This window comes from Scyliorhinus canicula, chromosome 8 (assembly GCF_902713615.1).
Source record: "Scyliorhinus canicula chromosome 8, sScyCan1.1, whole genome shotgun sequence".
NCBI lineage: Eukaryota > Metazoa > Chordata > Chondrichthyes > Carcharhiniformes > Scyliorhinidae > Scyliorhinus > Scyliorhinus canicula.
Window position 1 is genome coordinate 98,087,193 of NC_052153.1, and position 117,726 is coordinate 98,204,918.

The window sequence follows — 117,726 nt, forward strand, 5'->3', positions numbered from 1 at the left end:
TGGCTGGGTTGGGGAGGGTGAACCCACTGGCTGGGTTAGGGGAGGTGGGTGGACCCACTGGTTGGGTTAGGGGAGGGGAGGGGGTGGGTCACTGGCTGGGTTATGGGAGGGGGGTGGACCACTGGCTCGGTTAGGGGAGGGGCTGGGTTAGGGGAGGGGTGGGTCAGTGGCTGGGTTAGGGGAGAGGGTGGGGTCACTGGCTGGGTTAGGGGAGGGGGTGGGTCAGTGGCTGGGTTAGGGGAGGGGGTGGGGTCACTGGCTGGGTTTGGGGAGGGTGAACCCACTGGCTGGGTTAGGGGAGGGGGTGGGTCACTGGCTGGGTTAGGGAGGGGGGGTGGGTCTCTGGCTGGGTTAGGGGAGGGGCTGGGTCAGTGGTTGGGTTAGGGGAGAGGGTGGGGTCACTGGCTGGGTTGGGGAGGGGGTGGGGTCAGAGGCGGGTTCGGGGAGGGGCGGGGTCACTGGTGGGATAGGGGAGGGTTGGACCACTGGCGGGTTGACATTCTCATGATCATTTTACCTACTGCCGCCGCTGCCGCCCCTCCTCCTCCGCTGCTCTTTGACCCCGCCCTCCAGGATTTGTGACGTCCAACCAGCACGCGACACTCTCAGGCCGGCACCGGCCGAGAGCCTATCAGGGAATGCCGTTGGATTCTGTATTTGCATAAATGTGCCTTTGTTCTGAGTGACAACTATATTCACCCATAAAATTCCAGATTCGTCTATGTTGTCACTGCCCTCCCTCACCTATGACGCTGTTGAAGTGGGATAGCCGTGCTCAGTAGGTCTCTAAGCAGTTTGCCGTGACGATTGAGTAGCTCCACCCCCCCAACCGGCGCAAGGTCAATCCTGATCCTTGGTGGAAAAGTTGTTCCGCGGGGAAATGGAAGGATGAGGACTGTGAAAAATAACATTAAAATCATGTGAATGCTGCCAATCTGAGAGAGAAACAAAATGTTGGAACTATTCAACAGCTCAGACCACCTCTGTGAAGAGGGGGGAGAGAGAAGTTATCAGGTCATGACCTTCAGATCCATGAGTCAAAGGTCACTGATGAAAAGGTCAACGTGCTAGTTGACTCTATTTCTCTCACTTCCCAGATGCTGCCAGACTTACTGAACATTTCCAGCGTTTTCCGCCTTTAATTAGGTAATTTTCATGTTTACCTGCAGGCAGTCGGATTCGTTAGATGGGCCAAACAGTGGCAATGGAATGTAACCCTGGAAAGTGTGAGATGTTGAATTTTGGGAAGACTAACCAGGCATAGGAACAGAAAACGAACGGTAGGACCCCTAGGAACTACAGAGGAACTGAGAGATTTAGTTTGCATGTCCATAAGTCCCGAAGACAGGTAGATAAGGTTGTTAAAGAAGTCTTTAGTAATCAGTAAGAAGTCTTACAACACCAGGGTAAAATCTAACAGGTTTGTTTCGAATCACGAGCTTTCGGAGAACAGCTCCTTCCTCAGGTGAATGAAGAGGTGGGTTCCCGAAACGTAATGTAGACAAAGTCAAAGATGCAAGACGATACTTGAATGCGAGTCTTTGCAGAGAATAAGTCTTTACAGGACTATACGGAGCACTGGATAATCACAGCTTAAAGCGGTGTGAATTGTCTCAAGCCAGGACAGTTGGTAGGATTTTGCAAGCCCAGGCCAGATGGTGGGGGGTGAATGTAATGCAACATGAATCCAAGGTCCCGGTTTGATTTGATTTGATTTGATTTATTGTCACATGTATTAGTATACAGTGAAAAGTATTGTTTCTTGCGTGCTGTATAAACAATGCATACTATACATAGGGAAGGAAGGAGAGACGACAGAATATAACGTTACAGTTATAGCAAGGTGGAGAGAAAAGATCAACTTAATATGAGGTAGGTCCATTCAAACGTCTGATGGCAGTAGGGAAGAGTTGTTAGAGAGTTTAAAAGAGTTAGAATCAAGTTTTAGAAGCATAGGGCAGCACGGTGGCCTAGTGGTTAGCACAACCGCCTCACGGCGCCGAGGACCCAGGTTCGATCCCGGCTCTGGGTCACTGTCTGTGTGGAGTTTGCACATTCTCCCCGTGTCTGCGTGGGTTTCGCCCCCACAACCCAAAAATGTGCAGAGTAGGTGGATTGGCCTTGCTAAATTGCCCCTTAATTGGAAAAAAATAATTGGGTAATCTAAATTTATTTTTAAAAAAAAGTTTTAGAAGCATAGAACGAGAATAAAAAATCGAAATAGAGGGTATGCAGGGCGCAGCTTGCAAGAAGTCACCTCGTTCCGGTGCCACCTTGGATTTCTTTTTTTGTTGAGGCCGTACTCATGTGTGCGGAACTTGGCTAGAAGTTTCTGCTCAGTGATTCTGCGTTGTCAAGCATCCTGAAGGCTGCTTTGGAGACCGCTTACCCAAAGATCAAGGGCTGAATGCCCTTGACTGTTGAAGTGTTCCCCGACTCGAAGAGAACATTCCTGCCTGGCGATTGTTGCGTGACGTCCGTTTACCCATTGTCACGGCGTCTGCATCATCTCGTCAATGTACCACGTTTCCTGCAGCGTATGAGGTAGACAACGTTGGCCGAGTCAAACGAGTATGTACCGCATACCTGGTGGGTGGTGGTCTCACATGAAATGTGGTACCCATGTCGATCATCTGGCACGTCTTGCAGAGATTGCCATGGCAGGATTGTGTGGTGTTGTGGTTGCTGTTCTGAAAACTGGGTAGTTTGCTGCAAACAATGGTGTGTTTGAGGCAAGTAGTGGGGGTGTGGGGACAGAAGTCAGAGGTCCATCTGCAACTTATAAATCAGAAGAGACGGTGGGATTAGAGGGAAGTGGAATGTGAAAAATATTAGGTATCATGAGCAATTGATTGAGCTCCACTGGCCATGGCTCAGCAACTGCCTTTCCAATAATGCTAGCTCTCTCTCCTCCATGGAGGTTAGGACATGCAGATACACTTGTCCTCTTCCTGTTACCTCATGTTCTATTGCTTGTAAGCTACATTGACCTATTTTGTTTTTTAAATAATATTTTATTGAGGTATTTGAAAATTTTTCAAACAGTAACATAAGCGATGACATCAACATGGTAAAATAAACATTTCCCCCCCTCAGCCCACTTTTCACCCACCTCAACCATACAACAACAATCTCCCCCCCCCCCCCCCCCCCCCCGCCTTGGAATACTGCATCTGCTGAAATTTTAATTTTCCGCAAGAAAATCGACGAACGGCTGCCACCTCAGGGTGAACCCTAACATTGAACCTCTTAAGGCAAACTTTAAATTCTCGAGATTGAGAAACCCAGCCATGTCACTAACCCAGGTCTCTACACGCAGGGGCTTCGAGTCCCTCCACATTAACAAGATCCGTCTCTGGGCTACCAAGGACGCAAAGGCTACGACGTCAGCCTCTTTCGCCCTCTGAACTTCCGGCTCTTCCGACACTCCAAAGATCGCTATCTCCGGACTCGGCACCACCCGTGTTTTTAGCACCTTGGACATTGCCTTAGCAAAATCCTGCCAAAACTCTCTAAGCTTCGGGCATGCCCAAAACATATGGACATGATTTGCTGGGCTTCCCACGCACCTCGCACACCTGTCCTCTACCCCGAAAAACTTGCTCATCCGGGCCACTGTCATGTGTGCCCGGTGGACTACTTTGAATTGTATCAGGCTAAGCCTGGCACATGATGAGGAGGTATTAACCCTGCTTAGGGCACCCGCCCACAGACCCACCTCCATCTCTCCTCCTAGCTCGTCCTCCCACTTGCCCTTAAGGTCCTCCACCGGGGTTTCCCCCGCCTCCGAAAGATCCTGGTAAATATCTGATACCTTCCCTTCTCCCACCCAGGTACTGGAAACTACTCTATCCTGTATCCCCCGTGGTGGCAGCAGCGGAAAGGCCGGCACCTGTTTTCTCAGGAAGTCTCGCACTTGCAAATACCTAAACCATTCCCTGCTGGCAATTTAAATTTATCCCCCGAAGCTATCAAGCTGGGAAAGCTCCCGTCTATAAATAGATCCCCCATCCTTTTAATTCCTGCTCTCTGCCAACTCCGGAACCCACCATCTAGCCTACCCGGTACAAACCTGTGGTTATTATAAATCGGGGTCCAAATCAATGCTTCCTCCACTCTTATATCTCCTCCATTGCCCCCAGATCCTCAGAGCCGCCACTACCACCGGACTTGTGGAATATCAGAACAGCAGAGGTGCCGTTACCAGTGCCCCCAAACTTGTGTCTTTATATTACGCTGCCTTCATCTGCTCCCATGCCGACCCCCCTCCCAACTACCCACTCTCTAATCATGGTTATATTAGCCGCCCAGTAGTAGTTGCAGAAGTTTGGCAACGCCAACCCCACTCCCCCCGACTGCGTTCCAGCAACACTATCTTCACTCGCGGGGTTTTACTCGCCCACGCAAAGCCCGAAATAATCTTATTCACCCACTTGAAAAAGGCCTTCGGGATGAAGATGGGGAGGCACTGAAAGACAAACAGAAATCTGGGGAGGACCGTCATTTTCACGGTCTGTGCCCTCCCTACCAGTGATAGTGGGAGCATGTCCCATCTCTTAAAGTCCCCTTCCATTTGTTCTACCAACCGCGATAGGTTTAACTTGTGCACTACCTCCCATTCCTGGGCCACCTGGATTCCCAGATATCGAAAGCTCTTCCCTACCATTCTCCTGTCCTCTTGCCTGGATCGCAAACATCTCACTTTTCCCCATGTTCAATTTATACCCCGAAAAATGGCCAAATTCCCCCAAGATTCACATTACTTCCCCCACCCCCTCCAGTGGTCAGGGTCATCTGCGTAGAGCGAGACCCGGTGCTTCACCCTCCCCCCCCCCCCCCCCCCCCACCCCCCCAAACCAGCCCTTTCCAGTTCCAGGTTTCTTAACCTTGTCTTTATGATCTTTAGCTTTGAAAATATCCTCTCACATTGGACTTGAGTAACTGATAGTGTGCAGATGACTTTATAAAGTTCATAAAGGTTATCATATGCCTTGTCATGAAGTCTGTTGGATGCCAGAATTTTTAGTACACACGATGGGCAAGTGCTGCAAATTTTACAATTGTTGCAACTGGAATCCATATTCTCACCACCATTAAGCAATAGCTTTAATACATCAAAGTTTGAAGCAAAAGAAAACAATTCCAATATTAGTTGATCTTTGCTGATTTGTGGAAACAGCTTAATAATACCTTCCAATGCTTCATCTTCAAGGCCCTTCTCTGCAATAGTTTTAAACTTTGCTGGGTCCAAGCAGGACAAATCTTTATACAACTGTTTGTGTTGTACAAAGCGTGATTCTAGTGACTGGACAATGCGATCCATTATTAGGTTAAACACATTTACTCGAAAATCAGCTAGAGAATCTGAGGAATTTCTTTCATCATCAATAAGCTCATCTGCCATTCTTTTCTTCTTCCTCTGCCTCTTAACTGGCAATGCTGTTTCCAACGCATCAATTTCCAACGTTTGATTTTCATCCATATTCATCTGTGAAATCCTGTCATTACATTTATTTACAAATTCCTTGCTGTGAACGTTATCAAATGTTCTTGTCTGTTTCTTCAACTTTGTTGTAGCTGAATCTACCAAACTCCATGCAGTAAACATATCTAAACCACTTGTCTGTAGATAACTTGATAATGGGATTGTAGTTTTAAATATATACAAGTAAGTAAATGCTGTCAATATGGTTTCAAACTTTAGAAAACTTTGAAGTAAAACATTTGCTTCATGTTTTGTTTTTTCATCAAACTTTTCTGAATCTTGTATCATTGATAAGCATGTCAATAGATTTACGAAAGTACTGGCAGCGGCATCATCAAAACGTCCAAATATAGTTGTTGCTGCATTGGATTTTCCTGACCATTTGGTCTCACCCATTAGCTTTAATCGTTTCATTTTTTCTTGTCCTAGATGTTTTCCAACAACTTCTAGCCATACAGCCATTCTCTTGAATGATGCTTTCACAAAAGTTGATATATTCTGGAGCAAATTGAAAAAAGAAACTGCAGGCACACAACATTTTGTTGTTTCAGTTATCACCAAATTCAAGACATAGGCATAGCACCATATATGAACATCTTGATCAGCCACATCAACAATTTTACTTTGTAAACCATTATACTGGCCATGGTAGCTTGCAGCGCCATCTGTGCTATCAGATAAACATTTTTGGGGAACAATTTTAAGATGCTGTAATGTTTCAATCAATAGATCAAAACGTCCCTGTCCTGTACCATCATTACTTGGCACAACTGAAAGTAGTCGCTCACAGATAATACCTTTAAGCATATACCGAATAATAATGCTAAACTGATCGCTGGATGAATTATCTTGTGTTGAATCAACCTGAATAGAATAATATTTTGCTTGAGAAACTTCATGACTAATTCTTTCTTGTATCATATTCTTCATAATTTTGATTAACATGTTTATAGTTGTTTTACTCAGGTATGTAACAAGTCCACCACGGCCTTTACTTTGAGCCTTTCCTTGTTGCTCTAATCGTTTGATTCTTTGTTTAGACTTGTTTTGCACTGCAGAAACATGAGCTGCCATAATGGGGTCATATTTTGCCATCAACTGCACTGTAGCTAAAAAATTGCCATGATTCAGAACCTCATTATCTAGACTGTAGGCCGATTCATTTCTGTGACCTCGAAAAGGAAGTGCTTGCTTGCCTAACATCTTTATGATGTCTACAATCCTCATGACAATACTTCTCTGCTTCAATACTTCTTCTTTCCTTTTAATTAGTGATGCTGCAAAAAAATTATCTTGGTGCCATCATTAACCACACTGATATATTGCTGAGCATTTCTGACATGTGTTGTTGTCAATTCATATAAAGTCAAGCTCTGGCTAATACGCCTGTAGTCACTAAAGCCACGTACAAAGGGTGATAGATTACAAGTGTTGGGAAACTCAAAGGCTAAGCAGTATGAACAATATAAGCATCTATTTTCTTTGTTATATGTTAGCCATTTTCTTGGGACTGAGTCATTCATAATTTTCCTCTCATACAAACGAGCATCAAATGGCAGATCATCAAGTGGCTGAAGTGGATGTTCAGCAAAAAACTGTTTTAGCTTTGCTCGTGATGGATATTGGAAGATTCCAGTAATTGATCTTTCATTTTCTTGCGTAGGTTCATTTACAGGATGTGCTTCAGAAACCAAGTCATTTATGCTTGAAGGAATATCGTATTCTCTGTCACGAGTTGAAGCTATGTGTTCAGATGTTGCAACTACAGGCAGTACAGATACCGGAACAAGGAAGCCAGAAGAAATATTGGGCCTGGGTTGATTAGTAATGGATGCACTTGTATTTGTCTCTACATTCAAAGTAGCTCTTCTCTGTTCTTGTAACTCGCATGTCATTGCATCATCACCATGAGCATTGTTTCTTGCTTCTTGATTATTTGTTGCAGAACTGGATATTGATGTGGATTGTGCTTGTGGTATTATAAACTCTGTAATAGGCCTGCATCGTTTGGCTGATTCCTTCCTTTCTGCTTCTTTTTTTTCTTTGCGTTTTAGTGACCCAGATTTATGCTTTTTCTTTTCCATGCTGGTAGGGGTAATATTCCTGAAATAAAAACTTAATTAAAAATAGCCCACATTGGGAAAAATGAATATTGATGATTGCAAGAATAACTTGAAGGAACGCCAGATAAACCCCTACTTGATAAAAAATATAAAATAACTTACTTACACTTCAATAGGCTATGTTCATTAGTCAATACTACTGTGGCCTATGCAGCTTCAGAAGAGGAGACAATCCACTGTCCAGTGTTCACACCAGCAAGCAACTGAGTCAACTGTTGAAACTTAGAAGTTTGGTCCGACTATAGTAAGACATTAACAATGGTCCCACGACCAAAGTTAACATGTCCAGTTTGATACCAGTGTAGTGTTACAAGTCGCAACCCTTCGGGTTTACCAATCATGGCTTATCACTTGAATATCTTTGACCTCATGATTCACGGTCAAAGGTACCGCTTCTCCTTTTCGGTGACCTCACGACCCTATGTACTGTTTGATATCCTTTCAAGTTGCCGACCATCTCAAATCCCGAACTGTAACTTTATCTTTAAATTCACACACTCTTGCTGAAAACGTGGATTTCCAACTATGTCCGACCCGGGTGAACCAGCCCCCCCCTCTCCCCCCCCCCCCCCCCCCCCCCCCCCCCCCCCCCCCGACTCCTTTTCACATCCTTTTAACACTGCTTCGTTCCTTCATACACTGAGTGATTATTTGTTTGTTTCTTTATTGCATTTTTATTTGGTATTGCTCTTTTTAAAAACAATTATATTTTATTAAGTTAGAATACAAATCTCAGGAAATAAGTTGGAGATTTATTTATCTAATCAATTATAATTTTTAAGGGCCCTTCAGAGATTCACGGGCCCCTTTTTGGCTCTCCGGGCCCCGGACCGATGTACCGGCTGAACATAGACTACTGCTTGATATCCTTTGAAGTTGCCGACCATCTCAAATCACGAATTGTAACTTTATCTTTAAATTCACACACTCTTGCTGAAAACATGGAATTTCCTTAATTATGCCCGACCCGGGCCCCCCTATTCCACATCCTTCCCCTACCTCCCCTGCTTTGTGTCCTGTTCTCTTTGTTTTCTTATTCCTTTTTATTACTAAAACAGTTATCTGTGTTTGTTTCTTTATTGCATTTTTATTTGATATAGGGGCCCCACTTCATCAGGGGCCCACTTGCCATCGGGCAAGCTGACACCCTGGCCAGTCAGCCACTGCAGTCAGGAATCTCAACTGATCCAAAAACTGCCTCATTCCCTCCAACACAACTGGGGGTTCCGACTCATATAATTTACTATAGAAGTCCTTAAACACCTCATTTACCCCGCTGATTCCAGGACAATATTACCGTCTTTACTCCTTACATTACCTATCTCCCTCGCCGCCTCTCTTTTCCTGAGCTGGTGCGCTAACATTCTACTTGCCTTTTCCCCGTACTCATAAATCGCCCACCTTGCATTCCTCTTGTTCCACTGCTTTCCCTGTGGTCAACAGCCCAAACTCCACCTATAACCTCCACCGCTCCTTCAGTTGCCCCGCGTCCGGGGCCTCCGAGTATCTCCTGTCCACCTGGAGTATCTCGTCCACTAATCTATCCCTCTCAGCCCATTCCACCTTTTCTCTGTGGGCCCGTATCGAGATTGATTCCCCTCTGACTACTGCCTTCAAAGCTTCCCAGACCGTCGTTGCAGAGACCTCCCCTCTATTATTTGTTTCCAGGTAGTTCTGGATGGACTTGTTAACCCGCCCACAAATCGCTTAGCAACCCCACATCCAGTCTCCACAGTGGGCGTTGCCCTCTCTCCACACTAACCCGTAGATCCACCCAGTGCAGGGCATGATCCGACATTGCAATTGCCGAGTACTCAGTATCCACCACCTTCGGTATTAGCGCCCTGCTCAGAACAAAAAAGTCGATGCGAGAGTCTACCTTGTGGACATGTGAAAAAAAGGAAAACTCCTTCATCCTCGGCCGTGCAAACCTCCATGGGTCTACTCCCCCCATCTGTTCCGTAAAACCCTTTAATTCCTTTGCCGCAGCCGGCCTCCTCCCTCTCCTCGATTTTGAATGGTCCAATTCCGGATCAGGTTATGTGACTCTAGATCTGGGATCTTACCTAACACCCGCCTCATAAATTCCACGACGTCCCAATTCGGAGTATATATGTTCACAAATATCATCACACCCCCTCCAGCTTCCCACTCACCATTAAGTACCTACCCCCCTTGTCTGACAGGATTCCCCCTGCCTCGAATACCACCCATTTGCTGATTAAGATCACTACCCCCCTGGTCTTTGAGTCCAGTCCTGAGTGGAACACTTGGCTAACCCACCCCTTCCTCAATCTCGTCTGGTCGGTAACCTTTAGGTGTGTCTCTTGTAGCATTGCCACGTCCACCTTCAGTTTCCTTAAATGCGCAAACACGCGAGCCCTCTTGACCGGCCCATTCAGTCCTCTCACGTTCCATGTGACACCCCTTCCCCTCCCCCTCCCCTCTGCCAACTAGCCATCACTCTTTTTAGGCCAGCCTTGAGCTCGCGCCCTCCGCTTCCTTGAGTCGCCATTCGGGCTGTCGCCGTTCCTAACCTCTCATTTGTCCCCTAGTAACAGTTCCTCCCCCATCAGCAAAGCAGCTTCCCCCCTCCCTCCTAGCAACAACACTAGAAACCCAATCCCCCAAGACAAGCTCCAGCTTAACACAAGCTCACCCCCCACTGCGCTTCCGAGAGTCAGCTGACCCATGCTGACTCGATAGCTCCCGCCCCTGGCACCAAGCAGTCTGTCTCCCTACTGTACACTCCATGTCTTCCCCCCCCCCCACATGAATAAAGATTTTGAAAGCATCACATTCCTCAGTAAACAAACAGAAAAAACAGTGAAGAAACAATCACTTTCGAAAAATAGTCACCCAAAAAGCAGAACTAAATTGAAAGCCCACCCCCCCCCAACAAGGTCCCTGCAAGACAGATCAACCTTTAACCATCCACACAGCCCATTATTTCACATAGAGCTACTTAAATTTATGCAATCCAGCACCACAAATCGCTGCCACAGTTCTTCTCCAAGGCTTCAATGTCTTTTAATTCACCCTCAGCTTCACCCTGTGTCTCTTGAAGCATTGCCACGCCCGCCTTCAGTTCCCTCAAATGCACGAACACGCGAGCCCTCTTGACCGGCCCATTCAGTCCTCTCACGTTCCATGTAATCAGCCTAGATGGGGGGCTTCCAAATGCCCCCCCCTCCCAGCAACAACACTAGTAACCCAATCCCCAAGAAATGCTACAACTTAACACCTGCTCACCTGTGCTTCAGAGTCAGCTGACCCATGCTGACTTGATAGCGCCCTCCCCGGCACCAAGCAGTCTGTCTCCCTATTGTTCTCTCCCCTCTCTCCCACATGAATAAACATTTTAAAAGCATCACATTCCCCAGTAACAAACATCAGAAAAAAGTGAAGAAGCAGTCACTTTTGGAAAATAGTCACCCATAAAGCAGAACTAAATTCAAAGCCCATCCCCCCTCTAACAAGGTTCCTGCAAGACAGATCAACCTTTAACCATCCACACAGCCCATTATTTCACATAGCGCTACTTAAATTTATACAATCCAGCACCACAAACCGCTGTCACAGTTCTTTTGCAAGGCTTCAGTGTCTTTTAATTCGTCTCCAGCTTCATTTCTTTAATAAAAGTCCATACTTCACCTGGCATTTCAAATTAGCAGTCCCGTTCCTAATGCGTGACCCATAGACAGGCTGGGAGGGTTGTTTTCGCCCGATTGATCCCAGCTCACCTCTTGGCCAAATCCGCTCCCAGGTCCTGATAGATGCGCAACTCACAGTTCTCCCACTTGCTGCTCCGTTCTTTCTCGTCTCAACGCAAAACGTGTTCCTTGTCCATGAAACGGTGAAACCGTACCACCATGGCCCTCAGCGGCTAATTCGCTCGGGGCTTCTTCACGAGGGCTCTGTGCGCTCTGTCCAATTCTAGAGGCTGAGGGAACGCCCCAGCCCCCATCAACTTCTCCAACATGTCTGTCACATAGGCCCTCGCATTCGATCCCTCACTGCCTTCAGGGAGGCCAACAATTATGAGATTCTGCCTCCTGGACTATTCTACAGGTCCTCCAGCTTCTCCTGCATTCTTTTCTGGCCGTTGTTCATCATCCCCACCTTGCTTTCCAGCACGATTATATACTCCTCGTGCTCGGACAACTTTTGTTCCACCTCCTGGATCGCTCTCCAAAGGATTTCCTGATTCTGAACCATTTGATCAATCAAAGCCTTAATCGGGTCCAGCGTGTCCTTCTTCAGCTTGGCGAAGCAATCCTTGAAAAACTTCACCAGTTGATCTGTCAACCATTGTGCCGTCTCCCCATGGCCCTGCTGCCTCGCCATGCTGTCCCATGTTACCAGCTCTATTTGCGTCTCCCTTATGGGACTTTGTCTTCTCACATGGCCACTTCTGGTCCAATTCTCCACACACCGGAGGGGGATTTCTCCTGGCTGTCTCACTCTTCACCGATTTATCCCATAAATTCCAGAAAAATATGGGGGGAAAATGTCCAAAAGTCCATTACAGGTGGGAGCTATCAAATGTGCGACCTACTCCTCCATGTCTGCCACTGGAAGTCCTACATTGTCCTATTTCAATGATGTAGTTGTCATGGACTAAATAGCTGGCATAGGTAAAAGTTGCGTGGGAGGGTGTTGGGTATGACACTATTTATAGAGGTAGTTGGTAGGTGAATGATGGTGATGCATGGTCAGTAGCTGAGTGTAGAACCCGAACGGGAGAGACGACAAGAACACATAATAGTTTAGAAATGAATGACAGGTTTATCACGGTGTGGACAAAACTGCAAAAGACTAACTCCATTTCCTGTGCATGTCCTCGGGCTGAGGCCCTCTTGTCTGCTTTGGGAGTGGACGGCGGTCCAGTGTTGACTGGGTGGGTTCGGGAGGTATGTAACGAACCGGCTACCGACATTAGTGAGTGGACCGTCGAGGTGGGGGTTGCCGGCGATGGTGTCGGTGCTGCAGGCGGCTGGACGACCACAGTGGTGAGCCCATGTCCAAGTCGGTGTCGGAGTTTTCCGATGAAGCATCAGACATCTCAGCGTCGCAGGCTTCGACGGGTGCAGGTGACTGGTGTGGTGCTGCAGGCGGACCTGGACTGGTGTGTCCGGAGTCTGTTCTAGGGGCTCCCGCCTGCGGCAGTGGATGTGATCCAGGTGGCGGCTTGCTTCATGTCCCTGCACTCAGACCGAGTACAAAACTGTACCCGTAGCCCAGAGGACCACACCCAGAACCCATGTGGCGACGGTGCCAAAATTGCGCACGTATATTGTGTCCCCCCCCCCCCCCTTTTGAACTCGGGCTGCGGGAAACGTCGATCTGCGTCCGTCTCGGAGCGGTCCTGCCGCTGGCGGACCCAAGCACCGATGTCCAGGATGACCTGGCTGAGGCGTGTCCGGAGCTGAAGTCCCATAAGCATCTCCGCTGGTGCCACACCCGTGGTGGCATGCGGGGTCTTCGGGGAGCTGAATGGAAACCAACCCAGTCGTATCTCCCAATTTCCTGTGGTCAGTTGTTTCACCACCCTCTTGAAACTTTGGACCGCCCTCTCAGCCAAACCATTCGATGCTGGGTGTTACGGGGAGGTCCACACATGCCAAATACCGTTTGCGGCCATAAATGCTTCAAACTCCTTGCTGGTGAACGCAGCCTCATTGTCTGACACCAGCACTTTGGGTATGCCATGGATGCAGAAAGTGTGTCGCAGCCTATCTACTGTTGTCTTCGAGGTCACGGTCTGCATCTTGTGACCCTCGAGCCACCATGACAAGGAAAATGGCTCCCTGAAATGGGCCGGTGAAGTCTCTGAGAACTCGGGACCACAGTTTTCCCGGCCATTACCAAGGGTGTGTTCGTGCAGCCGGTTAGGCCTTCTGGTTGGCCCCTCCTGGAAGGGGCTGGTTTAGCACAGGACGAAATAGCTGGCTTTCAAAGCAGAACAAGGCTGGCCAGTAGCACGGTTCAATTCCCGTACCAGCCTCCCCTAACAGGCGCGGAATGTGGCGACTAGGGGCTTTTCACAGTAACTTCATTTGAAGCCTACTTGTGACAATAAGCGGTTTTCATTTGAATTCATTTCATGGTTCCCTCTTTTTAATGGGTTATGGAGCGGGCTGAGCAGCGTGGCAAACTTGTAGATGAATTTCTAATATGAGTCCCAAAAATGCAGGGAGTTTGGTTGGGTGTTTAGGGATTGAAGCCTGTGGTATGGCCCACACCTTGTCTTCCACATTGGTGAAGCCCCTTTCTGTCGACCCAGTATTCTAGATAGGTGACCTCGGGGGTGTTAAAAACACATTTCTCCCTGCGAAGGTGGACACCGGTCTTTTCAAAATGCCGGAGGACTTTGACCAGGTTCACCACATGTTCCATTTCTGAGGCCCCAGTGATGAGCACGTCATCCAGGTATACGGCCCCCCTACGTAAATGACTCGTTGGAAAATCACACAGGCCGATGAAACAACTCTCTGTGGGTGTTTAGAATCATAGGATTTACAGTGCAGAATTAGGTCATTTGGCCCATTGAGTCTGCACCGCCCCTTGGTAATCCCATGCCTCCACCCTATCTCCATAACCCAGTAGCCCCACCTAACCTTTTGGATACTATCGGCAATCTACCGTGGCCAATTCACCTAACATGCACATTGACTGTGAGAGGAAACTGGAGCACCCGGAGGAAACCCACGCAGACACAGGGAGAAAGCGCAAACTCCACACAGACAGTCACCTGAGGCAGGAGTTGAAACCAGGACCCTGGAGCTATGAGGCAGCAGGGCTAACCACTGTGTCACCATGTCGTCACATAGTTCGAGAGTCCGGATCCAAGACCAGCTGCAGATACACATGGTTCATATCGAGCTTCATGAATGTGGTACCACCGCTGAGTGTTGTGTACAGGTCGTCAATGCGCGGGGCTGGGTAATGATTCACCATCATTTTGTAGTCCCCGCACAGACGTTAATTTCCAGAAGGCTTTTGACAAGGTGCCATATAGCAGGCTATTAAATAAGTTTACGCCCATGGTGTTAAGGGTAAGATACTAGCATGGATAGAGGATTGCTGACTAGCAGAAGTCAGAGAGTGGGGATAAAGGGGTCTTTTCACAACATACATTAATGATCTGGAAGAAAGAACTCAGGGCACTGTTACTAAGTTTGCAGATGATACAAAGATATACAAAGTGGACAGGTAGTATTGAGGAAGCAGGGAGCTGCAGAAGGACTGGCAGATGGGACTTGGGAGTCCTAGTTTAAGATTCTCTGAAGGTTAATGTGTCGGTTCAGTCAGCAGTTAGGAAGGCAAATGCAATGTTAGCAGTCATGTTGAGAGAGCTGGAATGCAAGAGCAGGGATGTACTTCTGAGGCTGTATAAAGCTCTGGTTAAACTCTATTTGGAGTATAGTGAGCAGTTTTGGGCCCGTATCTAAGGAAGTATGTACTGGCCTTGGAAAGGGTCCAGAGAAGGTTCACAAGAATAGTCCCTCGAATGAAGAGCTTGTCGTATGAGGAACAGTTGAGGACTCTGGGTCTGTACTCGTTGGAGTTTAGAAGGACGAAGGGAGATTTTATTGAAACTTATAGGATACTGCGAGGCCAAGATAGAGTGGATGTGGAGAGGATGTTTTCACTTGTCAGAAAAACTAGAACCAGAGGGCACAATCTCAGACTAAAGGGACAATTCTTTAAAATTGAGATGAGGAGGAATTTCTTCAGCCAGAGGGTGGCGAATCTGTGGAATTCTTTGCTGCAGAAGGCTGTGGAGGCCAAATCAGAGTGTCTTTAAGATAGAGATAGATAGGGCAGCACAGTGGCGCAGTGGTTAGTGCTGCTGCCTCACGGCGCTGAGGTCCCAGGTTTGATCCCGGCTCTGGGTCACTGTCCGTGTGGAGTTTGCATATTCTCCCTGTGTTTGTGTGGGTTTCGCCCCCACAAACCAAAGATGTGCAGGGTAGGTGGATTGGCCATATTAAATTGCCTCTTAATTGGAAAAAAATAACTGGATACTCTAAATTTATTTTTAAAAAGACAGATAGATACGTTCTTGATTAATAAAGGGATGGGAGGTTATTGGGATGAGAAACATATCACCCATGATTGAATGGCGGAGCAGACTCGATGGGGCGAATGGCCTAATTCTGCTCCTATGTCTTATGGTCTTTTGGATCCATCGGGTTTTATCACTGGGACAACTGGCGCAATGAATGGGGCAGATGATGCCCAAGCGTTCTAGACAATTCAGCTTGGCTTCGACCTTGGGGCACGTCGCGTGTGGCAATGGGCCGGCACGGAAATTATGGGGCTGTGCATCCTCATTCACACTCATCCTGGCTGTCACGCTCTTTACCGTCCCAAGGTCCTCAGCGAAAACGCCTGGAAAGTTTGCCAACACTCCTTCCGGGTCGTGGGGGTACATGCAACAGATGCGTTGCCAATCCAATTTTGGGTGCCGTAGCCAATCGCAGCCCAGTAAGCTGGGTTCTCCTCCACGAACCACCACCAAAGGCAAACATGCCGACTGGTTCTTGTATTCTCGGGTCACATGGCTGGTTCCCTCAATGACCAACGGCTTTCCGGTATACATTTCCAATCGGGCATCCATGTACCGAAAGTCCAAGGTCTGGAGACCAGACTTGATAATGTTGCTCGCCCGGCAGCTGATCACTGAGACCGCTGCTCCGATCAAGCTCCATGTCAATGGGGTGTCGGTTCACTTTTGACACAATTCGGATGGGCACAGCCCTGGGGACAGTAATGCAGTGTAATTGCTGGTACTCTTTCTCCTGGCTTTACATATAGAACGCCCAACCATTAGGGGGGAAATAACGCCTGGGGTTCTGGCAGGGAATGATGCCAACTCAGGTTTGTCTGGCATCCGACCCTGTTCGCAGAGCCCAGCTGACAGTCACCATCTTGGTGTTTTGTTCTGGGGAATCCTCCCCTTCGTGCCCAGGTGCCCCATAGCGACGGCCTTGGGTCCTAAGGTCCTCATGGCAGCTTGCGTTGTCCGGGTCCGGGAACAGTCAGTTGGCAGGGGCTCCAGCAGCCAAGATTCAGGACTGACAAGCCCTGCAACTCTAGGACATCACGATCCACGCTCTCTCAGAACATGCCGGTGTCCACCACCCTCTAGAGGGATAGGTCGGCCTCCATAAGGAGTTGTCTTTGTGAATTGGCATCTCGGAGCCCACAGAGGAAACGTCTCGCAAGGATTCGGACAGTATATCTCCAAACTCACATGAGGTAGCGAGCGTGCCAAAAAGTCGTCATTTGATTCTCCTTGGGCCTGCGAGGCCATGTAGAACCGGAACCGGCGAACAATTATCGAGAGCTGCAGGTTAAGGTATGAGTTAACCAGGGCCACTGACGTGGCAAAAGGCTTGGAGTCCGGTCTGTCTAGATGGGCATAGGTGGATCCTCCGACCGCCGCCAGCAGGATAATGGTCTGCCTTTCATCCCCATTCTATGCATTGGGCCCAGTCATCAGTACCTGCATCAAATTGGTTGAGTTTCCTGATGTGTGGCATCTCTCTGCCTGGGGTGGAGGCCTCCGAGGACCTGAACGAAGTGGGTCAGCGGTTGCTCCATTTCATCCTCATCGCCAGTGTGGCACCCAAACGGGAGAGACAACAGGAACACATGGCTGGGTAGAAATGGACAACAGGCTTATTTCAGTGTACACAAAAGTACAAAAGACTATAACTCTTCTCCCCGCAGGTCAGGGTTTTTATACTGTGTGATTTTCCCTTGTTAAGGTGAAACCCCGCCTCCAATTACCAAGGAAGTTCATACTCCACTGTGTAAGGGGGAAATCGAATGCAGCACCCTCCTTGGATCCCAAAGGGGTTACACCACTGAGGTTAGTGCCACAGTTATTTGAAGAAGATGAATTAATTGACCTTGATTGCTTGTGTGAGGTCACAGATCTGTGACAGGGAGGCATTGGGGCAATGGTATTATCAATGAACAGCAATCCAGAGACCCAGTTTCATGGTGGAATTTGAATTCAACTTTTAAAAATATGGAATTAAAAGTCTAATAATAATCATGAAACCATCAGTGATTATTGTAAAAACCCATCTGGTCACTGGAGGAATGAATTCTGCTGGTAATCTGCTGTCCTTACCTGGCCTGGCCTGCATGAGACTCCAGACCCACAGCCATGTGGTTGACTCTTAAATGCCCTCTGAAATGGCCAAGCAAGCTGCTGAATATCAAACTGTTACAAAGTCTACATGAGGCGCTGTGGGCCATCATCATCAGATGAATTGTATTCAACCACAATCTGTAACCTCATGGCCCTGCCTCTCCACCACTCTACCATTACCACCAAGCCTGGGGATCAACCCTGGTTCAATGAGGAGTGTAGGAAGGCATGCCAGGAGCAGCACCAACCATGTCTGAAAATGAGGTGTCAACCTGGTGAAGCTACAACACAGGACCACTTGCATGCCAAACAGCACATGAGCTAAGCGACCCCGCAAGCAATGAATCAGGTCTAAGCTCTGCAATTTTGACATATTCAGCCATGAACAGTAGTGGACAATTAAACATCACACTGAAAGGGGAGGCACCACAAATATCACCAATCTCCATGATGGGAAAGTTCAGTACATCAGTGCACAAGGTAAGGCTGAGGCATGTGCTACAATCTTCAGCCAGACATTCTACGTGGATGATCCATCTCAGTCGCCAACATCTAAGATGCCGGTCTTCAACAAATTTGATTTACTCCACGTGATATCAAGAAACGGCTGAAGGCACTGGATACTGCAAAGGTTATGGGCCCTGACAATATTCGGGTAACAGTACTGTTGACCAAGACCCTGCTCGATCGGCTTAGACAGACACAATACAGACAGCTGAAGGTACAACTCTACTTTGTTCAGAAGAGATAGCTTAATCCTGATTTCTGAGAATATAGTACAGAGACGACTCACTACTGAGATCTAGGTATTAGATCTAGGCACTAGTGAAGGAGGCTGGTCGGCTGCAATCACTTGCTGTGATTATCTTCTCTGAGCTATGAGCTCAGGGCTTGGGGGGGCCAGGATATACCTAGTCCTCCTGCGATGGTTGCTCCCAGGGTTCCTAGGTTCTCGCTGACTATGTGTTCCGATGCTCCTTCACCCAAAGAGTGCAACCTTTAAAAAATAAATTTATGGGAGGTGGGTGTCACTGGCTAGGCCAGAATTCATTGCCCAACCCTAGTTGCCCTTCAGAAGGTGGTGGCGAGCTGCCTTCCTGAACCACTGCAGTCCCTGAGGTGTAGGTACACCCACAGTGCTATTAGGGAGGGAATTCCAGGAATTTAAACTTGTGGCAGTGAAGGAAGAGCGATATATCTCTAAGTCAGGGTGGTGAGTGACTTGTAGGGGAACCTTCAGCTGGTGGTATTCCCAAGTATCTGCTGCCCCTGTCCTTCTAGATGGTAGTGGGCGTGGGTTTGGAAGGTGCTGTCAAAGGGACCTCAGTGAGTTCCTGCAGTGCATCTTATAGATGGTACATACAGCCACCACATTGGGGAGTCTACACCAGCTCATTTGAAGAACAATCCAGTTTGTCCCACTCCTTGAAGCCCTGCATTGTTTATCCTTCAAGTAGTTATCCAATTCTCTCTTGAAATCTATTATTGAAACTGTTTCAAGCACCCTATCAGGCAGCGCATTCCACAAGTAACCACTCATTGCACGAAAAGATTTTCCCTCATGTTACCCCAGTTCTTTTGCCAATCATTTGTTCCCTTTCTTTAATGGCTCATCAACCGCTGGAAACGTTTTTTCTTTATTTACTCTTATTTATTCTCTTCATGATTTTAAACACTTATCAAATCACCTGTTAGCCTCCACTGCTCTAAGGAGAATAACCCAGTTTCTCCGTCTATCCAAGTGACTGTATCATCCTTTGAACCATTCTACTCTAAAGCTTTCACATTACTCCCATACGTGCATGAAGTAGTTTGGCATCAGCTTGACACATGACTTTGCACAGAGGGGGTCTATCCTTCCTAGCATGTAAGTGATGGCAAACTCCATTAGCAATCTTGTGGACGCAATCATGATGCAGCATTTGGTGGCTGATGTCTCAGGTTTCATTGCAGAACAAGCGTTTTTGACCCGAATCTGAAAACTTCAGCAGGAGCTCAGACTGTTGCCATCCTGGCTGTGGGTAGCAGTGTTCAAAGGGACTTTCATGATGTCACAGGAATCCATCAATTTTTGCTGAGGTGAAACCCAGGGAAATTGCAGTGGCTCCATTGTCTACAGTACTACTGCTTTCTCAGAATGGCAGCATTTGTACTCCTACCCCTGCCGCTCTGTTAATGCCCTTGCTGTTGTCTGCCAGATGCTGCCTCTGTGCATGCTATATTTTTCCTTTATTCTTTCCTGGGATGTTGGTGTCATTGGCAAGGTCAGCATTCATTGCCCACCCCAAATTGCCCTTGAACTCAGTGGTGCGTTTACCATTTCAGGGGGCAGTTTGGAGTCATCCATGTTACTGTGGGTCTGGAGTCACATTTACACCAGACCAAGAAAAGGGCAGCAGACTTTCTTCCCTCTAGATTACTAGCCCAGTGACATTATCACGACTTCAACATCTTCCCTTAGCCTGATCCACTGGCAACAGTGAAATTGTGTGGCTCCCAAGTTGTTGTGTTTGGTCCCCTATACTTTATGAAATAACTCACCAAACACCTTGATATGTCCAAACCAGGATCCTTTTATTGTGTCTCGTGTGGTAGATGGCTATTCGATACAGAGCATGTTATCATGGCATCTTGCTACTCCTTTGGAACTTACACCTAGCACTGACCAATTACATGTATGTCTTATTACCCTCTCAATCTTCTTCTGAAGGTGGCTGCATGTGTCCCCTTTATATCCGGGTCGCAGGTCACATGACCTTGGTCTGGAGACCGCATAGTGTGCCTGTACCCCCACCTGGTAGTTGGAGGTTACACACCATCCAACTATGATATAGCCCAAAGGCATATCACCACAAACCCATTCCTCACAAAACATTAAAATAAAATAATTTTTACACGCAACATTACACATTACATTTGCCATGTGAGAGTACCTTTAAGAAATGGGTGTTCATAAATGGGTGTGTATATAAGTATCTGTAGTGAGAGTACCTTTAAGAAATGGGTGTTTATTACTGCAGTGATGTCAGAGAGTGGGTAGAGCTGAGCTGTCCATCAGCTTTTTACTTATGTTTTCGGCTGTTTGCTGCAGGGTGTGTTTTAATTTTGTTGGATAGCTGCAGTCACAGCCAGAATGTGTGTGAATCTCTGTAATCCAAAGACTGTAAATCGATCCTGGTGATTTAAAACTAATAACAGTAGTGACTTTAACCTGATGTGCTTCTGGTAAAAGGTCTTATGGATGTTAAAAGTCTTATGGATGTTGGGCAGCACGGTAGCATTGTGGATAGCACAATCGCTTCACAGCTCCAGGGTCCCAGGTTCGATTCCGGCTTGGGTCACTGTCTGTGCGGAGTCTGCACATCCTCCCCGTGTGTGCGTGGGTTTCCTCCGGGTGCTCCGGTTTCCTCCCACAGTCTAAAGATGTGCAAGTTAGGTGGATTGGACATGATAAATTGCCCTTAGTGTCCAAAATTGCCCTTAGTGTTGTGTGGGGTTACTGGGTTATGGGGATAGTGTGGAGGTGTTAACCTTGGGTAGGGTGCTCTTTCCAGGAGCCGGTGCAGACTCGATGGGCCGAATGGCCTCCTTCTGCACTGTAAATTCTATGTAAATTCTATGTTAAAAGAAAGGAAAGCTTAAAGGATTACTTAGTATTGTATTCTTTGGGGGTTGTATTTGAATTAATGGTTGCTAAGATGTTCACTCTATGTTTTAAAAGGTTAACTTGAATTCATAGAATAAACATTGTTTTGCTTTTAAAAAAACTACTTTTCCATTTCTGCTGCACCACACCTGTAGAATGGGCCGTGTGCTCCCCATACCACAATCTATTAAAAGTTGTGGGTCAGGTGAACTCCATGATACATTTTGGGGTTCACTAAACCCTGGCCCATAACATGACTTGCGCCTCAGCAGCTCACAGTTAACAAGGGAGAGCTGTTCTTAAATGCTCCCCCACCACTCACTCCCAATCAGCACACAAGCATGGCAGCACGCAGACCTGCTACTCGCTTTGGAGATGACACCGTGACAAGGCTTCTCGATGCTGTGGAGGAGAGGCGGGCCACCCTGATCCCTTGAGGGAGGTTGGAGGACCCGCAGCAGGGTCAGCAATGCCGACAGCGAGGCAGTGGCAGCGGCTGTCAGTACGGGCAGCATGACAAGGAGGCTTGCTGTCCAATGAAGGAAGAAGACAAAGCGACAAAGCTGCAAGGGTAATTCACCACTCTCTCCTGGCATCAGTTCTACCCCCCCCCCCCCCCCCCTCCCCAACCCCTCCACGAGCTGACACCTCGCATCCTCCCCATATCCGATCTTCAAGCTTGTTACTCAGGGCCCCCGGCACCCACCAGCACAACCCCTTTGTGTCCAGGCGCAGTGCCCACACATGTCACCTGCCAAAGACCTCCCTGACCCATAAATCATGCAGCTCATAACGCTCTCTTGTCCCTGCAGGAGAAGATAGTCCACAATAAACGGGAAAGGGTCAAGATGTGGGGCGGGGGGGGGGGGGGGGGGGGGGGGGATCCCGGATGTTCAAGTCCTCACACGCTGGAATTCATGGGTTGCCCGAGAAGAGAGAAATCTGGCAGCAAAGTTGGCCTGCACCAGGGAAGCGAGGATCCACTGCCTCTTCATCCAGATGACTTGTCTCAAGTGAGACACATTGGGTTGAAGCCAATATAATTGACACCATGAGGGAATATTTGATTTTCCATCAACATTCCAGCTGTGATTGTCATCGTGAATGACTTGACTTGAAATCACACCTCCATTGGGTTGGCAGGTCTCGGATCCATTGTCATTTTAGGTCTCTTCCATTGAAATGAGGGGTAATCAATCAGCACATGGACCTGGATAGGGTTTATCTTGTTCCTTTTCTTTTTAAACAAAAAAATACAATACAAATACTAGCTGACCCAGTGGCTGAGTGCATCAGTACAAGAATGTCATAACACAGGAACAACAGTAGGGCATTAGGACTATCCTGTCTCCATGATTTTATTAACTGTACCATCATTTTATTTTAAATCTTTACCTTACTCCATATCGCGAAATACTTTTACTTTTCGAGTGAAGATGGGGAGATGTGATGGTGCAGTGGTAACATCACTGAACTGGTATAGTAATCCAGAGGCCCAGATTAAGTGTTGAAATACAACAGTTGGTGGTATTTGAATTCAGTTAATAAACTGGATTTGAAAAACTATGCTCCATAATGATGACCATGAATCGATTGTCGTAAAAAAAGAGATTCTATCCGGTCCACGAATGTCCTTTATGGAAATCTGTCGCCACTACCTGGTCTGATGTGCATGTGATCCCAGACCAAAGTGCATCCCACATCACACCCTCTGAAAAGACCAGCAAGCCACTTAATTCAGACAATTAGTGAATGGGCAACAAATATTGATGCCCCGTCTCAAAACAGTGAGCAGCTGGCCATCCTTCAGCAGCTTCCACTGGTGACATCCAGGCAGGTCATTCTGAGCAATGACTTCAACTGCATCACTGATGTGGGTGGATGAGCCAACAGCACTGACAGCAAATTAGACGCCACATCCAGACTCCTGATGAAACAGTTAAAAGATGTCAAGCTGCACGCTATCTTCAGCAACCCTGCAGATGGAGTGCAGCGTAGGTACACATGGTCATGGTCAGATGTGTTTGTCCGCTCCAGGATAGACTCCTGCTTTGTGTCCCGAGCTTTCACTTTTTAAAACATTTTTCTAATTAAGGGGCAATTTAGCAATGGTCAATCCACCTATCCTGTACATCTTTGGGTTGTGGGGGTGAGAGCCACACAAACACAGACAGTAAACCAGGGCTGGGATCGAGCCCGGGTCTTCGGCGCCGTGAGGCAGTAGTGCTAACCACTGTGCCACCATGCCACCCCATCCTGAGCTTTCACGGTCAGATCCACCGACGTCGAGCTGGTGTTCTTCTCTGACCAATGCCTCCGTCTGGACGATTGTCACCTACAGCAGGGCCAAAGTTGGCAGGGGAACATGGAAATTGTTGATACCAGAGAACATTGAGGAACTCAAAAGGTATTACAAAGGTTGGGGAGCCCTCTTTGAGTCCCTGACTCACTGGTGGGAGACAACAAATGAGAACATCAAGAGGTTTTAACATCCTCAAAGGGGTTCACATGGCAAGAGAGAGACCGGGGAAATTATATCCTGAGTCCAGAAAAGCATGCAAAATCTGCTTTGGCTGCAGTCAATGTGGGTTGATGTCATGGAGGATCTCCAGGAAGTGAAGGGCCAGCAAGCCTTTTTCATTGCCACAGAGGCTTCTAAGATCATCATCCAGTCCAGAGATTACTGCGTGAAGCAGGATGAGACATGATGTGTGTTTCATCTTCCTAAATGTACACAGAGAGAGCTCTGTGATAAGCAGCCTGAAGGAAGAAGATGGCTCAGTAAAGTCATCGCAGTCTGACATTTTGAGGATCAGCAAATCCTTGTATGCTGGACTGCATGACATGAAGTCCATGGACAGCATGGCCTCCCACTCCTTCCTTTATTCTATCATGGAGGTTTTAGAGGACAGTGAGCAGGAGATCCACACCGCTAACTCTGAATGGGTTGACCAAGACCCACGAGATCTATGAGCAGACTAAACTCCCCGTAAGCAATGGTTTATTGGCTGAGTTGCATTAGGCTCTGTGGGACTGGATTGGTTCAAATCTGCTGGAGGTATACGAGAGCATGCTTCTGGCCAAGAGCATGTCAGTATCCATGAGGAAAGGCATTATTACCCTCATCTACAAGCGGGATGGAGAAAGGGAAGAAATTAGAAATTGGCGACCCATTTCACTCTTGAATGTGGACTATAAAATACAGTCCAAGGTCATCACCAATCAGTCAGGTCTGTTCTGGAGTCAATGTCCACCCTGACCAGACTTGCTCTGCACTCGGCAGGATGATCTCTGATAGCCTCACACTACTCAGGGTTACGATCGCTTATATGCGGGACAGGGGTGTGAACACTTGCCTCATCAGCCTGGACCAGGAGAAGGTCTTTGACAGAATATCGAATATCACACACCTACATGATGGACGTGCTCTCCAAAATGGGGTATGCAGAGGGAATCTGCAATTGGATCCAATTGCTCGACACAAACATCTCAATCAACAGGTGGGAATCAGAAAGCTTTCCAATTAAATCTGGAGTCAGGCAGGGCTGCCCTCTCTCCACCGTCCTGTTTGTATGTTGTATAGAACTCTGTGCTGAGTCCATTAGTAAGGATTCTGGCACAAGAGGAGTGACGATCCCAGGTAGTAGAAGCGCTCAAGTCTAAGCCGACCTGTACATGGACGATGTCACTGTCTTCTGCTTGTAACCACTGTCATAGATCATAGAATCAATCATAGAATCCCTACAGTGCAGAACGAGGCCATTTGGCCCATCGAGTATGCACCGACCCTTCGAATGAGCACTCTATCCATGCCCACTCACCCATCCACCTCGCCCTATCCCCGTAACCCCATAACCTAACCTGCACATCACTGGACACTAAGGGGCAATTTAGTATGACCAATCCACCTAACCTGCACATTTTTGGACTGTAAGGAAACCGGAGCACCCGGAGGAAACCCACACAGATACTGGGAGAACATACAAACTCCACACAGACAGTGACCCAAGGCTGGAATTAAACCCAGGTCCCTAGCACTGTGAGGCAGCAGTGAACCACTGTGCCGTCCTGTCGATGCGCCCACTGATCCACATCTGCAACCAGTTCAAACTGGCCTTGGGAGCCATGATAAATTGTGGCGAGAGCAAAGCCATGTTCCTTGGGAACTGGGCCAACCAATCCCTTGTCCCGTCATTTTCAGGACGGACAGCCTGAAGGTGCTTGGGATATGGTTTAGAAGGACCAGGGTCTGCATTATAAACTGATAGGAGCGAGTAAGTCTAATGAGTCAAAAACTAGGTATTTGGGAGCAACTTGTTTATCAGGTGTGAGGCACTAATTTCAGTGCTGATGATGTTGGAAAGAAACATCAGAGGTTTTGCCAATTGCAGTTTTGTTGACTAATTAAATTGGACCATCATTTTTGTTCTACTTGTTATTGATTCACTTACGATGAATCCCTTTGATTCAAGTCACATAAATAAACACTTTAGCAATTGATTTAATGCTACAATTTTATTGAGATGGTGATGCGGTTATTTATTCTTTGCAAGCATAGAAAAACTAGCAACTAATGACTAGCAGGCCCAGAAATACGAACTACTACTTGGATGTTGGCCAAAGAATACAGAAATGAAACAAATCTGAAAGTTCCTAGGTGCGAGATCTGCCCCAACGACGTACAATAGTGCTCCCGTACCTGGAGAGATGGGAGGATATAGGAATATGAAGGATATTGCCTGGGGTCAGTTGGTTCATTTGATCATGGAGGCAGAGTCTGTCCTCTCCATGGCAAAGCCGTTCACGTTTTTCCAAGAATAAGCTTTCCTCTCCTTCATCATTGGGTATTTCACTTAGTTTTTGATGCTGAGATAGAAATATAAAGTAATGGTCAAAAATGTGATTGTGTTCTGCACTAATTCATTGAGTTAACTTCCAGTAGCTTTAAAAATCATTGTTCAACCTTTCCAAATTTGTATAAATGAGAATTTAAGTTAATCAACTTATGTTGTGAATAGATGTTTATGAAGTCATTGGTTTTGAGCTGTGGCTGGGTTTATAGCCCTCTCAGTTGAGTTACAAGGTTGTGGGTTGAAGTCCCATTTCGTGACTTGAGCACAATAACCTAAGTTGACACCATGGGGCAGTGTAAGGAGCGGTCCTCCATCAGCGGTATTGTCCTTCGGGTAAAATGTCAAATTGTCTGTCCTCTCAAGTTGTCATAGAACATCCCACAACAGTACTTTGAAGATGAGCAAGAGAGTTATCGCCAGTGTCCTGGACAATGCTAATCCCTCGATCAATACCATCAAAAAACCAGATTATCTGGTCATTATCACATGTTTGTGGAAATTTGCTGTATGCAAATTAGTTGCTAATTTCCCACATTGCAACAGTGGCTGCACTTCAAAAGTATTAAATTGGCTGTAAAGCACTGTGGATGTCCTGTGGTTGTAGGAGGTATTATATAAACACAAGTCTTTCTTTCTTTTGATAAGATTACTTCTTCCTCACTAATCCTGGGATAATCTAATTGCAATATTGTTCTTAATTTCCATTATGAATGTACAAATTGGGAGCAAGAGCAGGCCTCACAGTCCTTGAATTTGCTAACCCATTGAATAAGATTGTGATTGATCTGATTGTAAAGTCCAGCCTACCGTGATAAACCTTCACCCTATTGTTTATCAAAAATCTTTCAAGAATTTAAAAATAAAACATGCTGTACTTATACTTATTTAGCATCTTGTTAATTTGCTGATGAACATCTCAAAAGTGTTGTACATGCAATGAATTAATTTGAAGACTTGTTATTTATATAACACATTCCATATTCAGCAACTTTGAAAAGGCCATGGGAATCCCTGCTCCATGGAGATGAACAGGTAATGAGGTAAATTTAAGAGCAGTTCTCCTCTGCCAGTGCCACAACTTTCTCAGTGTCACTGTGTAGGTTGTGCAACTATGCTGCAGAAAAAGCCTCTCACCAGGAGGTCAGTGGTCCAAGTGTGCTGTATTAATTGGGCATGATGTGGAGATGCCAGCGTTGGACTGGGATGAGCACAGTAAGAAGTCTTACAACACCAGGTTAAAGCCGAACATGTTTGTTTCAAACACTAGCTTTTGGAGCACTGGTGTTGTAAGACTTCTTACTGTATTAATTGGGAGCATCATGAGGCTGCAGTGTTTACAGAGGACCAGGAGCGGCAACAGGCTCTTTTCCACCTAGAGGTCACTTACTTTGTCAACTTTTTCACCAATTGAAGAAGGGCTTCCTGAGCATTCATTTTGACACACCTCCAAGGTCTCCCTCTTGTCCAACAGTGATCACTTTACTCAGTGGTTCAACCATCTGGACATTCAGGAGGGCCTCCAGGTTATTTTCCCACCCATCATCCTTAATTGGATGGCAAAGAAGAAGTGAACAGTTAGGAGGCTACCTCATGTAAAGTTTCTCCAACTGACTAGCTGAGGCTATGTGCAAGCTCTGAACACACATATGATTCCCAAACCGGGGTCTCAATTCCAACTGGAATATATATTTTCCGAACTGAAACATTCAAAGGTTTTGTGGGGCGTGGCTGGGGTCCTGTCATCTACTTTTGCGGTCAGTGGAACCTGGAGCCACATATTGTCGATGTCAAGAGATTATTTGGCTGTTGCTGGAACTGCCATCCCTATTAAAGATGGCATCCTATCCTTAAGCCAGACCATTCAAAGAACCCACAGCTCAGTAACCTCTGCAGCACCAACACTCAGGATGCACTTGCAAGAAGAGAACACATCAATGGACATGCACTCTCAAAGTCAAGCTAGTGGAGCCTGGGGGTGCTGAAACCAGTAAGACAGGCCTTGGTGACGTGGCGTGCTGCGGGCAGGTGCTGTGGCTGTCATGGGTTTACCATGGCAACTGGTGGCCTTGTGATGGACTGAAGAGTGCCCAGAAAGAAGGTGGGATTTAAACACTGCCTGCTGGGAGGCCACTAGGGTTTAACTGGTAGTATTCCCTCTTAGTGGAGGACCCCTCCGAGCATTGACAAAATGCCAGAAATGACAAGAAAAGGCTCTTCCTTGGTTACCTAAATGGCTCAATTGAGTTCTGGGTGGGTGGATCATCTGATTTTCCCACCACTGAGAAGGTGGCATGGTGGTGGGAAGATGATGAGCATGCCACCTGCCCACACTACGCTTCCAAGCCCAACCCCAAAAGAGCTAGTAAAATCCTGTCCCAATTTCAGCAGTCTTTCTTAATAAATCCGATCCCTGACCATCAGATCAATCCTGAACTCTTCTCTGCACTGTCCTCTTTTTGTTCCAATGAAATAACGTTTTACTGCCAAACACTACATGAATGCAGTAATTGTTGTTATTGCTTAGCGTTACCCATTGTTCTTTCCTATAGACCTCACTTTGTCCACTGATCACTTATTTGGTACCTTTCTTCATTTTCTTTTACCATCAAAGTTCGGCCTTTTTTCTCCTTCCGGTAATGTGTAGTAAATAAACTCTCCAAATAGCACAATTGACACTAAATTTGTTCAATTTTTTGAAAAAGGCTAAATCAATGGCTGGTGTAAAATATGGAAAGATTTCCACATTAAATAATCCACACCGTCAAGAATTACCATTAACATGAGATAGTTGTGACCTTCCTGTTCACAGGGAGTTTGAGATTGCAAGTTAAAGCTATTCGTCCTGCAATATTGTATTAAATTAACCTCCACAAAGGAAAATTGTAAGTTTTCAATCATAAAAACTGTTCACATTGATTAACCATACATGTAAAATGAGTCTCCTGTTTTTCATATCCTGTTTCCATGGCATTACATAGCGTCTTGGAATACAAGGATGGAGGTCCGAGAAAATTGGGATATGAACGATGTCACAACTGTAAAAAAAATTAAAAGCAATATTTTCAGTTCCAGTTTTGCTTAAAACATTATTTAAAGGCTTGTTTAAAGGAGCTGATATTACAATTCCATACCATTGTTCAAGCAGATGACAGGTATTTTCATTCTTATGTCCTTAAAATTAACTGTTGCCACTCAATAACTAACCAACAATTATGCCAGTAATTAATTATTTTACTGTGATTGAATAAATCAAATTCTATTTTCTTGCATTGAGTCATGGTGTTTACTCGAATCACTTCTCCTTACTCCATCTGCTTTTTTTTGTGAAAACTGTTAATTCTGGTCTTTGTAACAATATGTATATTGTAAAGAAGACAAAGGGTTAACAATTTAATATTAATACTTCTCACCACCAGATGGGGATAAAGAGTAGTCATATAAATAACATGTGACTCCTAAGATTCTGGGAGAAGGTGTTTAAGCGTGAGAGAGATTTGTTGCATAGTGAGAGAATTCTGTAGTTAGAGTTATTGTATAGTTTAGTTTAATATATTTTTACCCAGGAACTTGATCGAATCTAATTTAAGTAGTGTAAATAAATTAGCTTAGTTCATTTAGTTAGCTTAATGCTCTTTGTTCAACACTACGTACTCAAGACATCCTGACGAACAAAACAGAGGACATCACATGCTACCGGGAGTAAATATTAAGGCACAGGTTCTCACGTGATACCAGGAGTGGTTCCTAAGGTAGTATATATAGTAAGATTTAGAGAGAGAAAGAAAAATCTCAGAGAAAAAGAAAACTTACGAAGATCGGGGAAACAAATCTCAACCAGACTCTGATTGCAACAACATCGTGGAAGCCAATTGCATCGAAGAACAGAGCCCAGTCAAAGCTTCATGGAGGGTTTGTAGACTCCAAAGTAGTTCAGGCCATTGGGTAAAGTCGATGCAAACAACAGTTTGAACTGTACCTCTCAGCTTTAGACCTCAAAGCTGCCAGTGATCAGCGAAAGATGTCGCTGTTCTTAACAATGGCTAGACCGCAAGCGTTAGAACTATTTAGCTCATTCCACTTCGAGAATGAAGTTGATAAAAAGAAATGTAACACAGTTATAGAAAAGTTCGGCAGACACTGTGAGCTGCAGATTAACAAAACATTTGAGCATTATATATTCCGAAAAAGAGACCAAAAAGCAGGTGAAACAGTTGACTGTATTGTAACAGATCTTGGGCTCAAAGCTCAGATCTGTAATTTTTACCTATTAAACTTCCTTCTGCATGATCAGATTGTATACGGTATAAAAAATGAAAAGCTGTGCGAAAGATTGTTCAGGCAACAGAAATTATTGCTAGAAGGACTGCATGGTGAGACAGTGGTTAGCACTTCTGCCTCACGACGCTGAAGTCCCAGGTTCGATCCCGGCTCTGGGTCACTGTCCGTTTGGAGTTTACACATTCTCGTCATGTTTGCGTGGGTTTCGCTCCCACAACCCAAAGATGTGCAGGCTAGGTGGATTGGGCATGCCAACTTGCCCCTTAATTGGAAAAAATGAATTGGGTACTCTAAATTTCTTTAAAAATAAGAAATTAACACTAGAAGAAGCTATCAGTATGTGTCGTGCGAATGAACCTGCTAAGAATCAATACTCCGAAATGTTTGTTCGCGAAAGTGGCGTGAAAAAGAACAACGTGGTTGATGCCATTAATGCTGTGGCACACTTGAGAAAACAGCAACAGAAGTTTCGTTATTATACGTTGTAGTCTCGGTGACATATCAAAGAATACAAAGGACAAAGGGTTAACAATTTCATGTTAATACTTCTCACCACCAGATGCATGAGAGAGATTAGTTGCAAAGTGAGAGAGTTCTGTAGTTAGAGATATCGTATAGTTCAGTTTAGTATCTTTTTACCGAGGAACTTGTTCAAACCTAATTTAAGTAGTGTAAATAAATCAGCGTTGTTAATTTACTTAGCTTGATGTTCTTTGTTCAACACTACATACTCAAGAAATCCTGACAAGAGAACATCACAGTCTTGAATCAAGGGTTGGTTTGTGAGGTATAGAAACAGGTAGTGCTGGAAAAATTCAGCAGGTCTGACAGCGTCTGTGAAGAGGGAAACAGTCAGCAGTTCAGGTTAATCAAGGCATTCGAGCGGGCATTTGATGTTCATCAATATGCAAGGTTTTGGGGAAAAGACAGGAGACTGGCACGAAGTCATAGTGCTCTTTTGGAGAGCTGGTGCAGACACAATTGGCCGAACGGCCTCCTTCTGCACTTTAATAGCTCTGTGAGTCCAATATGACTTGCTGAGTGGTTCCAATGAGACGCCTGAATGTTGACAGGGAGGAGGAGCTGCTGATGAACAAAGTGATGTTTATTATAAGTGCTATATTACAGTTGGGACCCATTTAACAAGTGCCTTTGTTCACCAGTGCCTACTAGGTGTCTGCTGTTTTTTAATCTTTCTCACCGTCCCGCTATGTCTAGGTGTATCCCCTGGATCCACAGCTGACGTTGAAGAGGCCAGTTGCCAGAGATTACCTTGGCGAGCATCCCTCGGGGCCTGGACCTTGAGGTTCGGACCTACTTTCAGGCAGCAGGATTTTCAGTGTTGTCCTCCGTGATGCGCTGGGCTAGAGATGTGTCACTCACATGGAGAGATGGTCCCCTAGGTGGAGGGTGCCAGGCTGTTCTCGTGCTAAACCTTCCCTTTGGATGCCCAGAGGTCCCTGTGCTTCTCCATAGGATAGCAGGACAGCTGAGTAAGGTCCAGAAGCCCCGTCATCTTCTGGCACTGACACTCGTGGATTCCTATCAGTGCTTGCATCATGGAGTTCATGCCCTTATCCATAGAGGTCATGAGCTAAACCATGGAGATCATGAGCTGAACCATGGAGTGTATATCTCCCGCCGTGGAGTGCACGTCCTGCACCAAGGTGTCCACTGCGGACACCATCCTCACAGTGTTGGCCTCGTTGTATTGGAGTGACAGCACAATCTCCTCAGACAGAAGGCAATGGGACACTTTCAGTCAGCTTTGCAGTTCAAGGAGGGATGCTCACCACTCTGCCTTAGCAGTTTTATCAGCTCTGGACGAACAGACCCAGGGGCAAGTCATCGGCCAGGGGCTCAGCAGTATCCTAGGCTCCAGTTTTCCTTGGAATGCCAGATCCCTGGGATCTCCATGCATCCACCTGCTGTGGATCTTCAGCTGTGAGGATCTCACCAGTGACTTATACAGCAGCCTGCCTACTACTAAATTCCACCGAGGTGTGAATATCTGCACTGGTGGAGGGTGCGGGTGACAGATGTAATGCCTCTTCTATGTCAATTTCCGAGAATATTCCCTCTTAGCTGTCTAGGTCAGTGGTATCCAGTGGCCTCGAGAATGGACCGGGCTGCTCGTCTGATTGCTCTGCAAGGGAAGGGAGATAATATTAGTACGTCATGGGGCATAAATAATGTGAGATGTTTACTCACGTGAGGCTTGAGGAATGTCTGTGTATCGTTAGGGTTCTCAGTTTTGCTCGCTGCCCCCACTTTGCCATCGCACAGTCGCGGTCTTTCTCCTCCCTGGCCAGCTCAAGGGCCACCTTCGGTCGGCCTAATCGGCAGCACCATCACAAGTACCTTGGCATTTACATTCAGTAGCGATATAGGCCTATGCAACCTACACTCCATCGGATCCTTATCTTTCTTTAACAGGAGAAAGATTGAGGCCTGCCCCAGTGTTTGTAGTAGCACCCCCTTTCTTATTGCCTCCTCGAACATCCCCACCATCAGCAGCGTCAATTTTCTTTAAATTTCTTGTAATACTCCACAGGGAACCCATCTGGCCCTGCCATCGTCCCTGATTGCATTCTCCCAATGGCCTCTTTCACCTCCTGTTTCCCCACAACCTCTCCAATCTGGCCCTGTCTTCCTCCTCCAGCATCAGATACTCCAATCCGTCCAGGAACTCCCTCGTCGCGCCTCCCTCCGAAGTTGGCTGCCAGCATCCGCCAAGCCTTCTCCCCATATTCATAAATTGCTCCCCTCGCCCGCCTCAATCCCCGTGGACAACCGGTCAAAACTTGCCTGAAGCTCCCTCCTTCTGTCTAAAAGGGCCGGATCGGCATCATCCGCATATCTCCTGCCCACCTTCAACATCTCCTCTATCAGCCTTTGACGCTCCTCCCTCTCCTCTTTATCCACCTTGGCCTTAAACAAAATCACCTCCTCGCTCACTACCACCTCAGAGCCTCCCATACCACCGCCCATGATACTTCCCCTGTACACCGAAAGCACATGTACTCTGCAATGACTTTCCCGATCGTTTCACAAAAAGCTCGGTCCCTCAGCAACCCCACATCCATTCTCCACCCTGGCCTCTGAGCTACCCTCCTCTCCAGGGCCACATTCACCCAGTGTGGCGCATGATCTGAGATCGCTATTGCCAAATTCTCTGATCCTCTAATCCCAGCCAACAATGCCTGCCCAACTATGAAAAAGCCTATCCTCGAATAGACCTTGTGAGCCGAGGAGAAAAACAAATACTTCCTTGGGTGCAAGAACCTCCACGGGTCCATCCCTCCCATTTCCCGATTGGGCAAGCGAGCACGTCTGCAACCTATCCATCCTTGGCTCTTGTACCAAATTCCAGTCCCCTGCCACTATTAGCTCTTGTGAATCCAAGTCCGAGCATCCAAGCACCTTCCTCACAAATCTTGCACCATTCCAGTTAGGGCCAAACACACTTGGCAACGCCACCAACCTCCCCTCCAACCCCTCTGTTACTATCACATATCTACCCCCTGGTCCATCACCACCTTCTCCATCTGGAACCTCTCTCCCTTACCCACCAAAACCGCTACCCCCTGAGCCCTACTGTCAAACCCCAAGTGAAATACTTGGCTCACCCAACCCTTCTTGAGCTTCACCTGGTCTTTCACCTTCAAGTGAGTCTCTTGGAGTACAACAACATCAGTCTTCAAGCATTTTAGGTGTGCTGACACCATCGGCCTCATCACCAGCCCCCCCCCCCCCCCCCCAAACCTTTCACATTCCACGTAACTATTCTGACCAGGGGCCAGGGTCTCTCATCATCCCCCACCTCTCCTATCCGCCATTATCATTCCTTTGTTGCCATCGTACCTTTGTTGCCATCGAACCCCTCCACTCTTCCAGAATCCCTCCATCCACTTCCTCTCAAAAACACCTCACTCAGCATCGGCCCTCTCCCCCACTTTTCACACCTCCTAGGCCCATTGAAAACAGTTCGACCAGGCTCCTCCCCCACCACGCTCCCATTCACTAGCAGCTTGAGCCTGCTAGTGTGGAGACCCCCGGCCAGGCCCCACTCCCCTCCAATCTCCTTCCCCCTACCTGGTCCTGGGAAAGCAAAGAAATTCCCTTCAAACAAACAAACCAGTGCAAACATACAAACCCCAGAAAAACTGCCCTTACAAAAATTCCCAACTCTTACCACACCCAATTGGACAACTCATTCCATTTAACACATATAACAATATAGAATAAAAACCATGAAATAAAAAAATAGAACCAAATACCATCATCCACCCCCCCTACCCTCAGTCCAAGACCAATCCTCAGTCTCATTTCTAAATTCTGCCCAGTCCTTTTGCCTTCACAAACACCTCCGCTGCTTCCACCATCTCTAAATAAAAGTACTTGGATTTGTAGGTCATGCCTAACCGCACCCTGCTGTTCTACAGTGCCATCTTCACTCGACTGAAGACCGCCCGCCTCCTCGCCAACTCCACTGTTAAATCCTCAAACTCCACTGTTAAGTTCTGGCATATGAGTATATCAGCTCCAGCCCACTGCACCTTCCACATCTGTTTCGCCCAACTCAGGACCTTCTCCTTCATATGGTACCTGTGAAAACACACAATTACCGACCGATGAGCCCCATCCAGTTCATACCGGGGTGGGGGGGTCTTTCCCCTCCCCCAACAGTTCCGCCAACATCTTGGCAAATTAGTCCATCGGCCTTGGGCCCTCCTCCCCTTCGGGCAGACCCGCCTAGATCTCTTTTCAAGACCTTCCACCTTAGTTCTCAGACCTTTGTAGACCTCCACCATCCTCTGCAGCTCCTCACCCATCGAGGTGAACTGATCACTGTGTTGCAACAAGACCTCTTCCACCCCCTTCAGTTTCTCACACTGCTCCCCGCTCCTCGGCCAGGGTTTACAACACCGTCGCCTTCACCAGGGTAATCGCCTCCTTCACCAGTATCTCCATTGCTGCCATTATCCTCCTCATCACCTCCATGTGCTTAGCAAAATGCTTCTCGAATTCCAGAGCCATCACCTTGGTCACCCTTTTTGCCATGAACAGTGAGGCCCTACCGTGCGACTCAGCCTCTGCCATCTTTCCAGTTGCCGAGCTGACCCTTTTGCTCGATGCCAAACCTTCACTTGCCCCCATCTTCCCAGCGGCTTTCTTTTGTTTTTTGGACACCCCCCCTCCTTCCTTATGGCTTGCTGCACTTATTTGTTGAAAAATTGCCCCTGGGACCTGGCATATAGTTCCTAAAAACCAAGTCACGAGCAGGGGCCACCCAACGCGCGACTTCTTCCTACATGCCACCAGAAGTCCTTCTCTATCTTGGATTGTATGAACAACACCTCTTAATAAAACCACTCGCCATGTTTATAAGAATCCTGAGTGTGGGCCCCTCCATATATTTTCTATTTGTGATTAACTCAGAGATATAACAAAAGAGAAAACTAGCAATGAAGATTGAGGCAAGAAAACAAATTGCTAAGAAGAAAGTAATCAACAAAAGTCATGGAGACGGCACCGAGAGCAGAGGAAGGTTCCTGGGACTCGACTCTCACCTTCATCTGATAGTTATGAAAGCAGACTATTACAGCTCTAGGTGGATCATTTGCTTTTGGTTTTGGCCGAAGTGACCGGTGAGCCCTGTCCAGCTCATTTTATGAAAGGGAAGTTATGTTTGTCTAAGGGATTGTCATGCTTTTCTGAGGGCTTAAGCGGCAAGTAGATGAGGGGAAAACAGTAGATTTAGTACATCTGGATTTTCAAAGGCACTAACTGACATTATTACACATTATTAGAACTCATGGGGTTAGGAGTGATATATTACTACAGTTTGAGCATTATTTAGTGGATAGAAACGAGTGGGAACAAATTGGGCTGTGAGGTTGTAACCACAAGAATTAGTATTTGGGCCTTAGCTATATAATCTAGATTAATCGCACAGATTAAGGGACAGAATGTAATGTATACAAGTTTGCTGATTACACAAGGTGAGATGGGAAATTAATGTACAAATTAAATGCAAAGGGACTTAGATGGGAATAAGTAAGTGGACAAGAGTCAGGAGATAATGACATAGTGATAATGGTGTGGCGGACATGGGTTCAAATCCCACCACAGCAGCTGATGAAATTTGAATTAAATTAATAGATCTGCTATATAAAGCCAGTCCACGATCATGACAACTATCATCGATTTTCATGAAAATCCTCTGGTTCATTAATGCCCTTTAGGGAAAGAAATCTGCTGTCCCTACATAGTCTGGTCTATATGTGACTCCAAACCCGCAGCAATGTGGTTGTCTCTTCAATGGCACAGCAAGCCACTCAGTTCAAGGGCAATTAGGGATAGACACCAAATGTAGCTCTTCCCAGAGATGCCTACATTCCATGAAATAAAAAAGTAACATACAGAGTACAATGTGGGAAATTACCCACTTGGTAAAAATAGAAAAACGGATTTTAAAAAAAAGTCAGATACTGGTAAATATTAATATGCTGAGGGATTTGTGGGTCCTTGTCCAAAATTTCTCAGAACAACATGTAGGTAAAGCAAGCAATTAGGAAGGAAAATTGTATGCTTTTCTTCATTGCAAGGGAGTTGGAGCAAAAGAATAAGATGCAATTACATAGGGCATTGGTGAGACAATGCCTGCACAGTTTTGGTTTCCTTACCCAAGGATGTACTTCCCTTAGATGGCAGTGCAACAAAGATTCACTGGATTGATTCCTGGAATGAGAGGGTAGTGGTACGAGGAGAAATCAAATAGAAAGAGCCTATGTCTCTCATGTTTAAAACGATGAGAGGCAATCTCATGAAATTAAGAGGAAACGACAAAGTAGATGCTGAGAGGCCGTTGCCTCTGGATGAAGAGATTAGGATACAGGGGGCAGTATCAGGATAAGCAATTGAACATTTTGGATCAAGACAAAATCAAGCTGCTTCAATCAAAGGGTTGTGAATCTTTTGAATTATCTGCCCTTGAGCATTTTCAAGACTAAAACCAATAGGTTTTCGAACACCAAGGGAATCAAGGGACATGGGGTTAGGATAATGAAGCTGAATTGAGGTATCGATGAACCATTATCGTACAGAATGGTGGGGCATGCTCAAGGAGAAACTATTGCTCCTATAGTAAGTGTCTTCCTTCTTTATCAGATTTGTTGGGGCTCTACTAATTTTCAGGAACAAACTTCTTTTGAGAAATTGCTCAACATGTTTGATTTACCCAGCCTACCTGCTGAAACAAGGATGAGTGACTGCCTTTCCATATTTAAATTTTTGTTTGTGTAAGATAATCTTCATTGGAATGTTCTCAATGCAACCTGCATTCACAATTTTGGATAATACCAAATAATGTCCCAAACAGGATAAGCAAACTTTTCTTTTTTCTTTTTTAAATATTTTTTATTCTCCTACTTTTCATATTTTCTCCCAAATTTACACCCAACAATAAACAATCATCAGTAACGAATGTAATGTCAATCCCCATATCAATAACAACGATCCAATCCTCCCACCAAACCCAGACATTGGCCCGCATGTTAACATAAACAAATGACAAAAAGGAATCAGGAATCACCCATAGTCACCATGAACACATACAGTCCCCTTCCCCACAACCCTCCCAGCCCCCAAGCCTCCTAATGTTCAATGTGATCCAATTCTCAAAAGTGCAGAATGAATAATGCCCATGAATTGTAGAAACCCTCCATCTTTCCCCTCAGTTCAAATTTGACCTTTTCAAGCGTTAAGAATTCCAGCAGGTTCCCCCGCCACGCCAGGGCACAGGGTGGAGAGGTTGATCTCCACCCTAACAGGATCCGCCTTCAAGCGATCAACGAGGCGAAGGCTACAACATCTGCCTCCGCGCCCGTTTCCAACCCCGGCTGGTCCGACACCCTGAATATGGCCTCCCGAGGGCCCAGTTTCACGTGCACCACTTTAGAGATTACCCTAAACACCTCCTTCCAGTAATCCTCCAGCTTTGGGCAGGACCAAAACATATGAACATGGTTTGCAGGGCCTACCCCGCAACGTTCACACAGGACAGCATAGTGGTTAGCACAATTGCTTCACAGCTCCAGGGCCCCAGGTTCGACTCCCGACTTGGGTCACTGTCTGTGCAGAGTCTGCACGTTCTCCCCGTGTGTGCGTGGGTTTCCTCCGGGTGCTCCGGTTTCTTCCCACAGTCCAAAGATGTGCAGGTTAGGTGGATTGGCCATGCTAAATTGCCTTTAGTGTCCAAAACTGCCCTTAGTGTTGGGTGGGGTTACTATGTTATGGGGATAGGGTGGGGGTGTGGGCTTGGGTAGGGTGCTCTTTCCACGAGCCGGTGCAGACTCGATGGGCCGAATGGCCTCCGTCTGCACTGTAAATTCTATGATTCTATCTTCTACCCCTCAAAGAGTCGGCTCATCCTCGCCCTTGTAAGGTGCGCTCTATACACCACTTTCAGCTTTATCAGGCTCAACCTTGCACGCAAGGTGAAGGCATTCACCCTCCGGATCATCTCACACCAGACCCCCTCCTCCATACCCTCTCCCAACTCTTCCTCCCACTTTGCCTTGATCCCTTCTAGTGGCGCCTTCCCCTCCTCCAAAATAGCCCGTAAACCACCGATTCTACCCCCTTCTCCAGCCCCCCTGTCGTCAGCACCTCCTCCAGCAATGTGGAAGCCGGCTGTACAGGGAAGCTCTGTATCCCCTTTCTGGCAAAGTCTCGAACCTGCATGTATCTAAGTATTTCCCCCTGCTCCAGCCCATACTTCGCTACTTCGCTCCCAGCTCCTTCAATCCCGCAAAACGACCCCCAAGAAATAAATCTTTTAGTGTTCTAATTCCTTTCTCCTCCCATCTCCGAAAATTTTCATCCCACTTCCCTGCCCGAAGCGGCATTTCCCTTGATCCTGCCCCCAACTCGAAGTGGTGTCAAAACTGCCTCCAAATTCTCAACGAAGCTATTACTACCGGACTCCCTGAGTTAAGCAAACTTTTCTTGAACTTCATTTTGTCAATATGTTAGGAAACTATAACCTTTTTAAGTTAGCAAAATAGTCAGAATAAAATGTCTTTGGCTGGCGCATTGAATTTGATGTGAAAAACATTAGCTGTGAAGCATGAAGGGGAAGGAAGCACTAATTGGTGCATTGTGGGGGGGGGGGGCGGGTGGAAGAGAGACGGGTGAGCAGAGGCATATGGCTGAATGGTCTCCTTCTGCATTGCATGTTGTATGTCTCCCTTCAGAAGAGGGGAAAAGAAGCCAAAATCAGGTCATTTTCGGTTATCTAAATCAAAGGTTCAAATACCATCTTCTGTTTCTGTGCCATCTACACAGGCATAGGTCATACTCCAAAGAGAAAGAGCAATAGGCAGACTAAAAAGGAAATTCTTAATTAAAAAGGAATTTCTTCAGCCAACAATAGCAATTTAAAACATATAACATAGAACATACAATGCAGGAGGAGGCCATTTGGCCCATCGAGTCTGCACCGACCCACTTAAGCTCTCACTTCCATCCTATCCCTCTAACCCAATAACCCCTCCTAACCTTTTTGGTCACTAAGGGCAATTTAGCATGGCCAATCCACCTAACCTGCACGGCTTTGGACTGTGGGAGGAAACTGGAGCACCCGGAGGAAACCCACGCACACACGAGGAGAACGTGCAGACTCCGCACAGACAGTGACTCAGTAGGGAATTGAACCTGGGACTCTGGTGCTGTGAAGCCACAGTGCTAACCACTATGCTACCATGCTTGCTGCCAAGTTCAAAATAAATTATCCTGAAATTTAATGGAGATTGATGTGATGTTTTTCATACTCAGGAAAAATTGGTAATACTTATGCTCCACGCAAGCTACGGTGCTAGAAGTTAAAACACTTTCCTTACGTTTTGGGTTTGGTGTTGGTTGCAGCATCGACCCTTGAAGAGCTCATTCTGGTTGATAGTGGAGAATATTGCAAAGGATATGGTCTTATAGTTCCAATTTTACTAATGATTAAAAACTTTCTTATGTAGCTTTTTCATATCAACACTTCCCATTCATTGAATGTCTAATGACATTTAAAATCACAGGCATAAAAATTCTAGATATGTGAATTGTACACTATTATGATGTAAATACAAAGTCCTTTATTTTTGCTTAGCAACAGGAATGGCCTGTGACCTAATCAATATAACAATGAATGTCAACTTGGTGTATACATTAAACAAGCAAACCACATCAATGATAAGTGCTTATCTCTCAATCAGTGAAGACAAATACTGCAAACATGCCAACAAGTTTCACAACTGTTGTCATTCTCGAGGTGCCACCTGAATTATGCTACTTACTCGGTTGACCATTAAAAAAATCATTCCATTCTTCCAATTCTCGTGTCTCCATGTTTCTATTCTGATGAATCTAACTTTGTTATCAGTTCTTGATGTGTCTTTTGAGCTCAGCAGAGGTTTCCCCTGAGCTGTCATTGATGGACCCCGTAACCCAATCCTGCACTTTTATCTTTTCTCCCTCCTCCTTCAAAGTCCTCACATTTCCAATCAAAATATCTTATTTTGAAGGTCATTTTCTGGTATTTACACCATCTACAGTACCACAAGGCAGACCTTATTGCTGCTTTCCGGAGGAGCTTTTCCTCTATGATATATCTAATAATTCTTCCACCAGCTTGACAGGAATGGACACTATTGAATGGCAATATTGTTTATTTTTCCTAGAGCTCTAAGTGACAGAAATTCCTCCAATCGGAGGAGTATACGGGAGAGTTGGTGATAGAGTAATAATTTTCCCAAACTAATTGAATCACATAGTCAAGATAGTAAATGCCACGAATCAAGCCCTAAAGACAAGGATCCAGTGCTCCAAAATGTTCGTTGACCTCACGAGAGGCCAAGGTCAGTGTATACATTTTCATTTTTAAAAATATTTTTATTGAACTTTTACCATTTTGTACAAATCACAACCCCAATAACACATACAACAATAGCAATGTAAAAATAAAAGAAAAATCAAACCCCCACCCAGAACTACCCAACTAACAGCTAACAATGACCAGCTCCTTAAAGTGCAGTATAATTGGCCGCAACCTACAATAGAAATACAGCTACCAATGAGCATGGTTCTGGATCCACATACAAGACAGTTGATATGGGGCTAAAAAAGGCCCAAAAAACCCACCAGCTTAGAGCAGGACCCAAACATGCACGTATGGTGAGCTGGCCCTCTCGACCACTACTCACTGACTACGTATCCTTGACTCCTTCAAAATATTGGATTATCCTGGCCTTGGTGAGGTGTGGCTTAAGCACCACCTGTAGCTGAAGCACACTCAGCCTCACGCAGGATGACGTCGCATTCACCGTGCAAAGGGCTTCACTCCACACCTCCAATTCCAAAATTGGTCCTAGCTCCTCCTCCTCACACCTGGCATTCACCTCTTCCACTGAAACCTGCAGCACGGTAGCATAGTGGTTAGCATAAATGCTTCACAGCTCTAGGGTCCCAGGTTCAAATCCCGGCTTGGGTCACTGTCTGTGTGGGGTCTGCACGTTCTCTCCGTGTGTGCGTGGGTTTCCTCCGGGTGCTCCGGTTTCCTCCCATAGTCCAAAGATGTCCGGGTTAGGTGAATTGGCCAGGCTAAATTGCCCTCAGGGTCCAAATTGCCCTTGGTGTTAGGTGGGGTTACTGGGTTATGGGGATAGGGTGGACGTATGGGCTTGGGTAGGGTGCTCTTTCCAAGAGCCGGTGCAGACTCGATGGGCCGAATGGCCTCCTTCTGCACTGTAAATTCTATGAAATCTATGATCTGCCCATATATCCCCGACGTGCTGCCCTCCTCCGCCCCCACACAGGAGAGTATCATCTCCATCAAGGTAGACGATAATAGCGGGCAGCAAGGTGGCGCAGTGGATAGTATTGCTGCCTCACGGCACCAAGATCCCAGGTTTGATCCGGGCTCTGGGTCACTGTCTGTGTGGAGTTTGCACATTCTCCCTGTGTTTGCGTGAGTTTTGCCCCCACAACCCAAAAATATGCAGGGTAGGTCAATTGGCCACGCTAAATTGCCCCTTAATTGGAAAAAATGAATTGGGCACTCTTAAGTTTTTTTTTTAAAAAGGTAGACGGCAATGCCTCCGGGAATTTTGGAAATGCCCGCCAAACAAAATCCAGCATCTGGAAATACCTGAATGCATCCGATCCCCCAAGTCTCATTTTTCCTTCAACTCTTCCCAATGGCAAACTGCCCCTCCTGAAACAATTCCCTCACCGTCTCCAGCCCTTTGTCTCTCCACCCCCCAAATGCAGCGTCCAATTTCACCAGCTCAAACAAATGGTTCCGACAGATAGGGGCCCATCTTGACACTGACTTAACTGAAAATGCTGATGGAGTTGCCGCTCTATTTTTAACATGGAGACCACCGCCGGGTTTGAAGAATATTTTGCTGGAGCAAACGACAGAGATGCCGTTGCCAGCACCTCCAAGCCCATCCCTTTTCCAGGACCCTGACTCCATCCTCACCCAAATAACCTTCTGATCCCCAAACCACCCTAACACCTTTTCGCATCAGCAGCCCAATAATAATTTTTTTAAAATGTATTTTATTACAAAAATGTATCAAAACAGGTTACAGCACATAAACACCCCGGGAAACATACTTCCCAGCAATCAACTTTACAGTCTGTACAAATTTTTTCCCCTTTTTCACCCCTTACGTCCCCCCCGCGACGAACAGCCCCTCAAACATGGTCACAAACATCCCCCACCTTTTCTCAAGCCCCTCTGCTGAGCCCCTTAACTCATACTTTAAGTTCTCCAACCGCAGGAAGTCGGACAGGTCACCCAACCAAGCCGCTACCCCCGGTGGCGATGCCGACCGCCACTCCAGTAAAATTCGCCGCTGTGCAATCAGAGAGGCAAAGGCCACAACATCGGCCTTCCTCCTCTCCATGAGCTCCGGCTTCTCTGAAACCCCAGATATTGCCACCAAAGGGTCCGGATCCACCTCCTTCTCCACTATTTTGGCTAAGACTGCGAACACTCCCGCCCAGAATCTTCCCAATTTTTCACAACCCCAAAACATGTGCACGTGATTCGCTGGCCCCCACTCACACCTCTCACACTCATCTGCTACCCCCAGAAGAATCCACTCATTCTCGCCCGAGTCATATGCACCCTGTGCACCACCTTGAACTGTATCAGAGTCATCCTTGCACAGATGAGGTCCCGTTTACCCTATGCAGTGTCTCACTCCATACACCCCATTGATTTCCCCTCACATTTCTCCTTGATCTCCACCACCCGCTCACCTCCCTGCCCCCCCCCCCCCCCCCCCCCCCCAGCCACTTGTGTATATCCCCAATTCCTCCCTCCCCTTCCACATCCAGAAGCAGCAGTCGCTCCAGTAGGGTGTGGCAGCCCAATAATAATACATCAGGTTCGGCAGCGCCACCCCCCCCCCCCCCCCCACCTGCTTCTCCCGCTGTAGGACCTCCCCTCTGAATCTCCCCACACAAATGAAACCTGTTATGAGCCATTCATTTTCCCGAAAAAATCTTTGGTAGAAAAACTGGGAGGCATTGAAACAGGAACACGAATCATGGCAAAATATTCCTCTTAATAGATTGAACTGGGCCCGCCAATGGGAGGCGGTCCCACCTTTGTAAATCAACTCTAACCCCACTCACCAGGCTTGTAAAATTTAACTGGGGACGTCGCACCCAGTCCTGGGCCACTTGGACCCCCAATTAGCGAACGCTAGTCCTGGCCAGATGGAATTAGCCCCTCCAGCCCAGCTCCTCCCCTAGAAGTCCAACCACAAAATACTCGCTCTTCTCAACATTCAGTTTATACCCTAAAAAGGAGCTGAACCTCTTCAATATGTCCAGTATATCCTCCGTTACTGGCCTAGGTTTCCTTATGAATAGCACCAAATTGTCCACGTACCCTATGCTCTACTCCCCCCGCCCTCCACCCCCACCATTCACAAGTCCTCTCTACTTTTCCAAGACCCTCAAAGCCATTGCCAACTGCTCAATCGCCAGTGCAAACAGAAGAGGGGACATAGGACATCCCTGCCTCATCGCCCTTGTATTGCCTAAACACCCACCTCAAAGTTATTCATTCGCACTCGCAGACGGTACATCAGATAACAGACTAACCCATGACACAAACCTTGGACTGATCACAAACCCCTCTAACAATACAAACAGTTTGTTTCATTCACCCCTTCAAACGCTTTTTTTGTGAATCACATTAAGTAATGCGTCATATTAGTCAACAACCTTCTACCCATCACAAATCCCAAACATATATGCAAAAGTGACTGCTTATTCCCCAAAATAGGGATTCCCTTAAACTATTTTGTGGAAATCAGGACTTTTTAAAAAAGTACTTCCGGTGGCAGCCATGGAGTGAGAAGTCGCTTATTTGGCAGATTCCGCTCGTGGTGGACCTTTGGGACCTTTTTCCCTGATTTATGGGGGATTTGATCGGTAAAATTGGAGATATGTGAGGTAGAGGAGAAGAATCCCCCACTAATTTATGGAGTCGTGGACCAGAAGTGGTCTGCAAAAGAGAGATTGTTGAGCAAAGAAGGGAGTGGAGTCTGCAGCACAGGAAAACATGGCGGAGGCTCAGGGACTGGGATTGCCGGCCCAGTGGCCAGCGGAGCTGCTGGTGAAATTCCTTCAGGAGAGCTTCACCAAGCAAAGACAAGAGTACCCGGATCTGATTAAGACGGGGATTGACTGGGTGGAGCAAATATTGGAAACCCAGGGCGAGGCGATCCAGAAGGTGGAAGAGACAGTGGCTGAGCACGAGGACCAGCTAACCGTGATGGTGACAGAGATGGAGCTGATGAGGGACCACCAGAAAAGGCTGCAGGAGAAGGTGGAGGATCTAGAGAACAGGCCGCGCAGGCAGAACCTGAGAAGCGTTGGCCTCCTGGAGGGCTTCGAGGAATCGGACACAGGGGCATATGCGGTGCATATGTTCGAGAAGCTGCTGGGGGAAGGTGCATTTACTCGACTCTTGGAAGTGGATAGGGCACACAGAGCGCTTGCGAGGAAGCCGCGGATGAATGAGACGCCGAGGACGATGGTGGCACGAATGCACCGGTCCCTGGACAAGGAACAGATCTTGAGGTGGGCCAGGCAGACAAGGAGCTGTAACTGGGAAAATAATGAACTGCGCATTTACCAGGACTTGAGTGCGGAAGTGCGGAACTGGCCAAAAGAAGGGTGAGCTTCAACAAAGTTAAAATGGCCCTCTTTAAGAAAGGAGTGAAGTTCGGTATGTTGTACCCGGCATGTTTGTGGGTCACTTACAAGGGTCAAGAACTTTATTTTGGATCGCCGGATGAAGCAATGAACCTTTTTTAAGGACAGGAGACTGGCAGGTGACGGAGACCATTGAATTTGGGGGTGAGTAATTCTGTGCCTATGCTGCTAAATTTCTTTTCTCTTTAGGCTGTGTATGTGGTGTTTTTGTACCAATTTTTGGGCCGCTGTTCAGTTTTGTATGCAGGTTACCTTTGCTCTTGTGGGGGGTTGGTGGGTGGAATTTTCTTCTTTGTGTTTGTTGGGAATTGTTGTTTTGCATATGCATATTCGAGTGGGGGGAGGGAGATCAGTGGGGGGTAGGATGCTTGTCGCCATGGGTGGTGGTTACCAGGCTAGCTGGGTTGGCTAGCTCACGGAAGCACAGTGTGGGGGGAGTGAATAGGTGACCAGTTTGATATGGGGGGTTGTGATTGTTGTTTTGTTAGTGTGGGAGGGAGGGGGTGAATTGTTCTGCTGACAGGAAGGGACTGGCGTTGGGAGACAAATTGGTGGTCGATGATGGTGGGCGCCCGAGGGCGGGCCTGAGGAGGCGCGGGACGCAAGCTGGAGGCTGGCCTAAGAAGGGTGATGGTTGATCGACAGGAGGGGGTGTGGGGTGCCCCCCAACCAGGCTGATCACATGCAACGTGAGAGGGCTGAATGGGCCGGTCAAGCGGGCTCGTATATTCGCGCATTTGAAGAGGATGAAGGCGGACGTGGCACTGCTACAGGAGACACACCTGAGGGTAGTGGATCAGACTTGGCTGAGGAATTGGTGGGTTGGGCAGGTATTTCATTTGGGGCTAGACTCTAAAACTAGTGGGGTTACGATCTTGATCAATAAGTGGGTGTCATTTGATATAGGGAATAAAGTGGCGGATTCAGGGGGTAGGTACGTTATGGTGAATGGGAAGCTGGAGGGGATGCTAGTGGTATTAGTTTGGGACGATGCGGAGTTTATGAAGCAGGTGTTAGGGAAGATTGCAGACCTGGACTTGCAAAGGTTGATCATGGGGGAGTGACTTTAATACGGTCATTGATCCGAGGTTGGATCGGTTGAGTTGAATGACAGGGAGGGTGCCAGCCATGGAGAAGGAGCTAAAGCCTTTATGGAATAGATTGGAAGGGTAGATCCATGGAGGTTCGGATGGTCAAGAGTAAAGGAGTTTTATTTTTTTTCCCATGTTCACAAAGTGTATTCCCAGATTGATTTTTCCATTTTGAACAGGGCTTTGCTGGAGGGGATGATAAATGCCAAGTATTCGGCGAGTGTTGTGTCGGACCATGCCCCACACTGGGTGGATTTACGGGTGAGCAAGGAGGGGGGTCAGCGCCCGCAATGGAAATTGGATGTAGGACTGTTCACGGATGAGGGCTGTGCGGGCGGGTGAGGGAGGCTATCCAGAATTATCTGGAGATAAATGATATGGGGGAAGTTTCAACAGCAACGGTATGGGAAGCGCTGAAGGCAGTGGTTAGGGGGAAGCTAATTTTGATACGGGCTCATAGACAGAAGGTAGAGCAGGCAGAGATGGATAGGCTGGTTAGGGAAATACTCCAGGTGGACAGAAGGTATTCTGAATCCCCGGAAGCGGGATTGTTGAAGGGGCGGCAGAAGCTGCAGATGGAGAAAAGCAAATTACTGCGGATGCTGGAGTCTGAAACGAAAGGGAAAGTGCTGGAAAATCTCAGCAAGTCTGGAAGCATCTGTAGGGAGAGAAAAGAGCTAACGTTTCGAGTCCGATGACTCTTTGTCAAAGCAGCTTTGGCAAAGAGTCATCGGACTTGAAACGTTAGCTCTTTTCTCCCGAGATGCTGCCAGACTTGCTGAGAGTTTCCAGCATTTTCCGCTAGCTGCAGATGAAGTTTGGTCTGATATTCACAGGGAAGACGGTTGGGCAATTGAGGAAGGCGAGGGGGGCGGTATACGAGTATGATAATAAGGCTATTGGATATTAGCACACCAGCTAAGGAAAAGAGAGGCGGCCAGGGAGATAGGAAGAGTGAGGAACAGAGCGGTGAACACGGTCCCGGACCCAGCGGGGTGAATGGGTTGTTTAACGAGTTTTACAGTCGGCTGTATGAAGCGGAGCCCCCAGCTGGGGTGAAGGGGATGAGGCAGTTTTTAGAAAGGTTGAAGTTTCTGAAGGTGGAGGAAGGGTTAGTGGAGGGATTGGGAGCCCGGATCTGGATTGTAGAAGTAGTAGAGGGATTGGAGGCTATGCAGTCGGGCAAGAACCTGGGACCAGACGGCTACCCAGTGGAATTTTACAAGACGTTTTCTGGGATGCTGGGCACGCTGCTGGTGAGGGCATTTAACAAGGTTAGGGAGCGAGGTGTTCTTCCCCCAACAATGTCACAGGCTTCGATTTCATTGATCCTGAAGTGGGAGAAGGACCCAGAGCAATGTGGGTCATACAGACCAATCTCTACTGAATGTCGATGCCAAATTCTGGTCAAAATTCTGGCCTCGCGGACAGATGACTGTGTTCCGGGGGTGATAGGGGAAGACCAGATGGAGTTTGTTAAAGGCAGGCAGCTAACGGTCAATATTACAAGCCTCCTGAATGTGATCATGATGCCCTCCGAAGGGGGCGGGGGGGGGGGGGGGGGGGGGGGGCGAAGGCAGAGGTATGATAATAATAGTGGTCGCTGTGGACGCGAAGGCCTTTTACCGTGTGGAATGGAATGATTTGTGGGAGGTCCTGGGGCGATTTGGGTTTGGGCAGGGCTTTATTGACTGGGTTCGGTTGCTGTATCAGGCATCGGTGGCGAGTGTGCTGATGAATTGGGTGAGTTTGGACTACTTTAGATTGCATCGGGGGACAAGGCAAGGATGTCCCCTCTCCCCACTGCTGTTTTCCTTGGCTATAGAGCCATTGGCGATGGCACTGAGAGCGTCAAAGGATCGGAAGGGGCTAGTCCAGGGTGGGGGCGAAAACACAGGGTCTCGTTATATGCAGACGACCTACTCCTGTATATTTCTGACCTGTTAGTGGGGCGAGGGTATGAGGATCTTCGAGGAATTTGGCCGGTTCTCGGGCTATAAATTGAATATGGGTAAAAGTGAGGTTTTTGTGATCCACACTAGGGGGGCAGGAGAGGAGACTGGGAGAGTTGTCGTTTAACGTGGTGGGAGTTTTCCCTACTTGGGTATTCAGGGGGCACGGTGTTCGGAGCAGACACATAAATTAAATCTGACCCATATAGTTGAACAAATGAAGGAGGACTTTCGGAAATGGGACATGCTCCTGTTGTCACTGGTGTGGAGGGTACGGACCATAAAAATGACCGTCCTCCTGAGATTTTTGTTTGTTTTCCAGTGTCTATTTTTATACCAACGGCCTTTTTGAAGCAGATGAACTCTGGGTTTGTGTGGGCCGATAGTGGGGCAGGGGTTGGAGTGGGAGCAGGTGGAGACAGCCTCATGTAAGGGCACAAGTTTGGGGGCATTAGTAACGGCTCTTCTGCTGTTCTTGCCAGCCCAGTACTCCACAAGCCATGGTTGTGGCGGCCCTGAGAGTCTGGGGGCAGTGGCGGAAGCATATGGGTGTGGAGGGAGCGTCGGTGCGGGCTCCAATTTGTGGTAATCACCGGTTTGTCCCGGAGAGGATGGATGGAGGTTTTCGGACGTGGCAGAGATTGAGAGGCTGGGGGATCTGTTCATTGATGGGAGCTTTCCCTGTTTGGAGGAGGAGTTTGAATTACCGCCTGGGAATGGGTTTCGGTTTCTGCAGGTAAGGGATTTGGTGCGAAGGCAGGTTTTGACTGTTCCGCTTCTACCGCCGCAGGGGATACAGAACAGAGTAGTTTCTAGAATGGGGTGGGGAGGGGAAGGTATCAGAAATCTATAAAGAACTTATAGAGTGGGAGGAAACCCAGATAGGTGAGCTAAAACCTAAATAGGATGATGAGCTGGGTAAGGAGTTAGAGGCGGGCCTGTGGGAGGATGCTCTGAGCAGTCAACACATCCTCATCATGTGCCGGCTCAAACTGATATAATTCAAGGTGGTTCACTGGGCACACATGACGGTGGCTCGGAAGAGCAGGTTTTTTGGGGTGGAGGACAGGTGCATGAGGTGTGCAGAAGAGCCTGCGAACCATGTCCAAATATTTTGGACATGTCCAAAGTTTAGAGGATTCTTGCAGGGATTTGCGAATGTTATGTCCACGGTACTAAAAACGAGGGTGGCGCAAGTCCTGAGGTGGCGATTTTTGGAGTGTCAGAAGACCCGGGAGTCCAGGGAGCGAGGCGCTGACGTTTTGGCCTTTGCCTCCTTGGTAGCCCGGAGACAGATATTAGTAGCGTGGAGGGAGTCAAAGCCCCAGAAATCAGAGGTGTGGGTTAGTGACATGGCTAGGTTTCTCAGACTTGAGAAAATTAAGTTTTCCCCAAGAGGATCAACGTTGGGGTTCGTTTGGAGCTGGCAGCCGTTTATCGACTTCTTCGGGAAAAACTAAACTGTTAGCAGATTCAATGGGGGGGGGGGGGGGGGGGGGAAGATAGGGTGGAGGGATACGTACTGAACTATGTTTATATTTGTATCTTTTATTGTAATAAAACCATAAATGCCTTCATAAAATGTTTGTAACAAAAAAAGCAAACTTTTTCTAAATTTATTTTTACGAGATGTGGCGGCACTGGTTAGATCAACATTTATTGCCCGTTCCTTGTTGCCTTTCAGAAGATGGTGGTGAGTTGCCTTCTTAAACCGCTGCAGGGTGTAGGACCACCCACTGTGCTGTGCTGTTAGAGGAAGTTCCAGGATGTTGCCCCAGATTCAGGATGGTGAGTGACTTGGAGGGGAATCTTCAGGTGGTGGGATTCCCAGGTATCTGCTGCTCTTGTCAGGGTTGCCTTCAGGTTCCTAGTCCCAGAAGAGATAACATAACCAACATCCCCCTCACTACTTGCATTAATGTATCAATTTCTCGATCTGGGAAAATAAATTACACGTCATTTGACTTCTTGTTTTGCCAACCTGGAACAATCCAAAAGCAAATCTTCCACAGTTCTGTATCACCCTCTGATTGAAAGATTTATTCCCTTAGAAAAAGCAATAATCTCTGCCTCAAGTATTCAATGCTTCCACTAACTCACAAACTCAAGTGAAATTTCTTTAACTCGTTATTCTCCCTCAGTAGAAACTTTGAATTAATGAATTGGAGACCTAGTGGGAATGTCAGATTAGCAATTTAGAGGTCCAGGCTAATGTTCTAGGTACACTATTTCAAATATCACTAGGTTAGTTAATGGAATTTAACTGCAATTAATAACATTCATAAATCTGGAATTGAAAGTTTACTCTCAATAATAACTATGAAGCAATCATTGAATGTCAGAAAAACCAATCCACTTTTTTTTCTTAAAAAACTTACCTGACCAAACCCCTCAATTTTATTTTAAAATATCTCAAACTACCCCTCAGCCTTGTCTACACTGGTAGAAATAATTCCAATATCTCTCTTCCACCGAACTAATTTTGGTAAATCCATACTGTACAATATTTTACTTTTATTTTATAATGGATACCAATTGTGCACCATAGTCAGACTACAAACTAACAATTGGCATGTATATATTAGTTACCCCTGTGCTTTCCGACAACATAATCATTTATAAAATCCAATTTGCTATTGTCCATTTTAATGGCTTTACCTACCCACCTGCCAATGCTCCTCCAAAGCATTGAACCAACATAAAATCCATTCTTTCCATTACCATTCATCAATTTTGAATGTAGCTAAAATCAGAATCATATGCTAAATGAATCAAATGAGCTGTAACAGAATTTTCATTTGAGTAAAAAAATTTACTGAATTGGTGCCGAGTTATGATTTGCAAACTAGTAATAATATTTACATGCAGAATGAAACATTTTAATCTTTGTTTGCAGATATGAATGCATAACGGTACTCTGTATTCTCAGCAATGCTACTATATGAGCATAACAAAGTTAACTGGTGATTTATGTTGTTTTATTACAAGGGAAAACATGAGTTTGCAAGTTAACTAACATCACAATACAAGAACCCAAAAATAGTTTAAAATGAAACGGAGGGATGTTTTTAATTCAGGATTTTCAACTAGAAATGTCAATAAGATCAATAAGTCAATAAATCAATAAATGTCAATAAGAGGGATATTCATGACATTTGTTTGATAATCTTTCAGTGTTTTAATTTGGCAAGCTTTTCAAAAGGTTTCCAGATCATTACTGTTATCAAGTTCAATTGCATCTTCTGGATCTAATGCTGGCTTCTCCATGTGAACTTCTTCTGTATCCTCAACAGAAGCCAAAGCATCATTTGTGTCACTAGCAAAAGTCTCCCGTGAAGCATCATCATCCACTTGCAGGTTCAGCTCCTTAATAGCCTGTTTCATCTTTTTCCCAATGATATGTCGTCTCCTTTTTTTTGCTGCCTTTTTGCAATTATATTCTCTCTGATTTTCATCATAAAAGATTTCCTGTTGGTTGGAAGCAAAGGGATGACTCAGATACTTTAGTATTTTAACTACAAGAATAAATATTGGTTGATCATACATTTTCTGACACCATTATGAGAGCTTAACCAACAACTTAACAGAGGAATACATAGGAGGACAAAAGCAGATAAAGTAGCTCGAGGAGAATAGAGTTAGGGAGAACAAAAATGGCATAATGTGGTTGTGGTTTAAGAGGCCCTCTAGTGGCCTTATCCAAGAAGCCATTTCACATATAAAAGCATGAGCAGCAAGTGTAGCTGTGAGAACACATCACTCAGGATTAGTAAGGTTTAAGATACTGATGGATAGACTTCCGGTGGCGTGGGCGAGCAGGGTGGCCGCAGTAAGAAGAGCTTCCGCCAGTGGCCACAATTTGCGACGATTTCAGGGATTTCCCCGAGGCATCACTCACTCCCCCCGACTATTGTCGGCCTTTGGGGCCGTCACGGGCAGCAAGCGGGGCCGGTTTAAAAACCGGCGAAGAACCCCACGCGGGTGTCGGGCGGCGAGGGCTGAGGCACTGGGTCCAGCGCGGCGTGGAGGTCGGAGCAGCGGGGGCGGAGCTACAAGGAGGCCGAGGCGGCAGGCACAAGGCCAGGGCACGATGTAGGTAGGGTGTCCCACTTCGGATGGCTCCCACCTAGGATGAAGAAAGAAGGCTGAAGTCTGGTGTCAGGGGAGCTCTGGGGGAATGTAGAAGAGAAAGAAAGTTTAAACAAGTTGGCTGAAAGTTTTTGTTTCCCGTCCTTTTTAAAAAAAAAATTCAGATTGATGAAGGACAGGAGGGTGAAAGGGGAGAGAAGTGAAAAGAAAGAAAAAACAGTAAGCCACTAAAGGATGCGAAGAGCAGCGTCGAAGAAAGAAGGAAACACGGGTTCACCGCTGAATGAGAGGACAAGCAAAAGTGCTGACAGGATGGCGGAAGCCGAACCGCAAGGCGGGGCCGCACTACTTTCGGTGGAGAAGATGACTGAGGTGATGGCGGTAGAGCTGGAAAAACAGTTTGCGAGGCCTTGAGGAAGGAGACGGTGGTGGCATTGAAGTCATTGGTGGAGGAGGCAATCGCCCTGGTGAGGGTGGCGGTGGCAAAGGCATCGGCTGAGGTGAGAGAGCAGGGCGAGAAGATGAAGGAAGTGGAGGAGGCCGTGTCACGACACAGCAACCAGGTCACCTCGATGGGGGACGAGCTGCGGAGGGTGGTGGAGGTCAACAGAGGACTCCGAGCAAAGCTCAGAGATTTGGAGAACTGCTCAAGGCGCTTGTGGGCTTGTCCGAAGGGACAGAGGGCCCAAGGCCAACACAATACTTCGCTAAGAAGTTAGCGGAGCTGATGGGGGAGGGCGAGAACCCCATCCGGTACAAACTAGACCGAGCTCATCGGTCATTAAGGCCGAAGCCCAAAGTGAACGAGCCGTCAACAGCAGTAATTATCTGCTTCCACAAGTTCTACATGAAGAAGGTATTAAGCTGGGCACAGCAGAAGCGTGAGGTGCTGCCGGATGGTACTGCGGTTTGGATCTACCAGGACTTGACGGTGGAGTTGGCAAAAAGACGAGCAGCGTTTGGGCGAGTGAAGGCGGCACTGTACAAGAAGGGGGTGCGATTTGGTATGGTGTACCCGGCGAAGTTGAGGGTAATGTATAACGCTAAAGGCTGTTATTTTGAGACAGCGGAGGCGGCTGAGGCATTCGTGAGGGCAGAAGGCTTGGGACAGACGTGAGGAGCGGAACTGGAAGAGAGACTGTGGACTGTGTTTGAGTAGCTGGAAAATGTATGAATGCTACAACTTTCTTTTAATGATGTGTATTGTAATTTACTTCTCTTTGCATTGTTCCAGAGTTCAAGTTAATAGTGGGTTGATTGCCGTTTTGTGACGGTTAAATGTTATGTTAGTGAATTGTATGGGTTGGATTGTTGGTTTTGTTTTTTCTTTCTCTGGGACTGGCTAGAAGCGGACGATATATCCTGGTGGGGGGGAGCCACCCACGTTAGCTAACTAAAGTCAGCTAGTGAACGGAGGTGAGGTGAGAGGAGGGCTGCGGACGTTGGAGCCTGGATAGCAGGCTTCAATGGGTCGACGAGGCGAGCGAGGGGGGTGGGGGGGGGGGGGGGGAGAGAGATGGATGTTGGGCGATGTTTCAGCGGGAAATGTATGGGGGGTTCTGGGGGGGGTTCGATGTTAACAATGGACACGGGCAGGTCAGGCTTATGGGGCAGGGCCAGTTGTTATGATGATGGTGGATAAGAAAGGTGGGGGGCGTGAGAGACCCCCAGTAAGGATAGTCACATGAGAGGGCTCGGAGATCCGGTCAAGAGGTCAACGGTGCTTGCGCATTTTAAAAGTTTGAAAGCCAATGTGGCAATGCTGCAGGAGACTCACTTGAGGGTGAAGGACCAGGTGAGACTTAAAAAGGGCCAAGTGTTGCACTCTGGATTTGATGGAAGGGCTCGAGGGGTAGCGGTGTTGGTCAGCAAAAGGGTACGCTTCCAGATGGAGAAGGTGGTGGCAGATCAGGGGGGTAGACATGTGATTGTGAGAGGGACGCTGGAGGGGAGATTAGTGGCGCTGTTAAGTGTATACGGCCACAATTGGGACAATATGGGATTCGCAAAGAAAGTGTTTGGGGCCATTCCTGACTTGGGGACACAAAATGATTGTGGGTGGGGGGGTACTGGAACTTGGAGCAGGAGCCAAGGTTGGACAGATCACGGCCACACTCGCTGGTCCCATCAGGGCGGGCAAAGACGTGGCTGGGCTAATGGTGGAAATGGGAGGGGTGGACCCTTGGAGGTTCCTGCACCCAAAGGAACAGGGGTACTCGTTTTTATCAGCAGTCAATAAAGTATACTCACGGATCGACTTTTTTGTGGTGGCTTTGCTGGCTGGGGTCAAGGGGTCGGAATACTCTGCAATTGCAGTGTCAGATTCCGCTCCGCATTGGATGGATATGGTACTGGAGAAGGGGGTAGCGCAGAGGCCGGGATGGAAACTGGATGTGGGGCTTTCGGGGAACCGAGTGTTTTGTGAGAAAATTGTAAAAGTAATTAAGGAATATGTAGGTTTCAACTGTACGGGTGAGGTGTCGAAGGCAGTTGTCTGGGAGGCTCTAAAGGCGGTGGTGAGGGGTGAGGTAATTTTGTTTAAGGCCAGGGTGGACAAAGAGGAGAGGTTGGAGCGGCAGAGGGTAATAGATGAGATGTTGGAGGCAGATAGGAGTTATGCAGAAGATGGAGACCCAGCGAAGCAGAAAAAGAGAAAGGAACTACAGGCGAGCTTCGACCGACTGTCCACCAGGAAGGCGGTGCGCCAACTGAGACGAGCACGGTGTGCAGTTTATAAACATGGAGATAAGGCAGGTCAGCTCCGGAGGGAGGCAGCGGCAAGGGACATTCTTCAGGTGAGGGATAGGGCAGGGAAGTTGGTGGTGGCTCTGGAGCGGATTAACAAGGTTTTTGAGGAGTTTTATGAGAGGTTGTACAGATCAGAGCCATCCGGGGGAGACCGTGAGATGCAGGAATTTCTAGATGGGTTGGAGTACCCGAGGCTAGGGGAGGGGGACAGGGCTACATTAGAAGGAGCAATAGTGGAGCAGGAGATAAAGGATGTGATTGGGTGGATGCAGTCGGGGAAGGTGGCAGGGCCGGATGAGTTTCCGGTGGAATATTATAAAATGTTCAAGGATAAGTTAGCACCCCTGATGGTGGGGATGTTTGAAGAGGCGATAGGGAAGGAGGTGCTGCCACAAACCTTGGGGCTCTCATCGATTTCACTGTTGCTAAAAAAAGAAAAGGACCGACGAAGTGTGGGTCGTATAGGCCCATATCACTTCTGAATATGGACGCAAAAGTATTGGCGACGGTATGGCGGGTAGGCTGGAGAAGTGCCTCCCGAAGGGGATAGTTGAGGATCAGACGGGATTCGTGAAAAGTAGGCAGCTGTTTTCGAACATCAGGAGGATTTTGAACATTGTTATGGCACCGGCGGAAGGGAAGGAAACAGAGGTGGTTGTGGCATTGGACGCCGAGAAGGCGTTTGGCCGGGTGGAACAGGGGTACTTGATGACAGTTCGGGAGCAGTTTGGGATTGGACCAAGATTTGTGAACTGGGTAAAGCTATTATATAAGGAGCCAAAGGCAAGTGTCCGCACAAACAACATCAGCTCGAGATACTTTTCTCTCCACCGTGGGACGGGGCAGGGATGTCCTATGTCCCCCCTGCTGTTTGCACATGCGATTGAGCCGTTGGCCAACGCATCAAGAAGTTTGGGAGCATGGAAAGGAATAGTACGGGGGGGGGGGAGGAAAGAGAGAAATAGAGCATAGGGTGTCCTTATGTGCCGACGACTTGTTCCAGTATGTGTCGGAACCAAGTGCGTAGATAGGAGGAATATTGGAGCTACTGCAAGTATTTGGATCTTTCTCGGGGTACAAGCTGAAGCTGGACAAGAATGAGTATTTTGTGGTGTCTCGGCCAGGGGTTGGGAGGGGGGGGCTGCCATTCTGTAGGGCAGGTACCTAGGGGTGCAGGTGGCCCAGGAGTGGGGGAGGCTTCGCAGCTACAATATCACTAGTTTGGTGGGGAGAGTGAAAGCCGATCTGGCAAGGTGGGATGGTCTCCCTCTGTCACTACCGGGTCGGTTACAGGCGGTTAAAATGAATGTGTTGCCGCGATTTCTGTTTATTTTTCAATGCCTACCGATTTTACTGCCAAAGGCTTTTTTCAGGGAGATTGAGGGAAGGATTGCCTCGTTCATATGGGGAGGGAAGATGGCCAGAGTGAGAAAGGTGCTGCTACAGAGGGGAAGGCAGGCAGGGGGCTTGGGTCTCCCGAACTTGATGTACTACTATTGGGCAGCGAATGTGGAGAAGGTGCAGAGCTGGGTCAGAGGGGTTCATTCTCAGTGGGTCAGAATGGAGGAGAGTTTGTGCAGGGGGTCGGGCCTGAAAGCACTAGCAACAACGCCGCTCCCGATAGCTCCGGGGAAATACTCAAGGAGTCCGGTAATAATAGCTTCACTGAAAATCTGGAGGCAGTTTCACCAACATTTCTGGTTGGGGGCAGGGTCAAGGGAAATGCCGATTCGGGGGAACCACAGATTTGAGCCAGGGAAGTGGGATGAAGTTTTCGGAAGAGAAGGGGATTAAGACGCTAAAAGATATGTTTCTTAGGGGTCGGTTTGCAGGATTGAGGGCGCTGGAAGCGAAGTATGGGCTGGAGCAGGGAGAAATGTTTAGATACATGCAGGTTTGGGATTTTGCGAGGAAGGAGATACAGAGCTTCCCGGAGGAACCGGCCTACACATTGCTGGAAGAGGTGCTGACGACGAGGGGACTAGAGAAGGGGGTAGTGTCAGCGGTGTACGGAGGATAAGGCACCACTGGAAGGAATCAAAGCAAAGTGGGAGGAAGAGCTGGGAGAAGTTATAGAGGAGGGGGTCTGGTGTGAGGTGCTCTGGAGAGTAAATGCCTCCACCTCATGTGCGAGGTTGGGGCTCATACAGCTGAAGGTGGTATATAGTGGTATATAGAGTGCACCTCATGAGGGCGAGGATGAGCTGATTCTTTGGAGTAGTAGAAGATGTGTGTCAGCACGGTAGCATTGTGGATAGCACAAATGCTTCACAGCTCCAGGATCCCAGGTTCTATTCCGGCTTGGGTCACTGTCTGTGCGGAGTCTGCACATCCTCCCCGTGTGTGCGTGGGTTTCCTCCGGGTGCTCCGGTTGCCTTCCACAGTTCAAAGATGTGCAGGTTAGGTGGATTGGCCATGATAAATTGCCCTTAAGTGTCCAAAATTGCCCTGAGTGTTGGGTGGGGTTACTGGGTTATGGGGATAGGGTGGAGGTGTTGACCTTGGGTGGGGTGCTCTCGATGGGCCGAATGGCCTCCTTCTGCACTGTAAAAAAAAAATTGTGTGAGAACGTTGCGCGGGGGGCGGGGGCCTAATCACGTTCATATGTTTTGGTCCTGTCCAAAGTTAGGGGAGTACTGGAAGGAGGTTTTTAGGGTAATTTCCAAGATGGTGCACGTGAAACTGGTCCCACGTTCCCGGGAGGCCATATTCGGGGTGTCGGACCAGTGAGGGTTGGAAACAGGTGCAGAGCCAGATATCGTCGCCGTTGCCTCATTGATCGCCCGAAGGCGGATCCTGCTGGGATGGAGCAGCCTCTCCATCCTGTGCCCTGGCGTGGCAGGGGGACCTGTTGGAATATTTGACCCTTGAGAAGGTTAAGTTTGAACTGAGGGGAAGCTCGGAGGCGTTCTACAAGTCATGGGAATTAATTATTATGCACTTTCAAGAACTGGATAACATCGAAAATTAGTTGGGGCAGGATGGGTGGGAGAGTTGAGGGGAGGGGGGCTGTGTATATTAAGGATGACTATGGGTAATCCCGGATTTCTTTTTGTCATTTGTTTATGTAAACATGCGGGCTGATGTTTGGGGGTTGGTGGGAGGTTGGGATCGTTGTTATTGTTATAGGGATTGACATATCTGTTGCTGATTGTTTATTGTTGGTGGGTGTCAATTCGGGAGAAAAATAAAAATATTTTTTTAAAAAGGTACTGTTGGATAAAGATAATAGTCCTTGGGTGAAGGTGATAAATTAGGGAAGGCTACAACAATATTAGGCAGGAACTGAAGAATCTAGATTAGGGGTAGATGTTTGAGGTTAAATCAACATTTGGCATGTGGGAGGCTTTCAAATGTTGATTGATAGGAATTCAGAACCGGCATGTTCCTGTGAGGAAGGATAAGTATGGGAACCTTGGCTAACCAGCAATAATGTGAGCCAAGAAAAAGGAAGCATTTGTAAGGGCTATAAGACTAGGAACAATCGAAACCTGGAGGAATATAAGGAAAGCAGGAAGGAACTTAAGCAATTGAGTCAGGAGGCTAAAAGGGATCACGAAAAGTAATTGGCAAACAGGATTAAGGAAAAACCCAAGAGTTTTATACACCCAAGGGTGTATATAAAGAGCAAGAAGGTGACCAGAAAAAGGGTTGAACCACACAAGGACAGGGGAAGAATCTATGCATGGAACCAGAGGAAATGGGAGAGGTACTAAATGAATACTTTGCATCAGACTTCTCTATGAGGAGTCTGGGAAAAAATATGTCGATAGTCCGGATCACAGTGAGATCAAAATGATGTTGGGTGTTACGGTAGATTAAAGTAGATAAGTCCCTATGGACTGATGGGATCTATCCCAGAATACTGAGTGAGGCAAGGGAGGAAATTGCTGGGGCCTTGACAGAAATCTTTGTATCCTCACTGGCTACAGGTGAGGTACCAGAGGACTGGAGAACAGTTAATTTTGTTTCTTTATTTAAGAAGGGTAGCAAAGATAATCCAGGAAATTACAGGCCAGTGAGCCTCATGTCAGTGGTAGGGAAATTATTGGAGAGGATTCTTCGAGACAGTATTTACTCATTTGGAACAGTGGGCGTATTAGTGAGAGACAGCCTGGTTTTGTGAAGAGGAGGTTGTGTCTCACTAACTTGATTGAGTTGAGAGAGGAAATGATGAAGATGATTGATGAAGGTAGGGCAGTGGATGTTGTCCACATGGACTTTCGTAAGGCCTTTGACAAGGTCCCTTATGGCAAACTGGTACAGAAGGTGAAGTCACATGGGATCAGAGATGAGCTGGCAAGATGGATACAGAACTGGCTCGGTCATAGAAGGCAGAGGGTTGCAGTGGAAGGGTGCTTTTCTGAATGGAGGGCTATTACTCGCGGTGTTCCGCAGGGATCAGTGCTGGGACCTTGCTGTTTGTAGTATATATAAATGATTTGGAACAAAATGTAACTGGTCTGATTACTCAGTTTGCAGACGACACAAAGGTTGGTGGAATTGCAAATAGCCATGAGGCTTGTCAGAGGATATACATCGGTTGGAGACTTGGGCGGAGAGATGACAGATGGAGTTTAATCCGGACAAATGAGATAATGCATTTTGAAAAGTCTAATACAGGTGGGAAATGTACAGTAAATGGCAGAACCCTTAAAAGTATTGGCAGTCAAAGGGATCTGGGTGCACAGGACCACAGGCCACTGAAAGTGGCAGTGCAGATGGCAACGGCAGTCAAGAAAGCTTATGGCATGCTTGCCTTCAATCGGCCAGGGCATTGAGTATAAAATCTGGCAAGTCATGCTGCAGCTGTAAGAAACCTTAGTTAGGCCACACTTGGAATATAATGTTCAATTCTGGTCGCCACACTACCAGAAGGATGTGGAGGCTTTGGAAAGAATACAGGAGAGGTCTATCAGGGCGTTGCCTGGTATGGAGGGCATTAGCTATGAAGAGAGGTTGGATAAACTCGACTTTTTCTCACTGGAAGGACAGAGGTTGAGGAGCAACCTGATAGAAGTCGACAAAATTATGAGGGGCATGGACAGAGTGGACAGTCAGAAGCTTTGTCCCAGGGCTGAAGAGTCAATTACTAGAGGACATAGGGTTACGGTGCGAGGGGCAAAGTTTAGAGGAGATGTAGGAGTGAAGTCTTTTTTTAAACACAGGGTAGTGGGTGCTAGGAACTCACTGCCCGAGGAGGTGGTGGAAGCAGGTATAATAGTGACGTTTAAGGGGCATCTTGACAAATACATGATTAGGGTGGGAACAGAGGGGTACAGACCCCTGAAGTGTAGACGGTTTTAGGTTAGACAGGCAGCATGATCGGCGCAGGCTTGGAGGGCTGAAGGGCCTGTTCTTGTGCTCTACTTTTCTTTGTACATAGGAAATATGGCATAAACACACCATTCTTCCCAAACTGTCCATGCTGGCACTTGAACCTCTTCTCATCTTTGCTTATCTAAATCTACATTGTAACCACCCAATCCCTTCTACCTCATATGCTTGTCTAGATTAAACGTATCAATAATATTTGCTTTAACTACTGCCTGTGGTAGAGTATTCCACATTCACACCACCCGTGGGTAAAGATGTTTTTCATAAATTGCTTCTTAAGATTTCTTGGTAACTCTCTCACATTGATGGTCTCTAGTTCTGCTATTCCCACAAGTGGAAACATTCTCTCTGTATCCACTATCAAATACTTCCGTAATGTTAAAGCCCTCTATCAGGCCACCACTTAGCCTTCATTTTTTCAAGAGACACAGCCTGTCCATTCTTTCCTCATTATTTATAGCCGCTAATTTCTGGTTATCATCCTTGTAAATCTTCTCTGCACTCCTTCCAGTGCCTCTATTCAGCCAGAGGGCAGCATGGTAGCATTGTGGATAGCACAATGGCTTCACAGCTCCAGGGTCCCAGGTTCAATTCTGGCTTGGGTCACTGTCTGTGCGGAGTCTGCACATCCTCCCCGTGTGTGCGTGGGTTTCCTCTGGGTGCTCCGGTTTCCTCCCACAGTCCAAAGATGTGCAGGTTAGGTGGATTGGCCATGATAAATTGCCCTTAGTGTTGGGTGGGGTTACTGGGATAGGGGGAGGTGTTGACCTTGGGTAGTGTGCTCTTTCCAAGAGCTGGTGCAGACTCGATGGGCCGAATGGCCTCCTTCTGCACTGTAAATTCTATGATAAGAACTGCAGGCAATATTCTGTGTGGTCTAACCAAGGTTTGATGCATGTTTAGCATAATTTCCTTATTTTTCAATTCTATTCCTCTAGAAATAAAGTTAAATTTACTGTATTTATGGCCTTACTAACAACCATTTAATGGATAGCTTATTTGCCTCAAGATCTCCATGTTCTACCCTACCTCAACTTGCACCTTCCAAGGAATAAGTGATCTCCATGTTCTTGTTGTCAAAATATACATTATCCATGAACTTAATTTGCCAATTATTTGCTCATTCTGCATGTTCATTAATGTTCCCCAGTAATTTGTTGCAACTTTTCACGAGTATTCATTGTCTCATCAATTTGGTGCAATCCACAAATTTAAAAATGGTATTTATAACTCCAATATCCAAACTGTTGTGAACATCTATCGCCCCAGAACAGACCTTTGTGGGACACCACTTCCCACCTTCTGCCACTCTGGATAATGTCTCTCTACCTCCACACTCTGCTTTTTCTTGAAGCTGGCCAACAATTCATCCTGCCACTTACTGGCTCCATCTTTGTACCTTTATTCATTAGTCTATGATGGGGAATCTTATTAATGACCGTGTGAAAATCTAGATAAATTACATCTACTACATGATCACTGGCTCTGTTACCATCTCCAAAAATTCAATAAGGTCAGTAGAGTAAGATTTTCGCTTGTGAAATCCTTCCTGATGACTTTACATTTTTTCTTTTCGTTTTGTTTTTAAAAGTTATACGATATTTATTTTACCCAAAACACAGAAGAATAAAAGATATACTTGTGTTGAAAGTCACACTTGTGTTGAAAGTCACTGTCTGCAATAGAACATAGAACATACAGTGCAAAAGGTGGTCATTTGGCCCATCGAGTCTGCACCGACCCACTTAATCCCTCACTTCTATCCTATCCCCGTAACTCAATAACCCCTCCTAACCTTTTAGGTCACTAAGGGCAATTTATCATGGCCAATCCACCTAACCTGCACATCTTTGGACTGTGGTAGGAAACCCATGCAGACACGGGGAGAACGTGCCGACTCCGCACAGACAGTGACGCAGCAGGGAATCGAACCTGGGACCCTGATGCGATGAAGCCACAGTGCTAGCCACTTGTGCTACCGTGCTGCCCGAAAATGATTACATGTGGGTAGATGGGCATTCAAATGAAAGTAATTCTTGGCAAATGAGGAGTTTGAAAGAAGCCACAGTGCCTTTCTTGTAGTAGGTATTATTAAAAATTAAATTGAGGTTTTAAAGTTTCCAAAACACAAAAATGTAATTGTGTTTTACAATCAGGATGTTTGGAAATGACGGTATTCATTAGTGGCTCCATAAAATTATGCTAATATAAGCATATATATGCAGAAATGTTATCCATCAGTGCAAACAGTTCTGCACCAATAAGATTCTGGAGCCTTTAAAACGGCAACAAACCCTGGCTACAATATTCAATTACACTTTTTTCAATTACACAGATTTTAGGCAATAAATGAATAGTTATTTTATTATTTATCTTCACTGTAGCTAATTAAAGACCAAAACAAATTAAGCAAGCAGGACTTCTAATAGTCATACATTTGGGGACACTGGTAATATATGTAAAAAAAACCTTAGTTTGCTTTGTAATATTCATAGGAAATCCTCAAATGAATGAATTAAAACTTCCAATAGTGAAGCATCTGCTCACAACAGATGTCTTGCACCTGTGCTAAGCGACACGTTGATGCAAATGTGAAAATTATTACAGGTATTAAGTGAATTACCTTCTGGAACCTAGAGGTCAGTCAGTATTCAAAAGATTTAATTTCCTTAGCTGCCCCCATCTCACCAATTTTATCTCCCTGGCAAATACTGAAGCAAAATAATTATTTACTCCTTCTGCCGTCTCTCTATCATCACCTGTGGCATTAGCCTGTTGATCCCTTAATGCCTTATTCTTATCATTTCATTTCTATTTAATTGATGTGTGCTAAAAACTTTACTATTCTGTTTTAGGTTTTTTGATCATTTAATTTGATAGTTCTGCTTTGCCTTCCAGTTGTTTTGTGACTTCTGGGAATCCCAATGGCGCGACCTGAAAGGAAGATGGAAAACTGAACTTTTTACCCTATTTTCCTGGTGGCACAGGTCTTTAAGTCACAGAAACTACTGAAATTTGGCCGTGCATAGGTCTCTCATCCTGGAGGTGTCCAAAGAAGGCAGAGCCAGAAAATAATTAATCCAAAAATCATCGACTGACCCTGACGCATCTCACGAGATCTACTGGAGGTACGATGGCGGAGTCAGCGGCTTCTCCAACCACTCCACTAACGGCCGAAGCTGTCACCAAGATTTTGGTAGTCGAGCTCGATAAACATCAACAAAACCTGTGGATGGATCTTAAAAGATCAATGAAAAAGACCTTGGCCCCCATTCGTTTAGTTCTTCAAACCACAGTAAGACTGTCGAGGCTCACGGAGCCACAATTAAGGCCATGGAGGTTGCATTGTCAAATCATCTCACGGAGTCCAACCTTGCTTCAGTGGTCCAAGTTAAAAAAACATCAACAACTAAGATGAATGATCTAGGGTGGCATGGTTCCGCAGTGCTAAGAACTGAGGACCTGGATCCCTGTCCGTGTGGAGTTTGCACATTCTCCCGTGTCGATGTACCCAAAAGATGTGCAGGGTAGGTGAATTGGCCACGCTAAATTACCCCTTAATTGGAAAAAAAAAGAATTGGCCACTCTATATTTTAAAAAAAAGAATGATCTGGAGAACAGATCCAGGAGGCAGAATGTGCATATTGTGGGGTTACCAAATGGGATCGAGGGCCGCACCCCTGCTAAATATTTTTTGGAACTGTCCCACATGACGGTGGGCGAGGGTGTACTTGCATTCTCCCCAGAATTAGACTGGGCCCATCACTCACTTCGACCCAAGCCTCGCCCTGGAGATCCGTTGCGGCGGTGATCACAAGATTTTATAGTTTCAAAGAGAAGGAGCTAGTTCTTCGATGGACAGGGGAGCATTTGGATAAGTGGGAAGAACACCCCATTAGTCTATACCAGGACATGAGTGTGGATTTAGCCAAGAAAAAGCCGCTTTTAATGGGGTGAAATCCGTCCTGTATAAGAGTGGAGTCAAATTCTGGATGATCTATCCAGCTCTCCTTCGAGTAACGTTCCATGGAAAGGACCAGTTTTCTGACTCACCAAGTGCTGCAGAGACCTTTGGCCAAAAGTACAAGTTGTGGGCTGTTCTTTGGCTCTGTGTTGGGCAATTTGTATCTTGTTTCTTTTCATGTTCGTTGGTCGATTGCACGAGGTCTTTAGTTATATTTGAGAGTTCTGCTCTTTGTTTATTGTAAAAATCTATTGTTCCTTTTTTCTTTTCTTTGTCATCTGGTGCGTCTTTTAGTCGCTTGATTGGCATTGCAAGACAAATAAGCTTTTACTCTGAAGTTGGGAGTCGCCGTGCTAACAAGGTGCAGTCGTTAACATGAGTGGCATTAGAGAGTTTTCTGCAGCTCATAGCGATAGTTTTTAAAATGACCTTGGAGATTGTGTTAAATTTTATTTTATTAATTGTAGACTTTGGGATAAGTTCGTAGCAATCATTCCATGCGCTTTTGGGTGTGGTTATACTCAAATGTGATGCCGTTTTTCAGATGGGGTGGGCTTAAGTGTTAGTTTGCTTAGTGTTAGTTTTGTGTTACATCAAGTCCTGTAACTTGGCTTGTTGGCTATTTTAGGTGGATCTTTTTGCTTTATCTCGGCCATGCCCTTTATATAATACCTCGCTTTGGGAATTGCTGACTTTGGTTTGAGGGGTGGTGAGAGACCATCAATCCATCTGGTTACTTGGAATGTTAGGGGTTGAACGGCCTTTTCTGACCTTGTAGAATAGTCAATAGCATTTGCTCATTTTAGGAGCTTAAACTGTGATATATTTGAGTTATCAAGGATGAGGCCAGGCTTCGCACTGGGTTGGGCAAGTTTTTCATTCCCGTTTCAATGGCAGGGCCAGGGGTACGACGATTTTAATGAATAAAAATAGTCCAGTTCTCCCCTATTCAGATTATGGCTGACCCCAATGGTCGCTATGTTATTGTATATGGCTCCCTGTCAAACAACCCAGTACTCTGATCAACATTTATGCCCCTAACTGGGATATGAATTTCATAACTGTTAGTTTCCACCCCCATCCTCGACTCATAGCAGCTTATTTTAGGAAGCGACCAGAACTGTGTCTTAGACCCTAAATTGAACCATTCTTTTTTTTAATATCAATTTAGAGTACCCAATTCATTTTTTCCAGTTAACGGGCAATTTAGCGTATTCAATCCACCTACCTTGCACATCTTTGGGTTGTGGGGGTGAAACCCACGCAAACAAGGGGAGAATGTGCAAACGCCACACGGACAGTGACCCAGAGCCGGGATCGAACCTGGGACCTCGGCGCCGTGAGACTGCAGTGCTACCACTGAGCCACCGTGCTGCCCGAATTGAACCATTCTAAACCTAAAATCTCTCGTCCAGTCAGGGATGCCAGGGCTTTGTCTTCTTTAATGGGTCAGATGGAGGGGTAGATCCCTGGTGCTTATTGCACCCGAACGACAGGGATTTTTCCTTTTTTTCCCCACATGTCCACCATGCGTGTTCCCCCGCATTTATTTTTTCATTTTACATAGGGCTCTCCTTTCTTCAGTAGTGGCGGCTGAGCACTCGGCAATTGTCATTTCTAACCACGCCCCAAAATATGTCGATCAGTTGCTGGAATTCAGCCCCGCACGACGCTCACCCTGGAGGTTGAATACTACTTTGCTGGCTGATAAAAACATGTTGTGAGCGCCTGCCCACCTCTATTGACGACGGCATTTTTTTGACTTCTCTCCTGATTCCTTTATATTCTCTCATATCTTGAACGCTTCTGCTGCCTATGGACTTAATTTATACCTCTTTCCTAACCCTCAATTGTTGGCTAATGTCTTTATTCATCTATGGAAACTCACTTGTTTCCTTTCAGCGGAGTATATTATTCCTGCACTCTGTTGAAAACCATGTTAAATGTTTCTGATCGATAATTTGCACTGTCGTTTTCTAATCTTGCTACTCATTTTGTTTCCCCAAGTTCTATGCTCAGCCCCTCCAAACCAGCTTCTCTCCAATCTATTAACCTGGTTTTTGGCATACCCATGTTCTTCTCTACCATCTTAAAGGGACCCGGATTCGATTCCCAGCTTGGGTCGCTGACTATGCGGAGTCTGCACCTTCGCCCAGTATCCACATGGGTTTCCTCTGGGTGCTCAGGTTACCTCCCACAAGTCCCGAAAGATGTGCTTGTTAGGTGAATCGGACATTCTGTACATTCTCATATGCTCTGGCTCATTCTTGATTACTAAATCCAATCCAAAACTTCCTTAGGCTTTTTACATATCAGGTTATAAGAATGAGTCCTGTTACGCATTGTAGGAAATCCATTCCAGTTACCCAACTCTTCTGTCCCATTAGGAGAGTTGACATTTCTCCTGATTCCCTAGCTTGCCTGCATTTTCATTCCTCCACCTCCCTTCCACTATTAGGTGTTAAACTATTAGGTGTTATACAGAACCAGTGTCTGCAGGACCTCCATCTCAACTTCTCTCAAATTCCTGACATCCAGCTGCCTAACAATCACACTTTCCCTTCCCTGAACCCTTCTTTTCCTTTGAGAAAGACTGCATCTGTCCAGAAATTCCTCTTCGTCCTTGTGTGTCAAAGTGTCTCCATCTCGCAATCCAGCTCAAATTACTTTCAAGCTGGAAAGATCCGAGGTGGAAACATCTTCTCCAGGACTGTTTGTTCCAGACAGTCTCACTGTTCACAAACTCCCACATTCCACAGTCCAGCCAATTTACTCTGTAACATCTTTGATTAGATTTTTTTATTTATTTAAAGTCATTATTCAACAATTTTTTTGTTGCAATTTTAAGTCAGTTTATCTAGTTAAACTATTAATTTAATACTGTACTTACATTTTGCTTATCCTAATCCCTAGTTTAGAGGAAAGAAACTAAAGCTCACCAATGAATTACGTACCTGCTTATGTAATTTAACATTAAAAAAAAAGAGTACCCAATTATTTTTCTCCAGCACGGTAGCATTGTGGATAGCACAAATGCTTCACAGCGCCAGGGTCCCAGGTTCGTTTCCCCGCTGGGTCACTGTCTGTGTGGAGTCTGCACATTCTCCCAGTGTGTGCGTGGGCTTCCTCGGGTGCTCCGGTTTCCTCCCACAGTCCAAAGATGAGCAGGTTAGGTGAATTGGCCATGATAAATTGCCCTCAGGGTCCAAATTGCCCCTCAGTGTTAGGTGGGGTTTCTGGGTTATGGGGATAGGGTGGAGGTATGGGCTTGGGTAGGGTGCTCTTTCCAAGAGCCAGTGCAGACTTGATGGGCCGAATGGCCTCCTTCTGCACTGTAAATTCTATGAAAACATGGTCAATCCACCTAACCCGCATACCTTTGAGTTGTGGGGTGAAACTCACGCAGACATGGAGAGAATGTGCAAACTCCACACGGACAGTGACCCAGAACCGGGATTCAAACCCGGGTCCTCAGCACTGCAGTCCCAATGCTAACAACGATGCCACTTGCCGCCCTCCTGCTTATATAATTAATTCTATCAATACCAATATAGAGTATATTTTAACCAAAAAAGTGCCCTTACTGAAGATTAAATTCTTTACTCAAAACAATGCTTGAACTCTAACCTTTAGCTGGTCTTGGGTGATGCTTGGTGTATTCTTCAATAATTGCAAATAAACTCCACCAGGTGTTCTTCTGCGACTGCCATCCTGAGTAGAAGAAAGATGTTGAAGGACACATCTGTGCTCACGCAGAAAAATCCCTTTTCTTTCTGCAAGTCTGTCTTTCCTTAATCACCAGTAATTCATCATCCCTTCCTCTCCGGTTAGACTTAGATTCTTATTTTTACCTCTGTGCCTCTCTCTCAGACATTTGCATTTTTTATGTAACATCTTTCTTTTCATCTCCTGTGACATGTGTTTCTAGTCCCTCGTTATCCTCCTGGACATTCTCACTCTCAAGACATGGACAAGACCTGTAACCTTAAAAGGTCACAGAAACAATTAATCTCTCCCTGAGCACCAAGCCACAATGCCTATTTTAAGCATTAGTATTAGTCCTCTTGCAGAACACCTCAAATACTATAAATTGGGAAACGTCACCCATCTTGGTACAAAGCATATCTCCCAATTGGACTTTGACCATCCGTTCTTCAAAACAAAAACGCATCAGGAAATTGGAATGTCTTCTGCATATCTATTTCTTCAGTCTCTCCAGTTTACTATGTGCGACACCACAAATCAGCAAGCAGAAAATACAATTATAAATATAACCCATTCACAATTCAATTGTGTAAGACCTTAGGAGCTCTATTTGCAAAAACGTCATCTTTGTCAAAGGGCACCCTTAATATAAAATAAAACAAATTTAAACTCTTCATTGCCAATTTTCGCATTTTGTGTATTTGTCATCTCACACAAATGGGACTTCGAAAATTTACAATAGAATTTATAGTGCAGAAGGAGGCCATTCGGCCCATCGAGTCTGCAGTGACCCTTGGAAAAAGCACCCTACTTAAATCCACGCCTCCACCCTTTCCCAGTAACCCCACCTAATTATTTGGACACTAAGGGGCAATTTAGCATGGACACTGAGCCTGGCTCTGTGGCTCAGAAGGGAGAATAGAAAAGCGATAGTGATGGGAGACTCAATGGTGAGGGGAATTGATAGGAGATTCTGTGGTCGCGAATGAGACTCCCGCAAGGTATGTTGCCTCCCGGGTGCCAAGGTCAGGGATGGCTCGGATCGAGTCTACTGGATTCTTAAGGGGGAGGGGGAGCAATCAGAAGTCATGGTGCACATAGGCACCAACGACATAGCTAAGAAAAGGGATGAGGATCAAAAAAGTGATTTTAGGGAGTTAGGTTGGAAGCTAAAGAGCAGGACAAGTAGAGTAGTAATCTCAGGATCGCTACGGGTGCCACGTGCAAGTGAGGCAAGGAACGGAGAGCGAGTGTAGCTGAACACGTAGCTACAGGGCTGGCGGAGGAGGGACGGCTTCAGATATGTAGATCATTTGGATACCTTCTGGGGAAGGTGGGACCTGCGTATGAATAAGGGAGATGAACATAGACTTTAGAACATGAACTTTAGGGGCAGCACGGTAGCATGGTGGTTAGCATAAATGCTTCACAGCTCCAGGGTCCCAGGTTTGATTCCCGGCTGGGTCACTGTCTGTGCGGAGTCTGCACGTCCTCCCCGTGTGTGCGTGGGTTTCCTCCGGGTGCTCTGGTTTCCTCCCACAGTCCAAAGATGTGCGGGTTAGGTGGATTGGCCATGCTAAATTGCCCGTAGTATCCTAAAAAAAAAAGTAAGGTTGGGGGGGGGGGGGGGGGGGGGGGGAGTTGTTGGGTTACGGGTATAGGGTGGATACGTGGGTTTGAGTAGGGTGATCATTGCTCGGCACAACATCGAGGGCCGAAGGGCCTGTTCTGTGCTGTACTGTTCTATGTTCTATAGAGCATGAATCAGTACTTGGAACTACGATGTTGTGGCCATTATGGAGACATGGATTTCACAGAGTAAGTAATGGTTATTAGATGTTCCAGGGTTTAGATGTTTTAAGAAGAATAGGGAGGGAGGTAAAAGAGATGGGGGAGTGGCAGTGTTAATTAGGGAGTGCATCGCAGCTACAGAAAAGGAGGTCGTCGAGGAGGGTTTGTCTACTGAGTCAGTATGGATGGAAGTCAGAAACAAGAAAGGGCCAGTCACTTTATTGGGAGTTTTCTATAGAGCCCCCCATAGCAGCAGAGAGATGGAGGAACAGATTGGGCGGCAGATCTTGGAAAAGTGCAGAAGTAACAGTGTTGTCATGGGTGACTTCAACTTCCCTAATTTGACTGGAACCTCCTTAGTGCAAATGGTTTGGATGGAGCAGATTTTGTCAGGCATGTCCAGGAAGGATTTCTGACTCAATATGTAGATAAGCTGACTAGGGAGAAGGCAATATTGGATTTGGTGCTTGACAACGAACCAGGCCAGATGTCAGATATCTCACTGTGGGAGCATTTCGGTGACAGAGTCCACAACTCCTTGACTGTTACCAGTCATGGAGAGGGATAGGAACAGACAGCATGGGAAGATATTTAATGAGGGGAGGGGAATTATACTGCTATTAGACAGGAGCTGAGGAGCAAAAATTGGGAACAGCTGTTCTCAGGGAAATGCACAACAGTAATGTTGGGGTTGTTTAAGGAGCACTTGCTTCGAGTGCTGGATAATTTTGTCCCACTGAAACAAGGAAGGAATGGTAAGGTGAAGGAGCCTTGGATGACAAGAAAAGTGGAGCTTCCCGTCAAGAGGAAGAAGGAAGCTTACGTAAGGCTGAGGAAGCAAGGATCTGGCACGGCTCTCGAGGGTTACAAGGTAGCCAGGAAGGAACTCAAAAATTGACTTAAGATAGCTAGATGGGAGCATGAAAAAGCCCTGGCGGGAAGGATTAGGGGAAACCCCAAGGCGTTTTACACTTATGTGCAAAATAAGAGGATGATCAGGGTGAGAGTAGGGCCGATTAGGGATAGTGGAGGGTACATGTGCCTAGAGCCTGAAGAGGGAGAGGAGGCCCTAAATGAATATTTTGCTTCAGTATTCACTAGAGAGAGGGACGTTGTTGCTCATGAGAACAGCCTGAACTAGGTTAATAGATTCAAACAGGTTGATATCAAGAAGGAGGATGTGCTGGAAATTTAAAAAAGTATCAGGATAGTTAAGTCCCCTGGGCCAGACGCGATATATCCAAGGTTACTACAGGAAGCGAGGGAGGAGATTGCTGCGCTGTTGGCGATGATCTTTGCGTCATCACTCACCAGTGGAGTAGTACCGGATGATTGGAGAGAGGCAAATGTTGTTCCCCTATTCAAGAAAGGGAATAGGAAAATTCCTGAGAATTACAGCCCAATCAGTCTTACATCAGTGTTGAGCAAAATACTGGAAAGGATTCTGAGAGATAGGATTTATGAGTATTTTGAAAAACATAGTTTGATTAAAAATAGTAAGCATGGCTTTGTGATGGGCAGGTCCTGCCTCACAAGTCTCATTAAATTCTTTGAGGATGTGACGAGACAGATTGATGAAGGTCGAGCAGTGGATATGGCGTATATGGATTTCAGTAAGGCATTTGATAAGGTTCCCCATGGTAGGTTCATTCAGAATGTCAGGGGGCATGAGACACCGGGAAATTTAGCTGCCTGGATACAGAACTGGCTGGCCGAAAGAAGACAGTGAGTGGTAGTGGATGGAAAATATTCCGCTTGGAGGTCGGTGACGAGTGGCGTCCTGCAGGGATCTGTTCTGGGACCACTGCTGCAGATTACAACAGGACATTGACAGGATGCAGAGCTCGGCTGAGAAGTGGCAGATGGAGTTCAACCGAGGTAAATGTGAAATTATTCATTTTGGAAGGTCGAATTTGAATGCTGAATACAGGGTTAAAGGCAGGATTCTTGGAAGTGTGGAGGAACAGAGGAATCTTGGGGTCCACGTACATAGATCCCTCAAAGTTGCCACCCAGGTTGATAGGGTTGTTAATAAGGCATATGGTGTGTTGGCTTTCATTAACAGGAGGATTGAGTTTGAAAGCCACGAGGTTTGCTGCAGCTTTATAGAACCCTGGTTAGATCACACTTGGAATATTGTGTCCAATTCTGATCGCCTCATTATAGGAAGGATGTGGATGCTTTGGAGAGGCAGAGAGATTTATTAGGATGCTGCCTGGACTGGAAGGCATGTCTTATGAAGAAAGGTTGAGGGAGCTAGGGCTTTTCTCACTGGAGCAAAGAAGGATGGATAGAGTGGATAGCCAGCTTTTCCCAAGGGTGGAGATGGCTGTCACGAGGGGACATAGTTTTAAGGTGATTGAAGGAAGGTGTAGGGGAGTTGTCAGGGGTAGGTGCTTTACACAGAGTGATGGGTGCTTGGAATGCACTGCCAGCAGAGGTGGTGGAGTCAATCATTAAGGACATTTAAACAACTCTTGGACAGGCACATGGATAGCAGTAAATTGAAGGGATGTTGGTTAGATTGATCATCGATTGGGATAAATGGACGGCACAACGTCGCGAGCCGAAGGGCCTGTACTGTGCTGTACTGTTCTAGTAGGCTTCATTAACACTGCAATGAAGTTACTGTGAAAAGCCCCTAGTCGCCACATTCTGGCGCCTGTTCGGGTACATAGAGGGAGAATTCATAATGTCCAAATTACCTAACAGAACGTCTTTTGGGGCTTGTGGGAGGAACCAGGGCACCCTGAGGAAACCCACGCAGACATGAGGAGAACGTGCAGACTCCGCACAATGACTCAAGCGCTGAAAATCAATAGTGCTAACCACTGTGTTACCGTGCCACTCAATAATAGTATTCATTTTTGAACCTAACCAATGGATCAGTTTTCAACTGGACTGATGAAATCTGATCACTCAACTAATCTAACTGCCATAATTACCTCTCCAGGAAGATGTTGACTCCTTGCTAAAGTGCATTAAATGCATTCTGCAAGAAGAGTTTTAATGTAATACTAATGCTTAAATGGTGCATTGTGGCTTTGTGCTCAGGGAGATTAATTGTTTGTGACCCTTTAAGATTGTACGCCTTGTCCATGTCTCATAGCGAGTACTGTCCCCTGTGTACTAGATTCTGTGAAGTATCTTGCCCAATCAATTGTTCAGGAGACTTGCGTGTTGCCAAGTTATTCCATTGCAGAAGGCATCACAACCAAGCCCACTCCTCTCCTTGCTCAGGTGTTCATGCAGACACACGAGTCCAACAGCATCCTTGAAGGGAACACCAGTTACATTCCCTCTTCCTAACCCAGGGAGGGGTGCAGTGGTAAATTATAACAACCATTAGCTCAGCCGAGATTGGTTAATTGAACAAGACTGGGGATTGAGCCTGGGAATTTCCTGATGCATATGGTTCAGTTTTCCCATGGACAGAATTTGAAAGTCATGTGTTCATTCTATTTAGGAATAGAAAATGTATTACTTACAACAATCATGAGTCCTCCGCTTTGTTCTACTTCAGCTGTCTGAATCAGTAGTTCTATTGCTTTCTTCCTTCCAACAGTTTTCACAACCCTATGAATCAAATCGGTTTTTGGTTCTCGGAGCCTGAGTAATTGAATTTCAAATGTGAGTAGTTTTCTACAATATATTTAAACAATTTCACCTTTAGCAGCTAATTGTCACCAGCCCCAAGCCAATGTATATAAGCTCCAATGTCCCCATGTTCTTAATATTACACTTTAAACCTGATTCAAGCATCATGATATATTGGACTATTACGTATTGTTCAGTTTTACAACATAGACTGTATATGAAATCCATGCATCTCCAAGCAACTGAACACACGAGACTTGAGCACATGATCTAGGCTTACATTGCAGTGCAGTACTGAGGGGGTGGTGTACTGCTGGAGACGCCATCTCAAATGAGATATTACACAGAGACCCCCATCTGTGAGTGTAAACGATTCCACTCTTTTGCTAGAACAGGCGAGTTTTCCAGCATGTCTTGGACAATATTTATGCCTCACTGTATCCTTATTTGGTAATAATCACATTACTGTGGGAGCTCGATGTCTGCTAATTGGCTGCTACATTTCCTACTTTATAATAGAGATTGCACTCCAAAAGCATTTCATTGGTTGTCAAATACTTTGGGATGTCCTGTGATTAAGAAAGGCACTATACAAGTTTAAATCTTTTTCTTTTAGCAACTGACATGGGTAGAGTTTTTGTTCACATATTGTGGGCACTCTACTTAAAACCTTGAGAACTTGATTAAAGATTGGTCATGGCTTGGGGATCTTTGCTGAGGCACTGACATACTGTTTCAACTGGAGTTTAACAACATTATTTAAGTTCCAAATAATGAGACTGGTTGTTCAATCAGCAAGCCTGTTTCAATATTGTCTGACAGAGGAAACTGAATTTGCCACTTTGCTGCTGTTTGGTATTTCATCTTGGGCCCATATTTGGTCTCCTCCCCTAAACAAAAACTGCTCACCTCCCAACAAGGAATCGTCATGAGGTTGAATTTACTTCACTGAAATACGTGTATAAAACAAATTCAAAAGTACATTCCTCGGCTGGACAGTTTTTAAGATATCCAAATTGTTCTACTTCTCAATTCAGAGATACAATAGTGTAGAATATTCAGAACTGAAAATTTTAATATCTTTATTTAGTTGTGGCAGATGAGGAAGAGAAGAAAAGAGTGTTTTGCTGAATATTGGAGCTCATTTGATGAAAACATTTGCATACTTACGTTTGTACTATATTCCATCATTCAATTAGCAAAATGTATCCAAATTCCAAACATTTGCCGTGGCAACTATACAGCTCATTTCGTTCAGAATTGCATACAAAACAATTCACTATTCAAACATGAGGATATGTCTTGGTCAATATTAATCTCTCAGCCATTGTGGAAACAGACTATCTGGTCATTTATTTCATTGCACTTTGTGGGATCTTGTTATGCACAATCTGCCCACTGTGTTACCTACATCACAGTGGTGACTGCAGTTCAACAAGTATTTCATTAGTTCAGGTTGTGCATAATACGTAATAAGTGTAAAGTTTTGTTCTGTTAACGTACCTATGTGAAATAGACTTTCTGCAGATTTTTCATTTCACAATATTTGATTAGATTAAAAAGAGAACACACCATACACTAAGAAGTGCATCAGTTATCGTCTCCCGAGACGCAGAAAAGGTCTTCGACAAAGTCGAATGGAAATACCTCATACAGGTACTGGAGCGGTTCGGGCTTGGAACAGGGTTCATCTCCTGGGTAAAGCTGCTATACAACGCTCCCATGGCGAGCGTACAGATCAACACCACCAACCCCCGATACTTCCAACTGCACAGGGGCACCAGACAAGGATGCCCACTGTCCCCGCTGCTGTTCGCTCTAGCGATCGAACCACGAGCAATCGTGCTCAGAGCAGCAAAAAGCTGGAGGGGGATCCGAAGGGGCGGCAGAGAGCACAGTCTCACTCTATGCAGATGTCCGGCTCCTCCACATTTCGGACCCACAAAGCAGGAATCATCGCGCTCCTGAAAGAGTTTGACGCCTTTTTGGGCTACAAACTCAACATGAGCAAAAGCAAGATCTTCCTGGTACACCCACAAGTAGGGGGGGGTCAGCACTAACGGGACTGCCTTTTGAACAAGCCCGACACAAATTCAGCTACCTGGGGATCCAAATAGCCCATGACTGGAAAGGGATCTACAAATGGAACCTCACCAGTCTGACGGAGGAAATAAAAAAAGGACCTGCAAAGATGGAACACACTCCCACTCTCCCTCGCAGGGAGAGTCCAGACGATCAAAGTGAACGTACTGCCCAGGTATCTCTTCCTACTTAGATCCATTCCGATCTACATCCCCAAGGCCTTTTTCAAAGCACTGGACAAAGTAATCATGATGTGAACGTAGATGTGAATTGTTCCAAGGAGGCCCGGCCAACCACGCCCACATGTTCTGGTCTTGCCCCAGACTTGCGGGGTACAGGACATCCTTCTTCGAGGCAATGGGAAGGGGGGGGGGCAGGGAAATGACAGCCCGAAGGAGGGCACGGGATATGATAACAAACTTGGCATCTCCAAGAACAGAGAACAAGGAGAATACAAGCGAAAGACGGCAGGAACAGCTGAAGCAGAGGTGAGCGCGCGACAACAACGGCAGCGAGATCTGTCCGGGAGAAGCAAGTGACAACACCAACACCAAACCCATTCGAATATTGCCCTCTGTAATTGTTTCTCCGGCACCTAAATGTATATTTATCTCCCCAGTCTCCACCCCCCACCACCAACACATAAGTAAATAATTTTGCCAATTGTACAGAGTTGCTGCTGTTGAGCTGGTGCACAATACCCTACCAGTTATTCTATTTTATTTTTTATTATTACTTTTTTTTGGTATGTTTGGGTGTGCCCTTCTCTCTCTCTCTATATATATATATATATATATATATATATATATATATATTTCTTATTCTGTGTACATAACAGTAAATATACTTTTTCCAAAAACCCAATAAAAACATTTATAAAAAAAAAAGTGCATCAGTTGACTTCTGATGGTGGCCATGGTGTGAATGGTCTTTTAATTCCCTACTTTTTATTAACCCAATTTCCCTAACATTCGTGCCTTTCTCAACAGTAAATACTGACGAGAAATATTCATTTTGGACATCTCCCATCCTGTGGATCCGCACATAGATGACCTTGTTTATCCTTAAGAGGATCTACCCTCTCACTAGTCACTCTTTTGCCCTTTATGTATCTGTAAAAGCTCTTCGGATTTTCCTCTGCCTAATCTGTCAAGACAATCTCGTGTCCCCCCCCCCCCCCCCTCCCGATTTCTCTTTTAATTCTACTCCGACAAGCCCTATACTCTTCAAGGGATCCACTTGATCCCAGCTGTCTATGCATGACATTTGCCTCCTTTTTCCGATGGCCTAAATATCCCGAGTCATCCAGGGTTCCCTACTTCACAAAACCTAACCCTTACCCTTCACTCTAAACGAATGTGTTCACCCTGAACCCTAGTTAACACCCTTTTGTAAGACTCCCACTTACCAACTGTCCCCTTGCCTGTGAACAGACTCCCCCAATCACTTTTGAAAGTTCCCGCCTAATACCATCAAAATTGGCCTTGCCCCAATTTAGAATTTTAATTTTGGGGCCAGAACTATCATTCTCCATCGCTATCTTGAAACTTTAAAAAAAAATTTAAAAATTTAGAGTGCCCAATTATTTTTTCCAATTAAGGGGCAATTTAACGTGGCCAATCCACCTAACCTGCACATCTTTGGGTTGTGGGGGCGAAACCCACGCAGACACGGGGAGAATGTGCAAACTCCTCACAGACAGTGACCCAGGGCTGGGATTCGAACTCAGGTCCTCAGCGCCGTAGGCAGCAATGCTAACCACTGTGCCACCGTGCTGCCCGCTATCTTAAAACTAATGGAATTATGATCACTGGTTCAAAAGTGATCCCTCACTAACACTTCCATCACCTATCCTTCCTTATTTCCCAAGAGGAGGTCAAGTTTTGAACCCTCTCCAGTCAGGCCATCTACATATTGAATGAGGAATTCTTCCTAAATACATCTCAACAAATTTCTCTCCATCCAAACCCCTAGTCCTACTGAGGAAATGAACAGAAAGGCATAATGGGTAGTTAGGCCAAATTAGGAGTAACATTTTACTGCAGTAGAATAAGGAGTTAGGTTTGGGGACTTTTAAACATCAACGTTGGGAAAGGAACATTGCGTGGACATTCCCTTGTTTTGGAGTAAATGTACATTTGGTTTTGGATGTGGTAAGACTTGTGTCATAAAGGTAAAATCAGACCGTGTGGAGGGGGTAGGAAAAGGTTGTAGGGGAGAGCGGAGGAATAGCAAGAAGACGGAACGAGTAAGGAGGGAGGCACGACGAGAACGCAGGTTATCAGGAGGTATACTTACTTCACTTAGGACCCAGAACAAAGGGAACCTGGGCAGCATGAATCTCTTCTACCAAATCTACCACCACATGTATGGCCAGGGACTGTTTGTCTGCTACCCGAACCTCGCATCGATGTCTAGATTATTTTCCGTCTCACCGCTTTGGGGAACTCCCCAAAACGGTGGCTCACTGTCAGAGTTCCGAGCCACCGCCCGAGCAAGTTACTCTTCCCTACGATCCGGGTTCGGCCGCGCCAGCTATTTGCCTTCCCCTTCCTCGGGATAACTCCCATTCACAGTACGATAAGCTTCAGCGGTGGAGAGCGTATATACCTAGCCACTTCACTCCCAATAGAGATTCCCGGTCGTTCAAGAATTATTTTAGCAGTGAGGGGTACGGCTGTTTGCTGGTAGAGATGGAAATTAATATAACATGTCTGTTCTCCACTTGTACTGATCGGAAGTGTCGCATAACCCTGACATCAGATCAATGCGTCTGTTACAACGCCACTTGTGTCCCGCTAAAGGCAGGCCTTCAGCTTTGTGGCTGGGCGAATGTCTCTCATATCACTGTGGGAACTAGGGCTTTCCGCATTGCTAGGAGGCCTGAATGGGCATTCCAAAGCTGGATAAACTGGGCTACTGGGGGATTCCTGCTCAACCGATATACTGATTGTGATGCTAGCCTGTATATGGATCAAGGATACTACTTCTTTAATGGCATAGCGACCAATGTTTTGTCACCTCCATTTCCCCACCATTTCGCTATCAAGACTCTAGTCCCTACCACAGTCCCCTGCCCCTTTGCGTGCGGGCAGTCTCAGCAGAATTCTGCGAGAGAAAAATCCTGAGCACAGCTAGGGATTGGACCAATAGGTTATCATGAAATGATAAAAGGAGGGAATGAGGAAATGAACAGAAAGGCATAATGGGCAGTTAGGCCAAGTTAGGAGTAACATTTTACTGCAGTAGAATAAGGAGTTAGGTTAGGGGACATTTAAACATCAACTGGGATTCAAGGCAGGAAGAGGGGGATGGGCAGTCACTAAGACCTTTTCTTTGTTGCCAAGGATACTGGGAAAAGGGGCCTCAGGCCAGGTTGAGGAATGTGGGGAAAGCCTATGGGAGCTTTGCATTTGTACCGTTGCCTTATTTGGTCGTATGTATGTGAAATTTGATGCAACTTGAATGTATCTGTACAGAAATGTTTTTTCCCTTTGTTCACTCTGACTGTTGAAGAGGCAGGAGACTGGTGGCGTTCTGCTCTCTCAATAGAGTGAGTCACCCAGCTAGCTGGTTAAAATAAACAATAATTGATACCTGCAAATCCGTCTCAAATTTTATTGAGCCCAGACTGGCAGCAAAAGAATCAGGATCATCACTACGGCTGTCCCAGTTAATGTTGGGAAAGTTAAAGTCCTCTACTATTACCACCCTATTTTTCTGGCAGCTATCTGTAATCTCCTTACATATTTGCTTCTCGATTTCGCGCTGACTATTTGGGGGCCTATAGTACAGTCCTATCAAAGTGATCTCATCCTTCTTATTTTTTAGTTCTGCCCATATAGAAAAAATTGAGATTTGAGTGCGCGAATGAGGTGATGGAACCGGCTGGGAGATATGCGATTGTGAGTGGGGTATTGGAAGGGGCACCGGTGATGTTGGTAAATGTGTATGCTCCAAATTGGGTTGATGTGGGTATTATGAAAATGAAATGAAAATCGCTTATTGTCACGAGTAGGCTTCAATGAAGTTACTGTGAAAAGCCCCTAGTCGCCACATTCTGGCGCCTATCCGAGGCTGGTACGGGAATTGAACCGTGCTGCTGGCCTGCTTGGTCTGCTTTAAAAGCCAGCGATTTAGCCTGGTGAGCTAAACCAGCCCCTGAGGGGGTTTCTGGCAGCAATCCATGATTTGGCCAGTACCAGTTGATCATGGGAGGCAATTTTAACTGTGTCCTAGAGCCGAGGGTGGATAGGCCGAGCCCCAGGTCAATGGAAAGGGTACAAGTGGCAAGGGAGCTGGGTGGGTTTATGGAGGGGATGGGTATGGTGGATCCATGGCGCTTTATGAACCCAGGGAGAAGGGAGTATTCCTTCTTCTCACAAGTCTATAAGGTGTATTCGGGGATTGATTACTTTGTAGTGAGCTGGGAGATTTTGGTTGGGGTGGAGGGGGCAGGGTATGCGGGGATAGTTATCTTGGACCACACACACCACTGGCTGGAGATTCGGTTTAGATCGAGACAAGAGCAGAGGCCGGGGTGGAGGTTTGATTCTGGGTTGTTGGTGGATGGAGGTTTTGTGATGAGGTAGGGTGGTGATTAAGGGGTATGTGGAGTTGAAACAAAATGGGGAGGTGATGGTGGCCAATTTTGGGAAGCACTGAAGGCAGTGGTCCAGGAGGAAAATTATTTTGTTTAAGGCTTGTGCAGATAGGGAAAGGAGGGGTGAATATGACCGTCTAGTGAGTGAGATAGTGGAGGTGGACAGGGAGTATTCGAAGGTGCCCACTACAGAGGGATTGGCGAGGAGGAAAACGTTGCCGGGCTGTTTGACAACAGGGAGGGTGGTAGTGCAACTGCGAGGTCAAGAGAGGCACAATACGAGTATGGGGCAAAGGTGGGCCGCGTGCTGGCGCAGCAGCTGCGGAGGCAGGACGTGTCCAGAGAAACATTGAAGATATGTACTGGGGATGGAGATGTGGTGTCGGAGCCAGGAAGATAAACAAGAGTTTATGGAGTACTACCAGAGACTGTACAAGGCAGACCAGATGGAGAGGAGGGGGACACGGGGTGGTTTCTGGACGAGCTGGAGTTTCCCCAGGTGTAGGAAGCAAAGAGACCGGCGTTGGAGAAGCCCTTGGGTCTGAGGGAGATGCTGGATAGTATCGGGGCATGAAGTCGGGTTAGGCCCCAGGGCCGGTCAGGTACCCAGTGGAATTTTATAAGGAATTTGCAACGGACCTGGCACCACACCTGTTGGGGGCATTTAATGAAGTGCTGGAGAAGAGGGAGCTGCCGGAGACGATCACGCAGGCAGTAATCACGCTAATCCCAAAAAAGGGGACGGTCCCGGTGGAATGTGGGCCCATGTCATGTAGGCCCATATCACTACTGAACACGGATATGTGAGCATTGGCTAAGTTGTTGGTGGGGAGGATGGTGTCCCGGGGGTAGTTGCAGAAGATCAAACAGGCTTCGTGAAGGGCAGGCAGCACCCTAGTAACATAAGACGGCTGTTGAATGTAGTGATGAATCCGTCAGGGCTCTGGTACCAGAGGTGGTGGTGTCCATGGACATGGAGAAGGCACTTGATCGAGCGGAGAGCGGGACTTGTTTTGAGAAGGATTGGGTTTGGGCCGAGATTTGTGGCATGGGTGCAGTTATTGCATGTGGCACCAAGGGCGAGCACGAGGACGAATAATATGATTTCACAAAGTTTTGACTTACAGGGGTACGAGGCAGGGGTGCCCGCTGTCGCCCTTGCTGTATGCGCTGACCATAGAGCCGTTGGCGATGGCTCTCAGGGAGTCGGCGGAGGGGCAGAGAGAGTATCGGTGTCGCTTTATGCTGATGACCTGTTGCTGTATATTTTGGATTCACTGGAGTGTATGGGAAGGATTATGGGCCTACTGGGGAGATTTGGAGGGTTCTCGGGGTACAAACTGAATATAAGGAAAAGCGAGGTTTTCCCAGTGAATGAGCTGGAATAGCGGGCTAATTAGGGGGGACGCCATTTACGGTAGCGAGGGATAGGTATAGGTATTTGGAGATTCGGGTAGCGAGGGAATGGATGGGGCTCCATAAGTGGAACTTAACAAAGCTGGTGGGGGAATCCAGGGGGTATGTCAAGAGGTGGGATACACTGCAATTGAAGTTGGTGGGGAGGGTCCGAGTCTGAAAATAAATATTCTGCCACGGTACTTGTTTATTTTTCAAACGCTCCTGATCTTTATGCCTTTTTTCGGAAATTGGACACGATCGTTTCAGACTTTGTATGGGCGTGAAGGGGCTCAGGGTTGGGAGGACCCTGCTACAGAAGCAGAGGCAGCAGGGGGGGTTGGCGTTGCCGAATCTGCTTTATTATTATCGGGTAGCAAATGTTGATAAAGTCCGACGATGGTAGGACGGAGAAGGGTATAGTGGGTTAGGATGGAGGAGGAATTTTGTAAGGGGTCCAGTTTGAGGGCAAGGTGACGGCAGCGTTGCTAATTGCTCAGAGTAGGTATTCAGGGAGCCCGGTGGTGCAATCTACGGTGAAGATATAGAATCAGTTGAGGAGGCATTTTAGGGTGGAAGGGATGTCGGTGTTAACGCCGCTGTGCGAGGATCATGGTTTGAGACCGGGGGGGGGATTGCCACCGGGGGTAGCGGCTTGATTGGTGACCTATACAACTTCCTGTGGTTGGAGAAGATAAAGTATAAGAAAGGGGGCTCTGCAAAGGGGTTTGAGAAAAGGTGGGGGATGTTTGTGACCGTGTTTGAGGAGCTGATTGTTGGGAAGTATGCTTCCCGGGGTGTTTATTTGTTGTAACCTGTTTGATACATGGTTGTAATAAAATATAAAGTGAGATTTCAGGTAGTCTGGGTGCAAACAAAATCGTTGTCTGCTCTTTGACCTAATAACTCCTTTCGTGACTCGGTACCACTATTTCGCTGAAGTGCCTTGGGATGTTTTATTTTGTTAAAAGTGTTAAGTAAAAACAAGTCATTAAGATAAATAGCTCAGCACATGGTCAATTTGAGTATGCCTGCAGCAATATGTCCTAGAAGCAACAAGTGGCCTACTGTATTAGATAATGAGCCAGATTTTAAGTACAGCTAATTGGTGCATGAATATTTACCCAACAGCGATTTTAATACAATTGTGTTCGACATAGTGGTCAAAAAGTCAGGACATCGTCTGGGCTGGAGCATGTCATCAATGAAGAGAGGCTGGATAGGCTGGGGTTGTTTTCCTTAGAGTAGAGAAGGCGGAGGGGGGACCTCATTGGAGGTACAAAGTTGAAGAGCATAGATAGGGGGTAAAAAATTCCTCTTAGTGAGGGGTCAGTAACCTGGGGCATACATTTAAGGTAAGGAGCAGATTGCGGGGGGATTTGAGGAAACCCTTTTCACCCAGAGGGTGGTGGGAATCTGGAACCCACTGCCCGAAAGGGTAATGGAATCAGGAACCCTCACAACATTTAAGAAGCATTTAGATGAGCACATGAAACTCCACAGCATACAAGGCGACAGACCCAGTACTGGAAAATGAGAATAAAATAGATAGGTGCTTGATGGCTGGCACTGACACGATGGGCCTCTTTCTGTGCTGCAAAACGCAATGACCCTAAGATTCTACATTTAGGTAAAGCTGACTTCAATGGGATGAGGCAGATTGTCTACAGTAAATCGGACAAATCTGTTAATGAATAAAACAGGAGGAAATTGTTCCAAAAAACAAAAGAATTTGTGCTATAGACCAGTTATAAACAATTTTATTGAAGTAGTTTTTGACTTTATAAACAGTTACAGACATCATCAGAAAGGAAGCAAAAAAGTCAAAAATGTGCAAACATCCACGTACTTTCAATACTTCCATCGTAACATATTGCACAAGCCCGCTCCCCTCCCACCAGTACTACCCGCCATATTTTCCCTCCTACTCTACTCTACCCCCCCACCCCTGCTGACGCTCACTCTCCCGCAAAGAAGTCAATAAATGGTTGCCACCTCCGGGTGAACCCCTGCACAGATCCCCTCAAGGCGAACTTAATTTTTTCCATCCCCAAGGAAACTCGACATGTCCGCAAGCCACCACTCAGTCTTCGGGGGCTTTGAGTCCCTCCACGCCAATAATATTCGTTGCCGGGCTATCAGGGAAGCAAAGGCCAGCACATCGGCCTCTTTCTCCCCCTGGACGCCCGGGTCTTCCGAAACCCCAAAAATTGCCACCCCTGGACTCATCACCACCCTTGTTTTTAGCACCTGGGACATGACCCCCGCAAATCCCTCCCAGTACCCCCTCAGCTCAGGGCATGCCCAAAACATGTGAACATGGTTCGCTGGTCCTCCCGCGCACCTAGCGCATTTGTCCTCTATCCCGAAAAATTTGCTCATCCGAGCCACCGTCATATGGGCCCGGTGAACGACCTTAAATTGGATCAGCCCGAGCCTAGCACATGTCGCGGTCGAGTTTACCCTACTCAGGGCCTCTGCCCACATCCCATCCTCCATTTCCCCGCCTATCTCCTCCTCCCATTTAAGTTTCAGTTCCTCTGTCTGGGACCCTTCCTCCCTCATGAGCACCTTATATATACCCGAGACTCTGCCCTCTCCTTCTTCCCTCCTAGAGACTATTCTGTCGAGGATCCCCATTGGCGGGAGGCGCGGGAAAGATGGGACCTGTCTACGAACAAAGGCCCGCAACTGTAAGTATCTAAAATCATTTCCCCTTACCAACCCAAATTTCTCCTCCAAGCTCCTCAAACTCGCGAAGCTCCCTTCCAGGAACATATCACCCACCCTTCCCGCCCCTGCTTCTCTGGGAAGCCAGGGAAGAGATTGCTGAGCCTTTGGCTTTGATTTTTATGTCATCATTGGCTACAGGAATAGTGCCAGAGGACTGGAGGGTAGCAAATGTGGTCCCTTTGTTCAAGAAGGGGAGTAGAAATAACCACGGTAACTATAGGCCGGTGAGCCTCACGTCTGTTGTGGGCAAAGTCTTGGAGAGGATTATAAGAGATACGATTTATAATCATCTAGATAGGAATAATATGATTAGGGATGGTCAGCATGGTTTTGTGAAGGGTAGGTCATGCCTCACAAACCTTATCGAGTTCTTTGAGAAGGTGACTGAACAGGTAGACAAGGGTAGAGCAGTTGATGTGGTGTATATGAATTTCAGTAAAGCGTTTGATAAGGATCCCCATCGTCGGCTATTGCAGAAAATACGGAGGCTGGGGATTGAGGGTGATTTAGAGATGTGGATCAGAAATTGGCTAGTTGAAAGAAGACAGAGGGTGGTGGTTGATGGCAAATGTTCAGAATGGAGTTCAGTTACGAGTGGCGGACCACAAGGATCTGTTCTGGGGCCGTTGCTGTTTGTCATTTTTATAAATGACCTAGAGGAGGGCGCAGAAGGATGGGTGAGTAAATTTGCAGACGACACTAAAGTCGGTGGAGTTGTAGACAGTGCGGAAGGATGTTGCAGGTTACAGAGGGACATAGATAAGCTGCAGAGCTGGGCTGAGAGGTGGCAAATGGAGTTTAATGTGGAGAAGTGTGAGGTGATTCACTTTGGAAAGAATAACAGGAATGCGGAATATTTGGCTAATGATAAAATTCTTGGTAGTGTGGATGAGCAGAGGGATCTCGTTGTCCATGTACATAGATCCCTGAAAGTTGCCACCCAGGTTGATAGGGTTGTGAAGAAGGCCTATGGTGTGTTGGCCTTTATTGGTAGAGGGATTGCGTTCCGGAGCCATGAGGTCATGTTGCAGTTGTACAAAACTCTAGTACGGCCGCATTTGGAGTATTGCGTACAGTTCTGGTCGCTTCATTATAGGAAGGACGTGGAAGCTTTGGAACGGGTGCAGAGGAGATTTACCAGGATGTTGCCTGGTATGGAGGGAAAATCTTATGAGGAAAGGCTGATGGACTTGAGGTTGTTTTCGTTAGAGAGAAGAAGGTTAAGAGGTGACTTAATAGAGGCATACAAAATGATCAGAGGGTTAGATAGGGTGGACAGCGAGAGCCTTCTCCCGCGGATGGGGGTGGCTAGCACGAGGGGACATAGCCTTAAATTGAGGGGTAATAGATATAGGACAGAGGTCAGAGGTGGGTTTTTTACGCAAAGAGTGGTGAGGCCGTGGAATGCCCTACCTGCAACAGTAGTGAACTCGCCAACATTGAGGGCATTTAACAGTTTATTGGATAAGCATATGGATGATAAGGGCATAGTGTAGGTTAGATGGCCTTTAGTTTTTTTTTCCATGTTGGTGCAACATCGAGGGCCGAAGGGCCTGTACTGCGCTGTATCGTTCTATGTTCTGCCAGCGACAGCGGGAGTGCATCCCATCTCCGAAACTCTCCCTTCATTTGCTCCACCACCCTGGCCAAATTTAACTTATGCAGCCTGCCCCAGTCTCGTGCCACCTGGATTCCCAAATACCGGAAATTTTCCTCAACTAGCCTAAACGGTAGCCCTCTCAATCTGTTCCCCTGGCCTGGACCACAAACATTTCACTCTTGACCGTATTTAATTTGTATCCTGAGAACTGGCCGAACTCCCTCAGCATTCCCAGTATAGTTCCCATCCCGGCCACTGGGTCCGACACGTACAGGAGCAGGTCGTCTGCATAAAGAGAAACCCTGTGTTCAACCCTGCCCCTCACCATCCACTTCCAACCCTCTGCGGCTCTCAGCGCAATCGCCAGCGGCTCTATGGCCAGCGCAAACAGCAGCGGGGAGAGCGGGCAGCCCCGCCTGGTCCCTCGGTACAACCTAAAGTACTCCGACACTTCTCTGTTGGCCCTGACGCTGGCCCTCGGGGCCTGATATAATAATTTGATCCAATCCACCAATCCCTCCCCGAACCCAAACCGTCCGAGCACCTCCCATAGATAGTCCCACTCCACCCGGTCAAAGGCCTTCTCGGCGTCCATTGCCACCACTACCTCCACCTCTCTACCCGCCGGGGGCATCATTATCACATTGAGCAATCTCCTCAGATTGGCCGCCAGCTGCCTACCTTTCACGAACCCCGTTTGATCCTCCCCAATCACCTCCGGTACACAGTCCTCCATTCTACCCGCCAGTACCTTTGCCAGGAGCTTGGCGTCTACATTAATCAGGGAGATTGGCCTGTAGGACCCGCACACCTCCGGGTCTTTACCCCGCTTCAATATCAGAGATATGGTGGCTTGTGACATTGTCGGCGGCAGGGTCCCTCTGTCCCTTGCCTCATTGAAAACCCTTGCCAAGACCGGGCCCACCAGCTCAGAGAACTTCCTATAAAACTCTACTGGGTATCCATCCGGCCCCGGGGACTTCCCCGACTGCATGGCCTTTAGGCAATACCTCCTCTACTCTAATCGGGGCCCCCAGCTCTTCCACTCGCCCCCCCCCCCCCCCCCCCCAACCAACTGTTGGGAATGTTAACCCGTCCAGAAACCATTTCATCCCCTCCGGTTCTTCCGGCGGCTCCGAAGTATACAGCTTATGATAGAAGTCCCGGAATACCCTATTCAATTCTGCCGGATCCTCCACTTTGCGCCCCCCCCTCGTCCCTCACTCTACCTATTTCTCTGGCCGCCTCCCTCCTCCTGAGTTGCTGCGCTAACAGTCTGCTGGACTTTTCCCCATACTCGTACACCACTCCCCTCACCTTCCTAAGCTGTTCCACGGCCCTGCTCGTGGATAGAGCCCCCAGTTCCGCCTGTAGTCTCTGCCTCTCCCCGAGTAAAACCTCCCCCGGGGACTCCGCGTGCTCTTCATCTATCCGACCCATTTCCCTGACCAATCTATCCATCTCTGCCCGGTCTGCCTTGGCTCTGTGAGCCCCAATTGAAATCAACTCCCCCCGCACTACTGCCTTTAGCGCCTCCCACACGGTCGCCGCTGAGACCTCCCCAGTGTCATTCACCTGCAGGTAATTTTTTATACATTTCCGAAGCCTCTCGCAGATCCCCTCCTCCAAGACAGCAGTCCCACATCTAGCCTCCATTGCGGGCGTTGATAGCTCGCTCCCCCGAACTGCAGGTCCACCCAATGCGGGGCATGGTCTGAAATGGTAATTGCTGAGTATTCCGTGTTCTTTACCTCCCCCACTTAGTCCCTGCTTAGTACAAAGAAATCTATCCTGGAATATACTTTGTGGACGTGCAAGTAAAACGAGTAGCCCCTTCCTGTTGGCTGTCCCTCTCTCCAGGGGTCCACTGCCCCCATTTGCTCCATAAACCCTTTCAGCTCCCTTGCCATTGCTGAGAGTCTACCCGTTCTGGGACACGACCGATCCAAAATCGGGTCAAGGACCATGTTAAAGTCCCCTCCCATTATTAGCCTGTGAGAATCCAATCTGCTAGCCCGGTGACTCAACACTCCGGCGCCTTCCTGTCCCATTCCCCTTGTTTCCCCGTCCTCCTCCCCACCTACTGGGGCAAGCCGGCTCCAGTGTCTTCCGCGAGCTGCACAAAAAGCACAAACCAGCCCAAACAGGAAAAAAAAAGAAAAAACCACAGAAAAAAGAGAAAAAGCACATAAATGTCCATGAACAAAGGAAAAGTCTCAAATGTTCCACTTGGCCCCGCAAACCGTTGAGCAGCAGTCCAGGCACATTCGGCGTTCCTTCCCACAGAAATCCTCGGGCCCTAACTCGCGTCCTTGGGGCCTCCTTTCGGGACCAGCCCCAGGTCCCTCACAAAATCCATCGCTTCTTCGGGCTCAGAGAAGTAGTGGTGTTGACCCTGGTGCGTGACCCATAGCCGAGCTGGGAACAGCAGACCAAACTTCGCGTGCTTCTTGAACAGCACCTCCTTGACATTCTTAAAGGCTGCTCGCCGCCAAGCCACCTCCTGGCTTCGGTCCTGATAAATGCGGAGAACACTGTTGTTCCACGTGCTGCTCCTGGCGCTCTTTGCCCACTGCAGCACCCGCTCCTTGTCCACGAACCTGTGGAACCTAATCACCATCGGGCGGGGGGGGTCCGCCCGGCCGCCCGGCCGCCCCTGCCTTGCCTGCACTCTGTGCGCCCCCTCCAGCTCCAGCGGTCGCGGAAAGGCTTCGGCCCCCATCAGCTGCTTCAGCAGGTCTGCTACAAACGCTGCAGCATCAGCTCCCTCCGCCCCCTCCGGGAGGCCGACCATCCTCAGATTGTTCCTGCGAACTCTATTCTCCAGCTCCTCCACTCTGTCCAGCAGTCTTCTCTGCCGCTCTTTCAGGACGTCCACTTCTAGCGCTGCAACCGTTTGCGCATCCGCCTGCTCCTCCACCACCTCTCCCAGCTCCTTAACTTTAACATCCTGGGCGTCCAGCCTCTGGTTCAGCTGATCCACCGCTTTCTGGATTGGGTCCAAGCTGTCCCGCTTCAGCGCTTCAAAACTGGACTTCATTACCTGGAGCATGTTATCCAGCGCCAGCTGGATTGCTGAGGCCGGGGTCCGTGTGTCCGCCATCTTAGGTCCCAGGTAATTTTCTTCAGGTCCTTGTCTCTGTCCCTTTTTCTCCTTCTTCTTCTGCCTTCTGGAATCCCGCTGTTCCATGTGCCGCAGCCCGCTCCTCAGCGCCTTCGCTGCCACTTTCCTTCGCCCAGCTCCTTGAATTTTACCTCCTGGGCATCTGAAGTGGGTCCAAGCTGTCCCTCCTCAGCAACTCCAAACTTGTTTTTTCCTTTGTCCTGGAGGAAGGAAGGTCCGTGGGTCCACCATCTTACCCTTCAGGTCAGCTTCTTCCTTGCCTCCGTCTCTCTCTCTCTCTCTTTCTTCCTCACCTGCTGGCCTCCCACACTTCCATTTGCTGCAGCCCGCTCTCCTCTTCTGTTCCCGGCAGCCTTTTTGCCGCCCCCGTGGTCCCGTTATCGCGGGGAATCAGCTGTTCAGCCCCACCGGAGTGAGAGCCCGCCGAATGTGCAGCTCACTCGTACATCGCCGCCACCGGAAGTCCCGCTATAGACCAGTTATATACCAAGGAACAAGAATATACTTTCCAAAAAGACAATTAAAGATGCGAGGTCAAGAAACTTAAATAAAAGCATGGATTTTTTTTAAAGCACAAATAATGGGAAAGATACAGAATGTTAAAGAATGACGGAACAGAAGAGCCTCAAAATGGAAGTACGAAAAGAAAATTACAAGGGATATCAAAATGAACATAATTCCTCTTTTACAGTAACTAAGAAGGCGATGAGGAGCAATGTGGACCCGGCGGTTAACTGACAATGACAGGAAAATAAAGAAATTGTGGATACGCTAAATAATTACTTTGTGTAGTATTGGAGGTAGAGAAATGGATCAGACAGACAGAGATGCTCCAAGGAAATCAATGTTGAATCAGGGACTTAGCCAAATTAACATAAGTAAAATAATACAATAAAACTAATGGCATTTACAATCTCCAGGATCCCAGATGGTTTGCACCTCAGGGTTTTAAAGGACGTGGCTGACAGTATTTCAGTTGCCTTAACTATTAACTTCTGAAGCTTTCTCAACTTTAGAACGATTCCTTTAGATTTGAAAATTGTAAGTCACCTCACTATTGAAGAAAGGTAATGTCAGGAAACCAGGGATTAAAGATTAGTTGCCTAAACGATCTGTTGTTTTGGAATTGCTCGAGTTTGTAACTGAGGATAGGTCTGGTGCAAGTTAGGGCACAGGTAAAGTTTTGGATGAACACAAGTTGAGTGGGTAGAATGGGTGAGGCACCAGCCAGAATAGTCGAGTCGAGAGATAACAAAAGCAAGACTCAGGATTTCAGCAATGACGAGCTGAGACAGGCACGACAATGTCACAAAGATGGAAATAGGCTGCCCTGTGACGGCATGCGCCTTTGGAAGCTCGAATTGGGGTCAAGTATGAAATCAAGTTGTGAACAGTCTAGTTTAGTGTCAAGATAGTTGCCAAAGTGTGGGATGGAGCTGGTAACTAAGGAATCGAGTTTGGAGTAGGGATCGGAAACAATGGTTTCAATCTTCTCAATGTTTAATTGAAGGAAATGTCCACTCATCCAATACTGGACGTCAGGTAAGCAGTCTGATAATTCCACAACAGTGGCGTTAAGAGAATCTGTATGAATGCTAAAACAAAACCCATTATAACCATTTTGTCTTTATCACATGCTTGCCTAATCTCTACATTTTTATAATCTACCATTTCACAGCTACTACCGGGGGCCTATAAACAGCTACCACTACATCCTTGCTCATTTCTTAATTCTACCCATTAAGTCTCTATTCGCTGCTTCCATCTCTTCCACCTCCATATGCCATTTTCCCGATCTTTCCTACAGTGGTTTTAACCTATATACTTAGGCCCCAGTCCTAGCCGTCATGCAGTCACGCCTCAGTAATGGCTGCCATATCCGACCCTCCAAGTTGAATTACTCATTGAATTACTCCAAGTAATTGACTCATAAGTATAAAGAAGCTGGCTAAAATACAGCTGGCGATGGTACCGACTATGCATCACACTGAGCAGACAAAACACACAATGCTCCAAGGTACAGAACTCAGTATCCAAATGCTGGTTAAGTTTGTTCCTACTACCGAAGAGGCAAAGGTGCGTCATCTCCTTGAAAAACTGAAATAGCTTGATTTGGATGAGGCAGCACAAGCTGTGGGTGGAGTCAAAAGAGATGCCGATTAAGGGGAACCACAGGTTTGAGCAGGAAAGTTGGATGGGAGGTTTCGGAGATGGGAGTCAGGGTATTAAAAGACCAGCTCCTGGGAGGTTGTTTTGCGAGGCTTAAGGAGTTGGGTGAGAAATATGGACTGGGGCAGGGGGAAGTACTTAGGTACCTGCAGCTCCGGGACTTTGCTGGGAAGGAGATTCAGAGCTTCCAGATAGCGCCGGCCCCCTTGTTGTTGGAAGAGGTATTGACGGCGGGGGAATGGAGAGGGGGCGGAGTCGACGATCTATGGCAAGATTTTGGGGGAGGATAAGGTATCGTTGGAGGGGATTAAAGCCATTGGGAGGAAGAGTTGGGGGAGGTTATGGAATAATCTGTGTGTGAGGTGCGCCGGAGGGTATATCCTCAACCTCGTGCAAGAGGTTGGGGCTGATACAGCTGAAGGTATTGTAAAGGGAGCACCTCATGAGCGTGAGGATGAGCCGGCTCTTTGAGGGGGTGGAGGAAGTATGCGAGCCCCGTGGGAGGACCACTGAAAACTATGTTCCCATGTTTTGGTCTTGCCCAAAGTTGGAGAAGTATTGGAGGGAGGTTTTTAAACGTCATCTCGGGGGTAGTACAGGTGAGTTTGGAGCCAGGGCCCCTAGATGCTATTTTCAGGGTGTCGGACCGGCCTGGGCTGCAGGCGGATGAGAGGGCATATGCTGCAGCCTTTGCCTCGCTGACTGTCCAGAGGCGTGTCCTGCTCGGGGGGAGGTCAGGTTCTCCTCCCTGTGCTTCGGCTTGGCGGGGGAACCTGCTGGGATTCCTGACTCTCAAGGAGGTGAAATCTGAGCTGAGGGAGAAGGATGGAAGGGTTCTACAATTCAATGGGATTGTTTATCATGCACTTTCAAGAATTGGTTGCCATTGAACATTAGGTGTGTGTGCGCGAGGGGAAAAGAGGAGGGAGTTATTGGTGGGGTTGAGCACAGCGTTTCAAGGATGTTCTTTTTGTTTTACTTGGACTGTACAGCTGATGGTTGGATTTGTATATTGAAGGGGATGCTGTTTGGGGAATTGGGACTGTATTTCTTATGGTTGGTTTTCTATTGTTGTGTATTGATGAAAATGTGGAAAATGAGAATAAAAAGATTTTATTAAAAAAGAAAAACTGAAACGGCTTAAGGAAAAATGGTGATTCACATAGAAGTTGCATAGAAACAAAGCTATTGTGTACCAATTGTAGCTCTAATACAGTTGCATTCAAAATTGCATTCTGATTGTAGTTTTAGTTGGATCAAGTACTCCCGTGTTACACTTCGGTTTATGTTGATGTTCAGACAAAACCACTTAGCTTGTATTGATAAAGTCGTAAACAGCATTATGACATTCCCTGGAATGAGAGCCTGAAAACATACACTGGCCTTCCTGCTGGTGTATAAATTGAGAGTGATGTCACTTTGGCAGCAAAGGCATGCAATCACATTTCAATCATGTGGGGCAGGATGAAAAGTAGACGGGCTATCACATGTCTCCCAACAGCTGGTTCAAGAGCAGCAACACCTAAATGCCCATGGTCATACATTATTTTCAACCCAATTGTTGTCCCGTGGCAATGAGCTTGTGATGTTACTTAGGGCAGTTGACACATTGAGCACAGATATTTCCCCCATAAGGAAAATAAAATTAAGACTAATTATATTTAATAGTCACTTCACTGGCTGCTTGGAGGGGGGGAATATCTCTTACTTTGCCTGTTCTTTGAGCAACACTGACGTTTGTTGAACAACAAAAAAAAGAGAGAATGAACAGATCATAGTTTGATAACCATTTCACAGCTGCATACATTACGAAGACTCAGAGGCACACAGAGCAAGGGGGAATTTGCCAAGGTTCAAACACAAGGTCAATTTGAACTGCAGATGGCACATTCACAACCTTGAGAGAAAAGTTATCAATCGTCATATTCTAGATAATCTATTTTGACAACTGTAAAGAGTACATACTAACCTGTAAGCTATTTCATCCGAAATCTTATTTGGGCTATCATCTTCTTTAATATCATTCTTTCCCTCATAGTTCATTTCAAGCCTTTCCCCCAGCCTCTCCTTAACTGGCCTTTTGCGCTTGAGGTTGCTTTGATTACACTCTCCCTGGATTTTGCTTTTCTTTCCGTCCTGTACATATTCATCTAATTCTGCTTCTAATTTATTCATTTTCTCCTCCTCTTCCTCCTCACGTTGCTTTTCCATCATTTTCTTTGCCATTATATAATTATAAGTCTCAGACTGTCGAGAATTCATGCTGATATCGCCTTCCATTCCCAAAATCCCCAGTTCTGTTGCCACGGCATCTTGATTTTGCTCCTGCAACACAGTGCCCCAAATATTGTTGACTTTACGACCTCCTTTGACTGAGTTTCCAGTTCCCATAAAACCATCACCAACTGGACCAAAGGGTATGACTGGAGATTTTAACGGTAGATTGTTTTCACTATGGGAACACTTCTGACGTTTCCGCCGCCACAGGAGTCTTTCTTCTTCATCAGAATCATGATCACTGTCTTCACTTGAGTTGTCAGATGCTGTGTTTCGGTAGCGACTGCTCAAGTCAAATGCAGGTGGACGAGCCTGCGTATCATTTTGTGCATTAAAGGGTGTAGGAGAGAAATTGGGGATAGCAGCTTGCTGGTTCTATGAAAGAAACACAATATAGTTAATATGTATGGACATCACAATTAGCCGAGTAAAAATGCTTACTGCTTTGGAAAATAGTTATGGAAATGATCACTTGCTGTCACACAACTTGGACTTCCTGCTGTTACTTCCCCCACCATTCCCACACACCCCCAACCAGTGTGTGTTCCAAATTTATTCTTGACCTAAATTCCTACGTCCACATTCATAATGCATTTTTCCTATGGAACTTCCCCAATTCTGCAACCCTGCTTTGATGTTCTCCCAGCCTGCCCAAAATGTTATATTAACATTTTTATTTCTATGTCCAAGGTAAAAATCTCACCAAAAATAAGAAACACTGATTTGGAATTACAATTGCCCCTTAAAATTATCATTGTGGGTTTAAACATCATCCTTAAAGTCTAGTTTCTCTTTTCCCCCTAGCTGCAACTCAAATTAATGCAATTTGTCCAGTCTAAGCGACAATTTGCATATTTATCTGGTGCCTTTTAAGTAAAACAACCCATGGCATTTCAACCAAAATTTGACATGAGCAGCACAAGGAAAAATTGGGACAGATGGCCTAAAGCTTGGTCTGAGGCATCTGAAAGGTGTTATGGGCCAGGGCTTAGAAACTCCAAAGTGCATTATGAAGCTCACGTGACCTATAATTTTGATGTTGAATTTGGCTAGGATGAGCACAATTCACTTCAGGTGTGATTCATCAGACTTCCAAGGGGCTTTTATCAAAACAATGCTTATTATAAGAATGCAGTTAACATATAACACTCATCAAGTACAAACATGAAAAACACAACAGCTACAGTAATCTATGTTTATAACTCTCTTTTCTTTTTAAATAAACATTTTATTGAGGTATTTTTGGTTTGACAACAACAAAATAAACAACGTACATGAATCTATAAAAATAGTGGAAAAGCCGTCTTCCTCCCTTATAGGTCCCACCTTTGTTAACCCCCTTACTCTAATCCAAACTATCCCCCCTGCTTTCTGCTGCCTCTTTCTGCTGACGATTAATTTTCCGCAAAGAAGTCGACGAACAGTTGCCACATCCAGACAAACCCTAACATTGACCCTCTCAAGGCAAACTTGATTTTCTCCAAACAGAGAAAGCTAGCCATGTCCGATAGCCAGGTCTCTGACTTCGGGGGCTTTGAGTCCCTCCAAGCTAATAATATCCGTCTCCGGGCTACCAAGGAAGCAGGGAAGCAAAGGCCAGAACGTCTGCCTCTTTCTCCTCCTGGATTCCCGGGTCTTGGACACCCCGAAAATCGCTACCTTTGGACTCGGTGCCACCCTTGTTTTTAACACCGTGGACATGACATCCGCAAACCCCTGCCAAAATCCCCCAAGCTTTGGACATGTCCAGAACATGTGGACATGGGTTGCTGGCCCTCCCGCACACTTATCTTCTACCCCAAAGAAGCTGCTCACCAGGCAACTGTCATGTGAGCCCGGTGAACGACCTTGAATTCTATCAGGCGGAGCCTGGCACATGTTGTGAACGCGTTGACTCTACTCAACGCGTCCGCCCAGAGACAATCCTCTATCTCTCCTCCCAACTCCTCTTCCCACTTGCGCTTCAGCTCCTCGGCCTGTGTCTCCTCTGACCCCACAAGTTCCTTGTAAATGTCAGAGACTCTCCCTTCTCCCACCCACCCTCTGGAAACTACCCTGTCCTGTATCCCCCTTGGCGGTAGGAGGGGGAAGGTTGAAACCTGCCTACGTAGGAAGTCCCACACCTGCATGTACCTGAATTTGTTTCCCCTCACCAATCCAAATTTCTCCTCCAGCTCCCTCAAGCTAGGAAAGCTCCCCTCTATAATCATATCCCCCATTCTCTCAATCCCTGCTCTCTGCCATCTCCAAAGCCCCCCGTCCATCCTTCCTGGGGCAAACAGGTGATTATTACAGATTGGAGACCAAACCGATGCTCCCTCTGCTCCCACATGCCTCCTCCATTGCCCTCAGACTCTCAGGGCTGCCACCACCACGGGGCTGGTGGCGTACCGTGCCGGCGGGAACGGCAGAGGCGCTGTTATCAGCGCCCCTAAGCTGGTGCCTTTACATGAAGCCGCCTCCATACGCTCCCATGCCGACCCTCCTCCCACCACCTGCTTCCTGATCATGGCTATATTCGCCGCCCAATAGTAGTTACTGAAGTTTGGCAGCGCCAGCCCGCCCTGTTCCCGGCTCCGCTCAAGCATCACCTTCCTCCCCGCCCACACAAAGCCAGTGATCACTTTGTTGACCCGTTTAAAAAAGGATTGCGGAATAAAGATGGGAAGACACTGAAACACAAACAGGAATCTCGGGAGGACCGTCATCTTCACCCTCCCAGCTAGTGACAATGGGAGCGCGTCCCGCCTCCGAAAATAGTCCTTCATTTGGTCCACTAGTCGGGCCAGATTTAGTTTGTGCAGCCGTTCCCATTCCCGCGCCACTTAGGTGCCTAGGTAATGAAAGCTTCCCCCTACTACTCTAAACAGCAGTTCCCCCAGTCGCCTCACCTGTCCCCTTGCCTGGTTCGCAAACATCTCACTTTTCCCCATATTTAGTTTATACCCGAAAAACCGGCCAAATTCCCCCAGAATCCTCATGATTTCTTCCACCCCCTCTGCTGGGTGCGATACATGCAGGAGCAGGTCGTTTGCGTAAAGCAAAACTTTGTGACCCCCCCCCCCCCTCATTCCACAATATAGTCTAAATACTCTGACCTCAACCGGTTCGTCGATACACTCGCCACCGGGGCCTGGTATAACAATTTAATCCGCCCTATGAACACCTCCCCAAACCCAAACCTACCCAGCACCTCCCACAGGTATTCCCACTCCACCCAGTCAAAGGCCTTCTCCACGTCCATAGCCGCCGCCACCTCTGCATCCCCCTCCCCTCCGAGGGCATCATCATCACATTCAGAAGACTCTGCACATTTGCATTCAACTGCCTGCCCTTCACAAATCCCGTCTGATCCTCATGTATCACTCCCAGGACATAATCCTCAATCCTATTGGCCAGGACATTCGCCAACAACTTGACATCCACATTAAGGAGTGAAATCGGCCTATACGAGGCACACTGCAGCGGGTCTTTGTCCCGCTTAAGTATAAGCGAGATCAGAGCTTTCAACATCATCGAGGGGAGACTTCCTTTTTCTCTCGCCTCGTTAAAAGTTCTCAACAGCAACGGAGCCAACAGTTTTGAAAACTTCCTATAAAATTCAATCGGGAACCCATCCGGTCCCAGGGCCTTGCCCGCCTGCATACTCCCCAACCCATAACCAGCTCCTCCATCCCAATCGGGGCCCCCAAGCCCTCTACCTGCTCCTCCTCCACCCTCGGAAACCTCAATTGGTCCAGAAACCACCACACCCCCTCCCCCACCTCTGGGGGCTCTGATTTGCACAAGTTCTCATAAAAGTCCCTAAAGACTTCATTTATTCTGACTGGACTCCACACCGCATTCCCTCCCCGTCCCTGATTTCCCCCAATTTCCCTAACCGCCTCCTCCTTCTGCAGCTGATGCGCCAGCATCCGACTCGCCTTCTTCCCATATTCATACGCTGCTCCTTGTACCTTCCTCCACTGGGCCTCAGCTTTCCCCGTCGTCAACAAGTCAAACTCCGTTTGGAGGCTCCGGCGCTCCTTCAACAGCCCCTCCTCAAGGGATTCCGCATATCTCATATCCACCCTAAGTATTTCTCCTACCAATCTATCCCTCCTCTCTCTGTGAGCCCTGATGGAGATCAGCTCCTCTCTGAACACCGCCTTCAGCGCCTCCCAGACCACACTCACCGAGACCTCCCCATTGTCATTGGCCTCCATATACCTCTGTATACACCCCCGGATCTGCCCACAGACCTCCTCATCCGCCAATAATCCCACGTCCAAGCGCCACAACGGGCGCTGGCCCCTCTCTTCTCCCAACTCCAGCTCCACCCAATGCGGGGCGTGATCCGAAATCGCGATAGCCGAGTACTCCGTTCCCCTCTACTCTCGGGATCAGTGCCCTACTCACCACGAAAAAGTCTATCCGTGAATAGGCCTTGTGCACGTGGGAAAAGAAGGAAAACTCCCTCGCCCTTGGCCTAGCAAACCTCCACGGATCCACTCCCCCCATCTGATCCGTAAACCCCCTCAGGACCTTGGCCGCAGCTGGCCTCTTACCTGACCTAGACCGATCCATTGCCGGGTCCAGTACTGCGTTGAAATCCCCCCCCCCCCCCCGGACCATAATTAGGTTCCCTACCTCCAAATCCGGAATCAGAGATCCGATTTAGCATCCGCTTCATGAACCCTGCATCGTCCCAGTTTGGCGCATATACATTCACCAGCACCACCCGGGCCCCCTGCAGCCTACCACTCACCATCATATACCGGCTCCACAATGCCCACCGCCTCGAAAGTCACCCGCTTGCTCACCAAAATTGAGCACTTTTTATGGAGCGCCTCGTGCGCCTTCACTGCCAGGCCCAGGATCTCATCCTTATTATCAGAAGCCTTCTGCTGCACCTCTTTGATCGCTGGCCCCTGCATCCTCTGGGTCTCTACCAGCCTTTCTACCGACACCTTCATAGGGTTCAATACCTTGTCTTCAATTCCGCAAAGCAGCTTCGTAGAAACTCTTGCTGCTCCCACGACCATTGAGCCCACGCTGCCTGGTCTCCACCCGCCTCCATCTTGCTTTTTCGCACCCGTTCTCCTCTCTTCTCTAATACCCCTTTTTTGACCGCACCACTCCTGGTCCACTCCATACAGTGCTGGGGGGAACCTTACTGCTGTCTTCCCACACCGGGAATCGTCAACCAAGTGCCGCTAGGGCTCCTTAAAAGGGCCCAAAAGTCCGTTTTTGGCAGGAGCTGCCGAACGTGCGACCTACCCAGGCATAGCCGCAACCGGAAGTCATGTTTATAACTCTTTTTTTTTTTTAAATAATTTTTATTGGAATTTTTTACAGAAAATATAAAAATATAACAGCAAGTATAGCAACTAGCAGTAATACGCAACTAACAGCCCCATAACACCCACAATTCCCCCCATACCGTAACATCACATGTATCACACTCCCCCCACCCCCCATGTTTATAACTCTTAATGAGTCCCCTTTAGTAGCTGTTCCAATTCAACACAAAATCCGATAAACCAAAACCCCTTTCAAGGGCGCAGCCCAGAACACTGTAATCTCACTTGAATGGGACCGGTCCATTCCCTGAGATTCTGGTCCAGCCTCCAACCAGCAGACTCAAAACATCTTTTGGAAAGCAACTCTTATCGTTACAGTTAGCAAGGCAGTTTGCCACAGCCAATGCGCTTTCAGTTCACTGAAACAGCTTTAAAATAAAAACCGAGAAAACAGAGAAACACTGCTTCTCTTCTGCAGACCAAACTAACAAACCGAAAATGAAACCTAAAACACTAACCCCTCGCACCTGACAGCCACAGCCCAGCTCCACCCACAAATGACATCACTGAAGCCGTTCTACAAGCCATGTGGTCAAACAAAATCTTTCTTAAAGGAACTCTCACATGACAAAGACGAGGGAGGCAAAGAGAGGGTAAAGCTATAGAGATTTAGAGAAGAGATTCGATAGTTTATTACTTAGACAACTGAAAAGACACAGCTGTCAGAGCAATTAAAATCAGGAGCACGCAACAGGCCAGAATTGGGAGGAGCTCAGAGGTCTTGGAGGGTTAGGCTGAAGCACATTACAGAAAGAAGCTGGAGCAAGACCACAAAAGGATTTGAAAAGATGAGAATTTGAAAAGATATGGTGTTGCCAGACTAGGAGACAAACTAGATCAATGAAGATGAGTTTAAAGGCAAATGGGACAGATGGGTTGAAAGGCAAATGGGACTTCACAATTTAGGATTCAGGCAGAAGAGTTTTGGATGTACCCTGATAGTTCGACTTCACCACCACCACCTCACTCAACTCCTACACTGTCACTTATTTGCCAGTTTGTCCAATATCCAATATCAGATGAGCAGGAATTTCTAACTAAACTTGCACATAATAGCAGTAAATCTGGTGCAAGGGATGTTTCTTCTCAGAACGTAGAGCAATTACTATGGAAACCAACATGGAAATTAAAAGACTGGAATAAGGTGAAACTCGCAATGAAACTGGTAGTGCTTTGGATATCCCCCAAACAACCGTCCTGAAAGACAAGCTAAGAATTCAGGATCATGTTAAAGGTTTGGCTCCTATGCAATTAACAGTGATAACTAAGCAGCACATTGGACTTACTGCACAGGTCAAGAACCTGGCTGGAGGACCAAATCAACATTATTCCCCTTGAGCTTAGGCACAATCTAGGAATAGGCTAGGAGTCTTTCTAATGATTTAAATAAGCAAAATGGGGACGGGTTCTAAGGTAGAGCCTTTTAATGCGAATTGGGGGTGATTCAGGCGTTTCAAAGCCAGGGGCAATTTTCATAACATCAAAGCCTCCGATGAAACCGCCAGTGCTGATGAGAGGAGGTAGATAATGCTTTTTTTGAGACATTGGCTGATGTCGTTGAAGAGGGTGGGTATTGAGCTCAGCAAGTTTTGTTGATGAAATTGTTGATTAAATTTTGCTTCTGAAAAAAAAGCCTTCGAGAACCTACATTGCCCAAGAACAGAAATCGATGCCAGATTACAAGGTTGCTAAAGACAGTTGGTCTTCTGCTCAATGCCAATGTTACAGGTGAATTTAAACTTAACCTTTGCTTGTGTATCATTTAGAAAATCTCAGGACTTTTTAAGGATATTTCAAGGCATTTCTCCCAGTGATATAGAAGTTTAATAGTAAGGTGTGGGTCAATAGGAACATTTTTGAGGATGGCATAAGCATCATTTTATGCCGTGTGGGGGATTATTGCAGCAAAAACAATCTTGATTTAAAGCATTGTTCCTCCTGCACAATGCTCCTGGTAATCTAACCATCCTTGATGACATCCATCCTGACATCCAAGTCGTGTTTTTGCACACAGCACCACCTCACTGCTGCAACTCATGGACCAAGACTTAATAGCATCCTGTAAAGCCTACTACCCGAGATGTACATTTACCCAGGCCATTTGGGCAAGTGAGAAAGAAGGTGGACCAACTCAAGAAATTCTGGAAGGTTTACTATGCAGTTAACATAGATGAGGCATGGAACAATGTCACACAATCAGATTTGCATTTTGTTTGGAGTAAACGGTGACCAAAGTTTGCGTATGATTTCCTAGGCGTTACAGACACGGTTGAAGAGGTGACCATAAAGAAGAACTCAACTTAGACATTGCGCCAGAGGATGTTGGTGAACTGCTGGCATCACATTCTGAAGAATCAATGAATAAGGACCTCATTGAATTTGAATGGCAAAGAGTGGTAAAGGAAAACGATGACACCCACTTCAACAGCCTTAACAGCACACATGTTGGCTAAGGCATTTAAACATTTAGAGCTGCCGTGTCCCCGCTTGAAGAACGTGGACCCAATACTGAGCACATTGCAAGTACAGTTGCTACACAGAAATTCACAAAAGAGGAAAACATCTGTCTAAACTTTCTTGGAGACTTGAAGGAAGCACAGAAGACTATAGAAAACCTGAAGCCAAGAATCCCAAGAAGACTCCAGACAATGACCCTTCAAAATCTCCAACCAAAGTCCAGCAAACTCACTTCAAAGAAGTCCTTCTCCTGAAAACCTCACCCAGCCAGACCCACCCATGAGCTCAGGAATAATGAAGACAAATTACTCTAAGATTTTAAAAAATGTGTTTATAATTTTTAGATCATCTGTAGGCAATGTGGAGTACTGTAATGTATGGTGCTGGTGGAGGGAATGAAGGAAGACTTTCGGAGGTGGGATGTGTTGCCTTGGTCATTGGCCGGAAGAGTCCAAATGGTAAAGGTGCCGTGGTGCCGAAATTCTTGTTTCAGAATCTCACGATTTTCATGCCCAGGTCTTTTTTTAGTGGGGTGAATAAGATGCTACTGGGGTGCGTGCGGGTGGGTAAGGTTCCTGGGACCAGGAGGGTGGTTTCTGTAAAGGGATTTTGGGGGGGTGGGTGGATATTCAAAATTATCATTGGGCGGCGAACACAGCTATGGTTCGGAAGTGGACAGAGGTGGAGATGCAAGTGTGGGGACAGATGGAGGAGGCTGCAAGTCAAAGGACCAGTCTGAAAGCGTTATTGTTGGCGCCTCTTCCCTTCTCGCTAGCCAGGTACTCCACAAATCCGGTAGTGATATCAGTGTTACGAGTGCGGTAACAATGTCAGCAGTACTGTAGGATGGAATGCATGACCCTGTGGCCATCGATCTGTGGCAACAACAGGTTTGGTCTGGCAGGGCCAGATGCGAGGTTTCAGGGGTGGGGGCGATTGGGGATAGAGTATTTTCAGGACCTGTTGTGGGGAGTAAGTTCATTGAACTGGAGGAGCTTGAGGAGGTGTACTTGCTCCTGAAGGGAAATGGGTTCAGGTACCTGCAGGTGTGTGACTTCTTGAGGATGGAGGTGGGTGCATTCCCGTAGCTACCATCTCCAGCGCTACAGGACAAGCTGCTGTGCGACGAGGAGATAGGCGAGGGAAGGGTGTCAAATATATATGGGTAACAGAGCAGCACGGTGGGGCAGTGGTTAGCATTGCTGTCACATGGCACCGAGGTCCCAGGTCCAATCCCAGCTCTGGATCACTGTCCGTGTGGAATTTGCACATTCTCCCCGTGTTTGCGTGGGTTTCGCCCCCACAACTCAAAGGCTAGGTGGAATGGCCATGCTAAATTGTCTATATATATATATGGGGAGCTGATGAAGACAGAAAGCGCCCCGGTGGAGGAGAGGTGCAAGTGAGAGGAGTTGGATGGGGCGATGCAAGCTGGAGTGTGGAGTGAGGCTCTGTAGAGAATACACTGTCCTTGTCCTCTGCAAGAGATTGTGTCTCATACAATTTAAGTGGTACATAGGGTTCTTATGACGGAGTCTAGGATGAGCCGTTTTTTTCCAAGAGTGCAGGATGGGTGGGGCGGTGTGCAGCGGGTCAGGCGAACCATGTCCGAGATTGCACAAGTTCTGAGTTTGCTAATGTAATGTCGAGGATTTTGGGAGTGGAGGCAACACCGAGCCCACGTGTGGCGGTATTTGGGGTGTCGGAGGATCTAGGAGTGCAGGTGAGGAGAGGCTGACGTGGTAGCCTTTTCCTCCCCAATAGCCCAGAGGCAGATTTTGCTGTGCTGGCGGGACCCGGAGCCGCCAAAAGTGGGGCATGGGTGAGCAACTTGGCAGAGTTCCTCCTAAAAAAAATATCACGTTTGCCCAAGAGGGGAGGCGGAGGGTTCTCCACAAGGTGGAGGCTGATTATTGACTTCTTTCAGGGTCATTAACATGTCAGCAGGTATAGATTCTGTGTGTTTTGTCTGAGCATTCTTCAGGGTCTATCAAGGTTTCCAATAATCACAACACGAGCCTCAATACTTCCAATTTGCTGACTCATCTGAACCCAGGTGGGCAACAACCTAGGTTCCTGCAGGGGAGTAGACTGCCCGGCTAGCACAAACCCCTCTCAACTGACATCAGGAACAGGACCACACTGAACCAGAAGTTGGAAGGCCACTCCAACCGACACTTTGAAGAAAGGATTAAATGTGCTCCATCGAATTGGAAATGCCTGCCAGTCTTCCAGATAGAGATTCCCGACACATGACAGACAGTTTTCAAATTTGGCTGAGAACCTCTCCAACATCTCACTGGAGACACCAGGCTGAGCAGTGCTCCTCACGGATTCCCCCTCGTCCTCACATGAATCCCTCAGTAGGCCATATAACAGGAATCCAACCATGCGGAGCTAACTTCCAACAAAGGCAATGTGCTCCACCACAAGAACCTCCTCGTAAACTGCCATTGCCTCCATAAAAACACCTCGCAAATTGGGCTTTGACTTCCTGCACCGTAGAGTCAAGACATTCAGATGGATTAGCTTCATCACTAGCAGTCTTCCTCTGCTGGTGAAAACCATACCGTCAGGGCAGGAATCTTCTCAAAAGCAGCTATGCCAAAGACATCACAACACCCTCCAGCTGCCATGAATCAACAAGGATTTAAGCCTTTCATCCTGATTCAATAGAACTGAAACATTGATCAAACTACGCAAGCCAAGACAAAGAGAAGTGCACAAGGGCAAAAACAAAAAGGAAAACGAGCAGAGCCAGAGTTCGCAAGAAAACACTGCTCCTGCGCTCACGTGATCAAATATGTTAATGTTGACATATTATCCATCATTTTGTTTTATGAATTTAGAGTACCCAATCATTATTTATTCCAATTAAGGGGCAATTTAGCATGGCCAACCCACCTAACCTGCACAGCTTTGGGTGTGGGAGTGAGACCCATGCAAACACAGGGAGAATGTGCAAAACTTCACATTGACAGTAACCCGGGGCCAAATCGAACCCGGGTCCTTAGCGCCGATATTATCCATAATTGATTGAGTACAAAGTTCTGGGTTATTTTGTTGAAAATAGAATAGTGTCACAAGTAGGCTTACATTAACACTGCAATGAAGTTACTGTGAAAAGCCCCTATTCGTCACATTCCGGCACCTGTTCAGGTACACGGAGGGAGAATTCAGAATATCCAATTCACTTAACAAGCACATCTAGAACATAGAACAGTACAGCACAGAACAGGCCCTTCGGCCCTCGATGTTGTGCCGAGCCATGAATACCCTACTCAAACCCACGTATCCACCCTATACCCGTAACCCAACAACCCCCCCCCTTAACCTTACCTTTTAGGACACTACGGGCAATTTAGCATGGACAATCCACCTAACCCGCACATCTTTGGACTGTGGGAGGAAACCGGAGCACCCGGAGGAAACCCACGCACACACGGGAAGGACGTGCAGACTCCGCACAGACAGTGACCCAGCCGGGAATCGAACCTGGGACCCTGGAGCTGTGAAGCATTTATGCTAACCACCATGCTACCGTGCTGCCCCGAGGTGGGAGGAAACCGGAGTACCTGGCGTAAACCCACGGAGTCACAGATATCGGGTCTGGTTCAACAACCAATCTCCCAATTTATAATATGGTTTCTTATGTGAAAAATTGGTTCCCAGTTACGACATTTCAACTGCAGATGTGTTTTTCAGGAACCAAATGCAGCCGAGGACTGCCTGTAAACAAGTTTCATCATAAGATGAGTTCAAGTTTATGAAGTGTGCAATGTTGGAGGTTAGCGAGAAGAACAGTGGAATAGTCAGGTCCACAGATAACTAAGGCATCAAAAAGTGTTTCAGCCATTTCATTGCTCAGAGGACCCGGGTTCGATCCCGGCCCCGGGTCACGGTCCGCATGGAGCTTACACATTCTTCCCGTGTCTGCGTGGATCTCACCCCCACAACCTAAAGATTTGCAGATTAGTTGGATTGGCACACTAAAATTGCCCCTTAATTGGAAAATAATTGGGTACTCTAAATTTATTGTTAAAAAGAGTTTCCGCCATGTGATTTTGTAGAAAAGGAAATAGGTAATCTTTGTGTACTAGAGGATATGGAAATAGAAGCTGAGCTCAGGCTCAAATAGAACACCAAGGTTGCAAACAAAGTGGTTCAGCTTTAGACAGTGGCCAGAGACCGAAGAAAATGGCTTTGGTCTGCCCAATATTTAATTTCTGCTCATCTGATGTCACACCAACATACTGACAAATCAAAGGAATTGGAAGGGTTGAGAGAGATGTGATGAACGAGAGCTAGATAAGGATCAGCACACCATCTTCTACTAGGGACTTTAGTCTTCTGGATTCCCTGCCAAGTTCAGACCATGAACTCCGTCCTCCATTTTCTATTTTTTTCACCTTCGGCCAGTTTGTATCTGGTTCTCATGTTTTGCTTTCAGACAGCACCGACTTTTCTTCTACAAATTAACACCTATCCTGGATCAATGCTTTATTCCTTTGTTATTACCATTCCCACACTCTTTACCTTTTTAAAAAAAAACAATTTTAATAAGGTATTTTTGGCATTACAAACAGCAACTGTATAAAAACAATATACAAAGAGCAACAAACATAGTGCAATCGCGGACTCCCATCCTGCCAAGACCCGCCTATTTGACCCCCTATTCTACGCTACCTAACCCCCCCCCCCCCCCCCCCCTGCTGACGATTAATTCTCCGCGAAGAAGTCGATGAATGGTTACCGCCTTCGGGCGAAACCAGGCAGTGACCCTCTCAAGGCGAAATTCATCTTCTCTAGGCCGAGAGAGCTCGCCATGTCAGTTAACCAGGTCTCCGACTTCGGGGTCTTTGAGTCCCTCCGAAGCTAGCAGTATCCGCCTCCGGGCTACCAGGGAAGCAAAGGCCAGAACATCTGCCTCTTTCTCCTCCTGGATTTCCGGGTCTTCCGACATCCCAAAAATTGCCACCTCTGAACTCATTGCAACCCTTCTTTTCAATACTCTGGACATGACATCCGCAAACCTCTGCCAATATACCCAAGTTTTGGACACGCCCAGAACATGTGGACATGGTTCGCTGGTCCTCCCGCACATTTTACACACCTGTCCTCCACCCCAAAGAATCTACTCATCCGGGCCAGTCATGTGGGCCCGGTGGACCACCTTGAATTGGATCAAGCTGAGCCTGGCGCATGTTGCGGTCGCGTTGACTCCTCCACCCTCATAAGTTCTTTGCAGATGTCCGAGACGCTCCCCTCTCCCACCCATCCCCTAGACTACCCTATCCTGGATCCCCCTTAGTGGCAGGAGTGGGAAGGATGATACCTGCATGCGCAGAAAGTCCCGCACCTGTAAATATCTAAATTAGTTTCCCCTTGCCAGCCCAAACTTCTCCTCCAGCGCCCTCAAGCTAGGGAAGCTCCCCTCGAAGAACAGGTCCCACATCCTCTCAATTCCCACCCTTTGCCATACTCGAAACCCCCCTCATCCAAGCACCCCGGGGCAAACCGGTGGTTGTCACATATTAGGGACCAGACTGATGCTCCCACTGCTCCAACGTACCTCCTCCACTGACCCCAGATCACCACCACCACGGGGCTGGTGGAGTACCTTGCAAGCGGGAACGGCAGAAGTGCCGTTTTCAACGCCCCCAAGCTGGTGCACCTACATGAAGCTGCCTCCATCCGCTCTAAAACCGACTCCGCCCCCACCACCCACTTCCTTATCATGGCTACATTAGCCGCCCAGTAGTAATTACTGAAATTTAGCAGGGCAAACCCCCCTCCCCCCGATTCCTCTCAAGCATCACCTTCTTCACGCGCTGGGACTTACCCGCCCACACAAAGCCCAGGATGATTTTGTTAACCCTCTTAAAAAAGGACCACGGGATGAAAATTGGGAGACATTGAAATACAAATAAAAATCTCGGTAGGAACATCATTTTAACCGCCTGCACTCTCCCAGCCAGCGACAGCGCATCCCATCTCCAAAATTCGTCCCTCATCTGCTCAACCAACCAGGTCAAGTTCAACTTGTGTAACCGGCCCCAGTCGCACGCTACTTGTATCCCTAGGTACCTGAAACTATCCCCCACTAACCTAAACAGCAGCTCCCCCGGCCGACCCTCCTGACCCCTCGCCTGGACTACAAATATCTCACTCTGTCATATTCAATTTATATCCTGAAAACCGGCCAAATTCCCCCCAAATTGCCATAATTCCACACATCCTTGCCCCTGGATCCAATACGTACAAGAGCAGGTCGTCTGCGTACAGCGAGACTACGTTCCACCTACCTACCCCTCCCCCCTCCAACCAGTCCCTTGAAGCTCTCAGAGCAATTGCCAGCAGCTTTATAGCTAACGCAAACGGCAGTGGGGAGAGGGGCCACCCCTGTCTTGTCCCCCGGTACAGTCTAAAATAGTCCGAGGTTGTCTTATTCTTCCTTACACTAGCCTCCAGGGCCTGATACAACAGCCTAACCCAGTCGATAAAGCCCCTACCGAACCCAATCGTTCCAGCACCTCCCATAAATAATCCCACTCCACCCGGTCAAATGCCTTCTCCGCATCCATTGCCACAACTACCTCAACCGCCCTATTCTCTGGGGGCATCATAATCACATTGAGCAACCTTCTTGTATTGGCCACCAACTGCCTGCCCTAGACAAACCCGGTATAATCCTCCATAATCACATCCGGCACACAATCTTCAATCCTGGAGGCCAAAACCTTGATCAGCAACTTGGCGTCCACATTAAGCAGTGAGATCGGCCTATATAACCCGCATAGCTCCGGGTTCTTGTCCCGCTTCAAAATTAACAAAATAGTTGCCTGTGACATCGTCGGGGGCAGCACTCCTCCATCCCTTGCCTCATTAAAAACCTTGACCAGCAACGGCCCTAAAATCCCAGAGAATTTCTTGTAGAATTCCACTGGATATCCACCCGGCCCCAGGGCTTTAACCGACTGCATTGCCTTCAAATCCTCAACTATTTCTTCGACCCTAATCGGGGCCCCCAGCCCATCCACCCGCTCCCTTCCCACCCTTGGGAAGAACAGTCCATCCAGAAAGCGTCTCATCCCCTCAGGCCCGTGGGGGATTCAGAGCAATAGAGCACACTGTAAAAGTCCCTCTCCTTACCTTTTGTTGCATGGCGCGTATAATTTAACCTTCTCAGTCTTCTAACCTGTCCCTAAACCGCCCCCCATGTCAACAGCTTAAAACCATCACATTTCTACCTCTCTTCAGTACCAAATGGTCATACTGGAGTCAAAACATTAATGCTGTTCCACTCTCTCCAGATACTGCCAGATTTGGGAATTTTTCCACTTTTTTGTTTTTATTCCAGAACTTCAGCATCAGTAGTATTTTGTTTTCATTCCAATATTACTGATAAACAGTAGAGCCTCGAGCGGGCCACAGTGGATTCCGTACTTGCTGAGCGAATTGGGGGATGGGTGGTTGGGAAGAGGGGCATGTGTATGGCCGTGAAACCAAAGGATTTTATTTGCTATTTTACCTGAGAAAATGTTCGAAATTCATTCAATTAATTTTAGTTGCCAGATTTTCAATCGGGAAGCGCAATCCTGTTCTTCATCTACTAAAGCCAAATCATTCAACATCAACTGTGTCAGTTCAGGTTCCTCCACAATCCCATTTTGGAAACGCATGGGAGATTTATTTATAATAAAATTAGCAAAAACATCATATATGGATTTCAAGTTATAGCAATCTAAAAAAAAGTCCAAAGAGAAAAAGTCAACACAAATATAGACGGTTGTTTTGAAGCATCACCTAATAAAAGGAGTGGCTGAGAAATAAAAAAGGAGCTCGTAAAACCAAATAGTCACCTTCAAGAAAGTCTCACAAAGAACCCTTGGCTCTCCTGTAAGAGATAACAGAGCTACACCTAAATCAGTCAAAAAAGGGGATAAAAATCCAACATGTTCAGGTTTCAACAAACTTGCAACTACATGTACTGTTATGCAATGGTGTACCTCAAGTTAGATAAATAGTAAAAGAATGGGGCCCTTTTCCTCTTAAACATTAGAGCTTTCTCAGGTCAGATGTAACCTTGATAGCAGATGAATTTCCAGGTCTGATCAACCTGGCAAGATCTTATGATTGAAACAGGGTGCATTAAACACTTGCTAATGTATACTGCTGAACAGCTATGGAAATATACAAAAAGCCAGAAATAAAAACAAAATATTAGAAATACTAACAGGTCAGGCAGCATCTGTGGGGAGTGAAACAAAGTTAATATTTCAGGTTTGTGACACTTTTGTTTTTATGCATAACAATACTGTTGGCGAGTGTATGGTAAAGCTTGGTTAAAATTATTCAGACACTATTTTGAAGATGAACAGGGGAGCTACCCCTAGTGTCCCAGCAAATATTTATCCGTTAATCAACATCACAAAAACAGGTCATTATCACATTGTTGTTCATTAGTTTGTTGTGTGCAAAACTGACTGCCATGTTTCCTGCATTACAACAGAGACTACACTTCAAAAGTACTTCAATTGGCTATAAAGCAGTTTGATGCACACAGTGGTCATGAAATGTACAACATCAATGCAAGTTTTCTTTCAGGCCTAAAACCTGCAGCACCCCCTTTCGTTGCAACATGGAGCCAGTCAATGAAGGGGCCATTCCAGACCTTATGGGCTCAAGCATTTGAAAAAAAAGTATTTTACCTGAAAGGTTCTTTGTTTCGTTCTCTTGTAGTGGTCGTGGGCTTGGAAGGTGCAGTCGAAGGAACCTTGGTAAGTTACTGCAGTGCATCTTGTCGATTTTACACAAGGCTGCCACTGTTCGCAGGTGGTGGAGGGTTTGAATGAATGTTTGTGGAAGGAGGAGCATCAAGCTGGCTGCTTGATCCTGGATGGTGTCAAGCTTCTTGAGTGTTGTTGAAGCTGCACTCATCCAGGCAAATGGGAGAGTATTCCATTACACATACACCCTTGACTTGTGTCTTGTAGATAGTTGACAGGGTTTTTTTTGGGGGGGGGGGGGGGGGGGGGGGGGGGGTGAAGAAGGAGGTCAGGTGGTGAATTACTCGCTATAGGATTCCCAGCCTTTGACCTGCCCTGGTAGCCACAATATTAACGTGGCTAGTCCAGTTCAGTTTCTAATCAACATTAACCCCCAGGATGTGGATTGTGGGGGATTCAGCAATGGTAAAGCCATTGAATGTCAAGGGGCAATGGTTAGATACTTTCTTGTACGAGATGGTCATTGTCTGGCACTTGTGTGGCATAAATGTAACTTGCCACTTGTCAGCCCAAGCCTAGATATTGTCCAGGTCTTGCTGCATTTGGACACAGATTGCTTCATTTTGTGAGAAGCCACAAATGGTGCTGAACATTGTGCAGTCATCCGCAACCATCCCCACTTCTGACCATAAGATGGAAGGGAGATTACTGATGAAGTAGCTGAAAGATGGTTGGGCCCAGGACATTACCTCAAGGAACTCCTGCAGTGATGCCCTGGAGCCAAGTTGTTTGACTTCTAATCACCACAACCATCTTCCTTTGTGCCAGGTATGACTCCAACCAGTGGAGCATTTCCCCCGATGCCCATTGACTCCAATTTAGCTAGGGCTCTTTGATGCCATACTCGGTCAAATGCTGCTTTGATGTCAAGGTCAGTCACTCTCACCTCACCTCTGGCATTCAGCACTTTTGTCCGTTTGAACCAAATGTTGACACGGCAGCACAGTGGTTAGCACTGTTGCATCCCAGTACCAGGGTCCCAAGTTCAATTACCGCTTGGTCACTGTGAGATGTCTTCACATTTTCCCCGTTTCTGTGTGGTTTTCCTCCGGGTGCTCCGGTTTCCTCCCACAAGTCCCGAAAGACATGCTGTTAGGGGAATTGGGCATTCTGAATTCTCCTTGTGTACCCGAACAGGTGCCCAAGTGTGGCGACTAGGGGCTTTTCACAGTAACTGCACTGCAGGGATAAAGATTATTAATGAGGTCAGGAGCAGAGTGACCCTGGTGGAACCCAAACTGAGCATCCGTGAACAGGTTGTCAATTAAGTGCCGCTTGATAGCACCATTGAGGACTCCTTCCATCACTTTGCTGAAGGAGAGTAGACTGATAGGACAGTAATTAGCTGGATTGAATTTGTCCTGTTTGTGTACAGGACACACCTGGCAATTTTCCACAGTGCCAGGTAGATGCCAGTATGGCAACTATACTGGAACAGCTTGGCTAGGGATGTGGCAAATTCTGGAGCACCAGTCTTCAGTACTATTGCTGGAATAGTGTCAGGATCCATAGCCTTTGCAGTATCCAGTGCCTTCAGCCATTTCTTGATATCACGTGGATTGAATTCTCTTGGCTGAAGTCCGACATCTGTAATGCTTTGCATATCCATAGCCTTTGCAGTATCCAGTGCCTTCAACCATTTATGCAGCCAACTGAACTAAACCGGCTGTTGAAGGCTGGTAATATTTGGAGGGGGGGGGGGGGGGGGGGGGGTTAAAATTGCATGGTGCTTAATAGGTTCAAGGTGGAGCACAGCAGAGATCGGAGAGGATTTTAGGGCTACAGGAGGTTAAACAGATCGCAAGACCAAAGGGCTCGGAAAACAGATGCAAATTTTAAATCTGAATTTCTACAGGACCATGAGCGAGGACAAGGGCCAAGAGGCTGGGTACAAGTCTGAATGCAGATGGCCTCAGTAACAGGCAATGTAGCACTCTCTGAGGACTGCATTAACACATGGGCTCAAAGGAAAAGGAGACAGAAACTGGCTGCAAAAATCAATCAGGTCCCATTATCAATCATGTACTTTAGGAGAGAGAATAGTATTTTTTTTATAAAAGAGTATAGTTGTCATGTTTGGACTCTATTTATATTCAGTAATTTCTCTGCAGAAATCCAGTAAGACAAAACTAGTAGTTTCAGATTCTAATAATGGATGGATGCTGTGGGTTTGCTCCATTAAACCTGCCAAAAGCATGGAGCAGCAGCCACAATGTGAGCGGCCTCTCTGCATCTTTCACCCCAGCCACTCCCCATAGCAGCTCTGCGGCCTCCGTTCTCCGTTCCCCGCACCCCTCTCCCCGCCAAACCCTCATCACCTGCGGCTCGGCGCCGGTTGTCATCTCAGAATCCGACTCGGAGTCCAGAACCTCCCCGTCTTCCAACGCTGGAGCCGCCATCGCTGTAGCGGATCCTGATCCCGGAAACAAAGAGCGGCACTTCCGGCTGGCCGCCCGCGTGCCTTTACCTCATCTGAGCACGGGGGGCGCTGTCCTGCTGCTTTTGCTTCCCTCCCCTTCAACCCAAACAAGCGCCAAACAGGCATCTCAGCCTATTGGAGAGACAACTGGTATATGCAAATGTCTCGACAAATAGCTGCAAGCAAACAAGCTGAATCGATGAGGGTAACTGTAGTTGCTGCAAGGTCACCAAATAAAAAACGTCCAAGTGTCTCTTTTAGGACACCGCTAATATACTAAGAATTGCCACAATCATCATGAAGTCCTCCCAAACAAAACAATAGCCATTCCAACTAAATCAAAATGTTGTTCTTGATGTCTGCAAGACACACTGGGTGCAATTCCCCCATGCCGCGCCATATGGGAGAATCGCCGTTAGCGCCATTTTTTCCTGCGGTGCCAGTCCAACGGCAGCAGGCAATTTTCCGAGGAGCGGAGAGTAGGCACCATTTGCGCTAGCGTGTTTGGTTTGGTGCCAGTCGTGCGTCAGTGTCCGCGGCCGGGCTGCCGATTCTCCGGCCTTGATGAGCCGAGTGGCCGCGCGGAAACAGCAGAGTCCCGTCGGTGCCATTCACACCTGGTAGCTGCCGGCAGGATCTCTGCATGAAGGGTCGGGGGGGGGTGGGGGGGGGGCTGTGGGGTGGGGACTTTGTCTGTATATATGTTTCTGGAACCTACCTCTTCATTCACCTGGGGAAGGCATGATGTGGAGATGCCGGCGTTGGACTGGGTGAGCACAGTAAGAAGTCTTACAACACCAGGTTAAAGTCCAACAGGTTTGATTCAAACACGAGCTTTCGGAGCGCAGCTCCTGAGGAAGGAGCTGCGCTCCGAAAGCTCGTGTTTGAATCAAACCTGTTGGACTTTAACCTGGTGTTGTAAGACTTCTACCTGGGGAAGGAGCAGTGCTCCGAAAGCTAGTGATTCAAAACAAACCTGTTGGACTTTAACCTGGTATTGTAAGATTTCTTACTGTGCTCAGTCTGTCACAGCTTCCTGTCATCGTGTCATTCTCCAGTGTGACCAGCATCATTGAGGGAAGCAGACACACATTTTGTTAACGTGATTTAAACTAATTCTATCTTCATTACAGCTTTGACTTTGTTTTTAAAAAAATTTAGAGTACCTAATTATTTTCTTTCCCAATTAAGGGGCAATTTCACATGGCCAATCCACTAACCTGCACATCTTTGGGTTGTGGGGGTGAAACTCACGCAGACACGGGGAGAATGTGCAAACTCCACACAGACAGTGACCCAGGGCTAGAATTCGAACCACAGGTCCTCAGCACCACAGTCCCAGTGCTAACCACTGTGCCACATGCCGCCCTTGCTTTGCCTTTGTTAGATATAAAGTGATGTAATGACATACATCACTTGATATTAATTATTAATGGAGGTGTTTGGATTCAAAAAGGTAGAAAAACTAGCATAAGTGCACTTTACTTGAATGCTCGCAGAATTCAAAACGCAGTAAATAAGTTGAAGGCACAAATCATTGCAAATGAGTAATTTAGTGGCCATTACAGAGACATGGGATCGGATTCTCTATTGGCTGATGCCGAAATCGGGAACTACGATTGGGCGGAGAATTGGTTCCAACACCAAAATCGCAGCGGGCACCAATTTGACACCAAATTGCAATTCTCCGTCACCTCAACAGCGGCGTCAATGCGGTCCGGAATGCACATGCAGTAGACACCATTTGCATATCATTAGCGGGCCTGATCCGGTATTTTCCGTGGCCTGCGCGATTCTCTGCCTCCGACGGGATGAGATCCCGATGGCGCGGTTCACTTGTGCTCATAAAAATCGTGAAACCGGTGTCATGGCTCTTGAGGTAGAGTGAGGAGGTAGGACACAGAGAGGCGCAACTATAGGCTGCTGGGCTGGACAGTGGCCGGGATGGCTGGGGTGGGGGGCTCCCTGCTTGGGCCGGCGAGGAGGAAGTTGATGGGGAACAGGACGAGATGCCCCCAGGGACTGGAGCGGACGGAATTTGCCGCGCCCTGCAAGACAGCCATCTTGCTGCGCACCCCACTTACCACCTACCTTGGCCCCTGGTTCTGCAGAGTGACACCGACAGAATGGGGTGCCTTTGACCACCTGCAGACAATGGATATTGAAATTCAACCAGCAATGGTGGCCTTTCTGCTGGTCACTGCAGCCCTGGGGGATGCCCTGCAGCTATACGAGCTGCCGCTGCTCGAGGAGGATGAGGAAGTTGCAGTAGTGGAGCAGGCAGCAGCGGAGCATGCCTCAGAGGGACAGCAAGCAGGAACAGCCCAGGAAGGAGAGCCAGCCTCCCAACAGGCCAAGGAGTAGGAAGTGTCAAGGTGGCGCCACATGATGCCTCGCGTGTACCGCATCTTCAGGAGGCTGAAGCACTATTCGATCACGCTCCTGGTTGTTCATTCGAGGACCTTCTGGACCGGGCTTGGCGTCAAATTCTCTGGCTGAGCAGGGAGACATTGCGACATATCTGCCAGATCATGCTGCCGTGGGGGTATAGCGGAGGACACCCGCTCCCGGTGGCCATCAAGGTGATGGTTGCCCTGACCTTTTAGCAGGCGCCAAGTGGGGATCTGTCCTGGACCTCACAGACCTCGGTGCACAGGTGCATCTGCGCTGCCACGGAGGCCCTATATGCCCAGGCGGCACAATACATCCATTTCAATGTGGACTGAGCCCACCAGGATGCCCAGGCAGCGGGGTTTGTCACCATCGGCAACAGGTCCAGGGCGTGATCGACAGGATGCATGTCGCCCTATGAGCACCTGCAGATAACAGGCCACTGTACACAAACCGAAAGGCGTTCCACTCGATGAATGTGAGGCTCGTATGTGACCGTCAACTGTGCATCATTCACGTCTGGGCTCGATACCCAGGCAATATGAACAACGCCTTCATCTTGGCACACTCAACGATTCCTGACATGTTCGAGACGCCTCCCCCCGCGCTGGACGGTTGGCTCCTGGGCGACAAGGTTTATCTGCTGCAGGCATGATTGATGACACCTATCCGGAGGCCATGGTCCAACACTGAGACCCGCTACAACAACGCCCATGCGACAACCAGGAGCCAATTCGAACGATGCTTCGGCCTCCTGAAGATGCGGTTCAGGTGCCTGGATCACTCTGGTGGGGCCCTCCAGTATGATGTTGAGAGGGTTGCCCGCTGTGGTGAATGTGATTCACACCGGATTATAATCTGTATATACATGTGTCTATATTGTAAGTGCAGTTGCACTACCAGCAGAGGGCAGCAGAGCAGAGCTACTGATCAGCTGTTCTGGGGAAATTTGCATACGTGCAGTGCGGTCAGCCTAATTTGAAGGTATACCTGCGAAGAAGACCCGAGGAGTTTGAGTGAAGGCAAGCATCCAGCAGAGGGCAGCAGAGCAGAGCTACTGATCAGCTGTTCTGGGGAAATTTGCATACGTGCAGTGCGGTCAGCCTAATTTGAAGGTGTATCTGCGAAGAAGACCAGAGGAGTTTGAGTATAGGAAAGCATCCAGCAGAGGGCAGCAGAGCAGAGCTATTGATCAGCTGTTCTGGGGAAATGTGGTGAGAAGGGCCCTCCCTGTCAGATTCTTCATGTACACCCGAAGACTCAGCATCAATGCACGCTGCCCTCGGAGTGGATGTGGGGTAAATGAGACAGTCACACACCTCCTTGTGGAATGTGCCTTTGCAAAGCAGGTCTGGAGTGAGATGCAGTGGTATCTGTCAAGGTTCATCCCGAGCAGCTCTGTAACACAGGACTCTGTGCTCTACGGACTGTTTCCAGGGACACACACCGAAACAAATATCAACTGCTGCTGGAAGGTCATCAACTCGGTGAAAGACGCTCTTTGGTCTGCCCGAAACTTGCTGATCTTCCAGTGCAAAGAACTGTCCTCGACCGAGTGTTGCAGACTGGCACATTCCAAGGTCCAGGACTACGTGCTGAGGGACGCACTCAAGCTTGGGGCAGCTGCAGACAAGGCGCAATGGGGAAAGACCACAGTCTAAGGCCTTACCAACAAATGTACACTGTTGGTAACAGTGTAAAACCCCTCGGCCCGGGTCTTCAATACCACAATGTATGAAAGAAGGAAAACAATGTAAATATTTAAGAAAGAACTGCAACTTATTGTAGGATACGTGTGTAACGTTATCCCAATTGAATTGAAGAAAGACAAATGAATGTAACTCGGATGGAAATGCACACTCAAGACAATTTGAAATGTTCTGTAAAGTTTATGATAAATTTTATGAATAAAGTATATTTTTTGAAAAAAAAAGTTCTGGGGAAATTGGCATACGTGCAGTGCGGTCAGCCTAATTTGAAGGTGTACCTGTGAAGAAGACCCGAGGAGTTTGAGTGAAGGCTAGCATCCAGCAGAGGGCAGCAGAGCAGAGCTACTGATCAGCTGTTCTGGGGAAATTTGCATTCGTGCAGTGCGGTCAGCCTAATTTGAAGGTGTACCTGCGAAGAAGACCCGAGGAGTTTGAGTATAGGAAAGCATCCAGCAGAGGGCAGCAGAGCAGAGCTACTGATCAGCTGTTCTGGGGAAATTTGCATACGTGCA

At 47.1% G+C, this 117,726-nt stretch overlaps 2 protein-coding genes across 2 annotated transcripts; both read right to left on the minus strand.

Moving 5' to 3' along the window:
• Window positions 1–25,921: 25,921 nt before the first annotated feature.
• LOC119969999 (testis-expressed protein 43-like) lies at window positions 25,922–40,631 on the minus strand. Its single transcript, XM_038803962.1, has 3 exons — window positions 40,462–40,631; window positions 29,205–29,313; window positions 25,922–26,291 (listed from the first exon to the last, which is right to left on the minus strand). The coding sequence occupies exons 1-3, from the start codon at window positions 40,506–40,508 to the stop codon at window positions 26,079–26,081; spliced, it is 369 nt and encodes a 122-aa protein (XP_038659890.1). The 5' UTR covers window positions 40,509–40,631; the 3' UTR covers window positions 25,922–26,078.
• An 11,053-nt stretch (window positions 40,632–51,684) lies between these two features.
• On the minus strand, window positions 51,685–113,145 carry phax (phosphorylated adaptor for RNA export). The gene is made up of 5 exons (XM_038804979.1): window positions 113,014–113,145; window positions 93,800–94,482; window positions 74,016–74,136; window positions 68,659–68,742; window positions 51,685–52,361 (listed from the first exon to the last, which is right to left on the minus strand). The coding sequence occupies exons 1-5, from the start codon at window positions 113,092–113,094 to the stop codon at window positions 52,089–52,091; spliced, it is 1,242 nt and encodes a 413-aa protein (XP_038660907.1). The 5' UTR covers window positions 113,095–113,145; the 3' UTR covers window positions 51,685–52,088.
• Window positions 113,146–117,726: the final 4,581 nt, after the last annotated feature.

Bases quoted from the DNA above. Each gene is read 5' to 3' on its own strand.
- phax (XM_038804979.1), bottom strand. From the start codon at position 113,094: ATGGCGGCTCCAGCGTTGGAAGACGGGGAGGTTCTGGACTCCGAGTCG. The intron at 74,137-93,799 runs GTTAGTATGTAC...TCAATTACTCAG, and splicing joins TCGGATGAAATAGCTTACAG to GCTCCGAGAACCAAAAACCG. The intron at 52,362-68,658 runs GTTAGAGTTCAA...TCCAACCAACAG, and splicing joins TCACCCAAGACCAGCTAAAG to GAAATCTTTTATGATGAAAA.
- LOC119969999 (XM_038803962.1), bottom strand. From the start codon at position 40,508: ATGAGCTCTTCAAGGGTCGATGCTGCAACCAACACCAAACCCAAAAC. The intron at 29,314-40,461 runs GTAAGGAAAGTG...TTTTTTTTACAG, and splicing joins ACCAACACCAAACCCAAAAC to TTGTGACATCGTTCATATCC. The intron at 26,292-29,204 runs GTATGGTTAATC...TTTCTATCTCAG, and splicing joins ACAGGAGACTCATTTTACAT to CATCAAAAACTAAGTGAAAT.